Consider the following 138,300-nt stretch of genomic DNA (forward strand, 5'->3'; position numbering starts at 1 on the left):
GTGGAATGAAGACTTCTTAGTATTTCTGCAGGAATGTCTTCCAAAAATTCTCACGGGATTGCTTTCGGGATTCATCATGGGGTTTCTTTACAATTTTTTTCAAGATTCCTCCAGTGTTTCAACTAGGAGTTCGTTCTGCGATTCGTTTGGGAGCAACTCCCAGCTTGAAAATGCCTCCGAGATCTCAATTGATACGATTACTCCAAAAGTTCCTTTACGTACTCTTTTTGGGATTCCTTCAGGATTTCCTCTGGAGTCTCAGCGATTTCTTTAGTACGTCCTTCGGGGATTTCTTCCTACTAGAATATCCTCAGATATTAATCCTTGGATTTCTTCAGGAATTCTTCCTGGGATTCCTTCAAGAATTCCTCAAGGGAATTCTCCAAAAGTTCCTACATGGATTCCTCTTATTTTTTACGGGAATTCCTCTAGCAACTTCTCTAGAGATTCCTCTTGGGAATTCCTCCGGATATTCCTACAGATATTTATCTTGAGATACCTCAAGATTTTTTTCTACAGATTCCTCTTGAAAGTCCTCCGACAGTTCTTTACGAAAATCCTCAAGGAATTTCTCCAGAGATTCTTCCAGGAATCCCTACAGGCATGTCTCCAGGAATACCTCCCCAATACCAACGGCAAATTTTCCAAAAAAACTCAAGGAATTTCTTCCGCAGTTTATCAAGGAATAGTTGTTTAATGAAAATTACGCCCCAATAAAACCTCATCGATCGCTTTTGTTGTTATTGCGCATTTCCCACCCCACTGGACCCCTTTCGCAGTTAGTATAAGTGCGGGATTGTGAATAAAACTGCGATTTTGCATCGAATCGTGTCGGTGTCTTCTGCGCACTTATATATTACAAAGTGCTGAATAAGTGCGCAGAAGACACCGAAACGATTCGATGCAAAATCGCAGTTTTATTCACGATCCCGCACTTATACTAACTGCGAAAGGGGTCCAGTTGGGTGGGAACTGCGCAATAAGTGCCCCACACAATGCATACGTTTGCGTGTGCGTGACAGTAGTTTGACACATTTCCCATGGGAAAGCTGTCAAAAAAAAACGTAAACCTCGACGGAACGGACATTATGTGTTCCAGGCTTTACGCCCGAAGAAATTTTGTATCGGAAGTTAGTGGAATGCAATAGATAGTGAACCTAAACCACTGCAATTGGGTTTTTAAATTTTGAAGAATGTACTGATATTTTGATTTTATACGAAAGAGCACCTTTTTCTGAGCCACTATGATTTGTTTTCAGATTTTTAGGATCAATTTCAGAGATTTTTTTTGAAATCACCTTTTGACAGCTGGACAACCAAAGTCCAAATTAAGTCGTAGCACTTGGGCTCAAACCAGGGACCACTTCTAGTACTTCATTCGGTCCCCGGTCCCCAAATTTGACAGATCGAAGTTCACCTTTTTTCGACTTACCTTGCACCTTGTATTTTTTCGACATATTTTTGTAGTAGGCTATGTTGCAGTGCAGTGTGGATGACAATCCCGAAATGCAGGAAAATACTGAATGAGACTCTTGAGTTTCGTAGGCCAATTTTCTTTTGCTCACCGGCTATGGGGTGGTCCCTATATAGCTTGACAAATATGATAAAAGCCAGTGAAACTTTTTTTTTGTATCCGTATTATATCATTCTCAGTCGCCTGTATTGGACGAGTTGTACTGGACCCTGGTGAAATCACTCCGCATAACTCATTGCTCATATTTGGAGAGAGTGGCGTCATTACCGAAGCGCAAACCGCCGCCGCAGGCTTCTGGTTCTCGCGCGCGTCGACATTTGGGTGTGTGCCATAGGTTTTAAAATGAATTAAAAAGTCCAATCTCACCTTAATTCTTTATTTATTTTTAAATAATTGGTTCAATTAAATTTGATAGAAATGGTATGTAATTGAAAATTTCTTCATTATCTAGCACCATCCACATCCGAAATCTCTACCACGTAAATAACGCGCATAGACAAGGGAGCAAAATGAGGACCTTCTGACCCTCCCCAGAAGCTGCCGTAGCCTCGGCGTGCTTTTAGACCAGCAGCTTGAGGTCTAGGCCGTCCCATCTAGGACAACACCGGCTGCTGTACCTTATTGCTCGATTGCTTTTATGGTCCTAGTGATTCCGGTGGCTGGTTCTGTAGATGCTTAGGCTGCTGGTCCTTCGGGGCACAGGTCCACGTTTTCATTGGGCCATCGGATCTCCAGCATCATTAGAATAGAAAAAAAAATCTAAAATGGAGCAATCGTTAGTTTCAGTTGAAAATTCATCCATCAAATATCTTCTTTCCTACTCACCAAGCGATGTTTTGCTTGTTTGTTATTCAGTAAATAACAAGCAATTTTCTCTTAGCAACCACAAGCCAAATCCAAAGTTGTTCGAAAGTAAGGTATGTAGATTTACTGCTCTAGTACTTCATGAGCCATAAAATTTCAATGGATTGTATGGGAGTTGGACGTCTTTATTCTGTCTTTGGGACAACTGTTTGACAGCTCCGCCCAGTACAAAACGTGACGAGAGGTGATTCAACAAATTGGTCCCACACAAACATCAAACTGATTTTAAAATAGGATCCCGGGCATCAACATTCATAAAAATTTGGATTTTGGCTCAGTTTGACATGCAGATTCAAAATATGGAATTATCTCAACACCACTTCAGAAGCCAATTAATTGATTTTGAAGCTTTTCTAACTAAAAGTAAACTAATTGAAGTTTATCTGACATTGGACAGTGGAGGATTTTTTTCTTGGCGTTGCCTACGATGAGTGGTAAAATGTAAAAGCAGTATTAACAATTTTGAGCATTTTTGTCTTTTTTTTTAAGGCGCAAGATCATTGGCGGAACAACCAAATGAAGTGATCAAAATCAGATGTGAAAATCCGCCTTTGTTTAAATTATTGTTTTCCAGAAGTGGGAACTTATTTTTTAGCTAATGTCAGGAAAAATCATGTTTTGTTTCATCAAATTATGCTGTCAAGTGAGTTCTTTACATTTTGGCTCTTCCGTCCTTTTCAAATGTTGGTCTAGAATTATTCCAAGAATGTCTCCAGTGATTTCTACATGAATTCTTTCTAAGATTAATCTACAAATTCCCTCAAGGATTTCTTCAGGAATCCAGGGATTCCTTCAGAAATTTCGCCAGGAATTCCTCTTGGAATTTATCCAGGCATTCTTTCAGGATTTCATCCAGTTATTTCTTCAGGGAATTCCACTAAGAATTTCTCCAGGGATTACCCGAGGTATTTCTTCAGGAACTCTTCCAGGAATTCTTCCAGGATTTGATGTGGAAATTCCTACAGCAATTCTTCCAGGAAATCTTCCATGGATTCCTTCAGAATATCTTTCAAGAATTTATTCAGGAATTCCTCTAGGATTATTTCCAGGGTTTCCTCCAGGAATTCCTGTGAGAACTTTTCAAGGATTTTTTTTAGAAATTTCTCCAGGGATTCCTTTCAGAGTTCTTCCAGAAATTTCTCCGACGATTCCTCCAGAAATTTCTCCAGGGATTTCTTCAAGAATTCCTTTAGGGATGTCTCCAGGGGTTCCATCTAGGATTCCGCCAGGAATTCGTCCATAAGGTCCTTCATGCATTCCTCCTGAGTTTATTCCAGAAATTGCTTCAGGGATTCCTCCAGCAGGCCTGGTAGCGAGTCACTATTTAGTGACTTGGTCACTATTTTCGTGTAAGTCACTATAAAGTCACTATTTTCCAGACTTTTCAACTAAAGTCACTTTTTCTGTTAAAAAGTCACTATTTTCAACTATTTTCAGACTGCTGAAATCTAGTCAGGGAGTAAAACAATTTGTTATGTTATCCTCGACATTTCGACAATAATAAAAATCGAAGTTTTTTTTAAAGAAAGTTGCTGGCAATATTATTTGGGCATTTTTAGAACTTTTGCTGGAGCTCTCGGCGAAGTTTTCGTTAAAATGTTCAGCATGCTGAAAGCCTTGGGTTCCTGTAATATGTATGTAATCATTGCTGTATGCATTTCTCGTAAGATCATCCGTATGATATTCTGGTGTAGTTCCTGAAAGAAATTGTGGCAGATTCCGTGGGCCTGATATAATTCTTTAAGGAATGCCTAATAAATGCAATCCTGAAAACATGTGGTATAATCAATTTAGAATGTCTAGAGTCTAGAGTAGTTTTTACAACACTTCTGAATTTTTAAAATACTTTAGTAAAGAATAACTCTGCATTCTGAAAAGATTTGTTGGTGAAAGTCATTCCGTATGCTTTTGTAGAAGTCCTGAATGATTTATAACATAATTCCTTGATAAATCTCTGAAATGATATATCCCGAAAATCTGCAAACAATGTGCACTTTTACCTTTTACAAGAGTTGTTTCAGGAGTACCATAAAATACCTTTTGACTGTTTTAATTAGAGAAAAAATTCTCCATGGTTTTTCTTAGAGAATTATTGAGAAAGTATTACAAAGTATTCTTTCTACAGTTGTTGCTAGGATAAACCTAATAATCAATCGAGAACATGGCTGTGCTGCTGCAGGTGCAAGCGAACTAATCAGGCTTATTCTGCGCGGCGTGTGAGGTGAGACGGACGGTTTTGTCTCACGTGACGTGAGACGACTAATGTAAATCAAATGGGGCGAGTCGACTTTTGTCACCTCATTCGACTCGTCTCACCTCACACGCCGCGCAGAATAAGCCTGAATATATTTTCTCTTTTATCCGTTCAGATCTGAGAAAAGGAAAAAAACATAACTTTTGGCACTAGGAATTGTTTCCTTATGTTCAAATTTCATGCTGACAGATTGTGCATTTATGAAGCCTATTAAAAAACGAAAGCTAATAACATTAGTTCCCTGAAGAAGAACCCAACCTGAACTTTCCGGATAATCTAGTCAACAAAAAACCCAACCACTTCTCCCTCAATGACACGAATAATACGCCAGAAAATAAATGAGATATCACGCCCATTCGGAGACGAACTAGCCTCGGGCTGAAAGTCTCGATAATAAAGATAAAAAAAATCACGCCCATATCGAAATATTTGTGCTCATTCTGCGAATGGAGTGACGTGAGAAAAGTCGGAGTCGTATATCGAGGTGAGAAATCTCGACTCGAATGAGGTGACTCTCCATTTGATTTACACGGCGAGTCACTTCATTCGAGAGTGGATTCCTCATCTCGATATACGACTCCGACTTTTCTCACGTCACTCCATTCGCAGAATGAGCACAATTTTGGGAATTTCATCATAGACTTCCTGAAATAAGATATTTTAAAGAAATATAGATCTGCTACAAGTTAATCCAACATTACATTGTATATTCAGAAGGTTAGACTGATCGTTGGTTTTCTCCCTTTAGTTCTTCAGAAATGATCGAAGGGCGTATGCCGAGAAAGAAATATTTCAGGAATTCCATCAAAATTACATTTGTGCTCATTCTGCGAATGGAGTGACGTGAGAAAAGTCGGAGTCGTATATCGAGGTGAGAAATCTCGACTCGAATGAGGTGACTCTCCATTTGATTTACACGGAGAGTCACTTCATTCGAGATGGGATTCCTCACCTCGATATACGACTCCGACTTTTCTCACGTCACTCCATTCGCAGAATGAGCACAATTATTACTTCCTGTTATTGGTTTCCACATTTTTTTATTTTGAGAGGATCCTAAAATACCCAAGAAATCATACTTTAGAAATTATTACTGAAATTTAATCACACATTTTCTATGCATATGTTTTCTACACAAATTTCACCAAAAACCATCCAACCACAAGTATTTTATAAGGATTTCCATATTTGAAGCATCGCCATTTACAAGGACACACCGCCACGTATAATGAAAATTGCAATATTTTTTTTTTCATTCTACACAGAATTTTCTCCAGAAATTTTAAATCCTTCCAAGATGTTCTCCTGAAATCTGTCTATAATTACGAAGGAAATATTCACAATTATGCTTTTAGAAACTCATTTAATAAACCTTTGAGTGTTTCTTCCTCAGATATAAAAATTAATCGCCAGGAATTTCTTCATCAAACAGAGTTTGGCCAAAAAAACCACTCATAGACGTCCATTTCCTCTGAAAACTTCATCAAAAATATTCCCAGAAATTCCATCAATGTGTACCAGCGGTATCGACTAAAGAGTTAATGCTCGTCAACACATCTAGTTCTAAACAAATATGCTAGAAAATTGAATATACATGCAATTTTGTACAATGTTTGGAATGAGCGTGAAAGTCTTATCTTGAACATGTTAATTAACATGATAATAATTATGGTGTTAATTATTAATAATGCGGTACTCCAGGGTTTGCTGAATCAAACTCGTCTAACAATTTTTAGTCACTTATTTTTTTTTTTTGTGCGCAAAGTCACTATTTAGTCACTATTTTGCTTTCTGAAAGTCACTATTTGGTCACTATTTTCGAGAAATTGGTCACTAAATTAACTATTTTGACCATCATGTTTTGCTACCAGCCCTGTCCAGCGATTTTTCCAAAGTCTTCCAGGAGTTCTTCTAAGAGGTTAGCATTAGCATTAAGCAAGTCGCACAAATTCGTAGGTGGTACAGCCCTGGATCGCTGTTATGAGGGTTGCATCTTTCCTGTCCGTTATCAAAACACAAAGTTTTGGGACTAATCTCTGACTCTTAGACAAGATTGACGCAATCCTCCAACGGTCGAGTGCTGTCCTAGCCACGTCCTTGCGACAGCTGAGGGATGGGAAAGGAAGATTAGTTGGACACCTATGAAAGTACATAGAGACCTCTACATTCTTTCAGGCCTAGGCGTCACGGGAATTTGGATGTTAGTGGAAGGGTAAAGTTCAAAGGAAACGTTTGGTCAACGTTCAGGTGCACGTAATATTTTGGTTGATGCCTGGTTCCTTAACTAATTCCTTGTTGGGTGTTCGATTCCAAGGCCCTTATTATGAGTGTCACTCCACGGTGAAAATCGATCACGGTGACACATTGCGAATCCACGGTGAAAAAGTTGTGGGTTAATCAAATGGGAATCACTTTCACCGTCCTTATTACCGGTGTCACTTTTTTGTTTTCACCGTGAAGTGACACTCGTAATAAGGCCCCAAATCTGAATCCTCCTGAAAGAGATGGTTTATTAACAATGACAAATTTGTGCTCATTCTGCGAATAGAATGACGTGAGAAAAGTCGGAGTCGTATATCGAGATGAGGAATCCACTCTCGAATGAAGTGACTCGCCGTGTAAATCAAATGGAGAGTCACCTCATTCGAGTCGAGATTTCTCACCTCGATGTACGACTCCGACTTTTCTCACGTCACTCCATTCGCAGAATGAGCACAATTGTTTTGATTTTGTATGGGATTTTGACGTTTCTTGGCCTTGTTGTTTACAAAATTTCTGTAAGAGTAAAAGAAAAGGAGAGAATTTCATGCAGTGCCCTATTTGTGCTCATTCTGCGAATGGAGTGACGTGAGAAAAGTCGGAGTCGTATATCGAGGTGAGAAATCTCGACTCGAATGAGGTGACTCTCCATTTGATTTACACGGCGAGTCACTTCATTCGAGACGGTATTCCTCATCTCGATATACGACTCCGACTTTTCTCACGTCACTCCATTCGCAGAATGAGCACAATTATTGGATGTCTAAATGTCAATCTGGGGTCTCCAGTTAGCCTAGTGGTTAAGGCTATGGATCGCCAATCCGGAGACGGCGGGTTCGATTCCCCAGGCTTATTCTGCGCGGCGTGTGAGGTGAGACGGACGGTTTCGTCTCACGTGACGTGAGACGACTAATGTAAATCAAATGGGGCGAGTCGACTTTTGTCACCTCATTCGACTCGTCTCACCTCACACGCCGCGCAGAATAAGCCTGAGAATTGAATTAGTTGATGATACATTCTCTGCATACCTATACAATCGAATTTCTTAATACGGCTTTTTGTCTTCGTACAAAGTTAGATGATTCTTTGAAGAAGGCTAATTCGATTCACGCCCCAAAAACCAAACCGCGTCCAAAAAACAGTTTAAAGGCACGCTTTGAAGGTTCCACGAAAAGTAGGGTAACAACACAGACTGGGTGGTCGCGAGTGCCAAGGTTGGTAGACTTTAACCCTTCAGCGCGCGCGCTGTTGTAAAAAGTACAACACTACCAAAAAACCTCACTTTTCGTATACAGCGCGAGCGCGGTGCAGTTTCGGTTGCTTGATGGCGCGCGTCCTGGAAGGTTAACTGAAGCTGTACAGTAGAACATTGCTCCTCAGTGTATTGCAGTTTCCGTAAAGCATGTAGAAAGGCTAGTAAAAGACTCAACAACTGTACCTACCTAAGGTATTATACTTGCACAAAATATTGATATGTAAATAATATTAGTCATTTGAGAACTAAAGGTGGAAATCGCACGGTTTTTTTTTTGTTACTGGAACAGAATTTAAATAGGACAGATCGGTGAAGTACTAGATTTGTAGTAATGAGCTGAATTTTAGTATGGTGAGAAGGTCAATTCTCCGTTTCTGCAATAAAATGGTGCAAAAAGCGTGGGTATTATGATTCCTTGCCTAATTTAATGCTGTTTGAGCAAAACTTTGGGCAACAGTGTTGTTATTTTCTCCATTTCTTGCAACATAAACAACATAGTTATCCAAAGTTTTGCTCAAACAGCATCAAATTAGGCAAGTAATCATAATACCTGCGCTTTTTGCACCATTTCATTGCAGAAACGGAGAATTGACCTTCTCACCATACTAAAATTCAGCTCATTACTACAAATCTAGTACTACACCGAACGTGCCCCATTGTTGGGGTTTTAACACGGTAGACAATCTTGGGCTGGTCATATCACAAAGATTCCGAATGAACAACAAGTGAGCATAATATTCAGAGTACCAGGAAGAGAACATCGGATCTGAGACCCAACACGCATCATACCTCATTGTTTGCATTTTTATAGGATCAAATGGTATGTTTTAAGCGGGTCTAGTGGGGATGAATGCTATATCCCGCATTGACTGTAGATGAACAAAGTAACCAGTAAGAAAGTAAGTATACCGCAACTGTATTAGCGTAGTTCTCTCAAAATTTAGGACTACGATACTCTAAAGACTTGGTTTAAGCAATCTTTATCATTTAAATAACATTCAAAATTTTTGTAAATCGGTACAAAATTTTCAAACATAATTTATTTTATTATTTACCGATAGAATATTTTGAACCAAGGGTTTTCTGAAAGGTTGGACTATACACTAAAACCTTGTGGATGATAATTTTAGGTTGATTCAAGCTCGATATGTAATATGTCGGTTCCTGGTATGCGTGCACGTCTTTTTTGCACCATTTCATTGCGAAAACGGAGAATTAACCGTCTCACCACAGACAAACAGACGTAACACCTTGAACGATTTTCATGGAAATCCATCGCCCAGTTCACACTACCTTCATCTGGTGGAAAAGTTGCACGAATCACTGTGTTGTGCAATATTGTAAACAGAAGGCGCTAGTGTGAAACGTCAAATGCATAGAAAAACGATGCGCGCGCTTCTGGTTGTGAAAGTCACAACTATGAAAGTTTAAAATGATCGTTAAAAGCGTGGTCGATGGAAATTTCGCAAGTGTTACGTCTGTTTGTCTGTGGTCTCACCTTATAAACATTCAGTTCCTTACTATAAATCTAGTACTTCGGCGATCCTGATCTATTATGAACACAGCTGTTGAAACCATTTATTTAAACGGCAGAAAAAAATATTCCCTTGAAACATAAGCTTTTCAGGGTATTTAGATATTTGGCCACTGTCGTAAGAAATACACTCGTTTAAAATGTGAACTAGCGCATATATAAAAAAAAGTACAACACTTACCAAAATTCTCGCTCACCGTTTACTGCGCGAGCGTGGTGCAGTTTTGGGATCGAATAGACGCGCATCCCAAAAGATTACATAATTTTTCATCAATTGGCCAAAACCGGTTCTCGTACCTTACGGCTGGATGCTGTCGCCGTGTAGTTCTGAAAATATCTCAAAAGGACACGATCGGTGAAGTACTAAAAAAGACACGGACAACGTCTTCAGCTTTCGGCTGTACAGACTGTTTTAAACTTAACATTAGACAACGGACAACGGAGCATGCACCAGTGGAAACGGGGAAGAAACTATTCTCACGAAAAGTTTCAACGCCCGAAGCGGGAATCGAACCCTCACCCCACAGCATGGTGCGATTATAAGCTTGGTGACCCTAACCGCACGGCTACGAGGCTAGATTTGTAGTAATGAGCTAAATTTGTGTATAGGGCAGTGCATGGAATGATCTCCTTCTCTTTCACTCTTACAGAAATTTTGTAAACAACAAGGCCACGAAACGTCAAAATCCCATACAAAATCAAAACAGTGCGGTGCCCTACTATGGTGAGAAGGCAAATTTTCCGCTTCTGTAATGAAATGGTGCAAAAAGCATGGGTGTTATCACAGACAAACTGACATAGCACTCTGAAAATTCCCATCGTACACCGATTTAACGGTCTATTTAAAATTTTGATAGTTCGCCAACTTGTCATTCGTGGCGCTCGCATTGTTTTTGTTCGAGTTTGACTTTTACCCACTACCGCCACCTAGTTGATGGTTAGCCAAACTCAGTTCTTTTAGCATTGGGCGAACATGTTTTCGCAACGATTTTTTTTTCGTAGTGTTACGTCTGTCTGTCTGTGGTGTTATGATTCCTTCAAATTAGGCAAATAATTATAATATACACGCGATTTGCACAGACAAACAGACGTAACACTGCGAACATTTTTCGACTCAAATCTAGTCACGGAATCATGTTTGCCCAATACTAAAAATGATGGGTTTGGCCAAGCATCAACTCGGAACAAAAACGATGCGAGCGCTACGGATGGTCAGTTCACCAAATATAAAATTTTGAAATTGATCTTTGAAATCGGTGTACGATGGGAATTATTGGAGTGTATCTAGTACTTCATTGAACATATCCCATAGGAAGCAATCGATACCTAAAATACTAAATTGGAAGTAGTGAGCTGGATTTTTGTATGGTGAGATGATCAATTCTTCATTTCTACAATAAAATGGTGCAAATAGTTTGAGTATTATAAATTCTTGCCTAATTTGATGTTGTTTGAGCAAAAGTTTGGGTAACTACCTATATTATTGAAGTTGCAAGAAATAAATAAAACAACAACAAACAGCACCAAATTAGTTAAGAAAGTTCCCACGCTGTTTGCACCATTTCATTGCGAAATTGGAGATTTGATCATCTCACCATACAAAAATCCAGCTCACAACTTTCAATCTAGTACATACATTTACATTTATCATTTGAAATTTAAAAGAACAACTTTTTTTAGAGACCTTAGTAAACGTAAGGTAAGTAAACGAGAGTTAGTCTACAGCAGCTAAACAACTACCAAACATCGGAAAAAAGCATGCGAGAAATAAATTTGAATAAAAAGATACCTATTCTCTCAGCTGAATGACAAGAAGAAAATGAATAAAAATAAACATTTGAAATAAAAGAAAAATCTCTTGTTTATCGAAAGAAATCTCCATGTTTAGGTATGCATCATCATGCTGAAACCGCTTAGTACTAAAGTGTGTAAGGCCTACTCATAAGTGCCTAATTTTCAGATCACGCAAAATATATGCAACAGTTACACATTCACAAAATCGATAAATGTGCAATGATTTTTGAATGGCAATAGGACAGATCGGTGACGTACTAGATTTGTAGTAATGAGCTAAATTTTAGTATGGTGAGAAGGTCAATTCTCTGTTTCTGCAATGAAATGGCGCAAAAAGCGTGGGTATTATGATTCCTTGCCTAATTTGATGCTGTTTGAGCAAAACTTTGGGCAACAGTGTTGTTGTTTTCTCCATTTCTTGCAACATAAACAGCATAGTTATCCAAAGTTTTGCTCAAACAGCATCAAATTAGGTAAGGAATCATAATACCCACGTTGATTGCACCATTTCATTACGGAAACGGAGAATTAACCTTCTCACCATACTAAAATTCAGCTCATTACTACAAATCTAGTACTACACCGAAGGTGCCCCATTGGCTTAGGACCTCCAGGAAAAAAATATATCCCAAAGAATGTAAGAGCTGATTTAGGGTGTGAACCATTTCGCATTTTCGGTTAACTTTTAGTTAAAATTTGACACTTCGATAGTTATTTTGCGTCCGGTTAAAAATGACCCTACTCCCGACCAGGGTTAGTCTTGACAGTTCGATAGTTATTTTTTGTTCGCAATGATTTGGCTGCGTACTGTATTTTGTTCCAAATAACTACTCGTCTGTCACATTTCAAATGGGCCACCGTCGTAGTTATTTTTTAACCATCCGATGAAAAATAACCAAAGTGTCAAATTTTAACTAAAAGTTAAACGAATAAGCGAAATGGTTCACACCCTTAGTGAATGTGTAAACAGTTACACATCTATTGTAGTCTGGAATAATAATATGCACTTTTTAGTGAGTCTTATATTATCCGTGCAGTTGAAAATCGGAATTTTAGACATGTGAAAATCGGTTCTTTTCCTAAACTGTGCGTCGGGCATAGTGCGCTGAATAGAGGACCAGGGCCACTGTCTAGCAGACTCCGTTCTACGTTAGATTTCACTTATGGATTTGGAGAAAAATCGATTATCACGTATGGAGAAACTATAGGTTTCAACCGCGACAACGATACATTATGCGTGTTAAACGGTTTCAGCGAGATCTAATCTTAGTTCGGGATATTATCATTGATGAAGCGTTAATCAGTCTAGCCTATTTAGTCAAGTAACCAATAATGTCACTCTGTTGAGTACCAACAATGTTGAGAATACTCACTTGCTACTATCTCAGTTAAGAATCATGCCATTCAAAAACGGCGTTTGAAAGACTTTTTAATAGGACAGATCGGTGAAGTACTAGATTTGTAGTAATGAGCTGAATTTTAATATGGTGAGAAGGTCAATAGGGCACGTTCGGTGTAGTACTAGATTTGTAGTAATGAGCTGAATTTTTGTATGGTGAGAAGGTCAATTCTCCGTTTCTGCAATGAAATGGTACAAAAAGCGTGGGTATTATGAATCCTTGTCTAAATTGATGCTGTTTGAGCAAAACGTTGGATAACTATGTTGTTTATGTTGCAAGAAATGGAGAAAACAACAACACTGTTACCCAAAGTTTTGCTCAAAAAGCATCAAATTAGGCAAGGAATCATAATACCCACGCTTTTTGTACCATTTCATTGCAGAAACGGAGAATTGACCTTCTCACCATACTAAAATTCAGCTCATTACTACAAATCTAGTACTTCACCGATCTGTCCTATTCTCCGTTTCTACAATAAAATAGTGTAAAAAGCGTGGGTATTATGATTCCTAGCCTAATTTGATGCTGTTTGAGCAAAACTTTGAGCAACAGAGTTGTTGTTTTATCCATTTCTTGCAACATAAACAACATAGTTATCCAAAGTTTTGCTCAAACAGCATCAAATTAGACAATGAATCATAATACCCACGCTTTTTGCACCATCTCATTGCAGAAACGGAGAATTGACCTTCTCACCATACTAAAATTCAGCTCATTACTACAAATCTAGTACTACACCGAACGTGCCCCATTGAAGTTTAATCTAAAAGTTTGCTGGATAGGACGGAATCAGTGAAGTACTAGAAAGAAAATTCTCCGTTTCTGCAATGAAATGGTTCAAAAAGCGGAAGTATTATGATTCCTTGCCTGATTTGATGCTGTTTGAGAAGATCTTTGTGTAACTGTGTTGTTGTTTTCTCCATTTCTTGTCTCTTCAACAATACACAGCGTCCCAAAGTTTTTCTCAAACAGCATTAGATTAGGCAAGGAATCGTAATACCCACGCTTTATGCATCATTTTCATTAGCGGAGCCAGCTTTTTTCTTTTTTCTTACTCTCCTAAACAAGCAGGAAAATGGGCGAGATGAAAAAGGAGGCAAGCTGCCCCCTCTTCCATCTGTTTCTTTCTCGTGTTTGTTTGGGAGAGTGAGTAAGAAAAAAGAAAATTCTGGCTCCGCTAATGATCATTTTATTTCAGAAACGGAGAATTGACCTTCTTACCATACAAAAATTGAGCTCATTACTACAAACCTAGTACTTCATCGATCGTGCCCTATTGAAATGTTCTTCATACATCGTTTTCTGATATCATACTTCTGAACTGAGAGCAGCAAGCAAGTATAAATCTTGCAAGCGAGTAGGGTAGTGGACGTATTTTGTCCCGGGGCATGTATTTTGGCCCACCCTGGGTTTTTTATTTTATTTCTCATATAATCTCTACAAAATCTTGGCAAATGATTATTGGAAGTTCTAATAATTATTTGCCAAGATTTGGTAGATATTATATGATAAATGAAATAAAAACCCAGGGTGGGCCAAAATACATGCCCTTGGCCAAAATACGTCCACTACCCTATTTCCACCTTGCGGTATTCTTCCCTGTCGCCACCGCAATTTCTCGGCTGCTTTGCATTTAGCAGAATGAGAACACCTCCTCGCGCAGAATGAGTTTAGCTAATTTTATGCAGACGTTGGCTGGAGAAGAACCGAGCAATATGACGCAATCAGCGAAGTACTAGATTGAAAGTAGTGAGCTGGATTTTTGTATGATGAGATGATCAATGGGGCACGTTCGGTGTAGTACTAGTTTTGTAGTAATGAGCTGAATTTTAGTATGGTGAGAAGGTCAATTCTCCGTTTCTGCAATGAAATGGTGCAAAAAGCCTGAATATTATGATTCGTAGCCTAATTTGATGCTGTTTAAGCAAAACTTTGGGTAACTGTGTTGTTAAAGTTGCAATGAATTAATAATACAACCACATATTTACCCAAACTTTTGCTCAAATAGCATCAAATTAGTCAAGAAATCAAATAACCCACGCTGTTTGCAACATTTCATTGCAGAAATAGAGAATGGGCACGTTCGGTGTAGTACTAGATTTGAAGTTAAGAGCTCAGTTTTTGGTTTGTGAGAAGGTCAATTCTCCGTTTCTGCAATGAAATGGTGCAAAAAGCGTGGGTATCATTATTCCTTGCCTAATTTGATGCTGTTTGAGCAAAACTTCGGATAACTATGTTGTTTATCTTGCAAGAAATGTAGAAAACAACAAAATTGTTACCCAAAGTTTTGCTCGAACAGCATCAAATTAGGTAAGGAATAATTATAGCCACGCTTTTTGCACCATTTCATTGCAGAAACGGAGAGTTGACCTTCTCAACATACAAAAAATCAGCTCATTACTACAAATCTAGTACTTCACCGATCAATCTGTGCATAACTGATTGTGTGCTATTCCGGAGGATATAAACCAGGCGACGCGACGGGGCATTATAAGCAACTCCACTAACAAATCAAAGACTTAAAATCGTCGGCAAGAATACATATTCGCCCAATGCTAATCACGCTTCGCAAACCACAAAGTAGGATACGGTTAAATTTTTAAACGGAAAACTACAGACAAGCAGACGTAACACTGATAAATCCCATCGTACACCGATTTATCGGCCAATAAAAAAAATAATCGTGATTTTTTCGGCAGTCAAGTTGGCAGATTGTAAACGAATCTCGTTACATACCCAACCTCATCATTTTTGATTGGTCCTCCTACTGTCACATTGGTGTAACACGCTAAAAATAATTTACACAAATGAAAAATTGCGCGAAAAAAATACACAGTACCTACTATTGCGTACAGTTGCGTACTCGATTGGACATTAAAAATAATGGTTTTCTTCGGTACATTCAGGTCTTATTTTAGTCTATAGTATAACGTCTGTTTGTCCGTTGTCTTTGGTTTTCACTTTGGTTAATATCGCCACAAAATACATCGTGATTATCATAATTTTGTTTTCGTGGTGATGATTTTAATTAAATTTTGTTCTAAGTTCATGTGTACACACTGTTAGTTTACTATAAAAATGCTGCCCGAGCAAGATAAAGTCCTTGTTTAATGGTAAATGATCTGATAAGAGTCAAATTACTTCCCTCCGCTTATAGAGTAAGGCCGATATCTTCATCATGTCAATTCAAAAGCAATTAAATATAAGAATCCTTTTAACGTAGATACCGATTTATATATTCAAGCGCTTTTGTCTGACTTAAAATTCCTTCCTCCGTAGGAACCCCCGGAAATGACCTTCGAGCTTCGCATATCCCTAGCTATAGTACGAAATCGTCCGCCACCTTTGTCCACAGGCCGGTTGACCAAATTCCGGAACCCATCGAGGTGCATAGTGCACCTTCCACCTCTGGTACGATCAAATTCATTCGCAGTCAGAAAAAGAATGCCCAATTGGTGTACAAGGGTTTCCTGTACAATCGAAAGTTGACCCAGCAAAATGGCAATACCACGTGGCGGTGCATCGATGTTACGAAGTTACGCTGCAAGGCGATTTGCGTTACCAAATTCAACAAATTGATACGCGCCAAACGGCAGCATGCTCATGAAAACCATGAGAGTAAGATCAGGAATCGACCGCTGTACGACTACCCGGAAGATTTGGAAGAATATCTGGACATCTACTCTAGGGATCCCATTTCAGCGTCGCAAAAGCTGGACGTCATCGACGATGGAACCGATTATAAGCTGGTCGTTCGGGATACCATCGAGGAAGTCGTGCATGAAGCACCTGAGAGTCACATAGGAGACATGATGGCGAGTGGGACGGATACGTTCTATGCGACTCCTCAGTAACACATTCTAGTACTACAATTGAAACTAAATCGTAATAATAAAGCTTGTACAAAGTCTGCGTGTAGATGAAATTTTTCTGTAAAGTAGAGAAGAACATATAATAAGAAATTGACTAGAGCTTAACGAATGTCCATTTCAGATGAGCTATCATCTTCGACGAAGATGATCTTCAAAGATGACGAATGCGTAGGTTCGTCGGATCGAGTGTACACATTCCTCACCAGTCGTAAGGGAGGCATCCATTTGGTTCACGACAGGTATATCTATCGATCGAACCTACGGCGATGCGGCCGTAACAAAGACATCATCTACTGGGAATGTGTGCACAACCGAGCGGAAAAATGTCGCGGGCGACTGAAAAGCGTGGGCGATCAACTGTACATTTCAAACTGGAATAGTATGTGATGATTGTGTCGATTTATAAAATGTTCATAGTCTACTAATATGTTTTGTTTTCCTCTAGTACAACACAATCATGAACCGGACACAATAAAGATAGCAACGGCCATGGCTTCCGGGCACATCTCTTACAGAACGTTATCATCACTCGGAACCGTATATTCCACAATTACGATATGTGATTCGGTTTAAAAAAAAAACAATAAAATATGTTTTCTTTTAAAATTGTTATCACCTCATTTTACGTAATTTTATTTCAACTATTCAAACACAAAGTTACAATCGATGAATGTATTTTTTTCTTCTAGATTTCAAAATTGAGTGTACGGCGGTACAATTCGTTCGAAGTAGGAAGGGCAAACCCCTATTGTTGTACAAAGGCCATCAGTACACGTTGAACCGTCGACGGAAACAGCTGGGCTACTGGGAGTGCGTTCACAGGCGTTCGAAGCTGAAAAGTTGTCCCTCTCGGATAACGACGGACAACGTTCAGATTAAGCGTGTCAAGGGCGAACACGACCACATGCCTCCGGAGATGATAGAATATCTATTGGATGACTGCAATGCATTCCTGAAAGTAGCGCCACCAGAATAAAAGTTGCATTTTTGAAATGTTCGTTTCTCTGTTTGATTTAGTTAAATTAAATAAATCTCAGTGTGTGCTACCAGACCTAGATCGCATCGATTGAGACCGTTGAATTTTTAAAATTTTCACATTTGATCTTTATAGTTCTCATTGAACGTCTGGTGGAGCCTGAACTAATCAAAGAGGAACCAAACAAGTTGCTGTTCGTTCGCAGTCGTTGGGGACGCAAACTACTGATCTATGAACGATATGTTTTCTTCTCCAACAAACGGGTCGAGGCGACGAATACCACCTACTGGCGATGTACGTTTTCCAGCAATCGGAAAGGCCCAAACCGCTGCTCGGTGCGATGCATTACTAGAGACAATCGCGTTATAAACTTTCACGGACTGCATAATCATTCGGAAGAAATGTCCAAACTGCATGGAAGGCATGTCTTCGATCAATACAGTGTGTATGATCCATGAAAACATAATAAAACATGTTGCAATGGAAATATGCCTATCACTGTAGTACTAGAATGTTATTATATTGATTGCAAAACGTCATTTCCGACTACAGTATTTATGATAATTGAGTTTCAATAAACATGTTGAAAAAAATCGATCGAGTTTCACTACAGTACTAGAGTATAAATAAATAATTTCAATCATACTAACAGAATACGTTTGTTTGCTTATCTGTGCCGTTTTAAGGTGCTTACTCGCAGGAGCTGAAGTTCATCAAAAGCCCATGGTCTACGCCGTGTCTGGTGATCAATGACTTCCTGTACAACTGTCACAGTACTAGAGGTAACAAGGTGTATTGGCGGTGCCACAACTACTCTCGGAAGAAGAAGGAAGAACGATGCAGGGCTAGATGCGTGATTGTGAATGGCAGGCTGAGCGCTCTCACAGGAACGCAGCACAACCACGATCCACACACGGAGAAAATAGCCAAGATTAGTCGACGTAACAATATGGTTGATGAAGTACTAGATGCAGCCAGGGCGGATCCACCGCCGAGCTATCTCACTAGTGGGCTTTACAGTTCAAGCTTTTTATCCGGAGGTTCTACTTTGCTGGACAGCGGCTCCCCGGATATCGGTTTGATAAAGATCGACGCATTGCCTAAATTAGAAGACTACGGCTTGCCAGTTGAACTGTAAACATGTATTTTTAAGCTGAATTTTTACCTCTGAATCGCAATAATAAATTATCAATGTTCGTGAAGCAATACAAACCAACGTGTTTTCGCTGATTTGAAAATTTTCCATCGTTTGATTCTAGTACTGATAAATCCATTATTTCTTTGTACAGTTTTAGATTTTACCCCTGACGATGCCGCCGAGTGCCGGACGTTCATCAGAAGCCAGCGTGGGGCTCCTCTGTTGGCCCTTGACAATTTTATCTACCGGTGCGAACGGGTTCGAAAAACGCGCTCCTATTGGTTGTGCATCCGTTACAAGAGCTCCAAGTGCAATGGTCGCGTGATCTGCCAGGGCAACAAGATTCTCAAGGTCACACATCACTGCCACGTGAACGACGAGCAGCGCATCAACTCGTCGATTCTAGAGGAAACGGATCTGTCCAGCATCAATTTAGAGGCGTGGTACAAGCAGACCATGATGCACAAGAAGCATGAGTCGAAGCGAAAATAAAAATTATACATTCTAGTACTTCGCTGATTATGATTGATATGTCTCAAACCCATGCTTTCTATTCTATTACTTCGCTTATGAAACTAATGAAAACTTTTTTCGTTGTAGCTTACATAACGACTACTACCACCACATCTAGTAATACACTAGTCGAAAGCCAGAGTGGAGTGCAGAGTGTCTACTATCGGAACGATTTGCGGGACCAGTTGTATCCGGAAGCCGTGCAATACATCCGAAGCCGCCGTGGGCACCCGCTGCTAGTGTTCCGAGGGTACAAATTTCGCCGGAATGGCGGCTGCAAGGAGAAGGGCTACTGGCGGTGTGCTTCGTTTTGCAAGTGCCCTGGAAGAGTTACTACCGTCGATGGGACCATCGTTAAGTACCACGTGCACAATCATGAACCGCCTTTCAAAGAATCCGCCGAGTTGTTCTAGGATTGGTGGAGGCACAATTTCGATTAAATGTATCATAATGAATGATTATGATGAACAAACATAATAAATCTCCTTTAGAATATTTTATAGACCATGAGAATTTTGATATTAGAGCAGAAGTTAGAATCAGTTGAGTAAATTGCGTCTTCTGTTCCTATTTATAGAATGGGATCATCAAGGTTTCCGGGCGCTGGAGAAACAGGTGTTCCTTGCCCACGACATTGCCAACAGTTGGATGGCCAGCGAGCAAATCAGTTACTGCCAGAGCCAGCGTGGAAGGCCTTTGCTTATATTTCTGGGCTACCGGTTCCGTCGAGAGATGGTGAAGCAATACAAAACCTACTGGAGATGTCTGGTGGACAAATGTCCCGGGCGGATGATAACAATGCTTCCAGGGGATACGGTAATGCGCTATCGGATACATAATCACCCGTCCAGTTTCTAGAAAACGATCAAATAAAATCCGATTCTTTGAAAATATACAAATGTTGATGTTTCATTACAATTTTGAGTGTGGTACTAGAATACGATCACAATCAACTTATACGATCTCTTTTGATTTTCTTTAAGCTGCTGGATTGGATTTCATTTTCAGTCAACGAGGACATCCTCTGCTGGTTGTTGATAACTTCCTATATCGAAAAAATCGAGGGCATTACTGGCGCTGTATTCGGTGAGCTAGTACTATATTTTGACAAACATTTTCGTTGATCCTTGAATAAAATGTTAACATTTTATAGATGTACCAAGTTCAAGTGTCGCAGTCGACTGATTGTGAAGCCTGGTCAGAAACCTGCTCGTATCGAAGATCACTCGCATGGGCCGGAAACGGAGAAGATTAGTTGGGGCCGGACGGTGATGGAGAACGTGAAATCTCATGAGCAGGGGGATATCGTTTTTCGAATGCGACAACCGCACTGCAAAGTTGATTATGTGATAAATCCAGATAAAGAATAAATCTCTGCCAGCCATTCTAGTAATTCAAATATTTTACTAATAGAGCTAATAAACTATAGAGGAAGAATGTCGCTGGCGTCGCTGCCGCAACATCTCTTGCTGGCGGAGATAGGCCGGGATATAAGTGTCAACGCGAAAAAGTATGCAGTTTGACAGATAGATACCCGACATGTTTGCGAACGAGAACAAAGGGAACAGCAGCGACATTCGTCCTCTATAGTTTCTTAACTCTATTATTTTACTTGATCGTTTGAAACTAGTACTTATTATCTGCGGTGTTTTTACAGGAAGCTCTTTTATCGTTTCAGTTACTGCGATTCCGTACTGTCCTCCTGCGTTGGGCGATCGCAATCCGGTTCCGAAGGTGTGGTACTCCTTTCCACTGTGCTACGTTATCAATCGACGCGGAACAATGAACCTGCATTTCCGAGGGTATATCTACATCCAAAAAAAGCGGCACAACCGCACAATGAACTGGATCTGCAACAAGAGCAATACGACACAATCGAGCTGTAAATCGAGGATATCCACCGAGGGCAACAACAAGATCCGCTTTGGAGTCCACTGGCACAATCATGGACCCGTGGATATGAATGAACTGTTGTGAAATAAATAGAATTGATTGAATGAGCCTTCTTTTTTTTTTTCTAACAAGCAGGATTACAGTTATCCTATTCATTGCCAGAAAGGATTCCCACTGTGTTCATAACCAATTTTGTCACTTTTCAGAATCTTTTAATCTAGTAATGCCCGGAATATACGCTGGTATTTGGTACAAGGAGGAACTGGATTTCATCGAGAATCGTCGTGGTGGGTTCAGTTTGAGGCACAAGGGATATCACTTCATCACGGAACGTCGCTACAATAGTACGGTCAATTGGGTGTGCAATAAAAGCAGTAGCTCGGCAAGTCGTTGTCCGGCACGGTGTGTTACTCAGGGTCACCAAATGATCAAGTTCAGCAAGCGAAAGCACAACCACGATGTGGTGTACAAAATTAAAGAAATGGACTTTCAATAAACATCGAATCATAGGAGATGTGTTTTTGTGTAGTACTAGAATGGTAGAATAATTTAGACATGAGTTCTCATACACTTCGCTTCGGCGTATAATTTCAGATCGAGTTCGAGGATTCCTGTACGACGAGCAGTACGAACTGGTTTGTAATCGAAAGGGCGGCCTCAACCTGTGCTATCGAGGATACCTTTATCGGAAGAAGACCCAGTTCGCCAATACGTTGAACTGGGTTTGTGCCAATCCCAATTACAATAGGTTCGCCGGTTATGGAAGCGCGAATGGGGGCTTGTGCGGAGCTCGATGCATTACAAACAATAGCGGAGGGTTAAAACTGAGTAAAAAAGGCCATAATCACCCACCGATGTTGCAATACGACGAAGGGACTTCGGTAAAACTTTGCATCGAAACGCTCGAAAATACACAATACAATAGCGATTAAAGCAACGCACATGAATGTTTCTATTCTAGTTCTTTATTTTGTAGCAAATTTTATTACAGTAGTCAAAAGCTGTTTTATTCAATTGATTTTTAATGTTTTCCTTTAACATTTATTTCAGCAAATTTCGACCAACTTAAAACTGGAATTTGGCTGAAGAAGCCCTACGAGATCGTACCGAACCAGAAAGGCGGAAAGAATCTGATGTTTTACGGCTTCGCGTATCGAAAGGAGGCTTCTTTCAAGACATCGATCAATTGGGTCTGTAGTCGTAACTCAGTTGGCCGCTGCAGGGCAAGGCTTATTCAGAACACCGTCACCACCGAGATTAAACTAGGACAACATGGCCATAATCATCCTCCAACGAGTATCCGAACCACTAATTGATTGCCTGACCAATAAAATGGAATTGCATTTTTCAGCGACGGTTGTTTCACTTGTCGAAAAATTCTAGTACTTCATTTACTGTTCGAAGTTCTTAAATACTGATGCCTTTCTCATTTATTATGTATTTCTACAAAATTTAGCAACTGATTCTGAAAACATAGCCATCTTTACGAGAACAATGCGTGGCAAGGAGCAACTACTCTACCTTGGACAGCCGTTTGTTTTTGAGAAACTGATGGTGATCCAGAACTCCACCGCGAAGAAAATTTGGCGCTGCAATCAGTGGTGGAATCAAAAGTGTCGTGCCCGAGTGTATACTATTGGAAATGTGATAACACCTCTGAATCGCTACCACACCCACTCCGACATAATCAAACGGAAGCGGCGAGTTACGAAGAAAAAAGCGACCATAGTGATCACAACCGGTCCCCATAGAGATCACACCAATAAGTCGGTTCAGGAAGAATATACCGAGTTTGTAGTTGATTGCATACCGGAGGGTTCTGAAAGTGACGAACAGAAAAAAGGGGAAATGACCGATTACTAATATTAGAGAAATACATCTTTATTTAAGAATACAAGTTCAAGCGTTGATCAGCTTTCTCAGTTTTTAGTAGGCAGTTCAACCAAAAGCTTTCAATAACATATTCTTTAATCAAACGCTTCTAATAACATATTGTTTAACATCAGTTCCAGAATCGATGAAACTTTCACCGCACAAATCACAAGGCATTTCATTTACGGTACCATCGCATCCGCCGAGTCCAATAGTCAAGCCGCCACCGGAACAGTGGAAGAACGTAGGGCGTCCGGCAGCTGAGGCGCCGTCTACTATGGTTCCACTGCACAGCGGCAGCGCCGTCTTTATCTCGACGATAGATCTCGTAAACATCTACACTCCGAAAGCGGCACTCTATACGGCACGCTTGATTGACGTCATTTTCGGACGGCAAACACTGCTAAAGGCCTGTGTGACCCGAACGGAGAATTCCGGCGATTTGGTCCCGCTAGATGAGGACAAACTGAAATCAGTTATAGGTAAGATAATTCTTTTTGTTGAAGTACTAGATTATTGAGTACACATAGATATGTGGACGATGAATGTGTTTTTTGCAGAATCGGCAACTATGAATATGGATGTCAAATGATCTGTTTGGACTTCATTCTTTTTCTTACGTTCAGTGTACGTCAAAAAAAGTACTAGAATATATTTCCAACATTCTTGTTTCTTTTTCTTCCAGTACATGTGGTACATGTTTTCAAGAAACAACACGTCGAAATTTCCGAATCACTCGTGCTGGGCTACATCCGGAACCGCCTCTGTTACCTTCAGAGTTCAAAGAAGTACTAGAATCCGTTTGCCATAACCTATTATGAAAAGATAAAGTGGATTAAATGCGTTATTTTCATATTTGTTCGTTTTTTCTGATATTGTTCAACAAGATTATACGCAACGGAACTCGAATAATAACCAATTTTTCTATTTTTTTAGAAATGGATTTTCGTTTTGAGCTGTCTTCTAGTGGAGCTCGCCAGCTGGTATGGAAGGGCTACGTTTACCACAAGAATACGTCGACCGGTAGGTGCACCTATTGGCGCTGTGCACACGCTGCTCGACTGAAATGCAAGGCGACCGTGGTGATGGAGTATGGCGTGATGGTGCGGGTCAAGAATCCCTATCACAATCATCTTCCAATGAAGCGACTTCTGTACGGCATGGGAAAAAATAAGAAAAGAAACCTGAAAAACCAGAATCTTTTCAACAGCTATAGGAGGGTTGAATAAAGACTATGATGGAATAAAGCTGCCTAGTTTACCGTTGATAGATTTTTCCTGAATGTCGACTCTGAAGGTGCTCACAATGATATCTAAATCTCGTTCTTTCCTCACAGCCATCTTCTTTGCTGTCAGTACCAAACAACAGTTGCTTAAACTGCGCAACAAGATTTATCTGAAATCAAAGGGACGAGCTTATCGGAGCTTCTTCTCTTGCATAGAGTACAATTGTCCCGGCCAGGTCATGTTTCACGAGTTGAAAGGAGGCCAACTCAAAATTATGGCCGAACATAACGACGATTGCACGTGCGACTACTATAAGGATCGTCCGGAGGAACACTTGGGCCAGCTTAGCAAAGCCGAACTGACGAGACTGGAAGAAACGTTGATGAGCAAAGACTTCGATGATACCTGGGCGGAAATATAAGTGCAGTGTAGCTTTTATTTAATTTTTTAAATTTTGAATGTAGCGTGAAAAATCAGGGAGTTCATCTTTTGTCTGCCGAGCATCCTATCGTAGCTTTCCGGTGAAAGTACACTAAAAAACGGAACCATTGTTTTGAACCATACATGTGTTCTTTTTATTTTTGGCTCCCTCGTTCTTATTTCATCCATATATGCTCAATCGAATAATCTACGCATAATCACAGACTGTTATTGCAGATCATCGGCATGTCAAACTGAAAGTAAATGATTTATTCTCACTCAAAACCCATGACAAAATTAATCTAGTACTGCACATTGTAACAGACACAAATACAACCTGAAAAGATTCGTCTCCCATTAATAAAAGCTATGAAATCAAACAAAACGTTCGCTAATCTAGTACTGCATGTTTTTCTATCTTTCGCTACTGATCACTAGTTTACATTTCTCTGCAGCCACGGAACTGGACTCGAAACAACCACTGATGGTCCTTAGTAGAGCCGGCACGTTGCAGCTTCGTTACCAAGGTCACACCTTTAACAAACATGTAACTCGTGGCGAAAAAGTCTACTGGAGATGCAGTCAGTACCTGGTGTACCGGTGCAAAGTGCGCATTCAGACCATGTTGGATGAGTTCTCCATCAGCAAGAATGACCATAATCATCCAGTAGTAGTGCGGCCTCGCGCGTACGGATCGCTGAAGCTGTTGAAGCAACGGTTGGGCAACATTAGATCGTGATACTAAATAAATATGACAAAAGATCTACAATTTAATGGTTTATGATACCGAAATTCTCTCGCATTTTTGTATTGTAACAGTGCACTCAGCCGATCATCTCGTTCTTGTCTTCTAATCGAGTGATTCTAATTTTAGCTGCAACGTCATTCGCCCTACCAATCAACAGACCAGAGTTCGAGTTCCGAAGATCGACACAACGTGGCACTCACTTGCTGATGGTCAACGGAGTGAAGTTCTTTCGCAATCGTCAGCGAAACGATAAGCATTACTGGAAGTGCCATCAGTACTATAAATGCAAGTGTCCCTGTACGGTCGTCATCAATGAGACCACGTCCAATATCACTGTAAAGTACAGACACAATCACGACGAAAGTTTGACGTCATTTGATTCTAGTACTACAGCAGCTCGAGTTTATCCAAATAAGCGCATCAAATAAACATTTTTGCAAGATAACATGTGTTTTGTCTTGATATTTCGCCTTTTGGTCATACCTTACCATTTCTAACCGTCAATTCTACTACCTTTCAGAAATCTACTTCACGAAATCGAGCCGAGGCCGTCCGGCAATCATTATCGATGGCGTCAAGTATCTGTTCATGTCGGAAAATCACAAGCGAGTAGTTTGGCGGTGCTCGTCAATGGCCACCAGCAAGCTTAAGTGTCCAGCCCGGATATTGCAGTACAAGAACCCCGAGCGCTTTGTCATTCACCGGGAAAAGCATATCCATGCGCCTCTGAAGCGTCACAAGGTGGCTTTCATCGCTCAAGAAATGTTCACAGTTTTGGATTGAGAAGTACGTGTCGATATCACAGCATGTCGTTTGGAAATAAATTTTATAGTTCTATCCCTGTGCGTTTGCTTCGACCGTTCTAGTACTTCGTTTTGGAAAAATTTAAATATTCACGCTTTACTTACAGTTTTGCAACTTTCTTTGTAGAGTACAAGCACCATCTGTCCGTGACGAGCAGTAATGGCAAGGTGCTTACATACCGCAGCAGCCAGAAGGGTCGGCTACAACTGTCGTGCGATGGATTCTACTACGTCAAGGAGAAAACCGTGAAGCAGAAGGAGTACTGGCGCTGCATCTATTACACCACGAAGATCAAATGCCATGGGCGATTACACACCTTGAACGGGGAAATTCACCACAGTACGCCCCACAATCACGTGGCCGGAGTGTTCAAACGATCCGACTACAATCGTCTTTCGGAAATTATGATAAATACGGAATCGGGTATTGCCGGGCAGCCGTCGACACAATCTATCTGTATAGAAAGTGTAACTAAAGTCGAACGATACTGAAAATAAATCTTAAAGTTTAGTTATAAATATTTGTGTTGGCTTCGGAGTTGGTCGTAGAGCGCTACTGAAGGCGAACCAAATCGAAACCAATTAGTACTGACTTATTTGTTTGGTTCGCCCGATTTTTAGGATCCACCACAATGACGATGATGGACACGTTGGACGTACCGGCTATCGAGTTCAGCAGAACGCAGCGAGGTCGCACCATGCTGATCTACGACGGGTACAAATACGTGGAAAATCGTCAGAGCAACAAGAACGTATTCTGGCGCTGCTCAAAATACGTCAAGTATGCCTGCCGGGCGACCTGTGTGACGTCCAAGAGCCCGAGTGAATGTCCTATTCGGCTGGCTGGCAATGCCCACTCGCATGGGCCGGAAAAAATGTTGGACAGTGACAAAATTGAACCCTCCGATGAATCCGACATTCAGTTCCGGTTGATGCAATTGTACTAGATACGCTTGTTGATTGAAGTACTAGATTTTTAACCGAAATGCAACTATTTATTGGAAGTAAATTCGAATTTCTGATAGATACAATTTTCTTGTACTTCAAATTGATTGTTCACAAAATGTGCTTGCAATCATATTAAAAAAATATGGACAAAACATCAGTTACCAGAATTTCCATTACGGAAAATGTAAACACGCCAATCTAGTACTACATTTTGATGAAAATTTTCTTTCGAAGGTAGTTTATCAAAATTCTGAATTGAAATCTTGTCATTAGCGGTTTAATTTCTAAGCAGATGAATCTAGTACTGCATCGTGAGATATATGTACAAAATATTGCTATTTATATTGAAATAAACTTTTGCATTTGCAGATTTGATTAATGATACTCGTTTTGATGAAGATCCACCTGTTGGTATCTCAATAACGATCTTTTGTACTTTCAGTAACAAACCAATTCGTGACAGCAAAGTTTGGATACACTCAACGGGGACACGTGATGCTAATGTACAACGGGTACGGATTTATCAAAGACCGCCAAACGGCGAAGACCTGCAACTGGAAGTGTTCGCTGTTCCGAAGGATGAAATGTCGTGGGCGAGCCATTACCAAAATCGCCGACGGTAAGAACATGATGAGGGTTACCCATGAGAAACACACGCACAGTCGGGATGAGTATCGAAAAGAGATGTAAGGCACGTAATCATTAGAAGTGCAAGAAGCAGGAGCCGGAGGACAAACCCGAATCAATAACAAAGTCATACTAGCGAGGCGGACATTAGTAGCAGAATGCAAGTTCTCAAATACCAAAAGGTGAGAACTTCGCGAACAATATCAATGCCTATGTAACATATGTATAGGTCATTTCATCATTTCATTTTCATAGGACACGATCGGTGAACTACTAGATTTGTAGTGATGAGCTGAATTTTTGTATGTTGAGAAGGTCAATTCTCCGTTTTTGCAATGAAATGGGTCAACAAGCGTGGGTATAATGATTACTTGCGTAATTTGGTGCTGCTTGAACAAAACTTTGGATAACTGCGTTAATCGAGTTGCAAGAAATGAAGAAAAGAACTACACGGTTACCCACGATTTTTGCACCAATTCTTTGCTAAAACGGAGAATTACACCATACAAAAATTCAGCTCATTACTACACATCCAGTACTACACCGAACGTTCTTGGATTGATAAGAATCTCCCCTGGCTTCGCTGTAAATACTGCAAGGTTGCCAAAATGACTTATGTTTATTCAAGAGTTTTTATTAATCACATGGAATTCAAAACAAAAACAAATGCATAATCTTTCTAGAATGATGTTTTAACAAGAAATACTGATGGGGGGGAATGATCGTTTAAGCTAGAAATATCACAAAGCCTGCGAAAAATATATCTGTAGTACTAGATTACATGGGGCGTCCATTGAGTTTTCTATGTTGAGTAAAGATGTTTCTAGAATTTTCTGCAAGGTATTTTAGCCATCAACGATACCTCACCAATGAATAGCTCCAAAATGATGCCTTGTTTTTCCATTGTAGATCCCCCGAGCTTTAGGGCAGCTCAGTTCGGTTACACCCAACGTGGAAAGATGATGCTCCTGTACGATGGTTTCGCCTACATCAAAGATCGTGATGCCCGGAACAGCTGCAACTGGAAGTGTTCGCTGGCCGGAAAGCGAAAATGTCGCGCCAGAGCCGTTACCAAGACGGCCCTTGGACGCCAAATGATGAAAATTACCAACCCCAATCACAACCACGACCGAAAAGCGTATCGATTCGATACGGTGAATTTCTTTGCCGACAAGAAATAAAATTATCATTTGTGCATTGTACTGCTTAGTGTTTCAATCGATAACTATACTGCGGTAGACATCTCTATGTGACTTTTGGAGCTAACTGTATTCTTCATCATTTTAGAACTATTCGCTAATGCATACTTTGGAAAAACTCGACGCGGTCACCAAATGCTTCTGCATGAAAATTACAGCTACGTGCGGGAAAAGCAGAAGCAAAGTACAACCAACTGGAAGTGCTCCTGGCATGTCAAATTTCGTTGTAAGGCGCGAGCAGTGACGAAAGAAATCGAGGGTCAGCATTTTGTTCGAATAACCTGCGGTTTCCACACTCATCCTCCGAACAATGGCTCCAAGTCTGGTGATGCGTCGAAACACTACCACGAGAACTATTAGACAGTGGAAAATGGTACCATGGTAAGTTCAGTCATTTGTTAACGACCTGCAAACTGGCACATCACTTACGTGTACATTTTGAAAGATAAATGAATGTGAACGGTACACGTTGGTATCCTATAAGTATTGTCAAAGAATTGCACGAGTAAAGATTGTTCAAATATAGTGGAGAGTAGTTTTTTTTCTTGAAAGTACTAGATTAGAGACAGTCAGGGACAGTCAGGAGACGTTAGTTAAACTTTTCTCATTTATTGAAACCAAAGTGCCTAAATATTTGTTTGAGGGACGATTAATCAGAACGTTTACAATGTAATTCTTGTTGTCAATCCTTTAATATGGATGGAAGAAATTTATGTTTGTATATCGTATCATGGTTCTCCGGCAAAACTACCATGGCTCAAATATGGTCTATAAGCGTGGAAAGTGATGTGTGCGAGTTTTGCGGTTGATTATAACTAGAAAATGAACTTGTTTTTTTTAAATTCAATACAACTGATTTTAGTTTCTTTTTTACAGGTAAACTACGACCACACACTGGCTCTGTTCAACCGAAGCATTTGAAATTATTTTGTTGATCATACATTGCCAGAATAAACTTTATATACAAATTAAAGCTTTTTACATTTATACGAACATCCGTTTGTGTTGATCTAGTACTTCACCATGTAAACTTTATATTCAAACTTATTTTTGACACTCATACGAACAACCCTTCGCGTCGTTTAATCGACTGATCTAGTACCCCATCATGTAAAATAATTATCTTTCCCTCTTTTAGATGACATGCACGGCTTCTCGCAACTGGCTCACTATGAGTTCACGTCCAGAGGAACGCAATGTCTAGTATACGATGGTTATTTCTACAGCAAAAACAAAACAAACGAGGGTGGCGTCCGGGTCAACTGGAAGTGTCGTTACTATCAACGGTTCAAGTGTAAAGCACGAGCACTCACTAAAACAATCAACGGCTGTGATTATGTGAAGGTCTCCAGTACGGAGCACACCCACATGCAAGAGATGTACTGTAAAGACCTGCGACGGAAGCGGCGTAGAGCTATACAAACAGGATCGTTAGACTATCAATTCCTGGGCTGAAGATCTGTGCGACCTATAATAAAAATATCTTTGTGGAAAACATATTCTTTGATGACTCTGATTGCTTGTTCGTTTTAGCTAAGCCAGATGCGACAGATTATTTTCATGCTGATTTATTTGGCTGTTTTTTTTTAGCAGGGGCCGACAAAACAGCGGATCTGGAAATGGCACAGTTTGGATCAACCCAGCGGGGGCGACCCCTTCTAGTACATCAAGACTACACGTACATCCGCAATGGAGAGTTTGGCGGCACAATAAATTGGCGCTGTTCGGCCTACCGACGACTGAAATGCAAAGCCAAAGCCATAACGGTCAAGCACAATGGCGTGGAGTTCGTAAAACTATCCTATGCCTTACACAGCCATGGCCCCAAGACTGGAAGCGATCAGCAGTGGAAGCATGAGTCGGAAACGGTTGATTTCCTGCGCTGTGAAGAGGATGAAGAAGCCATGATAAAGTGTTTCTTAGAAAATTGAGATACGTTGAATAAAAACGACAAACTTAGATGTATTTTCTATGCATTTATTTTGCATTCTAGTACTACACCTGAGTGTGTTGTCATTCACATTATATCATTTTATCTCCTATACAGGTAACATTATTTATGTGCTGTCGAAACGAGGCACTAAGCATCTGTTCTTCGATGGCAACACGTACACACCGAATGAGAGACCCTATCCCGGGCAGCGTTCTAGGACGTGGAAGTGTACGTTGTACTACAGATTGAAATGCCGAGCCCGTATCGTTACCAGTGAAGCCAACGGGCTACCCAAGTTGCGTGTGGTAGTAGCCGAACATACCCACGAAAAGCTGTTTCCCCATTTGAGCGAGAAATTTCGAAGCCTGTTCTAGATCAACGAAGACACACACCCAAATCTAGTCCATCACCGATTGATCTCTATTTTACTCTAGTCTTATTAAATCTAATCGATTGAGAAATAAATGTTCGTGTGCTTAGATGATCTGAGTGTTTGGAAGGTTTCAGCTCGTAATCCTTTTGTCATGTGTGGTCAGAAGAATCTAATCATTACTGTTTCTCATTTACTTCTAGACCCATACGATTGGGGTCCACTCAGTGCGATTCGATTCGTTCACTATCCGATTAAAAGCAAAGTGATAACGAAACTTTTCCATCCAGGGTTTTCGTACTACCGGAGCAAGCAGGTTAACCAGGCCACCTATTGGGTGTGCGATCGTACAAAGCAAAGCAATTGCCGAGCTCGGATCACAATTTTCGAAGATCAAAGAGTGTACAAAGTGACAAACTCATATCACACACATGACCCAATGTATACTAAGCTTTGTTTCTAATAAATTCGAGTAATTCATCACCCCGTTCTACTACTTCATCCTTTCTATTGATTACTTTTTATTATTAAACTTATCTATCTTCTAGAAATCGATTACATTCCGCCGACTTCGTTGGTTGCCACCATCAGACCCGACATCAGTGTAGTACCAGAACAGTATTTGGTGAAACTAGAACAAGAGATTCACATTTCCACCGTGGTTGGTCAACGAGGCAACACAAAGTTGCTGATCGAAGGATACACGTACATTGTCAACAAGAGAAGTAACGGAAAATGCTATTGGGGTTGTGCTAAAGCTGTACCGTTCCGTTGTCGCGCCCGACTGATACCAGATGACATCAATTTCTACGATGTGACGTTCAAAAATCTAGTACACAATCATCGTCCAGGCGAAACGAAACGACGATAAAAACTGGCATTAGATCTGCGGTTATGAAATAAAGCCAAATTCTTGAACACTATCAGTTACCTATATTTTGTGAAGTACTAGTTTGATTTTTCGTTTTTTTTTTTGCTATCATCTAATTCGATCTCCAATCTACTTTCAGTGAAGAAAGCACGCCTGTCGGGAGTGCTGAATCTTGCCGCATGGACATTTACACCCGGACAACGAGGTAAACCCAAGCTGGTGATCGAAAACAATTCCTTCTTCCGCACCAAAAGGGACACCCAGCGCTCGTACTGGTCCTGTTCGGCGTACAAATCAAAGAAGTGCAAATGCAAAGTAGTAACGCATCGGAATAGTTTGGTCGTGAAGTACACTCACAAGAGCCATACGCATCCGAACGAATACAACGATCTGTCCAAGATCAATCTGATCGATGTGGACATAAACGAGTTTTACGATAAACCGGTCGGCGGTGCCGCCTTCGAAGTCAAGAAAGAACCAACACTTTAAATGTAGTACTTAAAAACTTTGAATAAAGTGTCTATTTTGTCACATAAGTTGGAAGTAGTACTAGAGTTTAAAACAAAAATATAATTTCACTATTTTTCCATGAAATTGTTAAAATTTTCCCTTTTATCCGTTTATAGGTAAATTGAGATTTGAAAGAATTATAACCAAGCGACCGTGTACGCCCATGATGGTTTTGGACGGATACAATCAAATTAAAATACATTCTTGCTATTCATGTTTTAGAAAAGGATAAATACGGAGCCCAGTTTGAATTCGAGGGCAGAGATGTGAGGATTGCGCCTAGTAAGTACGGCTTCCCAAAGTTACACCTGGATGGGTACATCTACTTGCGCAATGTCGAAAAGAGTGGAGAAAAGTCTATTGGGTGTGCGAGCGCGCGAGGAAGACTAAATGCAAGGCACGAGCTATAACATATCGAGGAAAATCACGTATCACAATCAACGAGTTCGATCACAACCACAGACCGGGAAAAATGTAAATATACGTTGACTTTTGCGTAAATTTGATCATGATCGTCCTTATTTCCCTGTGCGGCATTCATGGTGGACACCCGTATGGTACGAATGCAGAACACAAGCAATATGTGTCTAAATGTCGGTTCATTAATTTTTAATGGTAGAACTTGTTCAAAGATCATTGTTGTAAAGTTGATATCATGCATGATAAACATCAATAGGGCACGTTCGGTGTAGTACTAGATTTGTAGTAATGAGCTGAATTTTAGTATGGTGAGAAGGTCAATTATCCGTTTCTGCAATGAAATGGTGCAACAAACGTGGGTATTATGATTCCTTGCCTAATTTGATGCTGTTTGAGCAAAACTTTGGATAACTATGTTGTTTATGTTGCAAGAAATGAAGAAAACAACAACACTGTTGCTCAAAGTTTTGCTCAAACAGCATCAAATTAGGCAAGGAATCATAATACCCACGCTTTTTCCACCATTTCATTGCAGAAACGGAGAATTGACCGTCTCACCATACTAAAATTCAGCTCATTACTACAAATCTAGTACTTTACCGATCTGTCCTATTGTCTCCTATTGAGAAAGTTATGACTATACACAATGAATATCATTGCATTCATCGTGAGCACCAGTATAGCGCGAAAGTAAAACACTAGCAATGTCCGCTAAACATCCCATTCATCAATTTCAGATGATACGATTTGTGTTCCGTTTGATAATTCGGACGTAGCATTCACCATCAGTAGGCAGGGAAAACCGAAAATGATCTTCCGTGGCCACACTTACCTACGGAACAGCAGCAACGCTCAGAAGACCTACTGGATATGTGCTGCGGCCCGGGAACGAAAGTGTCGATCCCGTGCCATTACAACCAAAGGCTTGCGCCACGTAACTATAAGAGAAACGGCGCATAATCACTGACTTTGTGAACTATGGCAATATCAATAAAAAGAATCGATAAAAGTTGTTAGTTTTGATTTTATCAACTTTTGCATTCGAATATCTGTATGGATTGCCAAACTAATTGCCTTCGGTGCTTGTTTCAGATCCATCGCGAAAGTACAAGGAGCTGGTATTTGTTAGCGGTTTAAGGGGAACACCGAAGCTAATCGTGGATGGGTATTCGTTCATTCGCAACAAAGGAAATTTCCGGACCACATATTGGCGCTGTTCGAAGCTTCGTTCGTTGGGTTGCAAGGCCAAAGTAATAACCTCTCAGTTGGACAACAAGGTGTCCGTTACCGATCCCGTTCATTGTCATATGCCCGACTATCGACAATATATCTGAAATTATTTGTTCAATAAACAGAAAAGAAAAGCAAGATGATGGTGAAACTGCCTTATTAGGTTGTCAGGTGCAGTACTAGATCACGAATCTCACAGCTTAATTTCCATTTTTCTCGTCTAGACTATTGGGTGGAGCTCCTGGCGGATAAACCGGCGGTAAATTTCACTTACGTCACCGGTCAGCGTGGAAAACCGAAAATATTGTTTGACAATCATACCTACATTTGCTCGAAACATCTGAAGAATCGCAAATACTGGACTTGTGGCAAACAACGATCGCAAGCGTGCCGGGCACGTCTTATCACCGATTCGGACAACACGATGCTGCTTGCACGCCAGCTTGAGCACACCCATCCTCCCGATATGGACATCATCACAAAATCTATGTTGTACAGCCAGAAATAAATCGACGCGTGGTCCAAAGTTGAAACATCTAGTACTTCGTGTTTAGTTTATTTTACTTCAATTTGTTTTCAAATTCTTGTACCATTCGCTAACAATTCCATTGTCTTTTCCAGATCTTAATCCGCTCATCGAGTTTGATTTTATGACCACTCCCTCTCCCACGCCGCTCAAATCCCCTTCTCCACCGACTCATATCGCTAGTCGACCACCCAGATCTAGGCGCCAGCGCAAAGCCGAACCAATCGTTTTGGACGATCAACCTTTGGTGCTTTTTACATCACAACGGGGGAAGCACCTTCTAGTGTTAGAAAACTATACTTTTTCTAAGAATAACACCGTTGGCGAAACGACATACTGGGCGTGCCGAGTGGTTACCGATCACGTCAAGTGCAAAGCCCGAGCTAGTACTACTCGCAAGGTTAATGGCCTTTTTCGAGTTATGCTTGGTAATGCGACACATAACCACCTGCCAAAAATGTCACGCAAGGTCCTACTCGAATGCGGTGTCGAGCCCAATGTGTTTTATTTGAAGAGTTGAATAAAGTGTGTATTGAATGCTTGTTTATGATTTTTCCAACTTCGGAATTTCTTACTAATACGTACTACTAATCAGCGGTTATTTGTATTTCGTTCTAGTAATGCAAACTCAGATGACATCGACTGGTGTCAGGAATATTCGGAAGCCGAATGCAAGGAGAGCACGTAAATGGAAAACGGATAATATCGACATACCGGAAATATTGAAGGGACCTTCGGAGAAAATGATTTTGCAAACATGCATCGTCGGTGGAATGAAAGTCTTATATCAGAACAACTACTTCGAGTATCATTATTCCAAAAGTGGAGTGAAACTCTACCGGTGCGCTGCTTTTGCAGATTTGCAATGTGAAGCTCGAGTTCTGGTGCAGAACGGGCTAGTTTATTCGATTAACGGAGATCATTGTCATTTGAATGCTGGACAATAAACGAAAACTGTCCTTTTATTAATCAAACTACCAATCAGTATGGACTGCAGTACTAGATTTGATAGTTCTCAACGTTCTATTTGATTTTTTTGTGAATATTTCCAGGCGATCTATTACGATCAATGCAAGACTACAGTCAAATTCAAACTCAATTTGAAATGCCACATCCGGAGATGGCTGAAGTGTCTGTACTGTATCAGCGTGAGCCAGTCGAAAAAGCTGGCGACAAAAAACGTAAGCAGTAATGTTCATATTTCAGATTATTAGGAAGAAGAATTGCCAACCGATTTCTTTTATTTCAAATTTCAGTCAATATTTACACGACATCATCACTTATACTGAATAAACTACCACTCGGATCAGGATCGCATGCCAAATCGCTTCCAAGGTCAATCTCGAAATCTAAGTCCCACAAGTTGTTGAATGTACAGCATATCACTGCTACCGGGACGCCTTACGATTTGGTAATCGTTCCTACCAAAAAGGGTGGTGTCGGGGTTCGGCACGATGGACACCACTTTGAGTACCATTTCACTCGCAGTGGACACAAGATTTACCGGTGTGCGTGGCACTTGAAGAAACGGTGTCCATCGCAATTGTTGGTGTTCAACAGAAAGACCTATGTCATTTCTGATGACCACTCGCATACGGAACTGGCCCGGATGAGTGATGACATTTTGGCTAAGACAGTAGTCTGTTAGTGTAGTCTTCAAAACTCTACGTATTTTATGTGCCTTTTTCGAAATAAAGCATATTTTTCAATTACATTTAAATTATCATCTAATTTTGTAGTACTAGTTTTGGCAGTTTTCTGCCATGGCATTCATATATGTAACATCAAAGTTCTCTTTCGCTATAGTACCTTTCAGCAATGCGCAATTTGTGATGAGTACCAAGGGATCACCACAGCTCTGCATCGACGGATTTCCATTCACACGACACATCGTGAAGGAGGACACGATCTACTGGAGATGTATACAATTCCGTGCATTGCGGTAAGCATGAGTCGAACATACGTATTTGAAGTTGGCATTCTGGAGCGAAGGAAACGTGGCACATTGCGAGATATTCTACTACAGCGCAAACGGATGAACCAGAAATCCGCTCCATCTGAAGTGAAACCACACCCGACTACTAGCGCTGAAAATGACAAGCCAATCCCGGAAGAAACATACGCTGCGGAATATCTGCTAGCAGAGCTAGAGGATTTCGTTTTAAAAAATGACTAATCGTGAATATGTGACATTCTAGTACTTCGTCAAATGTGTGAGAACACTGTTACTGTTATTGTTCACGATATATTTATCATTGTCCGTTCACCGTTGTCTCTGGACATTGTTGATTGTGCTTAATAAACGCACTTCACTTGTTTTGCACTAGTACTTCGTCAAGTTGTAGAGCATTTATCGGTATCTCTGCCGACGCAAAGCGAGATAAAAACCAATAAATTTTTATTTACACATATTTTGTTTTATTCTAGTACTCCATCGTACTCCAGATGGTATTGAAGGTAGAATTCCTGCTTATTTATAATTATTTATCCACTGTAGGTCATGAAGCCGTAATCCATTACACCATGAGCCGAAAAGGGACGGCCCAGCTGGAGATCGATGGGTATCGCTACACGAGACAGAAAATTTGCAAAACCACAATCCGATGGGAGTGTCTTCAGACGAAAGCGTTGGCTTGCAAGGCACGGGCCACCACCAGTAATACCCCGAAGGGACTTGTGCAGTACTACAATAATACACACAACCATCCACCGCACATGGAACGGCGGAAGGCTGGCGAACTGCGCAAATTGAAACAACAAACGGCGGAGAGGCTGAAGCTTTTATAACCCGATCTTTTGGAGATCCATTACAATGTTTAGATAGTAATATACAAAACTTGATAATCTATTACATAAAGATAACGTTGACGACAACACATATAGCCATAATAGCCTTTGCTCATCACCTAGATATGTATTTGGTCATTTGTCATTTCGCCATCCGTCTGGAGCCCTTTGCAATGAACACTATTAATTGAAATATTCTAGTACCTTAACATGTTTTCATCGTTTATATTTTAACCAATTTCGACATTTTACAGATAGCACCTACTCGAACATTCAGTATGTAATGAGTTCGAGAGGAGCGCCCCAGCTGGATATCGAAGGGTTTCGCTTCACGAGAAAACATAAAGGCAAGCAAGCTATCCAGTGGATTTGCGTGCAAAACAAAGCCATCCAGTGCAAAGCGCGAGCTACTACTACTTCGCGAGGGATGATGCGTCAGCTGATCAACATCCACAATCATCCTCCTCAAATGCAGCGACGGAAGGCGGGTGAGCTGCGTGAGCTGAAGCGCCAAATGGAAGAACGGACAATGTTGTTGTATGATTCCGCTATGTGAACATAAATCACTAGAAAAGTATATGTTGGGGCGGTTTTCTAGTGAAACTGGCAACACTGGACAAATACGAAGATAGTCGAGGAGCACGCAATTTAGTGTACAGTTGGAAGTAGAATGCCTCTGTGAAGAATTTTTGTTTTTTTTTAGAAAAGTATAAGCCAAAAGTTGATTATGTTGTACATATAAAGATAAAAAGATTATAGTTTGTTCTCGTCATGCATCTTTATAGATAAATGACTTATTTTGCTAAATCAACTTTTCATAAATATACCTTATTTAACCGCTTATTTAACATTTCGTTGCATTGAAGTGGATTTAGCAGTCCTAAAAATGAATCAACTATGCAAAGTTCAATTCCGGAGTTATCTGAAACGCCTCTGAATCGAATTAGAATGCTAAATAATTGTGACGTATACGACTAATCGCTAAATAATTTCCATGGCTCAGCTCTAGGCTATTTCGAAAACGGACCACTTCCACCCATCCACTACCACACGACAAAAAGAGGATCTCTTCAGCTGGAAATGGACGGCTATCGATTCACAAGAATGAAAGTGCTGCAAACCACCATTCACTGGTCTTGCTTGCAAACAAAGGCACTTCGCTGTAAGGCTCGAGCCGTAACCAATAACGACCTGCAGGGTACTATCCGAAGGTACGTCAACTATCATAATCATCCGCCTAGTATGCGACGTCGCCAGCATGGGGATTTGCAGCGGATCAAAGAGGATCGAATGACTGTGAAATCGAAGAAACAGTGATATGGTGAATTGTTAGTCAAGTTAGCAATTGTTTCGATGGAATAAAATTGTTTTACTTTATACACATAAGCGTTCATTTTTATGGTGCTGAGGTTTACTCTGTATGGCTTCTTTTAAAGTATGCTGAATTTAACTATTGCAGATATTAGTCGGTTCGAGGCAAACTACGTTTCCAGTAGAAAAGGAACTCCTCAGTTGATGATCGATGGTCATTGCTACAGCAGGCAAAGGGTTCGCTTACGAACTATTCGATGGCGTTGCGTGCAGTTTAAAGCTTTACAGTAAGTATTCTAGTACTTCCTTTTCCGTTTGCATATGTTCACTATGGTTCAAAATTTAAGTTGCATGTAACGGGCGACAACCGATCGTCAAAAAGGCGGTCAGATCATTTCAGTCGATGGAGAACACAACCATGAAGTCATCAAAGAGCGGAGGAAGAATGGCGAACTTCGGGAACTGCTGGCCAGGTGACATGCTGAACGAACCAGCACATGTGTCAATTTAAAAGTTGAAGATATAGACAGTTGAATAAATCAGTCTTTGTATGCTATACCATTTTCGCTTTTTATGCAGTACTAGAATGTGGCAGTAAAATAATCTGTGAAGATAAATTGAACGTTCCAATCTTCTATACAGATTGCTACACATACGAAGAGCTGGATGTGCACGCTAAACTGAGCAAGAGAGGCAAGGTTCAGCTGATGATCGACGGGTTTTCGTTTTCGCATGAAAAGGTTCGTCCGCATACCATTCGATGGATTTGTAATCAAGCATGGGTTTTGAAGTAAGTTTTTGTTAGAGAAATGGTGACACTCTTAATAATAAACGATGTTTGCTATTTTTGTAGCTGCAAAGTTCGAGCTACCAGTGAAAAAATGAGCGGAAAACTTATATCGGTCCGAGGAGCGCACAACCATGGCGTTGTCAGCAGTCGGCGAAAGTGGGGTCAATGTAAATTCATCAAAGAACAATACGAGAGGGATTCGGAGCAGTCAGTGGAACCTTCACGTAAAGGAGGAAGACCCAAAAAGCAGATGGAGCAATGGCAACTATAGGTTGAGAAAGTGTAATTTCTAACAATAAATACACTATTAATATATTCATTACGTGCTTTCCTTTAGTGTGCTTTAATGAGAGTTTAGTTAGAAAATTTCATCATTTGTTAAATTTCTTTCAGGCAACTTTTCGTACGTAATGAGTCGTCGAGGAACACTGCAGTTGCAGATCAATGGTCACATATTCACTAGATCGCAGGTGCGCGAAAAAATAATAATTTGGGTTTGCAGTCAAAGGAGAGCCCACCGGTGAGTTTGCTGCTGTTGTTACGCAATTCTAGTACTTCAATCATAATCTTTCTCACGCTTCAGTTGTAAAGCTCGAGCGACAACAAGCCGTAAAGAGGGAAGCGCTATGATTTCGCTGAGAGAGGATCATACTCACGATGTTATTACCGGAAGGAACATTCGTCGAAAAAAGATTGTGCCGACTTCTGCAGTTATTCTTTCCGCCACGGAATCCGACTTGGAATATGATGAATACGATTTGTTATGATAAATATATGTATTTGCAAATCACACATATATTCTTTTCTCAATTGTTATTCTAGCTCTAAAAGACGATTTGACAAAGTCTTAATTTTATGTGTTCCAGTTCCGAAGGACGTGGCCTACATAATGACGAGCCGAGGAATACAACTAACGGTCAACGGGTACATATTTTCTCGTCAAAAAGTCTCCACGCACTGCGAAATGTGGCGCTGCATGCTTTCGTACTCTCATAGGTATGTAGTTGGACTTTGGATGATGTACTAGCACGACTATTGTTTACATTGTGTTTTGTAAAATAAAAATGAACAAATGTTTTTGTTGCAAAACTAGCATAGTTGTTTCCAAACATTACAAGTTAAATTAAAAAATAACAAATGTCAATTAATCGTTATAATTTAATGTTGTTCTAGTACTACTTTAATTTGATGCCTTGTTTGTGTCCATGGAGCTTGACTACATATTACGTAAATCTTCAGGTGTCCAGCCCGGGCAAGCACGTACAAACCACGAAACGGTCAGGGTGCTCGAATTTCTCTCCGAAACCAGCACAACCATCCGATCGGCGCGACCAGCCGCAAGTATAAGAAACCAGCAGTAAATAAATCACCCAAGTTGCCAAAAGCTCTCAGCGTAAATAAACCAAAGACCTCCACAGAGCAGTAGCAGTATAGTTAACATTAACATTCGCATCGCAAATATAAGATTTAAAAAAAATCAGTGTGATCCTTTCCGTGTAGTACCAGATCTAGCTTGGAGGTTATGTTTTGATGTTGATTAACTACTTTTCATTTCTAGAAATCAGTGACATATCTTTCGTGATGACCAGAAGGGGCCGAATGCAGCCGTCAGTCAGTGGATATCTTTACACCAGAGATAAAACACGAGGGGATTCACAGTTCTGGGCGTGTAATCAGTCAAAAGTGTTGAAGTAATTTTCTTACCCTTAAGCTCTTTCAAACTAGTGCTTAACAATTACTCGTTTCTCGTATTCAGCTGCACTGCACGGGCAACTACACACAAGGTGCAAAAGAACGGCTCACCGAGGATAACTCTACGAGGACAGCACAATCATGAAGTGATCACAGAACGACGAAAATCCGGAGCGCGTGCCCGTCTGATCGAGAAATGCCGGAAAGAACGTGGTCTTGTACCTTGATGTCAGTAGGAAAATGGTAAATTTTGATGAATATAATGTAAAATTTGCGTAATTGAATTATGTTTAAAGATGGATCAACTAACGTCATAATATAGTACTACCTTAATAACAAAAACATTTTGAAATATTGCAGATATTATGTAGTTTTGTTCTTACCAAACGAGGGACACCCAGCTATTGGAAAATGGATATATATACACGAGAGTCAAGGCTCTAGGAGCAATGTTCTAAAGTGAATGCCAATTCAATCACATGATCATCAACGATCGACGCCAAGCCGGTCAACGAGCCAAACTTGTGGAGCAATGTATTCACGAAAAATGCTTGAAGCGATAGCGGTGACATATATTCTAGTACTTTATCGTTTCAATGATATTAATAAATGCTGTTACATTTTGAATGCCTAATGTGTTTTGCTCTAGTACTACAGTTAAAATGCGTTGCAATTCTCATTACTAAAAATTTTTTCCATTAATTCAGATATCTCATTCGTCATGAGCAAACGAGGTAAAACTCAACTTTGTGTCGATGGATTTCTCTACATGCGCGTGAAGGCTAGCGACGAATTGCAGTACTGGTCGTGCAATCAGTTCCGGGTGCTTGGGTAAGCAATTGTACCTTATGTAGTACTAGATGTATCACTGTCCTCTATTCCATCATTGCTACAGCTGCACGGCTCGTGCCACAACTGGAAGGGGGAAAAGAGACGGCAAACCGATCATCAAGCTGCGCGGTTTTCACAATCACCGGATTATTATGCAGCGTCGAAAACCTGGCGAATGTGCTAAATTGAAAGAGCAATACGCTCGTGAACGAGACGGGCTACCAGAGAGGACTGAACATGCTGTACCAGAACAAACGGTGCCTTTATCAATACCAGCGGTATCACAACCGTCGCTTTTACCGATGGCACAGTGCTTTTTGAAGCAAGAAAAATAAATGTGAATTGATGACGTATCTTTTTCGGTATTCTATTACTTCGTCGCTTATATATTGAGCTGATATAATGCGAAGTATTGTGTCATTTCGGGAGGTCTGTAGTATGCAATAGATATTATTATCAATAAACTTAAAAACGTTGAGTTATACTTAAGATGTTGCGATCAGGGTTTACAAGAAAAGTTAATAATCACACTAAATCGCGTCGTGCCATTAACGATAAATATCCACAAGTTGTAACAAATTGAAAAACTATAAACCATAATATGTAGAGTGAAACCTCATATTTTTGTTCTTAATGGAAAAAAATGACTGTTGTAGTGCTACAGAGAGAGAAAAAACAATCACATTATTTTCGCTCAAAGCTATTTCTAAAAAATATGCAACGTGTTTCGAAGAATTTTCACCGAATCGTTCACGCATTTGACATTATTACAAATCTCGTTGCAGTTGTCTGTCCAGAGGAAATTTCTTTTGTATTGAATTACCGAGGAACGCAGAACATGGTGATTCGGAACCACTTCTTCGTTCGCAACAAAATTTCCCAACGGTATCTTTTCTGGAACTGTGCCCAGAAGAAAGCTCTAGGGTGAGGGTTTTCGTAATTGCCAAGTACTTCTGATTGCTAAGTCATTATTCTATTACCTCATTATAGCTGTCGCGTTCGAGCTACAATGCCACGCCCACCCAACAAAGGACCTGTCATATGCCGAGGGGAACACAATCATGAAGTGGTTTCCGAACGACGAAAGCATGGCGCTCTCAGAGAATTACTGAACAAACGAAAGCTAGATAAAGAGCAGTCGAGTACAAAGAGATGTAGAATACATAAAAATTAAGTGAAATTACTTATCATATGCCTTTTTAGATTTGAATACTCAAATTTTTCATTCCGGAGATTTATTATGTATTGATGTGTTACAGATAACTATATCAGCGATAATGCATCCGAAATGGATATATGCTACATGGTGACAGCCCGTGGGACAACTCAGCTGGTTGTAGAAGGATATCCGTTTACCAAACTCAACGAGCGGGCTCATATGACGTTCTGGGCGTGCTGTCAAGCTAGACCTTTAAAGTAAGTAAAGTGTAGTACTAGATCAGCATCCAATTTCGTCAACTTCATTCTCGTTTACAGTTGCAAAGCCCGAGCCACAACATATCGCGCTTCGAGGGATGGAAAAATCACGTTCAGAGGAGAGCATAACCATGGCAAAATCCATGAACGGCGCAAAGCGGGTGCGCTCAGAAAACTACTCGAGCAACGTGACAAAGAGAAAGCTCGACAAAAATTGTTGAAATCAGTGGGGATTGTCTATGATTAAATGAGCCACATGAAATGATGCTGTCTTTTGTCTATCGTGAAGTAAAAATGGCATCATTGCTTGATTCTGAATGTTATAAGTAGTGTTGCCAAATTTTCTAATCTGATTCATGGTTTTAAATAAACTTAAATTGAGATGTGTTTAGAAATCTAGACATTCGTTACGTGGACACGAGCAGAGCGCATAAGCTAGTCATACAGGGTTACAGCTTCACCCGAAAGCAAAAACGGGAACGATACACGATTTGGGAATGTTGCCAGTCGAGACCGTTGGGATGAAAAGCATCGGTCACCATCTATGTGACAGGAAACAAAGTGAATATGCGAGGAATGCACATGACGCAAAGACGAAGACTGGGCTAGCGCAAACGGTTGATGGAGGCATGCCTTAAGGAGCGTATCTGGCAGAAAACCGAAAAAGAGAAGTGATTGTCGCAGGGAACTTCAATTTGCCTGTCATAAATATTACTTACACTATTAAAAAAATATATATAAAATATCTAAACGATAGTTTTGTTTTTGCAATGTGAAGCTCGAGTCATGGTGCAGAACAGGTTTGTTTATTAAGTTAACGGAGACCATTGTCATTTGAATGCTGAACAATAAATAAAAACTATCATTTAGATCGGATCATTATCAACGTCCTAACTGATTGTTTTTTGTGTGAATATTTTCAGGCGATCTACTACAATCAATGGAAGACTATAGTCAAGTTCAAACCGAATTTGAAATGCCACATCCGGAGATGGCTGGAGTGTCTGTACTGTATCAGCGTAATCCAGTCGAAATAATAGGCGACGAAAAACGTAAGTAGTAATGATTACATTTCTAATTACTTGGTAGCAGAACTGCCAGAGACGATCTTATCGGCGCGAAGCTATACAATTCATTTGCCATTGTGAATCAAGATCTACACACCAAATATTGCGTATTTTAGTAAGCCTTTTTAGTTCATATTATTTGAAAAAAGCGCTAGCGCATTCATCCAAATGTAGTAGTAGATTCCTTTAACGGTTACCAAGAAGACTTGCAGCACTTCCGAAGATCGGTAATCACTGATACCAGCGCCACCACCGATGAAAGTGGAACTTTTTATGATAGTGTGTGTAAATCTTCTTATTCGCACCAATACACTCTTACACTTTTATACAAAGATACCACCTTAACTCAACAGTGCCGTCGGTGACGCTTGTCATTAGTATGGGAAAATAACAGAGTTGCATGTCTTCTTGATGAAGTAGTCTTCGCTGTAACATTAATGAGACGCTCTAGAGGGTAAACTTCAATGTTGCTATGAATTCTTTCAGAGACTAAGTTGAAAGTAAAATCCCCCGAGAAGGTACACTCATATTTTAGTGCATTTCCCCGAGAGGGTACACCAATATTATGACGCCTAACCCTGAAAGCGTAAGCTAAAATGGTAATTACTCGAGATCATATGCCATGGTTAGCAGCTAATTTTTACCAGGTAGTGAACACGGGAGACAATTGTTGGTATTCAACAGAAAGACCTATGTCATTTCTGATGACCACTCGCATATGCGGTTGGCTCGAATGGATGAGTACATTATGGATAAGACAGTAGCCTGTTAGTGTCGTCATTCAAACTCTACGTATTTCATGTGCCTTTTTCCAAATAAATAATAATTTTGTGTTAAAATTAAATTTTTAATTTTATTTTTTAAATTTAAAGTTTTTCGATTAATGGAGACACGTCTGCAAGAGCGTATCTGGCGGAAAACCGAAAAAGAGAAGTGATTGTCGCTAGGGATTTCGATTTGTCATGAAGGACTCAATTTTCATACTATTCAAAAAAGAAAAAAAAAGTCTATACAGGTCGGACCCGATTATCCGGAGTCGGGTTCTGAATCTTCCCAAAGATACCTAACTAACAATCACTCATTTTGCAAGCACCTTTACGACGAATTGATTCAGCATGATGCTGAATAACATTTGGATAATTTACAGGCATAACCTTTGTTCGGGTTTTGTTCACACACATTTGGAGAATCTATAAAACATAGTGTTGTGTACCAACTGAACTGTTTGTTGTCAAATCGTTTTACAACTATTTAGTTAAGCTGTTATTCAGCTGTAACAAAAATGATAAAAAATAATAAAATGTATTTTTTTTTCAATTCCAAGTTTATGATTGGAACTTAATGCTGTGAACTAATAACTACACATAAATTTACCTAAATCCAGATTCGAAGTCGAGACCCGTCGATTGCCAGCCGCATGCCTTCCTATCTGCGCCGTCCTAGAGATGATGAATTGCAGTGCTCAAATCAAAACATAAACTTCCCGTGGTTTAATAATGATCAGACTTCAACTCATATTCAGTAGTGGTGAATTAGCACAACATTATGGTTAACGACTGAGCAACAGATTAATTCAGCTGTTGTTCAGTAAAAAACACGTGTTTTTCATCATGTACTCTGAGTCGAAGTATGATGAAACGAAAGCGCTTATTTGACTTGTGAAAACACATTATACAGATACATGTCCCAATTTTTACATGATCTTAACAAGAAGCAGAAAAAAGTCTTATTAAGGCCGGACGGGACGGTGGTTGAATCGACCGCCATTGCTCTTTTATTAGTAAGATGCAAATCTCAACTTCTACTTCATAATAATGACTAGAAATTTGATCGTTCATTTGCTCACTCGTGGTGCACAATCGACTAAAGTTTCAGCTACGTCAGTGCAGTGGAAATTGATATTTGCTTCTTCAAAATCGCGAGGCAAATTGTAAGAAAGAGAGGGAAGATAGGAAAAATTACACGTCGTCCCGTGCGGCCTTAAACTATGTTGTAAAGAAATTACTGCGATTCGAATAAAAATCTTATTAAACGCTTGTAAAGTACAGTCGAACCTCCATGAGTCGATGTCCCTTGACTCGATATCGACTCATGGAGGTAAATTTTTTCATACTGAAAATTTTTTTCTGGGTTACTATGATGGTCCCTCCAAAATGCCTCCCAAAGGATTTTTGTTCCACTACTCGATATTTCCATGAGTCGATGGTCCCTTCAATATCGACTCATGGAGGTTTTACTGTATTATAAGTTATCATTGTTAATACCAATACAAAAAGTTGATCATTGGCTACTTTTTCAATTCAAATAGCATTTGTACAGTAATCTTTACAGCAAAATTTTAGTTCAGCTATAATTACTATTATAAAGCAACTATTCAGCATGCATGCTTGTTTGCGGCTGACAATTGTTAGTTGGGTATATCGTAAGAACGAAATGTTGCATGATTCAGAATTTTTGGCATCTTTTTAAGCCAGCTTTTATCATTAATCAGTCAAAATTTCTGCTTTGAACAATAATCGATTTGCCAGATACACGTTTTGGAAGCTTAAGAACTCGACTCCGGATAATCGAGTCCGACCTGTACCGCAAAAATTTCATTATTTAAGTTTTTTGTCCTGAAAAATTGTCGAAATGTCAGGAAGAAAAATGTTTTTCTTTTCAACTTGAGAATAAGATGATCAAATAAATTTGCAGCGATAAGTCAAATTTAAAGTTCTAAAAAAAAATCTAGTACTAATTCTTTTGGCCCCGTTTCAGATGCTATAGACCCCAGCAAAGACGTCAGCTTCGTATTGCAAGGCAACCGTCGCAAACTGTATGTCAAAGACCACTGCTACTACCGGAAACACACTTTAAAAAATCACACACAGTGGCGTTGCACTGAATACAGAGCCTACGGGTGCTTGGCTTCGGTGAAGGTGTCGCGAAACGGATTACAAATGACTCTCCAAGGAGTGCACGACCATCCCGTCAAGAAGGAGCATCGTCGAGAAGGCCAGCTGAGAGAACTTATGGAAAAACGAAAGCAAATGGTTAACGAACGAAAGCAACAGCGCCGAAAGTAAACTTGCAACAGCATTGAATCAAATATACCTACCCTTTTGAATAATTTTAATCTTGTTTGAATGTTTCTGCGTGTAGCTTTTTGATCTGCAAGTGCCGCCATCATTCACTGTTGGTTCAATTTCAGAGCTGCCGAAGTCGTTTTTCGTTTTGAGTGGCCGAGGAAATCTCCAACTGTCGATCGATGGATACGTGTTCACGCAAGAGCTGGTCAAGAACAACGACATAGATTGGGCTTGTTCGCAATCAAAAGCTTTGCGGTTAGTGTCGATCTAGTACGTCATCTTGTTCAAATCCAATAATTTTATATTTTTGTTTATTTTTTCTATCAGCTGTAAAGTTCGCGCGACGACATCTCGTGGGAAAGATCGCAAGGTGCTCTCGATCCGAGGCGAACACAATCACGGGATAATTACTGAACGTCGGAAAAGCGGTGCCTTGAAGGCTCTGCTGGAACAACGCAAGAAAGAGCGCGATGAGCGACGAATGAGATTGGGTGGAGTCTTTTCACCAGCAGTCTAGAAAACTGTATTGGATAAATAAATACTACACGATAATAATGAATTGTTTGATTATAATCTGATTGAAGCAATAGATTTGTTGGTGGTTTCACCTCTACTTATCTATTTTGACCTACTTTTTGTCTCGTTTATAGTTGCATATTGTTTCCATGACGCCTCAGAAGCAGTAAGAAAACCAAACGTTCAGTATTCATTGAGTAACAAAGGCACCCTGGTGCTGTTACTGGATGGGTTCTCTTTCTTCAAGGAAAAAGCACGCAACGGTTCTACCTTTTGGCGATGCTCGCAGTATTTTGCGCTTAAGTAAGTGAAACTTTGGCATGATTTGTGACTTTTCTTTGGGTGCTTTAATTTTGGCGTTTAGGTGCCGAGCTCGCGTTCGCATGCCGCTTCCACCGAACGATGCAAATCTAGTTCGCCGAGGAGAACATAATCACATCTCCGAACGACGCAAATATGGCTCTCTAAAAAACAATATGAAAAACGATGAAGAAATTACGCAGTACCATGAGATCTCTGACAAGGGGTTGCTCAGTAAATGATAATATGTCATTTTAAATATCCGTAAAAAGATTACCAAAGAGAAATTCGATGAAAAATAATGTTATATTGTAGTACTAGAACACGTGTGTATTATTTTCATTTCAGTTCGTTTCTCAATGTTACACACGGATGAACTAATCTTTGTCGTGCATTCGTTTCATTTATCTCCTGCTTGTCTCTGGCCTGATTCTCCTTTCGACAGAAAATGGAACCAAACCATACGTCCAATATACGATTAGTAATCGTGGAACTCCATTGCTAATGCTGGATGGATTCGCCTTCTCCAGGGATAAAGTACGCAACAGTGTTACCTCATGGAGATATTGTCAACACCGTACACTTAGGTACGCTCTAGATTCTAGTACTGCATGTAATATGCCTTTACAATCTTTGGTTTCTTTTAGCTGCAAAGCTCGCGCCAATGCCGTCCGGGATCGCAGTGGCCAAAAGAAAATCGTCATCAAACACTTTCACAATCATCCGCTTGTAATCGAGCGTAAAGAGAAACGTTCATTAAAATAAAATTATGCGCTACTTCTAGTATCTCAGCAACAGTTAGCTAAAAGCGAAATAAGTCGTGTTTTCATTTTCGTTTTTGTTTACAGTTTTTCGGTAACGTCCGATGAAATCTATGTATCTACTAATGAAAAATATCGATCTGCATTCTAGGGATGGTGACGTACACTACAAGCCGTCGAGGTCGTCGACAGATCTGCTACTTCGGACACTCATTCGAGATGGAAAAGGAACGGAAAGGGTCCACCAGCTGGCGATGCGGTCAGGCAAAGCCTCTCAAGTAAGTTTCGTCGTAATAGAATCGATAAAAATACGAAATGCTCATCGGTTTGGTCTTATGTTTTCAGATGCAAGGCCAGAATTATCGAACGCATTTCAAAGTACGGCGACCCAATGTATGAAATTGTGCGTTCGACGCATAATCACGACATTATAACTGAGAGGAGGCCACGAGGGTGGTTGAAAGGTTATAATGAGCTATCAATAATGAAAAAAGAAGAACAATAAATTCACAGTTCCTTGGCATGTAATCTAGTACTACTTTTTGGAATTATATTGTTACAATGGACTCAAGTAGTTCATCACTACAAACCTATTTTGGCTAGTAATCTAGTACAACCCATATATATAATTTAGAACAATTTGACTGGCTTTATTGACCTGGAATTACAATCTAGTACAACTATACAGCTCAATGTATATTCCAGTAGCAACAAAATAATCAACTTTTGAACTATTATAGGACACTGTTACGGTTCGGCGGAGTACTCAATCAGCCTCAAAGGCTCCCTGCAGTTGATGGTGCAGGGATTTCCGTACACTCGCCATAGCTGCAAGGGCGGCAAGGTCTACTGGCGGTGCGTGCAGTTCAAGTCACTTGGCTGTCGGTCTAGGGTTCGTACTCACCAGGAGCTATTCGAGTCGATAGAGCACGAACACAATCACGATCGAATGTTGGCCAGGCGTAAACGAGGAGCTTTGAAGCAGTTGATGCAAGAGAGGAAGCGCGAGAAATCTCTTGTTGCACTGGATCAGTGTGACTTGGTTGAACTTGACTGGGTTGAATAAAAGTTTCTGTTGCTAGATGACCTTGCTGGATTGTTAATGTCAATAACAACTCTAAAAAAAAGTGTGACTGTAGAATGTGACGGAGTTTCGTCTTTCAGAACCTATCTCATTGATACAGGTGATTGCCGTAGTACCAGACGAAGCGGAACCTCATCCCTATAGCTATAACTATCGTGGAAATCTTGTGTATGATAAGTACACCTTTTCCAAAACGGCGGCTCACGGGACAGGCAACATTGTCTACTGGAGGTGCACGGGCTATCGTAAGCATAAATGTAGAGCTACATTGAAAACGCGAGGCAAGGAGTTGATCGTGGTTCGCCAGGACCATAACCATGAGCCCTTCGTGAAGGGAAGCGTTTTCACTTCCGATTTGCCAATTTGGAAGGTAAGATTTTCTGTACTGAAGAACTTTCAAGGAATTTAATTCTGATTATTTTTATTTTTGCAGGAAACAACGGGATCTAACGCTCATTAAAATTTACCGTTTTACTCTTTGCTATGAGGCCACATTGGAATTTACTTAATAATAATTACAAGAACAATACATTACATTTTTGCAAACAATAATCTTCATTGTTTTTCTACCATACCATTAATATGATCTTGCGTTCTAGTACTACACAACTTTATACTAACGTTACATTTGTATTCCTCCAGGGAAACTTCTGTCGATTTCGACAATGCCGCTCATATTGAAAAAGATCAAAGTCAAGCGTACAAAACCGCCATCTCCGTTGAAATCCGTTCCTGCAATGAATGCCTCATCTGAACGTCCGACCGTGGTAAGCGCCGATCCGGATCAACTGCTCAGGCTGGACAACAGTACAATTTCCAAAGACAATATCGTCAAGCAGCTATCGAACGGCCATGCTCTAGTACTGCTGAAGAGGACACGCGTCAAAGGTTTTTGTGTGAGCTGTATTCGTTCCATGCAGGATCCGGAGTACAAGAAGAAGTTGAACAAAATTATTACCTACTGCTCGGGATGCCCCGGTGGGCAGTGGATCTGTGAAGCGTGTTTTGATTCCAGTCACGATATAAAGAACTAAATGAATAAAAATTTAAAATATCCAGCTACTATCGATAGTTATTTCTGATTGTGATTCCTTTTTATCAATACTTTTCAAAACTAACAGAGTTCCTATCATTTTCAGGTAAAGCTCTGTTCCAGATCGGCAACCGAAACTCGCTGAAGCTGTTCTACAACGGACACTTCTACACAAGGTCCTACACGGCGGAAAAATCAAGCAAATGGGTCTGCGACAGGAAAAACATGCTCAAATGCAAAGCTCGAATACGCCTGAACCGAGACAAAACTTGTGATGTACTGAACGCCAATCACAACCATCCGGCTCGAAACCCTAGAACTATCGGAATGCTGATCGATTTCACCGATCGAGATTTGAGCACCATGCTCCAGAAGGATACCGTCAAAGAATCTCCCAATCCCAATCGTTGCGGAATAACTAAAATGAAAATATAATGAATGAATCAACCAACATTTTTAACTGTCCACATTCTATTACTTCATCTTACGAATCGTAGCATGACACTTCACTAAAACCTCTCCTTGACTTTTCGTTCCAGTGCACAAGATCATGAAGCTACAGAAACGACTCTACTACCTCAAAAAGGTGTCCGGAGAGTTTGTTCAACACGGAGAAAATCCAGTTTCTTCGCAGATTGAGTACTTGCAACGCGATCTGAATGTGCTTACGGGGACTCTACCGAAAATGGAGAACGCTCCGGACTGTAAGCCATCTTCCGTTCCGGGATTCGAGTTCCCTCTGACCGAGCAGGAGGAAATTGAACGCTTGGAGGCGGAGGTACGAAACGATCCGTATGTCCGGTGCCAATATGTAGGTTCAATTGATATTATAATGTGCATGAGTTCAAATTCTATTCTTCGACAACAGGTGAACTATCTTATCAACAAAAAGCCAGCGCCGATGAATCTAATACAGTTTCTACCAATGGTGTTTTCCGATGAGGCCCTTATTGCCTACAACTATCATGGTTCGCATGCTTCCGGAAAATCTAAGCATTCGATGAAGGCGTACACCATTTTTTCGGAATGCTTTTTGGGTGAGTGGATATTTTCATAGTGTAGTACTAGAATTGTAGACTTAAGTTCTGGTAAGAAATTTTCTCAAACATTTGGATATATGTGTATGTCGAAACGATGTGTTGCTGACTTACGAAGAATTTTTATTTTATGATTCTCTGAAGGCCTTATTAGATGGAGTTATTAATTTAAGTATTTTTTTGTTATGAAAATATTGCAGAAGCCTTCGAAGGAGAAGGATTGGATATGGACGCATTGACCAAGCAGCTGGTAATGGCCATCAAACAGAGCCGGAACCGTATGCGGCAACGCACATTCCGAGCGAAGAAGACGCTACAACGAATCAGCAGCGACAAGGGTTCTGAGTGATTAGTGTGGAACGGGATGTCTTGCTTTCAGAATTTAAGTACATACAATAAAAATGAGAAGAAGTGAATGATTAACTGCGATGTTCTTTGACGTACTAGAATGAATATTGTTGTCGGTTTAGTTTAAAAATAATGTTTCTTCGCTAACAATTTGAACCAACTCTTGATTGAACAGGAACTGTTGACGTAGCTCCAAAAATGATTCTGATGAAGTTGGAAATGGAACGTTTGGCACAACGCATCAACGAGGGCCCTTTGACCATAGATGGTGAGGACGATTTGAGCAAGGTACGATCACTTCGCAAGGAGCTGAAACAGTTGGATGAAGAATATCAAATGCTCAACAAAGCTGCCGGAGCAAGTAATAAGCCCAAGGTCACCGGATTTATGTTTCCCATTAGTCGCGAAGAGGACATCGAACGGCTGGAAGCTGCGGTACGCTGCAATAGTGACATTCGAGCTCAATATGTGAGTTAGTCTTATACAACTTCATATTGGAATTTACTTTAGCAATTCCCAGTTCAGGTCGAATATCTGAGCGTCACAAAACCGCTTCGCCAGGGCGTCGGGCAGGTGTTCAACAAGTACTTCACCGACGAAGCCATGACCAACTACAACTGGCACGGTCTGGATAGGGCACAGTATCCACGAACGCCAAAGAAAGGCATGCAGAAGTATGATATATTCTACGGTTGTATGATTGGTAGGTTTGTAACTAGTGGCAGTACTAGAATCATGATGAACATTGGTTTTGATCTATTCCAGATGCATGGGAAAGTCACGGACTCGATAACGAAACACTTGTCGAGCAGATTAAGAAAGCAGTTTATCATATAAATCGACGTCGGTACACCAAAAAACAGTCCCTGAAAAAGAAGTACACGATTGTTGAAGTACAAGAGTAGATATTATATTGGATGATTTTTTTATGACGAACCTTCTCCAGCTTCTTCATGCAAGATAACTATACGTTCTACGATTGCATTTTATAGGTTGAACTGTAGTACTAGATTGACATATAATTTTGATTTATTTTACTGCCACATTTATACGCGTCGAAAGGTGTACCACCGCCTATGAATATCGATAGTTGAATAAAATTGCAGAGAACTCTTTAACCAGCTTTGATATAATAAAATTCTAGAAATAATCTATTATTTATTTATCATACAGCTGACTATCTGCTATCTGACACACTCGCATACTTCCAGATACATTTCGGCCCAACCTGGCAAAGCGTAAACAAGAGCTGTTGAGGTACCTGAAGCCGTTCAAACGACCCGAACAACCGCAGCGGAAAGTTTCGGTTGAAGGATTTTCCTTTCCAGTGTACACCTCGGACGAGGTGGAACGACTAGAGGAAGCTGTCCGCTCATCCAGAAATATACGCCGCCAGTACGTAGCCTATCTGACCGAGCGGAAACCTCGCCACATGGACATTGTAGAATGTTTCGGCAAGTTCTTCACCGATGAAGCGATGGCTCCGTATGCGTGGAATGGGTACAAGAATCCAAAGTTTCCACGCAAGGCAATGAAAACTATGGACATCTTCTCCTACTGTATGCTTGGTAAGAGTGAGAGGACTCTTTCGGGAAATCAACGACTTCTCGCACATTCTGGTTCAAGAAAAGTTTTCTGAGATATGAAGAAAAGTGAAGATAAAATCAATATGGATTGAACTCACCAATGATAATACAGCAATGTTCCGATTTTATCACACCCTCTGCGTGCCAGACCATCAATTTGAATTAATTTTCTGCTACATTAATGTTTATCTTTGTTCTTCAAGATGCTTATTGTAGGTGTTATTTGCAGCGTTGAAAATGTTGAAGACAATTATTTGTTGTGTATGTACTTTGTATCAAAATATTTGTTATCTATCTGTTTCCATTTGTTTGAAAAGGAGAGTGATAAAATTGGAACATTTCTGTCTGTATCTGTTACCTGTCAGATGTTTCATATGCACTGTCTCTAGTTACCCACGTGGGAACGACATTTTCTCGTGTCCTGAATCTCTTCAACGAAGTCAAGGCCGAAGTACTAGATTATGTGCAAGAAGGTTTTCTTTATCTGTTCTATGCTGATTCGATAATATCTTGAATTTCAGAGGCTTGGCAACGACACGGAGTTACTTCGATGGACATCCTCTCGGACATCATGACCAAGGTGATCACGAAGATTGCCGGTCGTCGGCGGTCCAACAATTATAACCAACGGAAGCGCATCCAGCAGTTTTGTGACAAACATAATGAATAAATGCTCAATTGATTGTTTGAATATTTGTGTTTTTAAAATTTTTACAGTTGCTATGTTAAAAAATAGGAAAATGTTGTGCATATTAATTCAAAACCGTTTCGTTCCAGATGTGGTAGTTATCAAGGAAGACTTGCACGAGGCTTCTTCCACGGGTGTGACCGGGTTCAGCTTTCCGTTATTCTGCGAGGAAGACGTTGATCGGCTCGAGGCTGCAGTCAAGATGGATCCTATGGTTCGCCGGCAATATGTTCGTGACTGACGTGCTTCTTTCGGCAAAGATTTACCTGTGATTTTTTTTTTACTTTATAGATAAAACATTTGAAATCCCTAGGAGAGTACCAACCCAGTTCGTTTGCGAAGTATGTGAGTGAACTATTCAGTGATCTCTCGCTTTACAACTACTGCGTTACAGTAGACGGGAATGAACATACTAATAAGAAGGATATGATTGGATACGACATTTTCACGCACTGTTTACTTGGTAATGCATTCATCTAATAACAGCTACCTAACAATTTCATTGTAACAATACATATTTTCCACAGAAGCCTGGGTGCCACAAGGTCTGACGATTTCCAAACTGACCGAGCTATTGAAATCGGTGACAGTTAGCCTCAGCGAGAGACGACAATTGTCCAACCGAAACCGCCGAAAACGATCGGAACTCATTCAGAAGTGGCTCCTAAAGGAGAATCCAAAACAGAAATCTTAAAAATACAGTGATCAATAAAACTTTCTGAAAAAAGAACTACATATTCTAAATTTTCATTCTCTCTAACATGCAGTACTAGAAAGCTGTATCAGAAACCTAGTAACGCAAATAATTTTAACGTTACAGTGAAAGGTCCATCCACTGGAGCTACGTCACATAAGGATTTTGAACAATTGAAGCTAGAACTGGCGCAACTGGATGTCCTTTTTAGTCAACGCCGGGAGACAAAAAATAACGCAAGTGGACGGTCGATGGTGGATGGTTTTGTGTTTCCACTGACAACGGAAGCCGATGTGGAAAGGCTGGAAGCGGCAGTGGACTCGAGTGCCACCATAAAGAGACAATATGTGAGTGTACACCATTTTTGCAGTACTAGATTTTGGTAATTAATGAGATATTTCGACCTCAATTTTTAGATTCAACTGTTGAAAGCCAAAAAACCGAAACATATAGATCTGGTGGATTGCTTCCCAATGATTTTTGGTTCAGGCTCTATGGAAGCCTATACCTGGAGTGGATGTCGGATATCAAAATTTCCAAAGAAAGCGATGAAAAATTACTCAATTTTCAACGGATGCATGTTAGGTAAAGTTGTTGAAGTATTTTATAATACGTCATTTTTGGTTTACTGACAAAGCGTCTAAAGACAGAACGTCTACTTTCAAAGCATCCGAATCGGAATGGCCTCCATGTAGATGGCACAATGCGTGAAACTATTGACGTACTAGCTCATTATGTCGCTTCAATGTGTAAATTCGCTTTAAAACTGATTAGTGCTTCTCATTTCGCAGCTGCTTGGGAAACACAGGAAATGGACATCAAAACGCTGGAGGAGAACATCAAACAAGCTATTCATCGCATCCGAAAGCGCCGGTTGGCAAAAACCTTTTACGATAAGAAAAAATCCACCTCTGAAATGTGATATTTTGTCGAATAAAATCCATTGAAATCCAATGCAATGTGTGTCGCATTTGAATGATAATTTTTAGTCGAATCAGAGATCACCTAACCTCGTTCATTGCTTGTTACAGATGTGTTCTATATAGCTGAAACCCGTAGCCCTCGAACCAAAAAGGGTGAAATCCGGTTGAATAGGCGATCGTTCAAATTCGCGGTAAATGATGACGACGAATCGAACGATGAAGCGGAAAATCCTATGTTCCGGTACGTGCCTGGTTTCAGATTTCCGTTGAAAACGGCCGAAGATATTGAAGATCTCGAGCGCAGCGTTCGCACAAGCACCACCATTCGACGACAATATGTAAGTTTATTTCGATCGCATCTAGTACGTCATTTCAAGTAAATAATTCGTTTTTCAGATTGAACTGCTACGGAAAGCACGTCGACTGGTCGAGAAACCATCGTTCGCCTTCCTGAAGTTATTCAGCGACGCAGCACTGCTGGACTACAACTACAGCGGGCGATGCAACTTTTCCGGAACACAGAAAAAAGCTATGAAGGATTACAAAATCTTCGCTGAGTGCATTGTTGGTTGGTTTTAGCTGTAGTGGTTGATATGGCTTCTTCATTTACAAGTTTTTTTTTTCACTTTGCAGAAGCTTGGGGTGGGGAATCCTACTCGATAGAAGAGCTTCGACAGTATTTATGCAATGCGATCACATTGGTTAACAATAGAAAACGAGGGGCTCGCTTCCGCAAGAACCAGCGAAGTACTAGAGGAGACAAGAAATGACCCCGCGGATGAAAACTGTGCTGGGCAAGCGATCGAAAATGATACATAATGCTCGCATCTGTTAAACTGATGCTTATTTGAGAAATAAAAACTTATTAATATTATTGTGTACCGAATGGTTTAGTGGAAGAGCAATTTTTCAAATATCAATCAAAACGTACAAGAATTCTTCCAAATTTGAATCGATATTTTCTTTTATAATGTGACTGTACAAAATCTAGTACTACACATTTTTGTTAAGGCTCAATTAAACTCATACAATTATTTCAATTTTTGCCACGAAGTTTAAATCACTGCCCTATTAGATTGCATCGCAGTTGATTTACTCAAAAATTGAAATAATAATAAATTCAACTCTTTTCAGCATGGCGTTTGCGCCTCAAAAACCCAAATATCAGCCGCAGCGATACCAAGGCACTGTTGGCCGCAGCTATGGAGCACACTGGTGTACCGGGATTCCGGTTTCCGATTCGATCTGAGGGCGATATCGAACGGCTAGAAGTTGCCGTCCGTAGTGACATGTACAAATGGGACAATTATGTAAGCTTTCATCGGATTACCAAGCCAATGTGCAACATAAGTTTTATTTCTAGATTGCATTCCTGCGAGATTTGAGGGCCAATGATCTCCACACACCAATACGATGCATTTTTCAGTCGGTGTTCTACGACGAAGCTCTAGCCAACTATAATTATAATGGAATTAGCACTGCGCCGGGCGTTCAGAAGCGAGCAATGAAAAGTTACGCCATCTTTAGGGACTGCTTCGCTGGTATGTACATTTTGTATCAATCAGCACATAACACTTACTGTTATGTGTCTTTTAGTGGCTTGGCGAGAATTTGGAATCACCGACGATATGATTCGTGCCATGTTGACAGAAATTATTAAAAATATTAACAGACGAAAACGAAATCGACAGTATAAAAATCGGATACAGAAGAAAAAGAGGCTACAAAACTCGTTTGGTAAGTGCAAATTGAATCGTGTGTCTAAAGTTTAATGTCTTCGATTTTTTTTTACAGAAATTGCAACGATTCCCTGAAATGTCTGGTACATTATTTGGAGTGGCTATTGCAGTTGTAGAATGCTACAAGTACATTAGTATTATCATGGCTAATCAACATGTCGAATTAAAAAATCATCGTTAATGCTATGCAATCTAGTACTGCACTGTTCAATTGTCGCTTTTGTGTAATACTTCATAACTGTCTGCATGGAATTTCATTGAACAGTAATAGCACACTAATGACAACAGAAGGAAGACTGTAATGCATTTTTTTTTTCAACAATAAATCTTTTAATTTATCACAACTATGTTTTAATCTCTGAAAATTCACTGCAGTTTATGAATATTTCATCAACTAACATTAGTTCAACTTTTCTCGAAATCAATTCTTATAATTTCCCAGGCACAACCACCATCTCAAACGTCCGTTGGATTGTAAAGCCAAAAAAGAAATCTGCCCCTAGTGCAACGCAGCGCAGGTCCTCCGAACATGTCCGTCAGCCGGATTCGAGAATAGTCTCCAAAGTAGCTGAAAGTATTCCAGGTTTTCGATTTCCCATTGAATCTGACAACGATATTGAGCGCTTGGAAGAAACCGTCCGCAGCTGTACTCTTACACGTAGAAGATACGTATGTTGTGTTTTAATCAGTCTTACCGTAAGCACGTGATTCAATTGAAAGCCATATTTTCAGATCGATTGCCTTCGGCAGATTAAGGACTCGAGTGAAAATGCGTCTATCGAAAGCATCTTCAAGATGTTCTTTTACGACGAAAGCCTCACCGAGTACAATTATAATGGATTCAGCAACAGTTGTCGAGCCAAAAAACGGGCGATGAAGAACTACGACATTTTTACTAACTGCTTCTTGGGTTCGTCTGCAGCAATTCGAAATCGCTAAAGTTGCATATCTAAGTCTTGAAATTCTTGTTTTTGCAGAATCCTGGATGGATTACGGAGTTACGAAAGATGAGGTTCGTCTAATGTTGTGCAAGGTGATTCGCAACGTTCACGGTCGTAATAGATTTCGTCGCTATAAAAACCGGAAGCGAGAGCGGGAAATGACAGAAGATTGTATTTATTTGGAAGAAGATGATTTGTAATAAAGATTACCGATAGGGTAGAAGCTTCAGTTTTGACCAGTCCGGAGTTTTGGCCATAGTGCGGTATTGAGCCTGTTGTGATCTAAATCGGCGTAAATTTATTTTTTACTAGTAGATCCTAATACAATATGATGATTACAGCTGTGAAAACCACACATTTTGATTAAAAACTGGAAGAAAAAAATATATTTCCTTAAAAAATCTGCTCCCATATATCTATTTTGGCCAGGGTGCTTCTAATTTGGCCACTCCCATAAGAAATACACGTGATTGGCCAAAATAGAAACCAAACTTAAGAATATGGCCAAAACTGCGGCAGAGCTTCTATTTTGGCCAGTGCCACTTTTAATACAAAAATCAAGTATTGGCATGATTTCTGCATTTTTCCTTCAAAATATTTATTGAAACCTTTCTTTTGACGCATTGGTTGTTTTCATAGGATTATTGGTTATTTTTATAAAAATGATTTCCCTTAGACTGGCCAAAACCGGTGCCTGCACCCTACAGCTCTTAGATTTCATCTTTGCACAGCTTAGTCACACATTCTGGATAACTCAGGAAGAATGTGATAATAATTCAACTTATGTTTGTTCCAGCAAACAAACGTCAAGCACCTACCACAAAACTTTTATTTCCGCAAACCGATCCACATGCCGTCTTTGATTTATCACAACTAAGTTTTAATCTCTGGAAAATCACTGCAATTTATGAATATTTCATTACCTAACATTAGTATAACTTTTCCCGTACCTAATTCTTATAATTTCCCAGGCACAATTACCATTTCAAACGTCCGTTGGAATGTAAAGCCGAAAAAGAAATCTGCCCTTAGTGCAGCGCAATGCAGGTCCTCAGAAAATGTCCGTCAGCCAGTTCCGGTAGCAGTTTCCAAAGTAGCGGAAAACATTCCAGGATTCCGATTTCCCATTGAATCTGACAACGACATTGAGCGCTTGGAAGAAACCGTTCGCAGTTGCGCTCTTACACGTAGGAGATACGTACGTCATGTTTTTATCAGTCTTACCTTAGGCACGTGATAGAATCACGGAACTCCTATTTTCAGATCAATCGCCTTCGGCAGATCAAGGACTCGAGCGAAAATGCATCCATCGAAAGCATCTTCAAGTTGTTCTTTTACGACGAAAGTCTCACCGAGTACAATTATAGTGGATTCAGCAGTCGTCGTGGCAATAAACGGGCGATGAAGAACTATGACATTTTCACGAGCTGCTTCTTGGGTTCGTCTGCAGAATTTCCGAATCACTAGACGTTGCATATCTAAGTCTAAAATTCTTCATTTTGCAGAAGCCTGGATGGATCACGGAGTTACGGAGGATGAGGTTCGTCAAATGTTGTGCAAGGTGATTCGCAACGTACACGGTCGGGAACGATTTCGTCGCTACCAAAACCGGAAGCGAGAACGGGAACTGACTGAAAGTTGTATTTATTCGGATGAAGATGATTTCTAATAAAGATTGACCGATACAATTACTAGATTTCTTCTATGCACAGCTTAGCCACACGTTATGGATAACTCAGGAAGAATGTGCTAAAAGTTCAAAATATTTTTGTTCCAGCAATCAAACCTGGAGCCCCTGCCACAAAACTTTTGTTTCCGCTAACCGATCCGCATGCCGTCATTCAACTGGAGGATTTTGTTCGGATAGATCCTAACATGAGACGCAAATATGTAAGTAATTTGTACCACAAATCACAATGTTTTACTTCCCTAAATAGCATAGTTGTACCGTTTAGGGGAGTAAAATGTAGTCAATACTGGATCAAATATCACAAACCAAAATTGTTTGTTTCATGACAAAAACGTCCTGTCTGTACTAGATTGACTTATCAGTGTTGCTGTTTTGTTCCTTTAGATTAAATTTCTGCGCCGCATCAAAACACCACGACAAAGCCTTGAAGATACGTTTGGTAAAATCTGCACCGATCAAGCCATCTTCCGTCATTTTAACTGGACGTCCAACAAGTCCTCCCAATCTATGACGCAGCGAGAAACACTGCAGCATTATTGGATATTCACAGATTGTTTGTTTGGTAAGTATCTCTATCGAAGCTAGTACTTCATTTTTAACTCAGAACTGTAAATTCTTTATCATTGTAGATGTCTATGATACTAATATTGTTCTTACCATTTCAGAAGCTTGGAGCAGTCACGGATTTACCATGGAAACGTTGAAATCAAAAATGGCAAGCGTTATCAAACGCATCTATGTTCGCAACAACGTGCGCAATTTTCGAGCTAGGTCTAAGATTGTAGAGCTTTGAAGATTTCTAGGATATGAATAAATGTAGAAAAACGATATTTCCACTTTTGAAACTAATTCTGAGACTTGCTTATCATTAATCATTCTAGAAAGTAACTTTTTGCTTAATTTCATGGCATGGAATCAGCTGAACCGCCCCAGAGAATTTCACATCTTGGAGTTACATCGCATTCCGCTGCTGGGTTCAACTTTCCTATACGATCGGAACAAGCAATAGAGAAGCTCGAATCTTCCGTTCGATGTAACGAAAAATCCAGGAAGCAATATGTAAGGTTGATTTGCTTTGGATAGAAAAAATAAATAATGTTCGATTGTGCGTAACTTTTGCATATTTTTCAGATTAAGTTCCTACGCTCGAAACTGACCGACGATCAAAGCGTTTTCACCGTGTTTCAACACATCTTTACCTACCAATCTCTGGTCGGATACTGCTGGACGAAGCGTTCCAACTTGGAAAGAAAATCCATGAGAGATTATGAAATCTTCACTAGTTGCATGTTGGGTAAGTGTTGGATCGTGTACTAGAATGATCCTGAAATGTATGCCTTAAACTACACATATTTTTCAGATGCCTGGCAGTGCAAGGGTGTAACGGAGCAATCCCTAGCCGAGCACATCCGTCACGTGATCAGAAACGTAAATATTTCAAAACGGAAGTTGAAAATTCGACTAAGGAAACGATATTCTAGTACTTCATTTAGTAATTGAACCAGTACTGTTTATTTGGAAGTGTTGGAGAAGCCAAACAATAAATGATCCTTTCAAAATAATTTCCAACGAAGAGATTGTCATTGAGATGCTTTTCAAATTCTAGCACTACGTTTAAACCAACAATTTCGATTTCTTTTGTATATTCTCTAGCCAAAAATGTCGCCAAGTTGCGGAATCGGTTGCAAAGTCTCAACAAAATGATCAGCATGGCGTCGAGTCGAAACGAAAAGATGCAACTGGAGGTTCAAATCTGTGACGTCAACAAGGAACTGCAGGAGTTACTTAAAACTGCCGAGCAGCAGAAGCAGCGTGCCACCGCCCATGTTGATGGTTTCCATTTTCCGTTAAGTTCCATGGTCGAAATCGAACGATTGGAGGAAGCCGTTCGGAAGGATTTCGATGTGAGGAAGCAATATGTGAGTAGCGAATGTGTTCAGGCTTGGATCAGACCAGACTAGTGTTATCGTATTCGTTTCATGACATTTTCAACCGATTTATAGAGCATGTTAGGCGGAGTAGTAGATTAGTTGTAATAAGCTGGAATAGTTAGCGTTCAACTAACTTTTATTACTGGCAAACAGATAAAGATGATGTTATTTGCCAACAGAGTTAATGCCTACTTAATTCTAGTACTACAAAATTATGGCATACATTTAACATTTCATTATAGTCTTTTCAACTACTTTTAAACAACTTAACGTTTGGAATCAAATCAAGCATAAAGCATTTAGGGCCCATATAGCCGAGGCGGTAAACGCACGGGTATTCAGCATTACCATGCTGAGGGTGACGGGTTCGATTCCCGGTCGGTCCAGGATCTTTTCGTAAAGGAAATTTCCTTGACTTCCTTGGGCATAGAGTATCTTCGTGCCTGCCACACGATATACACATGCAAAAATGGTCATTGGCAGAGGAAGTTCTCAGTTTAAAACTGTGGAAGTGCTCATAGAACACTAAGCTGAGAAGCAGGCTTTGTCCCAGGGACAGTGTGTGGATTTTTATCGCGAACCACTGAATGGTCCATGCTCAGCAAGTGATACATTCGCGATTATAACATTTCATGAACCAACATGCTCGGGAACGCTCCCCGAAATGCTGTTCATTCTCTTGCCCGGTTCGATACGAGAGTGCAATCAAGAGAGAAGATGCTCGATGACGCTAATGAAAGCGATGCATTCGGTAAGAATATTTTATTGCCATAATTCTTTTTTTTATTGTGACTACACAACCTGCAACGTCATGAATACAGTTAAATTAAATAGTATTTCACGTTTTTAAAGCGAAAACGCATTAAATACTGATGAAAATAACGATTATTCACAGTTGCCCCAAGCCAACGATGAGCGATCATCGGTAAGTGTTACACTTAGCGATGCCCGCTCATCGCCGCAGCTTGTTTATATCGGAGTATCCTCTTTGTGTTCCTTCGTGAACCATGCGACTCGACGAGAGAACATACACCGCTTGGTAATTGAAACAGAACCAACAGAAGGGAAGAAAAACTGCCGAGTGGTTCACTGATCACTTTTTCGTCCAAACACTGCCCAGGGAGGACGTTACGCCAAGAAGAAGAAGAAGATAAAGCATTTTTCACTTTTCAACTCTAGGTACGCTACCTGTCGCTCAAGAAGCCCCCAACGATGGACGTAACTAACTTTTTCTCGTATCTCTTCACCGACGATGCTCTGATGGGCTACAACTACTCCGGAACCAACAACATTGGCGATTCGAAGATGCCAATGAGGAACTATGAAATTTTCATCGATTGTATGATAGGTTTGTCTCTCTATACACTATTTGGGTAAGTACTAGAATACAATTCGTGAATTCACTTTCAGAAGCATGGGCTGATCATGGATTGACGCACATACTGCTCGAGGAGAAGATCAAACTTGTGGTGAGAAAGCTTACCGCTCGACGTCGCATGCAGAAGTTTCGGCAGAGAAAATCAATGAAAGTTTGAAGCTTGTTAAATAAACTTGAAATATTTAAAGAACTTTGTATATTTTTTTATTGACTTTAAATTAAAATTAATGTATGGTAAATGACTACTATTTTTCACTATGGATTTCAGATCCCCTAAAACCACGAAAAAAGGTATTCATGAGGACGGTAGAACTGGATGAGTGTGCTGCGGCAGATGATGAACAGCGCTATATGTTCATCGTGAGTCGAAAGGGAGGTATTTTGTTGGTGCACGAAAACCACATCTATCGATCCAATATGCGTCGTCAGGGTCCCCACAAGAATATACTGTACTGGGAGTGTGTACACAATCGTTCGCAGAAGTGCCGTGGGCGACTCAAGAGCGAAGGGAATTTCCTGTTCATTTCGAACACCAATGGTGAGTATTGCGTTGACAGTTGGCTTATGAATTTGAATAACTAAGCAATTGTTTTCTAATTTCAGCCACGCACAATCATCCGTCAGATTTGAATCGAATCAACCGATCTAAGGTCGGAGGAGAGCTGACATACCGCACATTCTTTTCACTTTTCAAATAACATGTTTCATTGATGATAAGAAATTGTTTTCAATTATTTTGCAATATATAATGTCGATGAATCTAGTACTATACCATCCATACTAATTTTCGATATCGTTGACATGTTTTCATCGTTTCATTCTAGTACTGCACATGCTTGTTGTTCACCGTTGGTGGCAATCTCTGAGCAATGATGAAATTACTCTCATCATGAAGCAATACATAATGTCGAATCATCTAGTACAGAGTAATTCACACTATTCCTAGATATGGTTGAAATATTTTCATCTTTTATTCTAGTACTGCACATACTTGTTAATCACAATTAGTGGGAATCTTTGAGTCGTTCATCTATGATTAAACTCAATCCAACTAATTTTGCTAACATTTTGCAACTACAATTTCAGTTCAGAAAACGTCTCCGACATGCGATGCCCCGCAGTATGTCATTAGCAAGTGTGGAACCGTTCAGCTTCGGCACAATGGTCATCTTTTCAATCGACACGTCAAACGAGACAATATCACATACTGGCGCTGCTCGCAGTTTACCGTGTACAAGTGTCGCGCTCGGATTAAATCCGTTCTCGAAGAGTTTTTCATGTTGAACGTGGAACATAACCACCAGGTAGTGGCCTCACCCAGAGCGTACGGATCTTTGAAGCGACTGAAACAACAACTTGCAAAATATTAATAAACTACACATGTCTTTGGAAGTCAATCTAGTACTTCACTTTATTAAATTTAGGAATTCTCGTACACCAAGTTTTGCATTGATCTAATGATTCCAATCCACATTTCAGATTTCTATGTCCGGTACGTTTTTCCGGATTTCAAGGAAGTCGCAAGCTAAAAGTAGGAGAGTTCAGCTATACCAAAAACAAGGAAAGTGCAAACAAAACGTACTGGTCTTGTGCGAGGGCAGGCATGAGCAAATGTAAAGCACGGGTTCTAACCTACACACTGAGAAACGGGGAAGAAAACTTGGTGGTTCGGTATGCAACACGCAATCATGAACCATTCTAGTACTGCAATCTTATATGATACTTTGTAAATAAAACATTAATGAGTTGGTGGAAACTGTGGTGGACTTTTCCTCTATGCCCTATATTTGCATTACGTTGAAGCATAACTAATCAGTTAATTTGGATTCCATTTTAGTGTTTAAAATTGTTAACATTGAAGAAATGGAAGATGATCAACCCAAGGAAATATACTTCACCGTCGGGCAGCGTGGTTGCGTTTTGCTGCACGTTGATGGCTATAAATTCGTGAAGAATCGTAAGGGGGCATACAAAACCTATTGGATCTGCGCTAAAAAGGTGAGTTAGTCTGTTTATGCAGAACTTTTTTTAACTAACAAATTTTAATTTATTTTCAGGGAAGTACAGCCTGCAAAGCTAGAGTCATCACCCCGGCAAACAGTGAGGAGAAAAAGGTTCCCACGCTGATAGCCCGCAGCGGAACACATAATCACCCTGTATTCGTAGAGCGAAAATCCCGCAGTTCTGCTACACATAGGATTTTACTTTTCGAAGACCCATAGTTAAATAAATTTATCTCAACTGAAACTTTGTGCATCGTGCATTCGTTTTGAATCCGTTTTGAGTGTCGTTTTTGCATTAGTTTTGGACTAACGGATTTCTATTTTCCTTTATAGATGGCAACGACGTTGACCAGATTTACTTCATTGCAGAGATCATCGGTTCTGCAGAGGGAATGAAAACTGTGAAAATACCCGCAAAGAAGCAATGTAGATCCAAATCCGCAACGATGCCTTCGGCAAACAATGAAATGTTCAATTTTGAAAGCGATGGTTCACCTTCGAAGCCCACCTACACAACTGGCCGGGGAAATAACGTTCTGAACTATCAGGGCCAACGCTACATCAAGAACAATGCGCACAGCGGGAAAATTTACTGGAAGTGTACCAAATGGCACAGTGGGTGCAAAGGACGTGCCATTACCAACGTGCTGATTCCGGGCTTGGTTGTTCTGAAGAATACGCACAACCACGAACCATCGTAATTTCATCAACGGCGGTTTTTGATTTGAGGCCAAATAAAATGATTTTCAAGCAATATTTGTTTAGTTATCTTGAGTTCATAAGTTTCCGCAATACCAATGGTTGAGAAGTCAGTTTCTTTGTGAACTTTAAAGTTTCTTGAGAACCTCTTGTTGAAATTTCTGAAAAAATCGCCGCAAACTTCAAACACAGTTTCAATGATCTTTTAATTTATTGTTTAAAACTAGTACTACGTGAAACAGTGATGAATCGTCATGTAGCAAAAAATCACCCCAGTAAAATAGTGATAGTTTGCGCTGCAATCGTTTTATGAGTTTCCATTTCACGTAGTCTCTAATGCTTATCCAATCTAGTACTACGTCGAATAAAGCATCAACTCTTATACAGTTTAGCGCCCTTTCATACCAACTTTATGCACTAGTTCCAATCGCAACCACTTCTTGCATCGCCTAATTTTAGCCGTGAAACATCCAGTCAAAACGATTGCTACTTGGTTGTGGATAACGGAATAACAACATGCAGTACTGGAAGCGCAATTAGTATTACAAATGCAAGCTTAGTTGTGATCGACGAAATCAATCTATCACCATGAGACGTCATCGGGCGTCATCGGAGGCAGTAGTAGTAGTAGTAGTAGTAATTAACTGGCCCACGGTACCACGACAGGTGAAATTCCTTAACAATACCTTCCTCAGAAGAAGCAGCAGACCATTGGCTGTCACAGGATTCTTCGAACAATCTGTACATCCAGATCATGATCAAACAAGAGATAATAAAACTGTTGTTTTGAGCTTTTATTGTTCGTTAAGTTTGTAATACATGATTACTCTAGTACTTAACAGTAATTCCTTCAAAACATGACGTTCTATCATTTTCCACAGAATCCTTCGCCAGGAGGGAGATTTATGAACGGTTTATGCTTCCGAAAGCCGGAATGGAAGTGGCCCGGTTCGGGATCAGCCAACGAGGAGCGAAGAAACTGATCTGCCATGGATACGAGTACGTCAAGGATCGAGACTTTCCGGATTCGACCAATTGGCGCTGTGCTTTGTTCCGCCGGCAGAAGTGCCGCGCCCGTGCCATAACCAAAATCATTGACGGTATCACCTACGTAAGGCTTACGAACGATGCCCACAGCCACGATGTCCGGATGTACCGGAGGCATCCAGTGATTATTACGAAAGCGGACGAAATGGAGTCTGCATAAGAAAGAAAGTAGTTTTTTTGTTGAATTATTGTGAGAAAAATATACGTATATCAGAATGGGTTCATTGTCCTGTTTAAGCTATGTTTCCTTTAGTAGTTCCAATGACATACTAGATCATTACTGCACTAATACAAACTATTCGCATTTTTAGGTGTTTTCGAACCGGCTGTATTCGGAACTACTCGTCGTGGTCAACAGAAACTAATACACAATGGGCATGCGTACACCAAGGATCGACAGTCGGCGAAGACTTGCAACTGGAAATGTTCCCTCTTTACGCGGTACAAGTGTAAGGCTCGTGCCGTTACGAGGGACATCAATGGTGTGGTGTACGTGAAAGTCACCAACACGTTACACTACCACCCGGTGGAGCAGTACAAGATCAACTACCGAAAGGGGTTGGGCGTTAATCCAATGAGTTTGGCGAACACTTTTATCCCGCATGTCAAGGATGAGTCGTTTTGAGATGTGCAAGTATCGGTTATAAGTAAGAGTAGGGTTTCTCGTCGCAAATAAATTATGTGTTTTAGTGTTATTTTAGGACTTCAGTAGATATATTCGCCCTAATGAAACACTCTGTAAGATGACCTCCGATGACCAATTTTTATTTACTAGGAGCAGAAATGATTCTATTTCAGTTCTAGTACGTCATTTTCATTTACTAAACTATTATGTACTTTTAGATGACAAAGCTGTTTTCACCGAACGAGCCCAGTACGAGTACACCTCCCGAGGAACGCAGCGCTTGCTTCATGGCGAATATTACTTCAGCAAAAACAAAACCAACGAATCGAGCGGACGGGTGAACTGGAAGTGCCAATTTTACCAACGGCTGCGCTGCAAAGCAAGGGCCATTACGAAAAACATCAACGGATACGAATACGTGCGCGTCACCCACGAAGAGCACACCCATCGCAAGGATCTCACCGAGGATGAGTTCCGTCGTCCCAAACGGAAAAGAGATTTCTGAGTTAGGAAGTTTGGGAAAGTAACTGCGACACAACCATTTGATGTAGAATTGCATGCCAATGAGTTTTAATAAAAACTTATTTATTTTTCATTGTATGAAATTACGATTAGTAATTCTAGTACCTCGTTTTTAGTAATAGCCTAATAGTTTAGAACGACCTCATCAAATTATTATTTTCTTGTTCACTGTGGAGTAACTTGAGCTATTACCAATTTAAATTTATTTTCAGGCTGTTTCAGCTTAAAAAAAAAAGAAATGCATCGAAGCGATTGTGTAAATCTAGTACTTCAATAGAAAAAAAAAAACTTATAACGGCCGAAAGAACCCATTTGCTCAAAAGAAGATGACATTCTAAGCCATATTTTATCATATTTACATAGCTCTAACCTATTCATATTTTTCCATCCAACCTATCCCAAACAGTTAAACTGAAAATTGTTCAATATTCGACACGCAAATCGGACGAGCACTACGACGATGATGATGAAGACGGCGACGGTGAGGATGATGAAGCAAAGACCCAATTCCCGTTGGACCTGAAGATGGTGGTAGGCCGCAAGGGACGCCCAATGCTGCTGATGGGTGGCCACGCCTTTTTCCGCAACAACACCCACAAAAGCAAAACCTACTGGCTGTGTGCCAAGAGCCGTTCGCTGAAGTGTCGCGCCCGAATCATCACCCTGGACGGCAGTGCCGGACTGATCCTCAAGAATCAGATTCATAATCATCCAGCGGCGTTGGAAAGGTCCTAGGCGAGGATAAGAGTTATCGAGTTCGTGCTGTGACATAACGTCACAGTACTTGAACAAAATTTTGGTTTTCTCTATATAATACGTTGTGTAGGCCAGTGTTGGGAATACTCACTTGTAAGAGTGATAATCACTTGCTTCTATCTCAGTCCAGAATCATACTTTAAAAAAATAATGTTTGAAGGGCTTTTAGATTGTAGTTTAATCTAAAAGTTTGCCGAATAAAGTAAAGGTCGCAGACGCATACCAAAATTGTGAGAGAGCTGTGAGTACGAGGTGAGTAAAATTCGTGTAATGTATACTCACCTTGTGCTCACAGCTCTCTCATAATTATGGTATGCGTCTACGAGCTTTACTTTATTCGGTAAACTTTTAGATTAAACTACAATTTTCCCTTCAAACATCATTTTTTGATAGCATGCTTCTAGAATGAGATAGAACCAAGTGAGTATAACTTTTCGCATGTGAGTATTCGCAACACTGGTGTAGTCATTATTTTCAGCAATTGAGCGTATTGTAATTTGAATTCTGTGCAAATAAAATGCCCGAAATTGAGTTGATCTAGTACTTCAATTACTGAATGGGCAATGAAAGGTAAATAACTTGCAAAGCTTCTGTTTGAGATTTCCTTTTCTTTTGAAATAAAGGTTCTGTTTTTGATTGCACCAATCGTGTTTTAGTTTATCTCACTCTAGTACTGCTATAAATTCTACTAACATGCTACATTCTTTTTTCAGTATCTACAGTTATCGAATACGTTACGGAGGAAAAGGTCCAAAATAGAAAACCGATCAAGCCCACTCGCTCCAAGCGGACCAAACCCAAGCACAACGTAAGCGAGATTATAAACAGTACCCAAGGAGTCCCCGTGGTGTACCAGAACACACGTTTTGGAGCGGCTCAGGTACTCTTGGAGGACATGGTATACTCGTTCACCTACACGAAGAACCAAATAAGCCACTACAGATGCAGCCGATACAGGAGCCAACAGTGCCCGGCCGAGGTAGTTGTCAACAACAAGCTGGTCTACTATCTCTGTGCTGCCCATAATCACGATTTGGCTACCGGTCAGCAGTTGGATGGTATCTGCAGGTCGTATCTAGCTAGAGATGCGACGTAAGTTTTGATTGGATGTGGTTGCAATGTACAAGAATGGATAAAATTATGTACAGCATTCCTAGATGGCCAGTAAAGAATGCGTTGACCTGATTCTTTCGGGGCCGGAAAAGTCACTCTCCGATATCATCTAGGGAAAGTTGATTATATCTCGTGGAATCGCCTAATTCTGTCCAAATTTATGTCATACTTCTTAAATAATTTCATTGGTATTTCTATATTAGATTGCAATACTTACAGAATTCATAACATGATTATTTACATAGCTATGTGAAGTACTAGATTAAGGAAGAATACAAAATCAAATACGGCACGGTAAAGGCTGGGTATGCTGCGCAATTCAGATCCCATTGTGATCCACTAGCCTCTGCCCAGCAACTCCTATCCCTACCTCCACGCGGTACCGGCCGGAAACTATGAGCAACCTTAGGGAAGATCGGGTAACCAACCCCGGTGGGACCTTTGGTCGTAGGCTGACAGGGAAGGGGGGGTTTGCTTCGGCAAACCTGAGCGTCTGTTCTCCAGGAGGAGCGGCTCACAACAGCGTCTGATCCCCATGTTAGGGGCGGCTGATCTACGTCCGAGTGCCAGGGAAGGACTCTAAGCTCAACTGTGCACTATGGTCCTCCGGAAAGTAGGGGGTTGGTGTCAGGCCCTACGAGCCAGCCGTAAAAACCCATTGTAACGGAAAATCAGCAACAGAATAATACGAACCGAGACCAACGGCAACGACCCCAGCGAACAAAAAGGACTTGCGATTGGAAACTCGGTACGTGGAACTGCCGATCTCTCAACTTCATTGGGAGCACCCGCATACTCGCCGATCTACTGAAGGACCGCGGGTTCGGCATCGTAGCGCTGCAGGAGGTGTGTTGGACAGGATCCATGGTGCGAACGTTTAGAGGTAATCATACCATCTACCAGAGCTGCTGCAACACACGCGAGCTGGGAACAGCTTTCATCGTGATGGGTGATATGCAGAGGCGCGTGATCGGTTGGTGGCCGATCGACGAAAGAATGTGCAGGTTGAGGATCAAGGGCCGATTCTTCAACTTCAGCATAATAAACGTGCACAGCCCACACTCCGGAAGTACTGATGATGATAAGGACGCATTTTACGCGCAGCTCGAACGCGAGTACGACCGCTGCCCAAGCCACGACGTCAAGATCATCATAGGAGATTTGAACGCTCAGGTAGGCCAGGAGGAGGAATTCAGACCGACGATTGGTAAGTTTAGCGCCCACCAGCAAACGAACGAAAACGGCCTACGACTCATTGATTTCGCCGCCTCCAAAAATATGGCCATACGTAGCACCTTTTTCCAACACAGCCTCCCTTATCGTTACACCTGGAGATCACCACAACAGACGGAATCTCAAATCGACCACGTTCTGATTGACGGACGGCACTTCTCCGACATTATCGACGTCAGGACCTATCGTGGCGCCAATATCGACTCCGACCACTATCTGGTGATGGTCAAACTGCGCCCAAAACTCTCCGTCATCAACAATGTACGGTACCGGCGACCGCCACGGTACAACCTAGAGCGGCTGAAGCAACCGGATGTCGCCTCAGCATACGCGCAGAATCTCGAAGCCGCGTTGCCAGACGAGGGCGAGCTCGATAAGGCCCCTCTAGAGGACTGCTGGAGTACAGTGAAAGCAGCCATCAACGACGCAGCCGAGAGCACCATCGGGTACGTGGAACGGAATCGACGAAACGAATGGTTCGACGAAGAGTGCAGAACGGTTTTGGAGGAGAAGAACGCAGCGAGGGCGGTAATGCTGCAGCAAGGGACTCGACAGAACGTGGAACGTTACAAACAGAAGCGGAAACAGCAGACCCGCCTCTTTCGGGAGAAAAAGCGCCGCCTGGAAGAAGCGGAGTGTGAAGAAATGGAACTGCTGCGCCGTTCCCAAGAAACACGGAAGTTCTATCAGAAACTCAACGCATCCCGCAACGGCTTCGTGCCGCGAGCCGAAATATGCAGGGATAAAGACGGAGGCCTCTTGACGGACGGACGTGAGGTGATCGAAAGGTGGAAGCAGCACTTCGATCAGCACCTGAACGGCGTGGAGAACGTAGGCACGGGAGCCCACGGCAACGGAAGGAACGACGACGCCAGTGCAGCGGAGGACGGAAATGAACCAACTCCCACGCTGAGGGAAGTTAAGGATGCCATTCACCAGCTCAAAACCAACAAAGCAGCTGGTAAGGATGGTATCGCAGCTGAACTCATCAAGATGGGCCCAGAAAAGTTGGCCACCTGTCTGCATCGGCTGATAGTCAGGATCTGGGAAACCGAACAGCTACCGGAGGAGTGGAAGGAAGGGGTAATCTGCCCCATTCACAAGAAAGGCGACCATTTGGAATGTGAGAACTTCAGGGCGATCACTATTTTGAATGCTGCCTACAAAGTGCTATCCCAGATCATCTTCCGTCGTCTGTCACCTAAAACAAATGAGTTCGTGGGAAGTTATCAAGCCGGCTTCATCGACGGCCGGTCGACAACGGACCAGATCTTTACCGTACGGCAAATCCTCCAGAAATGCCGTGAATACCAGGTCCCAACGCACCACCTGTTCATCGACTTCAAAGCGGCATACGATAGTATCGACCGCGCAGAGCTATGGAGAATCATGGACGAAAACGGCTTTCCTGGGAAGCTGACTAGACTGATTAAAGCAACGATGGACGGTGTGCAAAACTGCGTAAGGGTTTCGGGTGAACTATCCAGTTCATTCGTATCTCGCCGGGGACTGCGACAAGGTGACGGACTCTCATGTCTACTCTTCAACATCGCGCTGGAAGGTGTGATGCGACGAGCCGGGCTCAACAGCCGGGGAACGATTTTCACAAAATCCGGTCAATTTGTGTGCTTTGCGGACGACATGGACATTATCGCTAGAACATTTGGAACGGTGGCAGAACTGTACACCCGCCTGAAACGCGAAGCAGCAAAGGTTGGACTGGTGGTGAATGCCTCAAAAACAAAGTACATGCTGGTAGGCGGAACCGAACACGACCGGACCCGTCTGGGTAGTAATGTTACGATAGACGGGGATACTTTCGAGGTGGTGGAGGAATTCGTCTACCTCGGATCCTTACTGACGGCTGACAACAACGTGAGCCGTGAAATTCAGAGGCGCATCATCAGCGGAAGTCGGGCCTACTACGGGCTCCAGAAGAAACTGCGGTCGAAAAAGATTCACCCACGCACCAAATGCACCATGTACAAAACGTTAATAAGACCGGTAATCCTCTACGGGCACGAGACATGGACCATGCTCGAGGAGGACCTACAAGCACTCGGAGTTTTCGAGCGACGCGTGCTAAGAACGATCTTCGGCGGTGTGCAGGAGAACGGTGTGTGGCGGAGAAGGATGAACCACGAGCTCGCTGCACTTTACGGCGAACCCAGCATCCAGAAGGTGGCCAAAGCCGGAAGGATACGGTGGGCAGGGCATGTTGCAAGAATGCCGGACAACAACCCTGCAAAGCTGGTGTTTGCAACGGATCCGGTTGGCACAAGAAGGCGTGGAGCGCAGAGAGCACGATGGGCGGACCAGGTGGAGCGTGACTTGGCGAGCATTGGGCGTGACCGAGGATGGAGAGCGGCAGCCACAAACCGAGTATTGTGGCGTACTATTGTTGATTATGTCTTGTCTTAATGATGTGGAACAAATAAATGTATGTATGTACAAAATCAAATACAATATTCCTACACTATCAAGAAAGTTTTGTTTATGATTTAGTTAAACAGTATTGAATTGACATTTCATCAGCGAGAACTGTCACTCTAACGCAACAATCTTTCCAGAGGACCGTGAAATCACCTTCATTGTGGGAAGACTCGGCAACATGCAGTTGATCATCGACGGCCACCTGTACACCCGGTCTCAAATCAGGGAACGCATCATCATTTGGCACTGCTCTCGGCAAAGATCTGGGTAATTTAGGCATTCGATTTACATATTTAGAATAACTTCGGCAGTGACAAGTGTGTTATTATCCTCCACAGATGCAAAAGTCGGATCAGCACCCTGCGAGGCGAACCGGGAACGGCCTACTCCTTTCGTGAGGACCACAATCACGAGAGCAAATTTGACTTCAAAAATAGGGACATTAAGGTTCTCAAGGTGGCCAAACTGTTGATTGTTGGCAAAAACCGTTAGATTGCGTTGATTTTAATTTCAGACTAAACAATAAAATAGAAATTAGTTTTTCGTAACTTTGGTCTTGATTCTGTTGGACACTGTTTTAAATGAAAATTTTTGGAAAAAATAGTTAAAAAATTATAAATTTCACTAACCCATAAAAATGTTCATTGCAGATAATAAATCTGATGAAAGTAATATCTACGTCGTGTGCACCGCCGAAGGGGAGTACAAGATTCAGGAGAAACCTGCAGCTAGACAAACAAAAACTACCAAAACTCCATTCAAGGCTTCGTCGCCGATGCGGGTTGTTTGCATTCTAGGCGGATTCACATTTCCAATCTCCGATGGCGATGAAGTGGAACGATTGGAAAAAACCATATCGGAACGGGCCGACATTCGCGAGGAATATGTAAGATATTTTCATTTGGGAGGGAAGTAGTACTAGAGTGATATTGCTAGATTGGAATGGCATTTTTCAGGTAAAATTGTTGAAGCGCAAATCGAAACATATCAAACTATTCCAATTTATGCCGTCAGTTTTCTCGGATGAAGCTCTGGAAGGATATAACTTCAATGGAGCAAACGTGCTTGGTAGGCGCAAGATCGCCATGAAAGGTTACAATATTTTCAGCAGTTGTTTCATGGGTGAGATCAACGGCTTTGACAGTGATAACGATGTATCATGTTAAGTCTTATTCCACAGATGCTTACGAATCGGAAGGGCTAACCATGGAAGAACTAGCCAACCAGATAACCACGGCCATCAAGCAGACTCGTAACAGAATACGCCAGCGTACCTTCCGGGCGAAGAGATCTATCAAGAAGATGTTGGAAGATAAATCGGAACACTAGCTGGTTGTGTTAGTTCTGGAGTAAACTTGAAATTTCACCGATAACCCATTGGAACTGTTGTAGGAAAGAGTTAGTTCAGTACTCGATTAGATTCATACGTGACCGATTATGATTTTTGTGCTTACTGTTTGATTGGAACAAATCAACTTGATATTTCTCATGCAAACAATATAAAAACAATCATGATTCTTGTACACATTGTACAAATAAAGTTATTATTTTGTCAAATAAATAAATAAGTTAAAGATAGAGCTAGTAGGAAACAGAGAAAAAAAACTAAATGACAATAATATCTGAATTAAGTTGTAGAACACTGCGAGACGGCATAGCTTTATTTTTAATCTAGTACCTCATTTATGCAACATCAAACCACTTCAAACTGTTTTCTCTATTCAATAGAAATAGTCGTGGAGGACATAAAGCTGGAAAGCATTCCCATCCAAGTGGATTCTACACTTCCAGCTAGCGGTAATGCAGTACTAGAACAAATAGCAGAATCTCACAAAGATGAGGATATAAAGTTGCATAAAGTAGACCCACGTGTACATGAAAATGCGGCCGGCAAACCACTCCATATGCAGCTTAAAATCAGCCCCAAAAAGCGACGTCCTCCGAGTAGAAAGCAATCTAAATTGCTCCGCGTGGCTGGATTTGAATTTCCTCTGACATGTGAAGAAGATGTCGACCGGTTGGAACTGATGGTCAAACGGAATCCTAACATCAGAAACCAATATGTGAGTTTTCATCGGATGTTCTGCCCTCATTTTGCCTCATTATGATTTTTAATTCTTCCAACAGATCAAATATCTGGCAGCCAATAAACTCCCAAACATGGAGATTGCTCACATCCTTTACCGATTTTTCAACGACGAAGCCCTCTCAAATTTCAACTGGACTGGCCAGGAACGGTACGACTCTAGTGCTTTGGGTAAAAAGAAAGCCATGCAAAAGCTCGACATTTTCAATTCATGTATGCTAGGTAATTCTAATGCTTCGTTCTATTACCAACCCGACTTGCTTGCACAACTAACACAACTTTCCATTATCCAATTGCAGAAGCGTGGTCCAGTCATGGTGTTACACAGGACGCTCTGGCTGGTTCGCTGAAGAAAGCTGTGCAGCTGGTTGCTCGACGGCGGTACAATCTCATCTACAATCAGCGGAAACGAATTCAAACGCTGGATCCCGAACACTGACGTTTTCCAGTGGAGGTCGTGACATGACACAGCTTCATACACAGTTATCATTTAACTAAAATTTTCTTCTAATCTAGTACCTCTGCTGAGTTTTACCTTCTTATATTTTGATCGTAACTAGAAAAATACAATATATTTCTTTTTGATATAGATCTTCACACGTTCCAATCGTTTTCAGCTGACAAATTCTTCAACGAAAATTTCTTTCAATTTTATACAACTAAGTTTTTTTGTTACCCTTACAGCAACTACTGGGAACAAAATGGAAACGTCTACCACTTATCCGAAAATTGAAATCATCTCTCAAATACGATTGCATCCACCACAAGAAAAACCAACGATTTCGCGACTGCACGGTTTACTGAGAAGATCTAGCGCAGAAGGGGCATCTGGAAAAGTTCCATTGTACAGCGGCAGCGACATCTACATAGCAATGGAGGACCTGGTAAAAATCTATTCTCTCTACACTGCCCGACTGCTGGACATAATATTCGGTAGAGAGATACTGGTGGGTGCTTGCACTAGACGACTGGTGGATGATGGTGATTTGGAACAACTGGATTCTCATAAACTGCGATCTGTGATTGGTAAGGGCGTTTCTCGGCCTGTTGGGTAGTACCAGATAGGTATTCAATCAACACTTTTTTTTTGTTTGCAGTGCATGTGATTAATGTTTTCAAAAAACAAAACATTGAAATATCAGAGTCGACTGTATTGGAATACGTTCATCATCGGCTTTGCTTCCTAAATCAAGTGAAAAGGGAGTAGTTGTGTAAAAGCAGGCTGTTTGATCGAAAACTTTACTAGTACTTTATCAGTACAACTTTCTGGTGCAATATTTAAAAAAAAATGATTCGATTTGTATGGCTTCATACAAATCGCTGCACTTTTTCAACTTACTAACATTGTTCTTCTTTATAGATCAGCGTAATCTGAAACAGGCATTAATGGTTATCAACGTTCCATGGAATCGAAAACAGTATTGAATTGTTGATTTCGAGGAAATATATAAAATTTAAAAAATCAATGAATCTTATACTTCTTTACATAAATTGAGCCATTTCTACCACTTGATGTATTCTAAAGTAACCGTTCTTGTATCGTTATGCGTTTCCAGGCTCCCCTAAACTCCGGGCGGCCAAGTTTGGTTACACCCAGAAGGGAAGGGCAATGCTGCTGTACAACGGATATGCCTACATCAAAGACCGCCAGGCTCAGAAGAGCTGCAACTGGAAGTGCTCTTTGTTCGGAAAGCTGAAATGCCGAACCAGGGCCGTCACGAAGGAGGTTAACGGGCGGCAGATGATGAAAATCACCAAATCCCTGCATAACCACACTCGCGATGTGTACTCGTTTGATAAGTGTAAAAAATCTAAAGAATAAGTTTCTGGCAAAAATGTCAGATGTTCTTTTACAATGAAACATAAGCAAACTTTTTATTGTATCTGTAATCAACTTAGAATTACGTTCCAAAAATTATCATAATAATAAAATGTACTCTTCTATAACTTATGTATACATTCTAGTACTTCATGTCTTAAGACATTGTTTCGAGTATATTTTTGGTTGTATTCTATGCCTTCCTTGTCCTCATTATCACTTATTTTTCTCTCTCAGAGATTGAATGATATCGGGTCTTCGTTTGGTAAATGTAGTACCAGAATACTAAGTGCAGACAAACTGAAACCTAATTGATACGACACGAGTGAGTCACTAACACTTTTATCTGTATCCCCAACAGGAAACGTAATCTATGTACTGTCGAAGCGTGGCATCAAGCATCTGTTTCACGATGGAAACACCTACACTCTAAATGAGCGACCCTACCCAGGGCAGCGGTCCCGAACGTGGAAATGCTCGTTGTACTACCGGCTCAAGTGTCGCGCCCGCATTGTCACCACTGAAGCCGATGGGCTTCCCAAGCTGTGGGTGGTCGTTGCTGAGCATACCCACTCGAAAGTGTTCCCCAATTTAAGCCATAAATTTCGCAGTTTGTTCTAGTGAGTTGAACAAATTTGACAATCTAGTCTTTTATTCAAGGATCTCAATGTTTTATAAGTAAACAACCATGCATGCTTTAAGAGCATTTTTTACAATAGGAATGATGCGGATTGTTCGTAAATCTACTTTTTTTTATTATATTCCAGTTATTCATAATATATAGGTATTCAGTAGAGTGCGTCTGATGGAGTACTAGATTTGTAGTCATGAGCTATATAATGTCCATGATGTTTACACTGTTTCATTGCAGAAAAGAAGAATTTCTCATCTCATCATACAAACATCCAGCTCAGTACCATACATCTAGTACCACATCGATCCTGCCCTACAGGTGTAGTTTGCAGTCAAAACTTTGCAGGCACATGGTAGGATGGCACATATTTCCCAAATGGAGGAGAACGTGCCTCTGGAGCCTATCTACTGATAGGCTCTGGCTACGCATATTGTATTTTCATTATATAATAAGAAGTTCTAGATACTGGATACCGTCACTTTCAGAATATCACAGTTCTTTGGTTGATTTGCCATATGTTTCAATTACATAGTTCTTTTTGCTACATTGTATCAGTAAACGTATCATGCTTTAACGACTAATTTATACCATTGCAGATATTGTTTTCGTGGTGAATAACGTGGGTGGCCTTCAACTCTGCGTAGATGGATATCCCTTCATCCGATCGAGGACAATCGACGAAGTTCAGTATTGGACGTGTAACCAAAGAAAACGACTAGGGTAAGTGTCGATGAGAATCTGCTCTTTTTGTTTTTTTTTTCTTCAAAAGCTAATCATTTCAATTGGCAAGCAGCTGCCCGGTTCGTGCCTCCGTACGTCGTCGAGAGAAAGGACAAAAACCTCTGGTTAAGCTGAGTGGATGTCACAACCATCTGATCATCACGGAGCGCCAGAGATATGGAGAGAGTTCCATGCTAATGCAAACAATCGCACGTGGACGCCAAGTTGTAGCAGAGAAAAGGAAACGTGCCACTTCGAAGCAAAGGCGAGCAGCAGCAACGGAATAGTGTTTTTTTTTATTTGAAGAATAAACATTTGAGAGAAGCTTCGTCATAGAGTTCTAGTACTACATTGATTTGTTTCGACCTTTGTGATTTGATCTTAAACGACGAAAAGTTAAATGAATAGTTTCTTACAAGACACACAGTTTAAAATCTGGTACAATTCATCAGTTTGTATAAATATTCTTGTTAGTACAAGCCGTCGTAACTAGTTTATAAATAATGTTAACAGTTGTTTCAATAGTTCTCAATAGTTACATTTGTTTCTTTTCATGCCTCCTCAGTCAAACGAAGATATGCCGGAGCACAGATCGAGTACCGAGGCGGAGACGTGACGTTTTCGCCGAGCTGCCGCGGTATGCCAAAAATGACTCTGGAAGGGTACGTCTACATTCGCAATGCTGGCAATGCCACCAAAACGTACTGGCTTTGTGAGCGTGGTAAGCGATTCAAGTGTCGCGCCCGTGCGATAACGTACCGAGGCACGGGGCGTATTACCATCAACGAGCATTCCCACAACCACATGCCGGGATTTTAGGATAAAAACTCGAATTAGTGGAATAAATTCAATGATAAATTATACTCTGTTTTGCCATGCATAAATTTCGTAGTACTAGATTATTGTCGTTCATTTGTCACTGTCATCCTGTCTCAGATACCTGAACTGATAGTGATCTTATTCATTCCAGATACCTCGCATCCAACCCTCAACAGACTTCTGTTCATCAAAGGACAACGTGGCCCGAAACTGATCTTCGATGGATATTCTTTCAACAGAAACAAAGGCCACGGTCAAGCCACCTACTGGCGTTGTACGAAACATCAATCGCTCGGCTGCAAAGCTAAATTGGTTACCACAAATCTTGGCAAAAAGATTTCCATTGGTACTCCGGTTCACTGTCACAAGGCTGATTACGGTCAGCTGATCTGAATGATTGAAGGAATAAAACAGACTGGGAAGGGTTTGGACGACATTAGAAATCGCAATTAAAATGTTGCCTATGTTCTAGATTTTTGAAACTGTCCTTTGAGAATGTGTTTTCCATGCTTTTATGCTCTCTACGGTTACAGCCGTTATGTAATGCATTGTAGAACACTACTGAAAATGAAGCACAGCCTTGCTTAGGCTACAATTTTGGCGCATTTATTTTTAAAAAGTGATAATGTGCAGGATATTTTCATCTAGTACTGCGTTTATGTTTTCTTCGAAACTGCAGTTCTTTCTCGTTATCAAGTGCGGTCATTTGTTGTGTCATTCGTGTACCATGCCTGATAAAACATACTTTGAATTGTTCTTTTCAGATCCACTGAATCCTACCCTCAACAGACTGCTGTTCATAAAGGGACAACGCAGTCGCAACCGACAGCTGGTCTTTGATGGATATTCTTTCTACACAGACAGACACCGAGACGAGTTCACCTATTGGCGTTGCTCAAAGTATTCTTCGCTCGATTGCAGGGCTAGATTGAAAACCACAAAGCAAGGCAAAAAAGCCTCCATCGGTACGCCGTTGCATTGTCACGCTCCCGATATTGGTCCACTGATTTGAAATTAGTGAGTTGCCGTAAGAAGTGGTTGTTTGAGCTGTGGGCTTAAGAGAGAATTGACATCTTTTCTCAGACGTTCAAAAATACATGCATTTATTCTTACATTGCTGGTTTGGTGAGATACGCAAGGGCAAGTTCTTTTGTAATAAAAACTTCTATAGACTAAGAGACAATAAAATAATTGTTTGATTGACGTAATACAAGAGTAAACCGCTAAATTACAGACATAGTAAGAAATATGATCTAAAGAAATTATGATTCCTTGCCTAATTTGATGCTGTTTGAGCAAAACTTTGGATAACTATATTGTTTATGTTGCAAGAGTGTTGTTATTTTCTCCATTTCTTGCAACATAAACAACAGAGTTATCCAAAGTTTTGCTCAAACAGCATCAAATTAGGCAAGGAATCATGCTACCCACGCTTTTTGCACCATTTTATTGTAGAAACGGATAATTGACCTTCTCACCATACTAAAATTTAGCTCATTACTACAAATCTAGTACTTCACCGATCTGTCCTATTGTCCCAAAGTTACATTTGTTACTCGACTCTCTAGTACTACAATGTGAATGTTTAACCGTTATGTGTCCGACAAACTTTTTGCTTTTTTCTACACCGTGTATTTTAAATGGGTGCTGGGTACCCGGGTACCCTGTCGGCCACATAAGGGTTAATGTGTTTTGATAATGATACAAACGTCGCGATGGAATTGTAGGATTCAGGAATACTTGTTGGAGTCTGAAGTAGACGTGTATTGTAGTACTGGATTACAATCAATAGGCCGCAAACAGTGAAGTACTAGATTGAAAGTAAAGAGCTGGATTTTTATATGGTGAGATGATCATTTCTCCATTTCTGCAATGAAATGGTGCAAACAGCGTGGGTTAAATGATTTCTTGCCTAATAAGATGATGTTTGAGCAAAACTTTGGGTGACTGTGTTGTTGTATTATTTATTTCTTACAACATCAACAACAAAGTCACCATACAAAAATCCAGCTTACTTCTTTCAATCTAGTACTTCACTTATTGCGTCTTATTCAGCTTATCTGCAAAAGATTCCAAGTCCTTGTGCAATACATTCAACCACAAATATTGTTTCGTGAAATAAGATGACATAGTATAGTTGTTACAATATTCTCCGAAATTGTGTTGTCTGTAGCAAACAATAAAGTGATATTTTACAAGTTTTTTTGTTTTTATTTTCCCGAACAAGCAAGTCATAAACGGCTAAGAAACTATCTAACATCTCTTCCCGTCATTATTTTTTCAGATTTCGAACAATACTTCAGCGAACTGGAGCCGGTTGCGACAAAGAAGACGACTACCATTTCCCTGGACAACCAAGAGTTGGATTTTGTGCCCGGTAAACGTGGTACCAGTTTGCTCCGGATCAACAACTATTGCTACGCCAGAAATAACAAATCACAAAACTCTTCCTACTGGGTGTGCCGTACCAGAGCGCAACACCGGCCGTGCAATTCCCGAGTCGTTACCACGCTGAAAAACAACGGACTGTATCGGGTCGTGATCACCAATCCGGTGCATCTCCACGAACCCAACAAATCCGGTGCCAATCGAAGTATCAGGCAAGCGAGGAGGATGCCCAAGCTGGTGGCTCCAAAGCCGGAGCTGGAGGAAATTTTCACTTTCACGTTTGATTCGGACTAGAATGTGGATGAGTTGATGTAATATTCTTTTATTACTATAGTTTTTATTAGCAATAGTTTTTTTTTAATTCTGAAAGTGCCATAACGTCATACCATTCAGTACTGTGAAATTAGAGATATAGTTAGTATAGTTGTGATATTCTCCGGAATTGTGTAGCAAAAAATAAAGTGGTATTCTACAACTTCTTTTTGTTTTTATTTTTACGAATAAAAGCTAGTCACGAATGGCTGTGCAATGATCTAACATCTCTTCCCATCATTCTTTCAGATTTTAAACAATACTTCAGCGAACTGGAGCCGGTTGCAACAAAGAAACCGACCACCATTACCCTGGACAACCAAGAGTTGGATTTCGTTCCCGGTCAGCGTGGTACCAGTTTGCTCCGAATCAACAACTATTGCTACGCCAGAAATAATAAATCACAAAACTCGACCTACTGGGTGTGCCGTACCAGAGTGCAGCACCGGCCGTGCAATGCCCGAGTCGTTACCACTGAGAGAAGCAACGGACTTTATCGGATTTTGATCACTAATCCGGTGCACATCCACGAGCCGAACAAATCCAGTGCCTATAGAAGAGTTGAGCAGGTCAGGAGGAGACCCAAACTGGTGGCACCGAAGCCGGTGCTGGAGGAAATTTTTACTTTCACGTTTGATTCGGACTAGAACGTGAATGAGTGAAAGTAAAAAACTTTTATTTTGTTTTGGTTTTGCAACAAAAATAAATAGTTTTTAAATACAGATACTGCCATAATGTCATACCATTCAGTACAGCCAGTACTAATATAAGGTGATTCCTTACTGATACTGATGGATTATGCAGTACTAGAATGAACTTACGTTTTCTAGCCGAAATTCCTACACTGTTTGCAAACTTTTGTACCCCTTAGACTGTCGTCGGTGGTTGCTTAACTGAGCTTAGTTGCAGTAGAAGAGTGAGGTGAGGCGAATTACAAGTGTTAAAGCAACAGTCTCTCCTCGATGTCACCACCTCAACTGGATCATGTTAAAATAGACTTGTTTAGTCCGATAAACAATAAAATAAAAACTACTCTGTTGATAGAAATGAGTTTGATTTGACTGCTTGGAGTATGTGCGTTACCTTCTTGATTATTAAACTCATGAAATTATTTTTATCGTTCTAGATTTCAGCCAGCTTGAACTTAATTATGAAATCAACCAAAAGGGCTTTCGAAGGCTGTTCATTGGTGGGCACAGCTTCATTCGAAAAGAGGCGCGTAAGAACACCATTCGTTGGCGGTGTAAACACTACAATGATGTGCGGTGAGTATTCTAGTACCTTCTTATCAATCTTCTCTCATATATATGGCTGTTGGGATAATTTAGCATTAGGGTGAATAAATACTTACCAAATTCTTCCACCAAAGTAATATTTTGCAGTATTTTGCCAAGCTGAAGGGTCCATCAAAGTTTTATGATGAATTTTTAGCAAAATTGGCTTAATTTCGGCAAAACGTTGCTGGTGATCAGCAGAGTTTACTGAACAAATCCTCAAATTTTTAGTGAAACCTCCACTGCCCCACTCGCATATTAGTCCCGTTTGGGATTTCTTCACTATATAAGTATATAGTATATATAGACACGCTAGTCATAGCTTTCGATGTACTTCCAAAAACCATAATAAAAATTGTGTATTTTTATGTCAATGTGTGAAAAAACACCAAATCATGAGCGTCCTATATTGAAAGTACCCGCATATCAGTCCCATCTTGGGACACTGAACTTTTTTGTTAACAGTTATGTATTCTGGTGCAAAGCAATTTGCGAAAGTTTCTAGATGATCGAAATATTTTTTAAAGTTTTATATGGAAACAAGTTTTTAAACTTCAAATGTCGTTTTCTCAATTCTTCCTTTTAAAAATTGAGACTGTTATGCGAGTGGGAGCAGTTAAGCTTGGTAAATTTTAAACAAAATCAAGCAAACTAAAAGTGTATCTTTTGGACACGGTTGCTGAAGTACTAGATTTGTAGCTATGAGTTGAATTCTTATATTCTAATTTGATGCTGTTTGAGCAGAACTTTGACTGTTTTCTGGAATCTGAGGATACTGATGACCCTTTATTTTCAGTTACAAATGTGCCGCTCGGGCTACGTCCATTAATGAGCCCAATGGCAAACTTATTTCCTACAATGGCGAGCACAATCATGGAATCATAGGAAACGGACACAGACGAAGCGATCGACAGCGAATTGGAGCGGAACGATGAGCAGAATTTTCGGATCAATGTGTGTTCATCAAGTCAGAATTAATTATTCCCCCGAATAAAAGCTGTGTGCGATACTGTGAAACTTTTGTTTGTGTTTGATTTTGAGTCAAAGCAACTGTCGTTGTACTAGATTGCTAATCATTTGTATTTTTCTTTTCAGTGAAAAATGACGTAGCCTATGTGCAGACAAGTCGAGGCATACAACTGTCAATCAATGGTTATTTATTCAAAGCATGGAAATCGGTTAAGAACGTAGGAATATGGCAGTGTCTTTAGTTTTCTGAATATGAGTAAGTATCAAAATCAGTTGTAGTAGTAGAATTACATCGATTTACTTTAATTTGCATTGATTGCCTACTAATTTTTGGAAAAAATCTATTCGATGATGCATGACCCAATGTAACGAAAGATGAATAGTTATTGAATCCTATAGTATCTGCTTAAAGTATTTAGTCCCAAGCAACACACATGGTTACAAAACAGTGACTGCAGCGCACGTAAGGGTTGCAAAGAAGTCACTGTGACTTACTGTGCAACCCTTACATGCGCTGTCGTTACTGTTTTGTAACCATGTGTGTTGCTTGGGGTACAGGGTGCGGCAGGAAAAAATGCGAAAAGTTCAAGGCACTATTACACGCTAAATGTGGGATATGTATGACTATTTTTTCATGACAGTGTATCAGTCAATGTCTATATTCTAGCACTGAAAAATAAAAATGAACATATTTGATGTTTAACATGTGATAATGTAGGCCTAATAAGCGGATATCAATAAACTGCGCGCCCAATGGTCATTAAACAAAATAACTATAACAGTAACAAAATTAGCTCAAATTCGATGAACAACCAGACCACACTGATCCAGAGCCATGTAGTTTCACATACCAGATGAAATAAGTACATATATTTGATGATATTGTAGAGAAAATCAAAAATTTTGTTTTATCAGATGCGAAATTTAGCGACCTGTGCGATTTTCTGCGGTTTGAAAATTCTGGTTGTCTTCATCTTCAGGCGCCGCCCTGTAAAGGTTAGTGACCAAAATGGGAAATTTTTTAATTAACTTTTCAGAAAACTAGCCTATTATAGATCATGGAACGTTGAAACACAGATTGGTTAATGTCAAATGGACGAAAATGAGGTTTGAAGTTGAAAAACACTTTCGCATTTTTTCCTGCCGCATACTGTATATCAACTAATTTGAAAGCTATTTATCGTTTTTAAATAATAACATGCAGCGCTCGTTAGGATAATTTGACCAATGTTTTTCAATATTATTTCATTAATATACTGTGGGCTTTAATCACTTTATTATCAGACTAGTACGTATTAGAGCTGTGAAGTAAATTTACAGAGATTACTATACTTTATATGAGGTAGTGTTCCATGGAAGAGAACGGATGTGGAAAATTTTGTTGCGCGTGTTTCCTGTCAAATTTTTTCGCTGAAGAAATGGAAAAATCGAAAATCGATAATTGAATGTGTGCCGAACAATTATTTGAATCAAGTGTAATTGATCTGAATGTCATCAAGGCAGATAAGGAAATGAGGAGAAGTGAAAAAGACCGATTGGAAAAGGAGCGGCTATTTAGAAAATGAATCGGAATGAGCTGCCTTTCCGCTGTTTGTCTGGAAAATTGGAAATGGGCAGTGACAAAACCTTGAATGCCGAAAGGCAGCGCCAAGCCTGAATGAAATCGAGCGCCTCCGCGACCAGATCTCCCAGCAGCTCCAGGAAAAGCAGGATCTGCTTGTCATCAAGATTTCGCTGCACAAGCTGCTGTCGTCCGAAGAAGTCCGTTAGAACATCACTCCCGGAAGCCCGACCACCATCTTCCAGATGTCTTCGAGTAGCACCAGTGTGGCCCGATCGGAAGCACTGCGTAATATATGGCAGCATGCCGCCACCAAACGTAAGCGTACCGTGCTGGAGGAATCGAACGAGCGGAATGTGCTGGACCTCTCGGTTGCTTCGTATGCCAAGGGAGACATCAAACAAGTTAATTTGGTGAGTTCGTTCTGATTTGATCCGTTAAATTTATCGCAATCGCAAATTAATCGGCAGTATAATAACAGTAGATGGCGTAGATGTTGCATTTTTTTTCCTGTATATGGTAAGTGGGGGCAGGATGGGTCACCTAAGAAATGGATCCCTGTAACATTCTGAATATAAATAGCATTTCTCTGTTTTCTATCACGACTTCCAGATACACTAGTCAGCTATGATATAAGGGTATAGAAAGGTCATACAGTTTGAAACCTGCTTCTTGACAAACAATTGTCAAAACATGACCCATCTTGCCCCACCTCATTTCTACGGGGGCAAGATGGGTCAGCTATCAGAAATTCGATTTTTCTCCAACAAAAAATACTAGATCTTCTATTTTTTCTCTATACATCTAAGCTTCACATACGTACAGATTACATGAAAGAAGTGTTGAAACATATCGGTAGATTATTCTCAGAAATAGAATATTTTTATTCAGGTTGCTATAAAAAACTTTGAAAATTTATATTTTTTGTAGAAAAATATTAAAAATATGTTCACAAATTTTCAGCGCTCTAGTCGCTTCGATAATGTAGGTCACAGAATAGCCTTTCTATGAAAAATAAAACATTTTTAAAAACTATGCAAACATACCGAAAAATTAGGGTGACCCACCTTGCCCCGTCTACACATTACACGTAGTTATATGGAATGTATAGCATAAGGAGTATAACGAAAAAATATGTTATTTTTTTCTGCGTAAGGAACGTAAAGAATTTTAAAAACAATATATCACTTTTTTGTGTATCCACGTCGTTCATCTGGGAAAATTATAGAAAGATTCAAAAAATAAATAGTACGGTTGAAAACGGTACTGACCCATCTTGCCCCCTGACCCATCTTGCCCCCACATACCATATATAATGCGGTGCCGCCTGCGCACGATCAATTGGAACTTATGCGCATCACGCTAGTCAACGAAACAAAAATGGACAGAGCAAGGTGTGGTGTGTAATGTATTCTTTTTGCAGTTTAAACCGGATGAAATGAGTGGGTATAATGCTTTTGGTTGTAAGGTAATGGTTTTTTGATCCAAGATTGTAATCGCTGCCATATACCTTGAAGTACACCTTGCTAAAACTATTGTGTTGTATACTGCCGCGAATCGAATATAAAGAGAATGTTTGCTGAAATTCCTATGCAATTAGTGCAGTCATGCGATTCATGGCAGCATATTTTATATAGGTTTTGGTTTTGACAATAATTTTGCCAACAGGCCATTTGATGAAACCACAATATTTTTGATGTTGATATTGTACCCTGCATATTGATACGGCACCTACTGAATAATTTCCATTTATAAAACCGATTCGTAAAATAGAATATTGTACAGTAAAAGATAAATTTTCTAATCGATCAACGCACCTATTCCATACCATACCATTTAGGTGTAGCTGTCTCTATATGAGAATTCCTACCAAATATTTATAACAAAATACTGTCTAAATTTCAGATGAAGTTGTGAAAACTTTTACCGATTCCATAATAGACTCGCAGTTGTGGTTCTAAGTAGTTTGTCGGTAAATAATACAGGGTATTTAATCCAGTCGGGAAAGGGACCGTTATATTTTCTTCTCGTTTCAGAGAGCGAGCAATGGCGCTTAAACCTAGGCTTTCGAGCCAGGACATAAGGGGTTAATACCATAAATACCTTTGTCCCATCCCAGGAAGAAGAGGAGCCCCAACGGAGTGACATTAACTTTCTTAGCAACGTCACTCCCAACGTTTTTGCTTCACATTTATTACACATACGATACGGAGAGGCTGACGAGATGTCGCCGTTCCATAGTTCTGTTCAATTGTATTCAATAACGCTGCACAGTAGGCCTGGCCGCTTCAATACTTGTAATACATCTCCGATGCTTTGCAAGTATTGATAATGACAAGAAAAATGATAGAAGTAGTCGATTCTATCATTTTCCAGGATTCTTTCAATGAATGGCTGTGTATGTGTAGACTAGACTAGACTAGACTAGAGATTACTATACTTTATATGATTTTTATGTCCATTCTAGTACTATTGTTATCACATATTATTGATTATTATTTAGATATCAATTTTTTTTTAATTTATTTATTTTCAGTTGCCCAGTACAGGCTAGTACGGAACGAACCAAGGATGGAAAGCAAGCACGCATTTCAATTCAAGGACAACACAATCATCCCGCTTGCAAAGATCGTAACAAAAACGCCACAATGCGACCAGTTATGAAAACCTACAGTAGAAAAAAAAACTCTAAGCCTCAAAAGGAATATTAAATTGCTGCTATTTGTGGGCAACATTGTGAAGAAAAAATAAATTCCCAATTTCTCTACTCAAGTCTAGCTTTCTCAGTTTAAAAGTGACAGCACTGATTGACACGGTTCAAACCATTCACTTACTAATACAACGAATTTCATTTCAGTTCTTGATGTGGACCATCCAACCGTCCAATACATTGCGACCAACAAATCGCGAAAATTGATAGTAAATGGACACTCTTTTACGCGCAAGAAGCGAACCGACCGGTACACAATCTGGGAGTGTTGCCAATCGAGACCGCTAGGATGCAAGGCTGCGGTCACAACCTATCTGGAGAACGCCGGTGCAGTAAACATTCGTGGATTGCACAATCACGCTATCGTTACGGAACGACGGAGATTGGGCCAGCGAAAGCAACTGATGGAAGAACGTCAGCGAGAGAGAATACGTAGGAAAACTAAAATAGATGAAGCGACAGTTTAATTCTTGAAGTAGTGCTTCCTAATCTCGAAATCCTACACAATATGGCGTATTTTTCAACGAACTGCTAATTCGAATTGATATACACTGAACAAATAAACTAAATATCTGTATGTGATGTGAAGTTCTAGTGCTTCATTCGTTTAAACCACACGGTCTCTCATTATTCTTGTTTATTTACAGATGTAACTTTTATAATGCAAAAAATACTGCTCTTATTTAGGGTTTAGGGAGTGTGCTTGAAACGACAAATCAATTCCTCAAATTATCAAAACCACTCATACGACATATCTGATTTTATCACTGCAAAATCAGTTTTTCGTTTCACTGAATTCTTTTTTGCAGTAGTGATCAGCGGTTAACTAATCTGTGGCAAACTGTTTGTCTCATTTACTCTGTTGTTTACGCATGTCTTTGCACTCGGTAGCAGAAAACGGAACCGAACCTCATGTCCAGTATACGATCAGTAGTCGTGGAACTCCGCTGCTATTGCTAGACGGGTTCACCTTTACCAGGGATAAGGAACGTAACAGTTTTACCTCGTGGAAATGTGCCCAACATCGTACGCACAGGTACGGATAATGGTCGCGAAAAGCTCGCTCTAGTATTACATATTTTAACATTCACTCTTGTACTCCCTATAGCTGCAAGGCTCGTGCCAACGCCGTCCGGGATCGCAGTGGCCAAAAGAAAATTGTAATCAAACACTCGCACAATCATCCGCTCGTAACCGAGCGAAGAAAGAAAAGTTCCTCTAGATAAATAAATGCGCTACTTCTAGTACCTCAGCCATAGCTAACCGACAACTGAGTTTTTTCATTGATTATTTTGTTGTTTTTTTTTCAAAATGATGTTTGCTTCACAATCTTATTTGTTCTTTTATATTACCTTGAAGCAATATTCTGAAATTATAGTATTATTTTCGAATTATCTGTATTGTCACGGTCGCCATGCACTACAGTATGCGGCAGGAAAAAATGCGAAAGTGTTTTTCAACTTCAAACCTCATTTTCGTTCATTTGACATTAACCAATCTATGTTTCAACGTTCCATGATCTATAATAGGCTAGTTTTCTGAAAAGTTAATTAAAAAATTTCTTATTTTGGTCACTAACCTTTACAGGGCGGCGCCTGAAGATGAAGACAACCAGAATTTTCAAACCGCAGAAAATCACACAGGTCGCTAAATTTCGCATCTGATAAAACAAAATTTTTAATTTTCTCTACAATATCATCAAATATATGTACTTATTTCATCTGGTATGTGAAACTACATGGCTCTGGATCAGTGTGGTCTGGTTGTTCATCGAATTTGAGCTAATTTTGTTACTGTTATAGTCATTTTGTTGAATGACCATTGGGCGCGCAGTTTATTGATATCCGCTTATTAGGCCTACATTATCACATGTTAAACATCAAATATGTTCATTTTTATTTTTCAGTGCTAGAATATAGACATTGACTGATACACTGTCATGAAAAAATAGTCATATATATCCCATATTTAGCGTGTAATAGTGCCTTGAACTTTTCGCATTTTTTCCTGCCGCACCCTGTATGTTGTTCTCTGGTCTTCAACATTTTACCAAAGCCATGTCTAATTCGAAAGCCAAAAAGGACTTTTCAAATTCAGCCTTGCAATCGACATAATCTAGTACAACAGTAGTCTTCAATAACTCTTGTGATGATCTTTTTGCTCAACATCTGAACTTCTTAAATTCTGACTCGGCATGATGTGCATCAGATGTACAATGAGCTGCCAATAGGAAGCAATCAGTGAAGTACTAGATTGAAAGTAGTGAGCAGGATTTTTGTATGGTGAGATGATCAGTTCTCCGTTTCTGCAATGAAATGGTGCAAACAGCGTGGGTTATATGATTCCTTTCCTAATTTGATGCTGTTTGAGCAAAAGTTTGGGTAACTGTGTTGTTGAAGTTACAAGAAATAAATAATACAACAACACAGTTACCCAAACTTTTGCTCAAACAGCATCAAATTAGGCAAGGAATCATATAACCCACGCTGTTTGCACCATTTCATTGCAGAAACGGAGAACTGATCATCTCACCATACAAAAATCCAGCTCACTACTTTCAATCTAGTACTTCACTGATTGCTTCCTATTTTCAGTTAATGGAATGGTCTTTTTTCTACCTCAACAAATTGTCACGCACCATATGCATAACTTTTTCAATTTCAAAATGTTGTTTAAGCTCTTAACAATTGTCATTCCACAGCTGAGGAAAAATTATGTCGGATCAAGATTTTCAAAATACCTTAACTTGGAAGATCATTCAGTAGTATTCTAGTACTTCAGTGATTATCTTTTGTTTGTTTTCTATGCTGTCTTAGCACATGCAGACAAGACATAATGTACATACATTATTCACACCATAAACTGTTATTTTCCAGTCGAAAAGTGGTTCTCTAGTACCTCAATGTAAAGCTTCTAATCATATCATACAATTTTCCCCAGCACCAGTAACCTATACGGTGAACGCTCATGGCAATCGACGAATATGTCACTTGGAATACCTTTTCGATGCGGAAAAACGTCGACACAAATCCACCAGCTGGCGATGCTGCCAGGCAAAGAAGCTTCGGTGAGTGCCCGCCGCGAATGCTTCCAATTCTGATTGTTAACAATATTCGTTTCTTCTTCGTTTCAGGTGTAAGGCTCGGATAGTCGAGCGAATCTCAAAGTGGGGCGAGCCATCATATGAATTTGTGCGGTCTTTGCACAATCATGATGTTGATCCTGTTGACACGCTGCTGGGATTAAGCTTCAAACTTTAAGAAGCAGTAAATAAATTCTCTTATTCATGAGTTGAGATGGTTTATTATTAAAAAGAATGTATACGTATAAATTTAAATAAGTATTCTAGTACTTGCTTTTCATGTCTTCTTTTTTAATTACTCTGTTAACTTTGGAGCAGTTTATAACGATATTTTGTCATTCAACAGATGTTACCGAAGTACAATACGTGTTGAGCGCTCGTGGAGGCTTACAGCTATGCATCGATGGCTTCCGCTACACACGTGATCGGATTAAAGATAACAAAATTGTCTACCGTTGCGTGCACTACAAACCCTTAGGGTGCGTATTGTCATCTGAGCTGTAGTTGATGTGCCATATCTTACTCTGCTTTTTGTGTTACAGATGCAAGGCACGTGCCCACACCGATAAGGATGACCCCAAGGTGAAGATTATCGAGATGGAACACAACCATCCACTGAAGATGGACCGCCGAAAAAGTGGAGCCCTGAGACAGCTACTGGAGCAACGCAAACAGGAAAATCGAGCGGCGGGTGGGCGTCCAAGTCGGAAAAAGTGATGGAGATCCGTTTTTCGGCAATAATCTAGTACCTCCTGCAGTTTGTAGGGACTTCGTTTGGCATATTCAATTCGAAAGAGCTATAGAAATTGGTTGAATACTGAGGTGTTAGAAGCGTCGAAGCGTCTTCAATCTAGTACTACAATTTTATAATCAGGAATCTGCTGGTAGTTTATTTGTAATCATTTAGTCTTACAGACATCTTCATGATAGTTTATTCTGGTTGATGAATAACTCAATAAAGCAACTATGATTTATATGTTGATGTATGTCTAAGTTTCTGAGACAAAAAAAAATCTGTTATTTTAGTACAGTTAGATACTTCGTCCTGAAATAATCACATTCACATTCAAACAATTGTAGAACAGACCATATCGCCTGTACCACGACCAGCCAGGACGATTACTACGAAGCTTTTCCGTGTTCAACAGAGCAAACCGATCATCGTCGCTGCCGTCGAGGGATTCGTCTTTCCGCTGCAATCAGAAGAGGAAGTGGATCGTTTGGAGTACACCGCTCGAAGAGATCAGCTCATTCGTGATCAATATGTAAGCAATGCGGTGGTCAAGTAATCTAGTACTTCGAACTGACATATTTTCGATATTTTCCAACAGGTAGCGTTGTTGCAGGAAGTGAAACCTCACCATCAGGATCCATCTAATGTTTTTGCAGACCTGTTTTCCGACGAGGCGCTTCTGGGATACAACTATTACGGGAAAACGAACCGAGCGAAGAAGAAGAAAGCCATGCGGAAGTATATCATATTCACCGATTGTATGGTTGGTAGGTGGAGGTGTACTTGATCAACTAAAGCTGTTGTCATTCATAAGTGATTCATTTTGCAGATGCATGGCTTTCGCATGGGGTTACGGAAGAAAGTTTAAGAATATCTATCGTTAAGGTCATTGCCCGACTTAACCACAAAGTACGTAGCAGGGGATATCGAAGGAACCCTTCGAGCGTTACAACGCAGGGTGGTGCCGAAGTCGGGGAAGAAGTTTATTGAAAGAAGTGTGAAGATTTTGAAAATTTTCCAGCGATGCTAAGAAGTAATGATTTGTTATGGTGCAGGAAGTTCCCATGGTTAAGATCATTCCGTAAAGAACACTGCAGTACTAGATTGCAACATCTTGGATTCGATAAACGACTCTTGAATCAATCTGTTCATTAAGTTTCTACATTCTACATATATTAGGGAAAACGCCTGAATTTACTCAACTATGCTAATATTTCTTTTACAAAATCGTCGACAATATTGAACGCCTGGAAAACACCGTCCATGGAAAATCAGTCATCTTCAAAAATAAGTGAAATTATTCCCAAATTTTAGTACTGCGATGTGAACTTGGAATATTTGAAATGCAAATGGTGACTGCCAACGTTAGAATAAACATAGTTTTATTATTATAATAAAACAGTAAACATTGGACTAATATTTTGTTATATATCTACAGAGATTATGAGTTGAGCCTCTAATACCTAATTGTATAAACTTTTTCAACTCCCACAGCGTGCAACTATCATACACCTAAACCGAAGAAGCAAACTGAGCAATGGTTCACTGTCGATGCATTCCAGTACGTAGAGAATCGCAAGGGTAATCTCAATCTTTTCTACCAAGGATACGAGTATTTACGGAGACGTGTTGCCGACCAAGCAACCATGTGGGAATGTAACAAGAAGAGAACCTGCGGGGCACGAGCCGTAACCCGGAATGGCAACCAGATCAAGCTAAACAAGTTTCGACACAACCATCCGCATTCGCGGCTGGCACGTGGTCCGGTTATTGTACCCGCCGATAATCCGATGCCGATCATCTACAAGGACGAGCCTCTGGATTTAAATGCTCTTGACGAGGCGATTTCGTAGAGTGCTTAGAAACAGTTATGTCTGTCAAAGCATGCTCTATTATTATAATCTAGTACTTTCTAAATTTGGGTTAACAACAAACAAATAAATCAAACATTCCGTCTGAAATCTAGTACTTCATTTCAACCAATATACCGACCTTTGAGAACGTCACTAATCAATTTCATGATTTCCATTCCAGATTTCTACGTTCGGTACGTGACCGGTTTCCGGGGCAGTCGCAAACTAAAGGTGGGCGAGTTCAGCTTTACCAAAAACAAGGAGTGTGCAAACAAAACGTACTGGTCCTGCGCCAGGGCCGGCATGAACAAATGCAAAGCGCGGGTGTTGACCTACACGCTGAAAAACGGCGAAGAGAATCTGGTGGTACGGTTTCCCACGCATAACCACGGGCCGTTCTAGTACTGCACTGTATGATAACATTAGCCAATGGAAGCATGCATTTAGATTATGGAATCAAACTGATTTAGTGAGTTAGTAATTAAAATTTTATTTTGCCGATAATCACTAGGCCTTTTTGTTTCCAGGCACAACATATTTGCTTGAAGCATTCCTGTGGCTGGTAGAACGATGATTTCCATTCTCGATCATGAACTATTATATCCAATCAATGATCTTTTTAGCGGAATATGAAAACTGGTATAATTAACCACACATTAAGTTGAAAAAAATAGAAAATTCGATAAATGCATTAAGTAAATAACTATCTTGTTACTATTATTGTTAAAATATTATTAAGTTGACTCGCATGAACATCCTAATCATGAACTAGTACTGCATGCTTAACACTTTATTGACAAAAGGTGTTATTTCATGATTCATGGATCACGTGTGTATGGAACTATGTACTACATAGTCGTGTGTGATAATCTAGTACATCATCATATGCTTTTTCGCTTCCATCCCGTTACAGCCTCGCTGAGTACGAGTTTCATGCAGCAATTTCAACCTCAAACACTCCTCTCGTCGCCTCAGTTCACCTTTAAAACATCCCAACGGAGCGGCCGTCATCTGCTGGTGGTAAATGGGGTAACATTCTTCCGGAATCGCCATCGCAACAACAAGCAGTACTGGAAGTGCAACCAGTACTACAAGTGCAAGTGCCCGTGCATTGTCGTGATCGATGAGATCAACTCGCGGATGAACGTGAAGCATGTTCACAACCATGACACGTCGTCGGGTGCCGCCGGTGGTGGTGCTAGTAGGCGAAATAGTCTTCTTCCGCCGATGTTAGATCCAAGTACTTCGGCCTTGGCGGGATCATTTCTTAACGATAGTCTACTGGTTGGAAGTAGCAGTGCACTGGCTGCCGCTGCTTCATTTGCCCAAACTGTGCAATCTAGGGGGTTAATGGACAAAAGATAATAAAATATGATTATTACGGAATGCGACTTTTTCGATGCAATTTTTTCAATCTAGTACTACATTTCATGTCGTCATCTCAAACAGTTCGAATAACATTCTCCTATCTTCCAGCAGTTCTCAACAGAAGACGCTCCAAAGTCTACGCAAATAACCTGGAGCAGAAGTCAGACATGGAGGTAGCCCGGTTCGGGCTTAGTCAACGCAAGGCCAAGAAGTTGCTCTACCGGGGGTTCGAGTACGTCAAAGATCGAGACTTCCCCGACTCGACTAATTGGCGGTGTGCTCTGTTCCGGCGACAAAAATGCCGCGCTCGTGCGATAACCTCTACCATCCAAGGTGTAACCTACGTAAGGCTGACCAACGACCAACACAACCACGATTCACAAATGTATCGCAAGGCCTCGCTACTAATGCCGAGGGACGGGCAGTGAATAGGCGAGAGACCGTTATGTTGAATAAGAATAGACAAATTCCGTTAATCCCTCTAGTACTTACAATATCACGCGGCGATGGACAAATATATTGTTTACTAATCATTTGGATGTTTCAGTAACAACTGAAATTTTAGCTAAGTTCAACAATAATTACACATTGTATATTTATTTGTTGCAGGTTGGAACACGAATACACGGAGTGCTGCTAACCACAAAAGGAAGAACAAGTCCAGATTTGTAGGTAGGTCAATGGAGAGTAACAACTGTTTCAAAATTAAGATCGAATGATCAGATTTTAAAAACTATTTGACGCATTTGGAAGAATATTCTGTCACACACACTTTAACCCAAGCAACAATTTTTAGTCAAATTGACTTGAAGAGGTTCTAAGAGCAATCATAATAATAAAAGGATGTTTTATGATGGTTCTCAAAGCCTCTACAGGACTAATAAGTCATCAACTTGAGACACACTTTTCATTCAACAAACAAATTATATGTACAATCCTGCATATTACTCGCCACATTTTCAAATGCAACGTATGACAGTGACATTCACTTTTACATTATGCATGTGGACGTTTCAACTTTCATTGACAGTAGAACTAATCACGTGATATGGCATATACTGTACGTGTGTCAAATGGAAAATATGTGTAGTCAGATCCTTCAATCTTTCCACTTAGGCAACATTTGACATAAAAACAAGTAAACATATAAGATATTATTGATTATTCAAATTGTCTCTGAGTTCAGAATATTCAAAGTACTAGATCAACCTACTGGATCTAAAACCAATGTGACTTTATAATGTTTTTTTTTTTCGTTTTCCGCCATTCGCAGTACCACATACAAGAATATTGGACCCATCCTGCCATACGGTCAGCTACAGTTTCAGTCAAACGGGTAAAGCCATAGTCACCATCGATGGATACAGGTTCCGCAGATATACAGCACACAAATCGAGAATCTACTGGAGATGCACCAGAGTCAAAACCAAAAAGTGTCGAGCCAGAATTACCACATGTGCCGATAGTTCAAAAATGTTCTACAGCCTTCGGCCTCACACTCATCCGCCGGACATCTAGAAATAAATAAAGCACAGTGATGAAGCTAACTGCCTTGCGAAGCGAGCACTTTGTACAATAAACTGTTTATGAGGCTTGTTTCAAATATATGTCTCGAGCAGGATAGCGACTTGCTATTGACGATAGTCGAAGGCCCGAGCAGTGTTGGATATGAGGATGGAGATGGTCTTCATTAACGTCCAGCGTTGCTCATGGCTATTGGCGACATTAAGTTGTACTAACATTTTTATTTTTAATTCATTATTGCAGGTTTCAATCCATGGGCATTGAATTCTATAAAACGTGCAAGACGTACCAGAGTCGTAAGTAAGTTTACAGCTTATTTCTCCATGATTTAAGCAAAATATATAATTTAAGTAAATAGGGCACAATCGGTGCGGTACTAGATTTGTAGTAGTGAGCTGGATTTTTGTATGGTAGTATGATAAGTCCTCTGTTTTTGCAATAAGATGTTGTAAAAACCCTTGTTAGTATAATTTCTTGCCTAATTTGAGCAACACTATAGGTCACTATGTCGTTGGAGAGACAAGAAATGGAGAATACCATATCGCAGTGTCCCAAAATTCCGCTCAATTAGCATCATATTAGGCAAGAAATTGTTATACCCACGCTGTTTGGACCATTTCATTACATAAACGGAAGTTTTATCAACTCACCATACACAAATCTAGTACTCCATCGATCGTTCCCTATTGAATTGCAGCTTATTCCTTTTTTTTTTTAAATCAAATCCAAATTTAATAACGTATTTCAATTTCATCCATTTCAGAACGCTGCTCGAGAGAATTGGACCCATCCTGTCATACGATCAGTCACGGTTTCAGCCAAATGGGCAAAGTCATAATTACCATCGATGGGTACAGTTTCGGGAGGTCTTTCTCCCAGGGAACGAGAATCTACTGGAAATGCACCAAAGTCATAACCCTAAAGTGTCCTGCCAGGATTACCACGTGCGTAAATAGTTCGAACATAATCCATGGTGTTCGACCTCACAATCATCCGCCGTACGTTTAGGAATGAATCGTTAGATGACTTTGAAAAATAAAGCGCAAGATGTTTGCAGTGCAAAACGTGAATTTTGATCGGCGATCTCCTCTCATCAATCATATCTGACACACTTATATTCAATGTTCGTTTTCCTCAACAGCCGAAATCTCAAGGAAGTACCAGAACCCTCCGGCGGAATCAGATAGCGATAGTGATGACGGTTCTTATCGATCAACGCGCCTGCTATCCCCGTTAGATCTGCGAGTGGTGAGGGGCCGTTCGGGACGTCCAACGTTGCTGATGGGTGGCCACGTTTTCACTCGCAATAACACTCACAAAGATAAAACCTATTGTTTGTGCTCGAAGAGTCGCTCGCTGAAGTGCCGCGCCCGGATAATTACCCTGGACAGTAGTGGAGGTCTGGTTCTCAAGAATCAGATTCATAACCATTCGGCGGGGGGAAATCACTAGTGCAGATGTAAAAATAAAGAATAAAACACTAGATTTTTTGTTTTTTTTTTTTTTTGTTCATATCATTTATACATGCCGTACTAGATTCTTCGATTTCTCACTAACCACCGCCTAATTCTCACCCCTTACAGGAAAAATCGTCGTCAAGGAAAAGTCAACGGAAGAAAAATTCTTTTTCGTCCGCACCGCCGATGGTCGCTATAAAATTCATGCAAATGTCCCTTCATCAAAAATCAAGAAGGAAAAAGCACATCCACAGCAGAAAATGGTTAATACTGGAACCAGACTAATTCGATCTGGAATCATCTTTCCCCTAAACGAAGGAACGGAAGTGGAACAGTTGGAACAACTTGTGAAGAAGGATTCCACAATCAGACAGGAATATGTAAGTGACTGGCAAGCGTGTGGTACTAGATTATGACCATAGATTGATCAGCTTAAAAAAATAGTTTTTAGGTCATATGCCATCAGAGCCGTTTGGCATAATCTCCGATTGCATCTTATACTTTGATTGTTGCGAAACGGGATGATGTCGAACGGCTTTGTGCCAAACGATGTTCCTGTTTACGAAAAAATACAGTCCTAGTACATGATTTCTTTTTTACATTGCAGATTAATGTTCTGAGGCTTAAGCCTAGGGATACGCAAATCGTCCATTACATGCACAACGTTTTCACGGATAATTCACTTATTGACTACAATTACAATAATGGCCATGGCAAACGCGCCATGCGAATGTACGACATATTTTTCAAATGCTTCATGGGTATGCTGGACTAGTTCTATTGTGCTTAGTGAACGTAAGAAGTTAACTAGTTCGATTTTCACCTCTTTGCAGAAGCGTACGAAGCGGAGGAACTTACAGAGTTCGAGCTTGCCTTCCAGCTGACGTCGGCGATCAAGCAAAGCCGAAACCGGATGCGGCAGCGCATGTTTCGCGCTAGGAAAATTGTGAAAGCAAGTTGTGAAAAGAGAAAGGGAACTCCATTTGAGACTTGATGAACTTGATGTCTACCTTAATGATTCAATTATTTACATTTTTAAGATGCTCAGCTTCTTCATTGTTTTTTTTAGTGCTCTTAGCCTTATAATGAGGTTCGGGAATCAGTACTTTCTTTTTATAATGAATTCTAACATGCTTACATTTATTTTCATCCTGAAGACAGGTTTATTTTATTTTGAATAAGTGCTAATGGAATGCAATCACTCTTACCACTACGATACCATACCTCAGAAATACTTTACTTTGTAGAAGTAATGTTTTCATCAGAAAATGTTCGAATCCAACACTCAAGTAAAAATAAAATAAAATTAAAAAAAAAACAAATAAAACAAAATTATCTGTTAACGTGTATTCTTCAGCAGAACAAGCTCCTTGAAACTAAAACTAATTATACCAACTCCTCCCCATTCCAGAACAAGAGTTAGTGATGATAGAAATCTGCTCCGATGAAGCCACTCGGCATGCCTCCGACGATGATGACCAAATCAAAGCAACGTCCTCTGCTAAAGGTAATACAGCAGCAAGGTCACTTCGGTTAGCGGGATTCACGTTTCCTCTGAAACGTGCAGAAGACATCGAACGCTTGGAGAAAGCCGTCGGAACAGATGCATTCATTCGGAAAGAATACGTAATCCTCCGTCGACACAAGTGCGTACGTTTCAGCTTTGAATATTTACTGACAATTTCAGATTCGCTACGTGACATCTCGGGTGGGCGATCATCGCAATATTCCAACGCACATCAGAAGGCTTTTCAGCGATAGATCTCTGGAGAATTACACGTATCATGGGGTTAGCAATCCACAATATCCTCGCAAAGCAATGAAAGACTATGACATCTTCACCAACTGTTTGCTAGGTTAGTTTCCAGGGAATCGCTGAAGTACTAGATTGTAACGATTTGTGTCTTTTCATAACATTTGCAGTTGCATGGGAGGACGATGGCATCACGGCGGATGAACTGCGTACGTCGCTTATCAAGGCAACACAAAAAGCGAAGCAGCATTTATCGTCGGCTCGGTACTACCAACGCTACCGAGAACAGCTACTAGAGAAACGGATAGTCAGCTGGAAGAGCAAAAAGTTTAGTTCCGAGTAGTTGCTAGTCAACTGTGTTTGGTGATAAAATTTCGAAAATGAAATCTTGTAGAAATAAACAATCCATTGTAATTTACCAGTATTCTGGTACTTCATTGATCAAATTTTCGTCAAAATATTTGTTATCGAGTTTATTTATATTAAAATTTCCAATGCCCCTTGTGAGACTTTGCCCAATACTACGACTAAATCAAAAGGTACATATGTATAACTTACAAAACATTGAAATTCTATTATCATTCCATTACCATGTCTCCAGCATCTCAAATTTCTCGTGGCACATGTTCCATCATAGTCTGATTCTATTGTATATCAGTTACTAATTTTCAACAAGTGATTTTCAGAATCATAATAATTTTCAATATTTTCCACCCATTCTAGTACCACTCAAACATCACATGGCCGCCAAGCTCGGCTACACCCAGCGTGGGAAGACGCTGCTGCTGTACAACGGATTCGCCTACGTCAAGGACCGCGAAGCCATCAAAAGCTGCCACTGGAAGTGTTCACTGTACGGGAAGCTGAAGTGCCGTGCCAGGGCCGTCACCAAAACGGCGCTTGACGGCCAGTTGATGATGAAAATCACCAAATCGACCCATAACCACGGCCAAGATGCGTACAAATTTGAACTTTCCACAGTGAATAAACTTTGATTCGGATGTTAATCGGTCGCGTTTTTCTTTGAAAGTGTAGCATAACACCGTGATCGCAGAACTTACCTCATTTTCTGCACATTCGTAGGTCTCTCTGGTGGAGCCTACTTTGGGAAAACCACGCAGGGCTGCCTTATGCTGTGGCACGGCAACTACGGGTATTTCCGCGAGAAGCAGAAGCACAACACCACCAACTGGAAATGTGCCTGCTACACCAAATATCACTGCAAGGCGCGGGCTGTGACTAAGGAAATCGGCGGACAGTACTACTTCCGCATAACCTGTGATGAACATACCCATCCTCCGTATTCAAGCGGCTATTGGCGGGCCAAAAGGAGAAACGAAGTGGCTCCGTTGACGTCGGTGGTGCACTGCAGTGGAAGGTGGTAGTGGCAAAACGGGATACTAGATTATGAGTATCGGAACAATGAGTGTGATAATTATCTGTACATTTTAATAAACAATCAAGGACTGAAAGGTGCAATTGTATTCACTTATAAATAAGTTGATCTAGTACTACAGCCTGAAACGCCAAATGACTAATAATTTCCACACTTTCAGACGTTTCGTACATACTTAACAAACGAGGAGCAACTCAGCTGTGCATCAATGGGTATCCCTTCATCCGTTCAAAAACAACCGAGGATTACCAGTATTGGACCTGCAGAGAATACAAAGCTCTACGGTAACTGAGTAACACCTGTTCTTTAAAACTATGCAAAAATGTACTAACGACATTCATTCATTTGCAGCTGCACGGCTCGGGCCGTTTCGGGTCGTCGAGAACGGAGGAACGATCCTACCGTCAAGCTACGGGGCGTTCATAACCACGTCGTTTTGAAGCGCCGTGATGCGGAAGAAAGTGCAAAAGGTATTGGATGGTCAGCTTCCCTACAGATGGGGGATTTGAGGGTTCAGTGATGGCGGTTTAAATTGGTTATAGATTTAAGACGGAGGCTGCACATGGAGCGAAGTCATGCTTCAAATTTCTCCCCAGATTTCTGAGTTGACCCCGTAGGGGTTTTTTTTTGAAGAGATACTGGCAAATTGCTTGGAAATGTGTTTTTGATTAAATTCTGGAATTTCTTGTAATTCCTTGAAAACTAATGTTCTAGTAAGGACTTTTGCGATTTACTAGGATAAGATTTCTGATGAAATCCTGGAGGGATTCTTCAAGAGTTCCTCATTCTTGTAAGATCATTAAAAAGTGTTTCATCTCGAAATCTTTTGAAATTTCTGGCAGGATTTTCAACATTTTTTTTTAAATCCTTGTCAGTTCCCCTATAAGACCCATGGTGAACATATAGAAATGTTTTTGTTTTTTTTTCAAATAATGCCTTGTAAAACATCTGGACCGTTTTTTATAAGATACTCTTGAGAGTTTCTTCATAGATTGAAACAATGGTATAGATGCCAACTTTTGTTTGATCAGACATTTCATTGAATTGATATTTTATTGAATCTGAAACAAATATGAGAAAAAGATGTAATATTATTCATTTTTGGTTTGTGCCGTAGTTGATCTAGTACATCAGCTTAATTAACCAGATTATGTTTTCTTATACCTTCAGATATTTCATTTACCCTTAATAAACGAGGGGCGACTCAATTATGTGTCAATGGATACCCCTACATCCGCTCCAAAACGACCGAGGAATTCCAGTATTGGTCCTGCAGCCAGTACAAAGTTTTACGGTGAGCACCCTTCATTATTTTCCATGAAATTCAGATCAATTACAACTGATTTCTTCGTAACCTATCGCAGCTGTCCGGCGCGAGCCATTTCCAGCCGCAGAAGGCAGGGCAATACGCCCACGATCAAGCTTCGGGGCACCCACAGTCACGGGATCATTTTGGAGCGCCGCAAACCAGGAGAAAGTGCCAAATTGCTGAAACTGAACGCCATGGAACGCCGGGAGATGGAAATGTTGCCAGAAAAGCGGAAACGATTGTCATCGGGAGCACCACCTCCACCGGTGGAATGTGTTTTGGGAGGCGATAATCTATCCTCGTCGAAGTGAATTCGAATGGTTGAATAGGACAGATCGGTGAAGTACTAGATTTGTAGTAATGAGCTAAATTTTATTATGGTGAGAAGGTCTATTCTCAGTTTCTGCAATGAAATGGGGCTAAAAGCGTGGGTATTATGATTCCTTGCCTAATTTGATGCTGTTTGAGTAAAACTTTGGGCAACAGTGTTGTTGTTTTCTCCATTTCTTGCAACATAAACAACAAAGTTATCCAAAGTTTTGCTCAAACAGCATCAAATTAGGCAAGGAATCATAATACCCATGCTTTTTGCACCATTTCTTTGCAGAAACGGAGAATTGACCTTCTTACCATACAAAAATTCTGCTCATTACTACAAATCTAGTACTACACCGAACGTACCCCATTGTTCGTTCAGTAATTCTAGTACTGCAGTTTGAAATCGTCGTATGTTAGTGGTTGTCGAGATGGAGTTTTGCATAATTTTATTATTTAATAAACTCGAAATCTAATAAGACTTCTTTTTTGCTTATTTTATCAAATTGATCTAGTACTGCAGTTCTAATAATTGAATGTAATCGCTATTTAAATTTGAGATATTTCATTCGTGATTAGCAAACGCGGCAAAACTCAATTATGCGTCGATGGTTATTTGTACACTCGAGCAAAAACAACTGAAGAATTACAATTTTGGACGTGCAATCAGGATAGGGTACTTGGGTAAGCTATCACAGTGTATTAATCTTATAAGAATACATCAACTACATTTTTCCCTAAATTCTGTAGATGTTCTGCACGCGCAACTACCGGTCATGGTAAGAAAGGAGATCGGTCGTCCATCAAACTGCGTGGATTTCACAACCACAAAATTATCCAGGAGCGTCGGAAAGCCGGTGAATGTGCCAAGCTGCGAGAGCAGTGCGCCCGCGAACGGAACGAGGAAGTGTTGCCACGGAAAAGGAAACGGCTGCCTCCGCTACCGTTGAAGTGTGTTCTGGTCACGGACAGTAAGGAGAAGACCTCTGTCGTGAATAAGGAAAGCCATTGAAAACGTTTATTTATTATGATATGTAGTAAAATAAGATCATTCTGTGAAGAGGGGCAAGGTTGCCAGGAACGCAATCTTATAATCATCTGTTTTACTTTTCCCTCAACACCTCAATAACTTAATATTAGTCTTATTAATTCATGTTACAATTCAATGTTTTTATTCATTTTCCATTATGCGATTTGGTTGCAGTTTTTGATTTATATTCGTTTCAGTTGCCTCATAGAATTAGTTTTTTTTTTACAGTGTTCAGAGTTGACAGAAAAAAACTTAACTTTAAACTATGGAATTCAACATTAAGAAAATACGTATGTTTTTCACAGATGCTGTAGTCCAGTACATCAATGGCAAAAAGGGAACATTTCCTCGGTTGAAAATCGGTGGACATTATTTTACGAGGAGGCGTATCTGCAAGACCAGCACCCGGTGGTATTGTGTGAAGGAGCCGGCCCTGAAGTGTAACGTACGTATCACAACCGATTCGTTCGGAACGATAATACGGATAAACAATATTCACAATCATCCACCAGTAGTGGTTGCTACATTCAAAGGGCGACTGCTGACCACACCTTTCGCAGAAAAATCTATTCAGAAGTACGAGATGAATCTTAGAAACTGATGCCGCGCTGCCGTTTCTTTACAAGGGCAAATATACGAATTGCTACTGAACCTACAGGTCATGCGACTTCTTTGTTTCCTCAGTGATAATAGGAGCAGTGAACAACTAAGTCATAGGTGAAGTTTGAATTGAAATAGATCTCATTACCAGCGACCACCCAAAAATCCACTGGAATCCGTCGAGTTCTACAAAATACAGATCGTCAGATTTTTTCTAATAAATAATTTCGATTACTTTTAAGAAACGTCTGGTTTTAAAACAATAGTAACATACATTACATATTTGATTTGTAATAATAAGCAATCTCATCAATTTACTAAATTATCAAAAAGAAAGATTCCGATGAAACTTATGAGTTAACGTTATCTAAGCTTAATTTTGGACCCCCTAAATTATTATAAAATTATAAAAGATGACACGCCAGTGTTTTTCTGGTAACACTCCAGAAGGTTTGCAAATGACAACCATCAGTAACACAGAAGCAATATCTCACAAATGAAATAACTCTTATTTTACAGATAATACAGTTAACGCCATGCGATACATTTGTACCGATAAGGGAGTCCAACAATTGGAATACGAGGGATATCATTTCTGCAAACGAAGGACAAAGAAGCACTGCATCTGTTGGTATTGCACTATGTGGCGTAGGATGAACTGTACGGCACGGGTTACAACAATCACTTCTAATGGAGCAGTATCGCAGTTTTGTGATGATCGCAACGATCCACCGACGGCGGAGTGTGTTAAAATAAGCCACAAGCGCAAGCGCAAAACTTAGTACATCTATCACGATTGTTATCTGATTTACCATATGCTCGAAACAGGATCCTCAAATCAAAAATTACCAGTTGAAGGTTCTTGAATGTGATAGGTATTAGCTGTATTGACGCCATGTTTTTTTAATATAAGATCTCCAATAACCAGAAAGAATTAGATCTAAATACTACTTTACAACCTTGATAAAAGTAGAAATGATGCAAAAATCTTGTCTGAAAGAAAAATATTAAGTATTAAATATTAAGTATTATACAATTGCTACAATTAATTCTTAATTTTTTTTTATGTTCGTTGAAACCACCTCATTCTGTATTTTGATTTTTGTCGTTATATTTCAGTACTCGAAAATAAACAAAAAAATAAATTTGGCAGCTCTGAAAATATACTGCCAGCAAAATATCATGGTTTAACATTAGAAAATTTGCTAGTTTTGTTCCATATTTCTCAACCCAAAATTTAGATTTTTTAGGTGTCGTTATGAATGAATTTTATCGCTGAAAAAATATTTTCAGGGCTGCCAGATTTTTTTTTAGTTTTGCACAAAAGTGACATGAAACAATATGTAACTGTCGTATTTTATTACTATATATGATCGTAGATTGGTTTTATTTATCTAACGCTCCCAACGTATTTTTAGACATTTCATTCGTCATGAGCTGCCGCGGGAAAACTCAACTTAGCGTAAACGGTCACCTCTACACTTGTGACAAGACAACCGATGACGCCATGTACTGGTGTTGCAATCAGCGCCGTGTTCTTGGGTAAAAATTTCTGAACTGTCCAAAGTAACATCATTATTTCTGTTGATATATTTCCATCGTTCTAGCTGCACAGCTCGTGCTAATACTGGACGTAGGAAGCAGGGAGAACCGCCAACTATTAAACTGCGCGGCTTTCACAATCATGGAATCATTGCAGAACGCCGTCGACCCGGGGAATATGCCAGACTGAAGGAACAGTACGATCGCGAACGGAAAGTGTTGCCAGATGTAGAGCCTCGTCGCCCTGCCCTTTTCAGAACGAAAAAGAAGCAAAACTGAATCAATTTTCTGTACACTATCTTGATGTTCTAGTACTACAGTTGTGACTGTGACTATGTTTCAAGATGCCCAGGTCATTAATACATGTACACTGACTAATTTATGATCTTTTTTCTTGTGATGTGCGCCTTATATCAACCAAACCAAAACATTATCTAATGAGGTATCATAAACTTTGCAGATATTTCATTCGTCATAAGTGCACGTGGTAAAACTCAGCTGAACGTTAACGGATATCTCTACACGCGTGGCAAACTTCACGGCGACTTTCAGTACTGGTCATGTAATCAATACAGGGTTTTAAGGTAAGAACCATCCATAGTTAAGCTTACATAGCAAAATTTCCACCATTCCATCTTCATCCCCAGTTGCACAGCTCGTGCTTCGACGGTCCGCTGCAAACAGGGCGAGAAACCAACCATAAAACTGCGTGGTTTCCACAACCATCCGATTATAGTGGACAGACGTCGGCCCGGAGAGTGCGCAAGGTTGAAAGAGCTGTACGCTTCGACGAGGCAAATGTTGCCAGACAAGAAGAAAAATCAGCAGCTCCCCAAGCAGCAGGAGCCACTGCCGCCGATCGAACAATGTTTTGTGAAGGAAGAAAAATGATGCACGCGTTGCCGTGTGTGAGAATGGAGGCTGTAAAAGGATTAGTGTAAAGTTTGATCAAGTACTGCATGTGAAGCAGTCTGACATAAGTCATAACATTTGAATAATTTTTACTGAAACACAAACTATCATTCACGAAAGCTCTCAGAATTCCACGGTTTGTTATAATGTAGCAGTTGAAAACAAGATTCCACAATTAAGCTTCGAAATTCTCCAATTGGAGCTTCAGTTATCCTAGTGAACAAGATTTCGGAATGCAGTAACAGACAAAACACCCTTCTATTGTTTATTAAGTGTTAAAAGAACATTCATTTAATGAAAGGCTGGTCAAGTGCTACTGGGTACATAGAGCCCACAAAAAAAGTTTTGAAATAAAACAGCAAAACAATTGTAACGATACATGAAGTTTGTATGGACAAGAAGAACTTGTAATATAGTCAACGGAAGCAGAGCCACCAACCCACAGAAGTCTGCCGAACAATCATTCACCACAATATCCCTTCTTCAATAACAGTTGTTCTAGTCTACAGTCAATGTCTCTTTAGGCGTTAGACAAATATTTAGAGAATGATCTTCAACTTCTCTAAAACCCCCTTCCCTTTTCAGAAACCATGGCACACCGAGCATCGCAACTCAAGATCACCCTGCGTCAACTGCAACGGGATCAGACCACCGACGATCGCCAACCCGTTTGGAAAGGATCCGCCAGGTGCAGCGGTTAATCCGACAGCTGGATAGTCAATTCCGCCAGATGTCCGACCAGGACTTGAAAAGGCCCGTAAGAGTTAACGGGTTTGCGTTTCCCCTGTTCTGCGAAGAGGATATCGAGCGACTTGAACTGATGGTGCAGCTAAATCCGAGCATTCGCGAGCAGTTTGTATGTGTCCTATAGACGGAATCGAGGGGGAGTGAAGTACTAGAATGTTTACGTCTTTTCTAGGTTAATTATCTGTGCAAGCGGAAATTATTTAACGATACGGTCGAGGAATGTTTTGGAAACTTCTTCATCAATGAGGCCATGTCTTCACGGATTGTATGGTCGGTTTGTATAGGATTTGCTTCTTTCAGTGAAATATTTAGGTATTCAACCCAGTTTTATTTTGCGCTAGATGCATGGAGTTCCCACGGAGTGTCGATGCAGCTGATTCATAGTGAGTTGAAGTAAGCTGTCTTCAAGATTGGGCGCAAGCGGTATTCGAACAAGTGTGCCAGAAAAAATCAATTTTTGAAAGAACGTATGATTTGGAATGATTCACCATGTCCGAAGGAACCCATAGTGTACCAAGCCAGAAAAAAAAAATACTGTTTCCTTCATCGTCTAGTATCTGATTCCGACGACATATTTAGCATATCTAATGAAATCTCCATATATAACTGGTCCTTTCGTGAAGAAACGATTGTTCTCTGAAATGGAATATTAATGAAACAAATATTAAAATTTTATTTTATTCTGATACAATCAAAAGTATTCTTTAACAATAAAGAAAAATAAGAACTATTAAAAATAAGGTCACTCATATTGTTTCAAATTATTATATATTTTATTCTAGACAAGACGACCCAACCTACAATGTTGCCCATCGTAGGGCAGTGGTATGAAACCAGTTTTACGTTCATCAAAAGTCTCCGAGGCAAGCTGTTACTGGATCTACAGGGCTACACACTGAGACAGATAAGAATTGGCAAACAAATTACATGGTGGTACTGCTCAAAGAAAACCTGCCCAGCACGTGCCGCTACCTTCGGTGATAGGTACATCAAATTCGAGGAGTTATATCACAATCATCCGATGAAAACGGCACCCAAAGAATGGATTCCTCTAGTGCCCTCCAATTTATCTTTTCTACCAAGTACGAGAAACAAAGTCAAAAACAGGAAAACGAAGAAAAATCCCATTGGGCTCTTGTCATGTTCAAAGAAAATCAAACATGCACGCAATTAAAAAGTATACACAGACTTTATAAGGAAGCATCCAGCCATCAAACGTGGTGGTCTTGTATAAACGAAACCTCAAAAGCTTGACTGATGATTCATCTGTTTGATTTGTCTGTTCCAAAATCCAGTTTTAGTTCTACATAGTAACACCAGTGACTTTGCAAACCAAATACTCGATCTACAAGGATACAGACTGTATAGGAAGAAAACGTCCAGCCACCTAACTTGGTGGTATTACTATCGCCACTATCAATGAAACGAACATCAAATTTAGAGTGGTACATCCGATAGGGAAGACATCGAAATCGTTTATTTCGTTTAGTCCCGAAAATATTGCCAGAGTGACAAAAAAGTATTCAAAACTTGGTTATGATTTCGGCTGATCAAATAATCACCATCCTTGAATTGGAAGACTGAGTAGTGTCATGAATGGCGAGATAACCGAAAACACATCAAAATCTAGATTCTTCAAACGGCTAAAAACTCATCATTGCTGATCTTGTTATGACTGATTTTTTTTGTATAATCTAGTAGCTCATTTCAAAAATTCATTTGGTATATCTGACAAAATCTCAACACCTATCTGGTGTTTCATAATGTGACTCAGTAGACTATACACTAGCCGTTCTCTAAGTCTTGAGGAAAGACGTACAGTCGTCAAGCTTCCTTCAGACGTACTAGGATGTTATTTTGTTCGTAGTTTAAGCTTTATGTGCAATAGGAGACAATCAGTGAAGTACTAGATTTGTAGTAATGAGCTGAATTTTTGTATGGTGAAAAGGCGAATTATCTGTTTCTGCAATTACATGGTCCAAAAAGCGTGGGTATTGTGATTTCTTGCCTAATTTGATGCTGTTTGAGCAAAACTTCGGGTAACAGTGTTGTTGTTTTCTCCATTTCTTGCAACTTAAACAATCCAGTTACCCAAAGTTTTGCTCAAACAACATCAAGTAAGGCAAGGAATCATAATACCCACGCTGAATACAAAAGTTCAGCTCATTACTACAAATCTAGTTCTACATCGACTGTGCCCCATTGAAAATCAAAAGTGATATTCAAAGAAAATCAGGCAAGATAGGAATATTTGCCATTACGTTATTCATAAGATTTGGAATTATTTCTATTTTTCTATATATGTCGTAATAAATGTTGATAATGCCCATCGTAGACCAGTGGTTCGAATCAATTCTTATATTTACGACGCGTTGTCGAAGCAAGCTGTATCAGTAATGAACTAGCAAACGAATAACTTAGTGGTACTACTCAAACCAAACCTATCCGGTATTGACATAGAAGAATCATAGTGGCAAAGATATCAAATATGCTGTGCCAATCGACTAATCATCCATGAGACTTAGTCTAACTTAGAATTTTACCGCCGTAGGAATCGTAGGACATTGAAGTTTTCATTTTACAAGTATATTCTATGAACTTCCTTTTTGACCAACAGATGTGACATTTCGGCAGTGAAAAACACAGAACGCGAAGAAATTCCATACCTAGCGATTTGAACCAAGTGCATTTGCGGATTGAACGAGTGACGTCGGTCTTAGGTATTTTTTATTGAAACTAATGTGCACTACTTCCAACAGCTTTCGATGAAATGTTCAACGCATATAAACGGCAGCGGAAGTCAAATATGCTATTTCAGAAACCAATTATTTAACAAATTCACAATACAGCTTTTTCATGTCGTAAAATAGAAAATAATCCACAGGGATTGCCGTTGGTATCCACGCTGACTGAAAAGCAGCAACCCACAAGGAACCCAGAATCGGATATAATGAAAGTTGCGCTCGACAAGCTGTCACAATAACAATGGAACGCACATGCTTTGATAAGTTGGTTAAAAGCAGACTTATTTGGGAAGACTACAAAACAACGAGCATCTTATCAAGGAAGGATCGTATTTTCATAGCTCATCTGACTATCGACGAATTTGTCGATAAGTTTGGCGGATTGACGAGACAGAAATTAGCCCGTTGAGCCGAGTAGGGAAAACATGTTGCCAACATAGTAATTTTGCGCGCTTTGAGGTACAAACATGAATACGTTTTCAAAACATCCTAACTACTTTTGAAAACAAAAAACAAATCTTCTACCACGATAACTTAGCGCTTCATAAATGTCTTTTATAATTAATCAATTCAACAATTGCCACTCTCTTTTTTTCTGTAATCCTAATTATCGGTATCGCGATGTTTTGAAATGTTATTCTTGATTTCAGTCGTCCTCCGCGCACGTCGATCTTGTTATTTATTTATTTTTATCTTTAAATTTTGTAAGAGGAAAACGTTCTCAAAAAGGCACAAAACCTCTTAATCTTTTCAAAATACATTATAAACAATTTTTAAAACTAAATAAAGCCTCCGGAAATAATCCATAGCCGAGCCGAAATCTTGATAAGAACTTGACAGGGAGGGTCCATGATCCGAGGTACTCAGTGTGGTCGATCGTGTTGTTTTTGTTTTTAACCGTTTTGTTTTGTTTACATTTCAGCACGTCGGGTACAAATCAGCATCGTATCACGTCGAAAAAGGGAAGAGGATCAAAAATCAAACTCGGACGCATATCCAAAGGATGTACTGCTGCGCCACCTCTGCCCCACGCCCGATACCTGGGAAAGACGCGCAGCCACCAGCAAGTTCAGCTCAGCCTTTAGCCGGTGTCATCACAACAGTTGTAGGTAAGAAATATATGATCGATTGTGGAAAGGATGTTTGTAAACAAAGTCTCTTTTCGTATAATTGTAGTGATAGCGCACCAGAAGACAAGGAACTGATTCCATCACGGCGAGTTCGACAACTTCCAAAAACGGTGGAAAGCAAATACAGTGCCATTTGTTTACACATAATCACCAAATTGGAACGAGTGACCGACTTATTAGAATTTACGGAATGAATGCCTGGTGCTGCGAAACGCTACCGGCTATCACCTCGTAGCTATCGATTTCAGCTGCAAGTATCCAATGCAAAGATCTTCTTTTCGCAAAGTTAACTGGATTTCACATTCGTGTTAAGGTAGTGTGTCTCAATGCGGTACTTGAACTGGAAAAAATCTTGTTGGCATTGCTGAACGAAGAAATAATTAAAGGTAGGTGAATGTGTTACTTATTATTTTTCCGGTGTGATTATTTTGGTATGAACTGCAAACATTCTAGAGCAACATTTAATAACACAGCGTCTGGCAACATTGTGGGCAAATGGAGAAATTTTGTGTACTTTTCGTTATAACTTAGTCGATTTTGTACCAGATACTTGGCCTTTTTATATAGGATACGTTCAGTATTTGGCCATGTGGTGTGAAATTGATTGAGCTCTAAGTGTACGACGTTACGACACTATAGTGGAAAGTGCCCATAGTAGGTTCCACTGCCTAAATGACTCTACACCCCTAGTTATGGTAAATCTTTTGCTGCTGAACAGATTCTAACTTATTTGCACAAGAAAATAGCACTATTTAAAAAGGAATGTCTTCCCTCCTCTTCAGTAATGTTAAACAATTGAAGTTGAGTTTCGTGTTCAAAAGGAAATGTCTAACAAATCTCTTGACTGATTCCTAGCAGAAACTTTCCGCAGCGACTGCCATTAGAATTAGCATTTCTTCGCAACTGCATACTGAGATCGAATAAAAACAGTTTATTCCTTCTGAACTGCAAAATGCCTTGAAAGCAATATAAAAATATTTGTTTGCAAATAATTCATCTTTTTAGAGTCCTCAAATGTTATAAGTTCTCTTTCATCTTGTTGTGCAAAGGTATTGTCCATTTGAAACCCAGCGTTTGAAATTTCATTCGCATTGTTCACGTCGGGCCTTACGACAAATTTTTGCACATTTCAAATTTTTAGGGAAATCGGTTTTTCTTCATAAAGATCCAGGAAATCGTGCGGAATGTCGATTGCATTTGTGAGAAAATTCTAGCCCAGCTGTTTGGAGACGAAGCTATTTTAAAATTGATGAGATGGTTTCTTTCATATCTATTTCTATTTGTTAATTTGTATTTTTATGTATTTATGGGAGGAGGGTAATTGAAATGGTATTAAATATGTTATATTGGAGACAGGAGTCATGGTCACCAGGCTCAAATGGCGGAAACATCTTCCACAAGCATCACAGTTATTTGATTGCGGTGGTTGTGATTAGATCAGCTCTAGCAGTCTGAATGTTTGACGCACCCTTTGAGAACAAATCACCAGACGGAAATTACAGTACTTATTGAGATCCTTCTCTGCCGATGACCATTTCGGATGTATATACCGTGTGACAGGCACGAAGATACTCTATGCCAAGGAAGTCAAGGAAAGCTCCATTACGATAAAATCCTGGGCCAACCGGGAATCGAACCCGTCACATTATGGTCTTGCTGATTACCTGGCCTGGAATGAACTGAAAAAAAAAAAATGTTCTTAGGTAATCTAGTACCTCATTTCGACAATATATTTGGTATATCTGACAGAAACTCATTATCTACCTGGTCCTTTCATAATGTAACTCTGGAAACTATACACTAGACGATCTATAAGTCTCGAGGAAAGGCGTACTAGAATGTTATTCTGTTCGTAGCTTAGACTTTTTTGCAAGTGAAAATTAAAACTGAAAAATACTGAAAATCAGAAAAGATAGCAATATTTAACATTACGTCATTCATATTGTTCCATTTTTTTTTATTCCAGACATGCCGACTTAATTCTGGCCTTCGATCATGCCCAACGACATACCACGCGTCGCCGAGGCAAGCTGTTACCCGATCTACATGGATGTGTTCACTGTGTCAGTATAGAACTGGCGAACGAATAACTTGGTAGTCCTGTTAGAACAAAACCTACCCGGCACCTTATATCATAACTATCTAAAACGTTGACTCCTCTAGTACCTATCGCTTTTTTTCTGTCTAGTTCAAACAAGATTACTAACGAAAAAACGGCACAACCTACAAACATTGAAAGCTGTTTAGTTGATCATTATATTTTATAAAGAATAATCAAAATATTGAGAATTATTTTATAGTACATCATTTGCATGCATTTGCATGCATTTGCATTTATAAGATGTTTTGTTTTGTATTTATAAGAAAGTTTTTTCTATCAATTCCAGACATACAAACCCCATTCCAGTCTGCGACAGCGCCTATCGTAGGCCAGTGGTACGAAACCGTGTTGACATTTGCCACGAGTGCCAAAGGCAATAAAGTACTCGATCTACACGGTTACAGGCTCTGTAAGAAGAAAACAACCAAAAACCTTACTTGGTGGTCTTGTATACACAAAAAGTGCAAGGCACGTTCCGCGACAATCGGTGAAAGGTACATAAAATTTGGCGAGCTGTACCACGACCATCCCATAAGAAAGAGTTCCAAGTCGTGGATTCCTTTGGTCCCAATTGACTTATCCCGTCTACCGAATGCGACGAAGATTGCCAAGGTGACGAAAAAGCCTTCGAAACATCGTTAGATTTTTGGCCGACCATCTGTTAAATTGTCCCAATCAAGTTCTTGAACACCATTTTGATATCATGTCGAATTCACCAATGGAGAGGCAGTGGAAAAGACATCGAAACTAGATTCTATACCGTTTAGTTCATCGTTATTGAATAAATAATATACTTTCATAATCCATTACCTCATTTATACAACTTATCTGGCTTCTGGTATATCTAACCGAATTTAAATATCGACCTGGTCCTTTCATCTTTGTGGGCCTTGTATTGACTGAGGTTATAAAATATTTTTTATAATCTTCTTACGATACATCTAAAAAACTCGCTGATTTCTTCATAATAAGCTCCCGAAGATTATACAGAACACGTTCGACTGATTATGGATAATATCCATGCGCATTTGTCCAACTTAGAATTCCTTCCCTTCCTCCGTAGGAACCCTTGAAAGTAACCTTGGAGCTTCGCATATCCCTAGCTATAGTACGACACCTTCCGCCACCTTTGTCCACAGGCCGGTTGACCAAATTCCGGAACCCATCGAGGTGCGTCGTGCACCTTCCACCTCCAGTGCGATCAAATTCATTCGCAGTCAGAAAAAGAATGCCCAACTGGTGTACAAGGGTTTCCTGTACAATCGGAAATTGACCCAGCAAAATGGCAATACCACGTGGCGGTGCATCGATGTTACGAAGTTACGCTGCAAAGCGATTTGCGTTATCAAATTCAACAAATTGATACGTGCCAAACGGCAGCATGCTCATGAGAACCATGAGAGTAAGATCAGGAATCGACCGCTGTACGACTATCCGGAAGATTTGGAAGAATATCTGGACATCTACTCTAGGGATCCCATTTCAGCGTCGCAAAAGCTGGACGTCATCGACGATGGAACCGATTATAAGCTGGTCGTTCGGAATACCATCGAAGAAGTCGTGCATGAAGCACCTGGGAGTCATATAGGAGACATGATGGCGAGTGGGACGGATACGTTCTATGCGACACCTCAGTAACACATTCTAGTACTACAATTGAAACTAAATCGTAATAATAAAGCTTGTACAAAGTCTGCGTGTAGATGAAATTTTTCTGAAAAGTAGAGAAGAACATATAATAAGAAATTGACTAGAGCTTAACGAATGTCCATTTCAGATGAGCTATCATCTTCGACGAAGATGATCTTCAAAGATGACGAATGCGTAGGTTCGTCGGATCGAGTGTACACATTCCTCACCAGTCGTAAGGGAGGCATCCATTTGGTTCACGACAGGTATATCTATCGATCGAACCTACGGCGATGCGGCCGTAACAAAGACATCATCTACTGGGAATGTGTGCACAATCGAGCGGAAAAATGTCGCGGGCAACTGAAAAGCGTGGGCGATCAACTGCACATTTCAAACTCGAATAGTAAGTGATGATTGTGTCGATTTATAAAATGTTCATAGTCTACTAATATGTTTTGTTTTCCTCTAGTACAACACAATCATGAACCGGACACAATAAAGATAGCAACGGCCATGGCTTCCGGGCACATCTCTTACAGAACGTTATCATCACTCGGAACCGTATATTCCACAATTACGATATGTGATTCGGTTTAAAAAAAACAATAAAATATGTTTTCTTTTAAAAATGTTTTCACCTCATTTTACTTAATTTTATTTCAACTATTCAAAAACAAAGTTACAATCGATGAATGTATTTTTTTCTTCTAGATTTCAAAATTGAGTGTACGGCGGTACAATTCGTCCGAAGTAGGAAGGGCAAACCCCTATTGTTGTACAAAGGCCATCAGTACACGTTGAACCGTCGACGGAAACAGCTGGGCTACTGGGAGTGCGTTCACAGGCGTTCGAAGCTGAAAAGTTGTCCCTCTCGGATAACGACGGACAACGTTCAGATTAAGCGTGTCAAGGGCGAACACGACCACATGCCCACGGAGATGATAGAATATCTATTGGATGACTGCAATGCATTCCTGAAAGTAGCGCCACCAGAATAAAAGTTGCATTTTTGAAATGTTCGTTTCTCTGTTTGATTTAGTTAAATTAAATAAATCTCAGTGTGTGCTACCAGACCTAGATCACATCGATTGAGACCGTTGAATTTTTAAAATTTTCACATTTGATCTTTATAGTTCTCATTGAACGTCTGGTGGAGCCTGAACTAATCAAAGAGGAACCAAACAAGTTGCTGTTTGTTCACAGTCTTTGATGACGCAAACTTCTAATCTACGAACGATATGTTTTCTTCTCCAACAAACGGGTCGAGGCGACGAACACCACCTACTGGCGATGTACGTTTTCCAGCAATCGGAAAGGCCCAAACCGCTGCTCGGTGCGATGCATTACTAGAGACAATCGCGTTATAAACTTTCACGGACTGCATAATCATTCGGAAGAAATGTCCAAACTGCATGGAAGGAATGTCTTCGATCAGAACAGTGTGTATGATCCATGAATACATAATAAAACATGTTGAAATGAAAATATGCCTTTACTGTAGTACTAGACCGATATTACGTTAAATGCAGAATGTCGTGTCCGACAACAGTATTTATGATGAATGAGTTTCAATAAAACATATTGAAAAATCGATCGTCTTTCATTCCAGTACTAGCATAGCATAGCATAGCATGAATACTTGCACAAATCTTGGATGGAGTTGCAAAGTTGAATATATCCATTGACATTGCTGATGTCGCTACTATCTACAATGTCATAGATTCACTCAGCTCCACACACCTGGCCAAGTCCTTGCAAGCATTTATAAATCCCTTCATCAACTTCGAAAGAGCCCAGAACTGAAGCATCTTCCAATAGATGAAAGGATGTTGAAAATAGCGAATTTTCAACTTATATGCAGTTATATAGCAAATATGTACTGAAGTAAAAGTATTTATAAATAAATAATATTGGAAAGAGCTCACCAATTGTTGTGTGGTGTTTGTGGTTCAATGCCAATCATCTAATTGTCTTGATTAATGTTCTACTCTGCAAAGAACAACACAATACTCGTCTTTCATTCCAGTACTAGAGTATTAAAAATCATTTCAACAATACTAACAGAATATGTTTGTTTACTTATTTGTGGCGTTTTAAGGTGCTTACTCGCAGGAGCTGAAGTTCATCAAAAGCCCATGGTCTACGCCGTGTCTGGTGATCAATGACTTCCTGTACAACTGTCACAGTACTAGAGGGAACAAGGTGTACTGGCGGTGCCACAACTACTCTCGAAAGAAGAAGGAAGAACGATGCAGGGCTAGATGCGTGATTGTGAATGGTAGGCTGAGCGCTCTCACAGGAACGCAGCACAACCACGATCCACACACGGAGAAAATAGCCAAGATTAGTCGACGTAACAATATGGTTGATGAAGTACTAGATGCAGCCAGGGCGGATCCACCGCCGAGCTATCTCACTAGTGGGCTTTACAGTTCAAGCTTTTTATCCGGAGGTTCTACTTTGCTGGACAGCGGCTCCCCGGAGATCGGTTTGATCAAGATCGACGTATTGCCTAAATTAGAAGACTACGGCTTGCCAGTTGAACTGTAAACATGTATTTTTAAGCTGAATTTTTACCTCTGAATCGCAATAATAAATTATCAATGTTCGTGAAGCAATACAAACCAACATATTTTCGTTGATTATTTAAATTTTCATCGTTTGATTCTAGTACTGATAAATCCATTATTTCTTTGTACAGTTTTAGATTTCACCCCTGATGATGCCGCCGAGTGTCGGACCTTCATAAGAAGCCAGCGTGGGGCTCCCCTGTTGGCCCTTGACAATTTTATCTACCGGTGTGAACGGGTTCGAAAAACGCGCTCCTATTGGTTGTGCATCCGTTACAAGAGCTCCAAGTGCAATGGTCGCGTAATCTGCCAAGGCAATAAGATTCTTAAACTGACAAATCACTGCCACGCGAACGACGAGCAGCGCATCAACTCGTCGATTCTTGAGGAAACGGATCTGTCCAGCATCAATCTGCAAGCGTGGTACAAGCAGACCATGATGCACAAGAAGCATGAGTCGAAGCGAAAATAAAAAATTATACATTCTATTACTTCAATACCTACATCGCTGATTATGATTGATATGTCCCAAACCCATGCTTTCTATTCTATTACTTCGCTTATGAAACTAATGAAAACTTTTCTCGTTGTAGCTTACATAACGACTACTACCACCACATCTAGTACTACACTAGTCGAAAGCCAGAGTGGAGTGCAGAGTGTCTACTATCGGAACGATTTGCGGGACCAGTTGTATCCGGAAGCCGTGCAATACATCCGAAGCCGCCGTGGGCACCCGCTGCTAGTGTTCCGAGGGTACAAATTTCGCCGGAATGGCGGCTGCAAGGAGAAGGGCTACTGGCGCTGTGCTTCTTTTTGCAAGTGCCCTGGAAGGGTTACTACCGTCGATGGGACCATCGTTAAGTACCACGTACACAATCATGAACCGCCTTTCAAAGAATCCGCCGAGTTGTTCTAGGATTGAGGGAGGCACCATTTCGATCAAATGTATCATAATGAATGATTGTGATGAACCCCAGAATAAATGTCCTTTAGAATATTTTATAGACCATGATAATTTTGATATCAGAGCAGAAGTTAGAATCAGTTGAGTAAATTGCGTCTTCTGTTCCTATTTATAGAATGGGATCATCAAGGTTTCCGGGCGTTGGAGAAACAGGTGTTCCTTGCCCACGACATTGCCAACAGTTAGATGGCCAGCGAGCAAATCAGTTACTGCCAGAGCCAGCGTGAAAGGCCTTTGCTTATATTTCTGGGCTACCGGTTCCGTCGAGAGATGGTGAAACAATACAAAACCTACTGGAGATGTCTGGTGGACAAATGTCCCGGACGGATGATAACAATGCTTCCAGGGGATACGGTAATGCGCTATCGGATACATAATCACCCGTCCAGTTTCTAAGAAATATGATCAAATAAAATCCGATTGTTTGAAAATATACAAATGTTGATGTTTCATTACAATTTTGAGTGTGGTACTAGAATACGATCACAATCAACTTATGATCTCTTTTGATTTTCTTTAAGCTGCTGGATTGGATTTCATTTTCAGTCAACGAGGACATCCTCTGCTGGTTGTCGATAACTTCCTATATGAAAAAATCGAGGGCATTACTGGCGCTGTATTCGGTGAGCTAGTACTATATTTTGACACACATTTTCGTTGATCCTTGAATAAAATGTTAACATTTTATAGATGTACCAAGTTCAAGTGTCGCAGTCGACTGATTGTGAAGCCTGGTCAGAAACCTGCTCGTATTGAAGATCACTCGCATGGGCCGGAAACGGAGAAGATTAGTTGGGGCCGGACGGTGATGGAGAACGTGAAATCTCATGAGCAGGGGGATATCGTTTTTCGAATGCGACAACCGCACTGTAAAGTTGATTATGTGATAAACCCAGATAAGGAATAAATCTCTGCCAGCCATTCTAGTTCTTCAAATCTTTTACTTGATCGTTTGAAACTAGTACTTTTTATCTGCAGTGTTTTTACAGGAAGCTCTTTTATCGTTTCAGTTACTGCGATTCCGTACTGTCCTCCTGCGTTGGGCGATCGCAATCCGGTTCCGAAGGTGTGGTACTCCTTTCCACTGTGCTACGTTATCAATCGACGCGGAACAATGAACCTGCATTTCCGAGGGTATATCTACATCCAAAAAAAGCGGCACGACCGCACAATGAACTGGATCTGCAACAAGAGCAATACGACACAATCGAGCTGTAAATCGAGGATATCCACCGAGGGCAACAACAAGATCCGCTTTGGGGTCCACTGGCACAATCATGGACCCGTGGATATGAATGAACTGTTGTGAAATAAATAGAATTGATTGAATGAGCCTTCTTTTTTTTTTCTAACAAGCAGGATTACAGTTAACCTATTCATTGCCAGAATGGATTCCCACTGTGTTCATAACCAATTTTGTCACTTTTCAGAATCTTCTAATCTAGTACTGCCCGGAATGTACGCTGGTATTTGGTACAAGCAGGAACTGGATTTCATCGAGAATCGTCGTGGCGGGTTCAGTTTGAGGCACAAGGGATATCTCTTCACCACAGAACGTCGCTACAATAATACGGTCAATTGGGTATGCAATAAAAGCAGTAGCTCGGCAAACCGTTGTCCGGCACGGTGTGTCACTCAGGGTCACCAAATGATCAAGTTCAGCAAGCGAAAGCACAACCACGATGCGGTGTACAAAGTTAAAGAAATGTAGTTTCAATAAACATCGAATCATAGGAGATGTGTTTTTGTGTTGTACTAGAATGGTAGAATAATTTAGACATGAGTTCTCATACACTTCGCTTCGGCGTATAATTTCAGATCGAGTTCGAGGATTCCTGTACGACGAGCAGTACGAACTGGTTTGTAATCGAAAGGGTGGCCTCAACCTGTGCTATCGAGGATACCTTTATCGGAAGAAGACCCAGTTCGCCAATACGTTGAACTGGGTTTGTGCCAATCCCAATTACAATAGGTTCGCCGGTTATGAAATCGCGAATGGGGGCTTGTGCGGAGCTCGATGCATTACAAACAATAGCGGAGGGTTAAAACTGAGTAAAAAAGGCCATAATCACCCACCGATGTTGCAATACGACGAAGGGACTTCGGTAAAACTTTGCATCGAAACGCTCGAAAATACACAATACAATAGCGATTAAAGCAACGCACATGAATGTTTCTATTCTAGTTCTTTATTTTGTAGCAAATTTTATTACAGTAGTCAAAAGCTGTTTTATTCAATTGATTTTTAATGTTTTCCTTTAACATTTATTTCAGCAAATTTCGACCAACTTAAAACTGGAATTTGGCTGAAGAAGCCCTACGGGATCGTACCGAACCAGAAAGGCGAGGAGAAAATCTGATGTTTTACGGCTTCGAATATCGAAAGGAGGCTTCTTTCAAGACATCCATCAATTGGGTCTGTAATCGTAACTCAGTTGGCCGCTGCAGGGCAAGGCTAATTCAGAACACCGTCACAACCGAGATTTAACTAGGACAACATGGCCATAATCATCCTCCAACGAGTATCCGAACCACTAATTGATTGCCTGACCAATAAAAATGGAATTGCATTTTTCAGCGACGGTTGTTTCACTTCGAAAAAAATTAGTAATTCATTTACTGTTCGAATTTCTTAAATACTGATGCCTTTCTCATTTATTATGTATTTCTACAAAATTTAGCAACTGATTCTGAAAACATAGCCATCTTTACGAGAACAATGCGTGGCAAGGAGCAACTACTCTACCTTGGACAGCCGTTTGTTTTTGAGAAACTGGTGGTGATCCAGAACTCCACCCCGAAGAAAATTTGGCGCTGCAATCAGTGGTGGAATCAAAAGTGTCGTGCCCGAGTGTACACTATTGGAAATGTGATAACACCTCTGAATCGCTACCACACCCACTCCGACATAATCAAACGGAAGCGGCGAGTTACGAAGAAAAAAGCGACTATAGTTATCACAACTGGTCCTCCTAGAGATCACACCAATAAGTCGGTTCAGGAACAATACACCGAGTTTGTAGTTGATTGCATACCGGAGGGTTCTGAAAGTGACGAACAGAAAAAAGAGGATACGACCGATTACTAATATTAGAGAAATACATCTTTATTTAAGAAAACAAGTTCAAGCGTTGATCAGCTTTCTCAGTTTTTAGTAGGCAGTTTAACCAAAAGCTTCTAATAACATATTGTTTAATATCAGTTCCAGAATCGATGAAACCTTCACCGCACAAATCACAAGACATTTCATTCACGGTACAAACGCATCCGCCGAGTCCAAAAGCCAAGCCACCACCGGAACAGTGGAAGAACGCAGGGCGTCCGGCAGCTGAGGCGCCGTCTACTATGGTTCCACTGCACAGCGGCAGCGCCGTCTTTATCTCGACGATAGATCTCGTAAATATCTACACTCCGAAAGCGGCACTCTATACGGCACGGTTGATTGACGTCATTTTCGGACGGCAAACACTGCTAAAGGCCTGTGTGACCCGAACGGAGAATTCCGGCGATTTGGTCCCGCTAGATGAGGACAAACTGAAATCAGTTATAGGTAAGAAAATTCTTTTTGTTCAAGTACTAGATTATTGAGTACACATAGATATGAGGACGATGAATGTGTTTTTTTTGCAGAACTGGCAACAATGAACATGGATGCCAAATGATCTGTTTGGACTTCATGTTTTTTCTTACGTTCAGTGTACGCCAAAAAAAGTACTAGAATATATTTCCAACATTCTTGTTTCTTTTTCTTCCAGTTCATGTGGTGCATGTTTTCAAGAAACAACACGTCGAAATTTCCGAATCACTCGTGCTGGGCTACATCCGAAATCGCCTCTGTTACCTTCAGAGTTCACTAGAGTACATCCGTTTGCCATAACCTATTATGAAAAGATAAAGTGGATTAAATGCGTTATTTTCATATCTGTTCGTTTTTTCTGATATTGTTCAACAAGATTATACGCAACGGAACTCGAATAATAACTAATTTTTCTATTTTTTTTAGAAATGGATTTCCGTTTTGAGCTGTCTTCTAGTGGAGCTCGCCAGCTGGTATGGAAGGGCTACGTTTACCACAAGAATACGTCGACCGGTAGGTGCACCTATTGGCGCTGTGCACATGCTGCTCGACTGAAATGCAAGGCGACCGTGGTGATGGAGTACGGCGTGATGGTGCGGGTCAAGAATCCCTATCACAATCATCTTCCAATGAAGCGACTGGTGTACGGCATGGGAAAAAATCAGAAAAGAAACCTGAAAAACCAGAATCTTTTCAACAGCTATAGGAGGGTTGAATAAAGACTATGATGGAATAGAGCTGCCTAGTTTACCGTTGATAGATTTTTCCTGAATGTCGACGCTGAAGGTGCTAACATTGATTTCGAAATCTCGTTCTTTCCTCACAGCCATCTTCGTTGCTGTCAGTACTAAACAACAGTTGCTTAAACTGCGCAACAAGATTTATCTGAAAACAAAGGGACGAGCTTACCGGAGCTTCTTCTCTTGCATAGAGTACAATTGTCCCGGCCAGGTCATGTTTCACGACTTGAAAGGAGGCCAACTCAAAATTATGGCCGAACATAACGACGATTGCACGTGCGACTACTATAAGGATCGTCCGGAGGAACACTTGGGCCAGCTTAGCAAAGCCGAACTGACGAGACTGGAAGAAACGTTGATGAGCAAAGACTTCGATGATACCTGGGCGGAAATATAAGTGCAGTGTTTGTAGCTTTTATTTATTTTTTAAAATTTTGAATGTAGCGTGAAAAATCAGGGAGTTCATCTTTTGTCTGCGGAGCATCCTATCGTAGCTTTCCGGTGAAAGTACACTAAAAAAAAGGGAACCATTGTTTTGAACCATACATGTGTACTTTTTATTTTTGGCTCATTCGTTCTTATTTCTTCCATATATGCTCATTCGAATAATCTACGCATAATCACAGACTGTTATTGCAGATCATCGGCATGTCAAACTGAAAGTAAATGATTTATTCTTACTCAAAACCCATGACATAATTAATCTAGTACTGCACATTGTAACAGACACAAATGCAACCTGAAAAGATTCGTCCCCCATTAATAAAAGCTATGAAATCAAACAAAACGTCTGCTAATCTAGTACTGCATGTTTTTCTATCTTCCGCTACTGATCACTAGTTTACATTTCTCTGCAGCCACGGAACTGGACTCTAAACAACCACTGATGGTCCTTAGTAGAGCCGGCACGTTGCAGCTTCGCTACAAAGGTCACACATTTAACAAACATGTAACTCGTGGCGAAAAAGTCTACTGGAGATGCAGTCAGTACCTGGTGTACCGGTGCAAAGTGCGCATTCAGACCATGTTGGATGAGTTCTCCATCAGCAAGAATGACCATAATCATCCAGTAGTAGTGCGGCCTCGCGCGTACGGATCGCTGAAGCTGTTGAAGCAACGGTTGGGCAACATTAGATCGTGATACTAAATAAATATGACAAAAGATCTACAATTTAATGGTTTATGATAGCAAAATTCTCTCGCATTTTTGTATTGTAACAGTGCACTCAGCCGATCATCTCATTCTTGTCTTCTAATCGAGTGATTCTAATTTTAGCTGCAACGTCATACGCCCTACCAATCAACAGACCAGAGTTTGAGTTCCAAAGATCGACACAACGTGGCACTCACTTGCTGATGGTCAACGGAGTGAAGTTCTTTCGCAATCGCCAGCGAAACGATAAGCATTACTGGAAGTGTCATCAGTACTATAAATGCAAGTGTCCTTGTATGGTCGTCATCAATGAGACCACGTCCAATATCACTGTGAAGTACAGACACAATCACGACGAAAGTTTGACGTCATTTGATTCTAGTACTACAGCAGCTCGAGTTTATCCAAATAAGCGCATCAAATAAACATTTTTGCAAGATAACATGTGTTTTGTCTTGATAATATTTCGCCTTTTGGTCATACCTTACCATTTCTAACCGTCAAACCTACTACCTTTCAGAAATCTACTTCACGAAATCGAGCCGAGGCCGTCCGGCAATCATTATCGATGGCGTCAAGTATCTGTTCATGTCGGAGAATCACAAGCGAGTAGTTTGGCGGTGTTCGTCAATGGCCACCAGCAAGCTCAAGTGTCCAGCCCGGATATTGCAGTACAAGAACCCCGAGCGCTTTGTCATTCACCGGGAAAAGCATATCCATGCGCCTCTGAAGCGTCACAAGGTGTCTTTCATCGCTCAAGAAATGTTCACAGTTTTGGATTGAGAAGTACGTGTCGATATCACAGCATGTCGTTTGGAAATAAATTTTATGGTTTTATCCCTGTGCGTTTGCTTCGACCGTTCTAGTACTTCGTTTTGGAAAAATTTAAATATTCACGCTTTACTTACAGTTTTGCAACTTTTTTTGTAGAGTACAAGCACCATCTGTCCGTGACGAGCAGTAATGGCCAGGTGCTTACCTACCGCAGCAGCCAGAAGGGTCGGCTACAACTGTCGTGCGATGGATTCTACTACGTCAAGGAGAAAACCGTGAAGCAGAAGGAGTACTGGCGCTGCATCTATTACACCACGAAGATCAAATGCCATGGGCGATTACACACCTTGAACGGGGAAATTCACCACAGTACGCCCCACAATCACGTGGCCGGAGTGTTCAAACGATCCGACTACAATCGTCTTTCGGAAATTATGATAAATACGGAATCGGATATTGCCGGGCAGCCGTCGACACAATCTATCTGTATAGAAAGTGTAACTAAAGTCGAACGATACTGAAAATAAATCTTTATGTTTTGTTATAAATATTTGTGTTGGCTTCCGAGTTGGTCGTAGAGCGCTACTGAAGGCGAACCAAATCGAAACCAATTAGTACTGACTTATTTGTTTGGTTCGCCCTATTTTTAGGATCCACCACAATGACGGTGATGGACACGTTGGACGTACCGGCTATCGAGTTCAGCAGAACGCAGCGAGGCCGCACCATGCTGATCTATGACGGGTACAAATACGTGGAAAATCGTCAGAGCAACAAGAACGTATTCTGGCGCTGCTCAAAATACGTCAAGTATGCCTGCCGGGCGACCTGTGTGACGTCCAAGAGCCCGAGTGAATGTCCTATTCGGCTAGCTGGCAATGCCCACTCGCATGGGCCGGAAAAGATGTCGGACAGTGACAAAATTGAACCCTCCGATGAATCCGACATTCAGTTCCGGTTGATGCAATTGTACTAGATACGCTTGTTGATTGAAGTACTAGATTTTTAGCCGAAATGCAACTATTTATTGGAAGTAAATTCGAATTTCTGATAGATACAATTTTCTTGTACTTCAAATTGATTGTTGACAAAATGTGCTTGCAATCATATTAAAAAAATATGGACAAAACATCAGTTACCAGAATTTCCAGTACGGAAAATGTAAACACGCCAATCTAGTACTACATTTTGATGAAAATTTTCTTTCGAAGGTAGTTTATCAAAATTCTGAATTGAAATCTTGTCATTAGCGGTTTAATTTCTAAGCAGATGAATCTAGTACTGCATCGTGAGATATATGTACAAAATATATTGCTATTTATATTGAAATAAACTTTCGCATTTGCAGATTTGATTAATGATACTCGTTTTGATGAAGATCCACCTGTTGGTATCTCAATAACGATCTTTTGTACTTTCAGTAACAAACCAATTCGTGACAGCAAAGTTTGGATACACTCAACGGGGACACGTGATGCTAATGTACAACGGGTACGGATTCATCAAAGACCGCCAAACGGCGAAGACCTGCAACTGGAAGTGTTCGCTGTTCCGAAGGATGAAATGTCGTGGGCGAGCCATTACTAAAATCGCCGACGGTAAGCACATGATGAGGATTACCCATGAGAAACACACGCACAGTCGGGATGAGTATCGGAAAGAGATGTAAGGCACGTAATCATTAAAAATGCAAGAAGCTGGAGCCGGAGGACAAACCCGAATCAATAACAAAGTCATACTAGCGAGGCGGACATTAGTAGCAGAATGCTAGTTCTCAAATACCAAAAGGTGAGAACTTCGCGAACAATATAGGCATTGATTGCAACATATGTATATGTGATTTTATCATTTAATTTTCATAGGACACGATCAGTGAACTACTAGATTTGTAGTGATGAGCTGAATTTTTGTATGTTGAGAAGGTCAATTCTTCGTTTTTGCAATGAAATGGATCAAAAAGCGTGGGTATAATGATTACTTGCGTAATTTGGTGCTGCTTGCGCAAAACTTTGGATACCTGCGTTGTTTGAGTTGCAAGAAATGAAGAAAAGAACTACACGGTTACCCACGATTTTTGCACCAATTCTTTGCTAAAACGGAGAATTACACCATACCATTTTCGAGAACACATCAGGCACACTTCAATGATATCCTAACGCACTGGAATGAAGAGAACACCGATGTAGATATCCAGGTTGGAAGAGCAATTGCCGAGATTCTACAAGCGGAATTTGTGATTCACGCTGTAAAGGGAGAGGAAGTCAAGTTTCTACCACATTCCAGACAAGTTTTAAGAAAAATCACGATTCGCGAGGTATGTAATGGATTTTTTGTACCGGAGCCTTCATCTCATCTAGACCTATCGGAAATAACGGACAGCATGAATTCCACGACGGATAACTTTCAATCCACGAGTGCGCAAAGCAGGTAAATTAGAATAATAAAGAAGAGGTTCATTATTATTATTACTAATAATAATAATTTTATTATTATTATTATTATTATTATTATTATTATTATTATTATTATTATTATTATTAATATTGATTTATTCACTTATTTGTGGATCGGATGTTTTAGCTCTGTGATACGTATGACAGAGAATGAACCAGCAACTGCAAAATTGAATATCGCAACAATCAATGTCCGTGGATGTTCATCGGAAAGCAAGAGGGACTACATTGACATAGAACTCTGGGAACAGAACGTAGATGTTTGTGGGATACAGGAGGCTCGATGTTGCTGGGAAGGAATGGAAACAAAACACTACAACTGGTACCTTAGCTCAATGTCTTCGAGAACAAGTCACAGAGGAGTAGGAATTATTATAAAAAAGGACAATGGAATGAAAGTAAAAAGTTTCCGAACCATCTCCGAAAATATTTGCAGCGCGTGGATAGAGAACGATGATATGGGATTTATTTTGGTAGTAGTACATGTACCATCAGACAAAAGAATGTCAGGAACATTTGCTGAACTGGCAAATGTCTTATCAAAAATTCCCCCGGAAGACGAATATATACTGTTGGGCGACTTCAACGGCCACTTGGGAGCCCAAGACGTCAATGAAGATTTTTCCAAGCTCATCGGAAATGGTCTTCATCATGCAAAAAGTAACGAAAATGGGTTTTTCACACTTCAACTGATTGCACAGTTTGATCTAAAAGTTTGTACGACTTTTGCCAGATCGAAATCGGTCCTCGAAACGTGGCGTAATAGTAAATCATCGTCACAGATAGACCACATCATGACGCCTGCCTCCTCACGTTTATTAATTCAAGAAAAATCGATCTATGGAATCTGGCCCAAGAAGTTTAATACAGACCATAAGATTATCATTGTAACCGTAAGGAAACCCACAAAAACTCAGACACCGAAAGCACATCGTAAGCAACAAAAGCAACATTGGAATCCGAAATTGCTATCAACGAATGAATATAAGGTCAAATTCGCTGAGGCGGTACGAAATGAAGTCATTAAATTAAATGAAAACTCGGAAAATCCAGAAACCCGGTGGATAGAATTGAAGGATGCCATCAGGAAAGCAGCATGCAGAACCATTCCCCCTACAAGGAAGGAACCGATGTCTCCAAGAACAAAGAAAGCCTATTCGTTGTTGCAAAGAAAACTTTTCAGAATGCAAAGATTTTCTGACGTAGACAGGTACAAATTATTTGTTGAAATTTTCTAATAAAAAAAAACACATTAGGAAATCAATGTTAATTCAAGACATTTCTTAGATTAGTAACGATGGATATGAAAAGAATTCAGGGCTCGATGAACTTTCGTGAATTATATATGAGTTATAAGAATACTGACTTTACTAACTCTTTATCGTCAGACAATAATTTAGTGTAAGGTTTCGGATACACGATAGCCTGCTTTACCATGTTATCATAAAACTAGTTTACATAATTTTTAAAAATCGAAAAACTGATGATCATTTTTAAGTGTAGAATCGTACTTTGAGTTCGAAAATGTGAATAAATTTGTATTACAGTAGAGCGAGCAATTTTTCGACTCCCCACACAAGACTGGTGATCGATTTCTGTTATATTTTGAAGAAAAAATACTCACTTAAAACATTCCATTTTACATAACCAATGCTGCGATTAAGCTGAAATTTCCATGGTTACTTGCAAAAAAAAAAAAAACATAATTCAGGTATACGTTGAGAAATTATTACTATTTCAATTGCATTATTTTCCATCAAAATATATTTCTTGAATTTTCACCTTTAACTTTACCTCAACTTTAAATTTTGGAATACTGTAATAATCGAACCAAAGCTATTACCGTAAACCGGGGTCAGATTGATCTCCGGATCGAGGTTGATCGGACATTTTCTGAATAGATTGAGCATACTCTGAAGGGGTTCCCTACAAATATCGTATAGTATCTGATTTCAACAGTTCGATACTTGCAAGGAGACTATTTAGGGTATGAATGAACTGTCTGAGGGACGTCTGACCGGTTTCGACCCGGAAATCAGTTTGACACCGGTTTATAATACTCGAAAACTTTTCTACCTAAACTTTTGGAGCATGATGTTAGAATCAACACATGATGATGCATGGAAAATATTGATCATTGATAGAAGTTCAGGACTTTCGTTTTGTAAATTTGAGTAATTTCGCTCGAAGCATATGAAGTGCGATAATGCTAACAGAATTAATTATTTAACCCAAAGAAATATACAGAAGTAATTTTAATTTTCCCTCAAGTATAAACATTTCAAATCGGACCAGATAACATAACAGGCAATTGTTCAATGATGTAATCCAAGAAATGTCTTGAATCTTATTGACTCATTGTATACGAAAACTTAAAATATATAGTTAAATATTTAAATTGTTTCAATCAGATGCCACAAAGAAGTTATGTGGGCTCGAAGCAACCTGGAGAGTGTTAAACGAGAGCACACCTGGAAAAAATGGAAACAGTTCTTCAACAAAATCGAACAAATCGACCCATCCGAACGTGTGAAAAGAACATGGGAATTTTTGAAGCAATTCAAAGCTATTTCTAAAAGAAAACCGAAAGCCAACTGTGTTAGTCAATATGATTGGCTTCAGTCGGTATACGACTCAGTAGTCGAAAATCAAGAGATTGAATTGCTTCCTGAAAATGGCGAAATGATTGCTCCACCTTCGGTGGAGGAAATAAAATCAATACTAAATCGATTCAGAAACGGAACATCTCCAGGGCCAGATGAAATCAACGTGGAGTTGCTAAAGAACGCACCGGACGAATTCCTAGAAGAACTACAAAAAATGATCGAACACATATGGAGGGAAAACGAGGCGCCGGCGGAAATCTTAGATACGGTGCAGGTTCCGATCCCAAAAAAACCCTTTCCGAAAGAAGTGGGCGACTTCAGGAAAATAACTCTCTGCAACGTGATATACAAAATCATGGCGTCCTATATCCTACAGAAATTGGATGATACAATAGAAGAAATACCTTCTTACCAAGCGGCGTTTTTATCTAATCGTTGCGTGGAAGACCACATATTCACCGCAAAACGAGTGATGGAAGAGTTTTGGAATGAAGGAGTGGAGCTTTATGTATTTTCACTGGACATAAAACAAGCCTTTGACAATGTTAATCAGCCGGCTTTAGTGGAAGCCTTACAATACATGAAAGTTCCGAACTATCTAACGAACAGAATCATCAAACTAGGATTGAAGGAGAAAACCTGTCTAAGATGGATGAATCAAAGAACTCCAAAGGTAAGTTCGGAAAATAATTTTGTTTTATTAACATGTTATTCTTTACTATTTATTCTTTCTTGCGCATTGTACATTATATGTACTAAATGCTTGTTTCTGTCATATTTATTAAAGGTGGATAAAGGAAAAGGGGTGAAACAGGGCTGCCCTTTGTCTCCTCGTCTTTTTACGATCGTCATGCATCACGTTCTCTGTAAACTCAAGGAAAAATTCCCACAAGTGACACTGGGGATAGGAAGCACAACACAACTCCCGATTATCCTGGCGTACGCGGATGATATTTTGATCATTTGTCACGACTTGAAACTTCTTAACGACATCACAACGACTCTTAAGCAGCTGTTCGCGGAAGTTGGACTAGAGGTCCATCCAGGGAAATCAGAGCTGCTGATTCGAGATCCCAAGTCAACGAAAACCGCTACCGAAGAAACAGTCCAGATTGCCGATATGAACATCAAATCCAACTCCATCCTTAAGTATTTGGGCTCGTATCTAACGGCAATCTTGAACAGACCGGAGAACGTGAAGAGAAGGTGCCTACAGGGTACAAAGGTAGCAAAAATGATCCTTCCCTTTTTGCTCAAAAATAAACCGCCGTGGCCCATCGCAAGAAGAATCTACTCATCAGTAGTCGTCCCCACCGTAACTTTTGGTCTTAACGCCACTGCTCTGACTGCCGGCAACAGGAAAACGTTACGACGCTTCGAGAAGAAAATAACGCAGGAATGGTACAGAGCCTGCGGAGGAACCGAAAAAGTGTCGACGAAAAAACTACTATCACACCGTACCATAGGGAAAAAGGTGAAAATTTTTCGAATTATGTATTGGGGCCACATCACGAGACGCGAAGAGAATCATCTCCTACAAGCCGCATACAAACTACAGCTACAGGGACCAAAGCGGAAGTGTCGTCCATGCGATACGTGGTTGAAAACCCTGGATAAAGAGCTCAGGTCTTTTGGAAAATCAAGGGATGATTACATCCCATTTTTGAAAGAGAGAGAAACCCTAAAACGCGAGGTAAATAAGTTGTATAATGCAGAAGAAGCGTCCGATAGTGAATCATCCGAAGAAGAAGCCGAAACAGATATGAACTTATAAATGGAGCTAAAATTAATGATTAAGACCTACGGGAACTGAGTTACTAATGTAAGAATGTAACATATATAACACTAAAATAAATGAAACAATATTTTTTTGAACTTTGAAAAATATGGTCAATGCACGCACAGCCAATAAAAATACATGGAACAATGAATCCAAAGAATAACATTCTATTACATCCATTTTCAGTTTTATTACTTTTATTTCTTGTTTTTTTATTTATATATCGTTTCAGAGAGCGGCCAAAGGCGCTTAAGCCTAGGTTTCATATGAGCCAGAGCATGAGGAGTAAATTCCTATGTTCCATCCCCGAAGGACCAAGCAGCAATGGAGTGTACAATAACTTTCTTAGCACAGTCACTCCCATCGAAACGAAGCCATATAATTTGTAAAACATACGGAACGGTTGGTACGAGATGTCCCCGTTTTTCATTATGTATTATCCAATAACGCTACACAGTGGGCCTGGCCGTTTAATGTCGGTAATGTATTTCTGATACATTACAAACATTAATAGACAAGAAAAATGGCAGATCGAAATCTGTCATTTTCCAGGATTCTTTCAAGTACTGGCTGTGTTAGTGTAGACTAGACTAGACTAGACAAAAATTCAGCTCATTACTACACATCTAGTACTACACCGAACGTTCTTGGATTGATAAGAATCTCCCCTGACTTCGCTGCAAATACTGCAAGGTTGCCAAAATGACTTATTTTTATTCAAGAGTTTTTATTAATCACATGGAATTCAAAATAAAAACAAATGCATAATCTTGCTAGAATGATGTTTTAACAAGAAAAACTGATGAGGGGAAATGAACGTTTAAGCTAGAAATATCACAAAGCCTGCGAAAAATATATCTGTAGTACTAGATTACATGGGGCGTCCATTGAGTTTTCTATGTTGAGTAAAGATGTTTCTAGAATTTTCTGCAAGGTATTTTAGCCATCAACGATACCTCAGCAATGAATAGCTCCAAAATGATGCCTTGTTTTTCCCTTGTAGATTCCCCGAGCTTTAGAGCAGCTCAGTTCGGTTACACCCAACGTGGAAAGATGATGCTCCTGTACGATGGTTTCGCCTACATCAAAGATCGTGATGCCCGGAACAGCTGCAACTGGAAGTGTTCGCTGGCCGGAAAGCGAAAATGTCGCGCCAGAGCCGTTACCAAGACGGCCTTTGGACGCCAAATGATGAAAATTACCAACCCCAATCACAACCACGACCGAAAAGCGTATCGATTCGATACGGTGAATTTCTTTGCCGACAAGAAATAAAATTATCATATGTGCATTGTACTGTTACAATCGATAACTATACTGCGGTAGACATCTCTATGTGACTTTTGGAGCTAACTGTATTCTTCATCATTTTAGAACTATTCGCTAATGCATACTTTGGAAAAACTCGACGCGGTCATCAAATGCTTCTGCATGAAAATTACAGCTACGTGCGGGAGAAGCAGAAGCAAAGTACCACCAACTGGAAGTGCTCCTGGCATGTCAAATTTCGCTGTAAGGCGCGAGCAGTGACGAAAGAAATCGAGGGTCAGCATTTTGTTCGAATAACCTGCGGTTTCCACACTCATCCTCCGAACAATGGCTCCAAGTCTGGTGATGCGTCGAAACACTACCACGAGAACGATTAGACAGTGGAAAATGGTACCATGGTAAGTTCAGTCATTTGTTAACGACCTGCAAACTGACACATCACTTACGTGTACATTTTGAAAGATAAATTAATGTGAACGGAACACGTTGGTATCCTATAAGTATTGTCAAAGACTTGCACGAGCTACGATTGTTCAAAGATAGTGGAGAGTAGTTTTTTTTCTTGGAAGTACTAGATTAGAGACAGTCAAGGACAGTCAGGAGACGTTAGTTAAACTTTTCTCATTTATTGAAACCAAAGTGCCTAAATATTTGTTTGAGGGACGATTAATCAGAACGTTTACAATGTAATTCTTGTTGTCAATCCTTAATATGGATGGAAGAAATTTATGTTTGTATATCGTAACATGGTTCTCCGGCAAAACTACCATGGCTCAAATATGGTCTATAAGCGTGGAAAGTAATGTGTGTAAGTTTTGCGGTTGATTATAACTAGAAAATGAACTTGTTTTTTTTTTAAATTCAATACAACTGATTTTAGTTTCTTTTTTACAGGTAAACTACGACCACACACTGGCTCTGTTCAACCGAAGCATTTGAATTAATTTGTTAATCATACATTGCCAGAATAAACTTTATATACAAATTGAAGCTTTTTACACTTATACGAACATCCGTTTGTGTTGATCTAGTACTTCACCATGTAAACTTTATATTCAAACTTATTTTTGACACTCATACGAACAACCCTTCGCGTCGTTTAATCGACTGATCTAGTACCCCATCATGTAAAATAATTACCTTTCCCTCTTTTAGATGACATGCACGGCTTCTCGCAACGGGCTCACTATGAGTTCACGTCCAGAGGAACGCAATGTCTAGTATACGATGGCTATTTCTACAGCAAAAACAAAACAAACGAGGGTGGCGTCCGGGTCAACTGGAAGTGTCGTTACTACCAACGGTTCAAGTGCAAAGCACGAGCACTCACTAAAACAATCAACGGCTGTGACTATGTGAAGGTCTCCAGTACGGAGCACACCCACATGCAAGAGATGTACTGTAAAGACCTGCGACGGAAGCGGCGTAGAGCTATACAAACAGGATCGTTAGACTATCAATTCCTGGGCTGAAGATCTGTGCGACCTATAATAAAAATATCTTTGTGGAAAACATATTCTTTGATGACTCTGATTGCTTGTTCGTTTTAGCTAAGCCAGATGCGACAGATTATTTTCATGCTGATTTATTTGGCTGTTTTTTTTTAGCAGGGGCCGACAAAACAGCGGATCTGGAAATGGCACAGTTTGGATCAACCCAGCGGGGGCGACCCCTTCTAGTACATCAAGACTACACGTACATCCGCAATGGAGAGTTTGGCGGCACAATAAATTGGCGCTGTTCGGCCTACCGACGACTGAAATGCAAAGCCAAAGCCATAACGGTCAAGCACAATGGCGTGGAGTTCGTAAAACTATCCTATGCCTTACACAGCCATGGCCCCAAGACTGGAAGCGATCCGCAGTGGAAGCATGAGTCGGAAACGGTTGATTTCCTGCGCTGTGAAGAGGATGAAGAAGCCATGATAAAGTGTTTCTTAGAAAATTGAGATACGTTGAATAAAAACGACAAACTTAGATGTATTTTCTATGCATTTATTTTGCATCTAGTACTACACCTGAGTGTGTTGTCATTCACATTATATCATTTTATCTCCTATACAGGTAACATTATTTATGTGCTGTCGAAACGAGGCACTAAGCATCTGTTCTTCGATGGCAACACGTACACACCGAATGAGAGACCCTATCCCGGGCAGCGTTCGAGGACGTGGAAGTGCACGTTGTACTACCGATTGAAATGCCGAGCCCGTATCGTTACCAGTGAAGCCAACGGGCTACCCAAGTTGCGTGTGGTAGTAGCCGAACATACCCACGAAAAGCTGTTTCCCCATTTGAGCGAGAAATTTCGAAGCCTGTTCTAGATCAACGAAGACACATACCCAAATCTAGTCCATCACCGATTGATCTCTATTTTACTCTAGTCTTATTAAATCTAATCGATTTAGAAATAAATGTTCGTGTGCTTAGATGATCTGAGTGTTCGGAAGGTTTCAGCTCGTAATGCTTTTGTCATGTGTGGTCAGAAGAATTTAATCATTACTGTTTCTCATTTACTTCTAGACCCGTACGACTGGGGTCCGCTTAGTGCGATTCGATTCGTTCACTATCCGATTAAAAGCAAAGTGATAACGAAACTTTTCCATCAAGGGTTTTCGTACTACCGGAGCAAGCAGGTTAACCAGGCCACCTATTGGGTGTGCGATCGTACAAAGCAAAGCAATTGCCGAGCTCGGATCACAATTTTCGAAGATCAAAGAGTGTACAAAGTGACAAACTCATATCACACACATGACCCAATGTATACAAAGCTTTGTTTCTAATAAATTCGAGTAATTCATCATCCCGTTCTACTACTTCATCCTTTCTATTGATTACTTTTTATTATTAAACTTATCTATCTTCTAGAAATCGATTACATTCCGCCGACTTCGTTGGTTGCCACCATCAGACCCGACATC

At 40.3% G+C, this 138,300-nt stretch overlaps 5 protein-coding genes, 3 long non-coding RNA genes and 1 other non-coding gene across 51 annotated transcripts; all 9 read left to right on the top strand.

Annotated features, from left to right (window-relative positions):
* Positions 1–16,106: 16,106 nt before the first annotated feature.
* Positions 16,107–17,757, top strand: LOC134284073 (uncharacterized; the record flags this gene model as incomplete). Its single annotated transcript, XM_062842315.1, has 2 exons — positions 16,107–17,085; positions 17,152–17,757. A coding segment is annotated over one exon (582 nt), but the record flags the coding sequence as incomplete, so codon positions are not given.
* On the top strand, positions 16,851–19,312 carry LOC134284075 (FLYWCH-type zinc finger-containing protein 1-like). Its single transcript, XM_062842326.1, has 5 exons — positions 16,851–17,085; positions 17,396–17,647; positions 17,818–17,976; positions 18,369–18,758; positions 18,972–19,312. The coding sequence occupies exons 1-5, from the start codon at positions 16,851–16,853 to the stop codon at positions 19,310–19,312; spliced, it is 1,377 nt and encodes a 458-aa protein (XP_062698310.1).
* On the top strand, positions 18,972–21,330 carry LOC134285809 (uncharacterized). Of its 3 annotated transcripts, none has more exons than XM_062847374.1 (4): positions 18,972–20,149; positions 20,317–20,419; positions 20,487–20,722; positions 20,991–21,330. In XM_062847374.1, exons 1-3 carry the CDS (start codon positions 19,912–19,914, stop codon positions 20,701–20,703), a joined length of 558 nt encoding a protein of 185 aa, XP_062703358.1. In that variant the 5' UTR covers positions 18,972–19,911; the 3' UTR covers positions 20,704–20,722; positions 20,991–21,330. The 3 variants fall into 3 exon arrangements, with proteins under 3 accessions (XP_062703358.1, XP_062703357.1, XP_062703359.1); XM_062847373.1 differs by having other exon boundaries at positions 21,012–21,330; XM_062847375.1 differs by lacking the exons at positions 20,317–20,419; positions 20,487–20,722 and having other exon boundaries at positions 21,012–21,330.
* Positions 21,331–22,546: 1,216 nt separating this feature from the next.
* LOC134285810 (uncharacterized) lies at positions 22,547–58,983 on the top strand. Of its 30 annotated transcripts, none has more exons than XR_009996689.1 (31): positions 22,547–23,580; positions 23,784–29,450; positions 29,946–36,110; positions 36,186–39,314; positions 39,375–39,817; positions 39,881–40,337; positions 40,401–40,813; positions 41,057–41,508; positions 41,574–42,340; positions 42,405–43,264; positions 43,331–43,756; positions 43,817–44,808; positions 47,581–48,146; positions 48,219–49,294; positions 49,355–49,746; positions 49,814–50,922; positions 50,986–52,396; positions 52,454–52,622; positions 52,823–53,438; positions 53,496–53,673; positions 53,736–54,538; positions 55,078–55,473; positions 55,536–55,707; positions 55,772–56,285; positions 56,355–56,523; positions 56,730–57,199; positions 57,258–57,429; positions 57,495–58,171; positions 58,225–58,402; positions 58,458–58,598; positions 58,656–58,983. It is a non-coding gene; the product is annotated as an uncharacterized LOC134285810 (long non-coding RNA). The 30 variants fall into 30 exon arrangements; XR_009996704.1 differs by having other exon boundaries at positions 49,355–49,562; positions 49,620–49,746; positions 49,814–52,396; XR_009996699.1 differs by having other exon boundaries at positions 48,219–48,710; positions 48,772–49,294; positions 49,814–52,396.
* Positions 58,984–59,130: 147 nt separating this feature from the next.
* On the top strand, positions 59,131–60,641 carry LOC134285811 (uncharacterized). Its single transcript, XR_009996722.1, has 3 exons — positions 59,131–59,510; positions 59,578–59,612; positions 60,513–60,641. It is a non-coding gene; the product is annotated as an uncharacterized LOC134285811 (long non-coding RNA).
* Positions 60,642–61,225: 584 nt separating this feature from the next.
* LOC115264267 (LINE-1 retrotransposable element ORF2 protein) lies at positions 61,226–81,091 on the top strand. 9 transcript variants are annotated; one of them, XR_009996679.1, is made up of 17 exons: positions 61,226–61,431; positions 61,616–61,793; positions 61,897–62,290; positions 62,363–62,525; positions 62,592–63,150; positions 64,342–64,510; positions 64,573–65,078; positions 65,144–66,538; positions 66,598–74,978; positions 75,109–75,238; positions 75,310–75,857; positions 75,928–76,093; positions 76,152–77,034; positions 77,099–77,279; positions 77,357–79,496; positions 80,107–80,230; positions 80,304–81,091. XR_009996679.1 is itself a non-coding variant. In XM_062847371.1 (9 exons), the coding sequence occupies exon 9, from the start codon at positions 72,170–72,172 to the stop codon at positions 74,957–74,959; it is 2,790 nt and encodes a 929-aa protein (XP_062703355.1). In that variant the 5' UTR covers positions 61,226–61,431; positions 61,616–61,793; positions 61,897–62,290; positions 62,363–62,525; positions 62,592–63,150; positions 64,342–64,510; positions 64,573–65,078; positions 65,144–66,538; positions 66,598–72,169; the 3' UTR covers positions 74,960–75,025. The 9 variants fall into 9 exon arrangements, 1 of the variants encoding a protein (XP_062703355.1); XR_009996680.1 differs by having other exon boundaries at positions 77,357–78,083; positions 78,155–80,230; XR_009996682.1 differs by having other exon boundaries at positions 75,310–75,427; positions 75,622–75,857; positions 77,357–80,230.
* A 1,302-nt stretch (positions 81,092–82,393) lies between these two features.
* LOC134285814 (uncharacterized) lies at positions 82,394–96,976 on the top strand. Of its 4 annotated transcripts, none has more exons than XR_009996733.1 (11): positions 82,394–85,014; positions 85,820–86,248; positions 90,090–91,299; positions 91,372–93,330; positions 93,397–93,529; positions 93,692–93,824; positions 93,888–94,610; positions 94,677–94,845; positions 94,908–96,400; positions 96,459–96,626; positions 96,845–96,976. It is a non-coding gene; the product is annotated as an uncharacterized LOC134285814 (long non-coding RNA). The 4 variants fall into 4 exon arrangements; XR_009996734.1 differs by having other exon boundaries at positions 85,820–85,977; positions 86,119–86,248; positions 90,090–93,330; XR_009996735.1 differs by having other exon boundaries at positions 82,394–82,632; positions 82,730–85,014; positions 90,090–93,330.
* A 328-nt stretch (positions 96,977–97,304) lies between these two features.
* LOC109404138 (uncharacterized) lies at positions 97,305–104,591 on the top strand. The gene is made up of 8 exons (XR_009996736.1): positions 97,305–97,971; positions 98,573–99,123; positions 99,587–100,660; positions 100,888–101,041; positions 101,114–101,906; positions 101,968–102,136; positions 102,204–103,713; positions 103,781–104,591. It is a non-coding gene; the product is annotated as an uncharacterized LOC109404138 (transcript).
* A 5,276-nt stretch (positions 104,592–109,867) lies between these two features.
* LOC109404171 (uncharacterized) lies at positions 109,868–117,555 on the top strand. Its single transcript, XM_062842329.1, has 4 exons — positions 109,868–109,993; positions 113,551–113,737; positions 116,225–116,353; positions 116,923–117,555. Exons 1-4 carry the CDS (start codon positions 109,868–109,870, stop codon positions 117,495–117,497), a joined length of 1,017 nt encoding a protein of 338 aa, XP_062698313.1. The 3' UTR covers positions 117,498–117,555.
* The last annotated feature ends 20,745 nt before the right edge of the window (positions 117,556–138,300 follow it).

Source organism: Aedes albopictus, chromosome 1 (genome assembly GCF_035046485.1).
Source record: "Aedes albopictus strain Foshan chromosome 1, AalbF5, whole genome shotgun sequence".
Taxonomy (NCBI): Eukaryota; Metazoa; Arthropoda; class Insecta; order Diptera; family Culicidae; genus Aedes; species Aedes albopictus.

What these genes read in the sequence shown, in the direction of transcription:
- LOC109404171 (XM_062842329.1), top strand. Translation starts at nt 109,868, where the DNA reads ATGTCCGACCAGGACTTGAAAAGGCCCGTAAGAGTTAACGGGTTTGCG. An exon ending in TGTCATCACAACAGTTGTAG is followed by an intron (nt 113,738 to 116,224) that starts GTAAGAAATATA and finishes ATTTGCCACGAG; the next exon opens with TGCCAAAGGCAATAAAGTAC. An exon ending in TCCGCGACAATCGGTGAAAG is followed by an intron (nt 116,354 to 116,922) that starts GTACATAAAATT and finishes CTTCCTCCGTAG; the next exon opens with GAACCCTTGAAAGTAACCTT.
- LOC115264267 (XM_062847371.1), top strand. Translation starts at nt 72,170, where the DNA reads ATGGTGCGAACGTTTAGAGGTAATCATACCATCTACCAGAGCTGCTGC.
- LOC134284075 (XM_062842326.1), top strand. Translation starts at nt 16,851, where the DNA reads ATGATCTTCAAAGATGACGAATGCGTAGGTTCGTCGGATCGAGTGTAC. An exon ending in GAATACCACCTACTGGCGAT is followed by an intron (nt 17,977 to 18,368) that starts GTACGTTTTCCA and finishes TGCCGTTTTAAG; the next exon opens with GTGCTTACTCGCAGGAGCTG. An exon ending in CAGCGGCTCCCCGGATATCG is followed by an intron (nt 18,759 to 18,971) that starts GTTTGATAAAGA and finishes TTCTTTGTACAG; the next exon opens with TTTTAGATTTTACCCCTGAC.
- LOC134285809 (XM_062847374.1), top strand. Translation starts at nt 19,912, where the DNA reads ATGGGATCATCAAGGTTTCCGGGCGCTGGAGAAACAGGTGTTCCTTGC. An exon ending in CAATGCTTCCAGGGGATACG is followed by an intron (nt 20,150 to 20,316) that starts GTAATGCGCTAT and finishes ATTTTCTTTAAG; the next exon opens with CTGCTGGATTGGATTTCATT. An exon ending in CATTACTGGCGCTGTATTCG is followed by an intron (nt 20,420 to 20,486) that starts GTGAGCTAGTAC and finishes AACATTTTATAG; the next exon opens with ATGTACCAAGTTCAAGTGTC.